The sequence below is a fragment of the Taurulus bubalis genome (genome assembly GCF_910589615.1).
Source record: "Taurulus bubalis genome assembly, chromosome: 18".
NCBI classification, from domain to species: Eukaryota; Metazoa; Chordata; class Actinopteri; order Perciformes; family Cottidae; genus Taurulus; species Taurulus bubalis.
In genome coordinates, this window is record NC_136606.1 from 11,529,902 (window position 1) to 11,668,712 (window position 138,811).

At 39.6% G+C, this 138,811-nt stretch overlaps 3 protein-coding genes across 3 annotated transcripts in view; all 3 read left to right on the forward strand.

The window, feature by feature from the left end:
• fbxo15 (F-box protein 15) overlaps window positions 1-1,119 on the forward strand; it is a gene marked incomplete at both ends in the record, with an annotated part of 8,044 nt that extends 6,925 nt beyond the window's left edge. The window contains 2 exons of the mRNA XM_079234325.1: window positions 353-477; window positions 853-1,119. Coding sequence (XP_079090451.1) covers window positions 353-477; window positions 853-1,119 — 392 coding nt within the window. The remainder of the gene's footprint in view (window positions 1-352; window positions 478-852) is intronic.
• A 53,179-nt stretch (window positions 1,120-54,298) lies between these two features.
• neto1l (neuropilin (NRP) and tolloid (TLL)-like 1, like) lies at window positions 54,299-112,844 on the forward strand (the record flags this gene model as incomplete). The annotated part of the gene is made up of 11 exons (XM_079234586.1): window positions 54,299-54,326; window positions 55,265-55,321; window positions 55,429-55,563; window positions 55,935-56,183; window positions 94,760-94,801; window positions 95,141-95,268; window positions 101,974-102,056; window positions 103,088-103,233; window positions 108,303-108,416; window positions 111,276-111,903; window positions 112,784-112,844. 11 exons carry the CDS (start codon window positions 54,299-54,301, stop codon window positions 112,842-112,844), a joined length of 1,671 nt encoding a protein of 556 aa, XP_079090712.1.
• A 5,426-nt stretch (window positions 112,845-118,270) lies between these two features.
• On the forward strand, window positions 118,271-120,967 carry timm21 (translocase of inner mitochondrial membrane 21). Its single transcript, XM_079234430.1, has 6 exons — window positions 118,271-118,729; window positions 119,339-119,401; window positions 119,503-119,600; window positions 119,880-119,953; window positions 120,149-120,254; window positions 120,564-120,967. Exons 1-6 carry the CDS (start codon window positions 118,444-118,446, stop codon window positions 120,663-120,665), a joined length of 729 nt encoding a protein of 242 aa, XP_079090556.1. The 5' UTR covers window positions 118,271-118,443; the 3' UTR covers window positions 120,666-120,967.
• The last annotated feature ends 17,844 nt before the right edge of the window (window positions 120,968-138,811 follow it).

The window sequence follows — 138,811 nt, forward strand, 5'->3', positions numbered from 1 at the left end:
TAGTCTTTTTTTACTCTTGCTTGTTTATTCTCATACTGCATAGTTATATTGCCTCTGTAGCTACACATTCAATACAATCAGGATTGTGAACTCTGACATCAACATCCTGCACATTTGTACAGTTTGCTTTTAAACTCTGATATATGTACATTTGCACATGTTTATATACAAGTACACACATTGTAGCATGCAACAAATAACACCTTTGATAGATATTAGCTATGTTCATTGAAACATTCATTGTATTTGAAGATCATCATAAAGCTTATAGATTAAATTTACCAATCATTTGACCTAACACTCATTTCTATTGTTTGAGATTGAATTGTTTCGTGTTGTTGTTTTTCACCAGCTCAGATCTGTGATGGCCTAATCCAGCTGACTGCCATTAGCAGGACAATCTTATCGCAGCACACACCTCTCTCCAGCAGAGTCAACCTTCCCTGGAGGTGTGAGGCCCTGCATGGCGCAGTGAAGGTTGTGGGCTGTTGGCTACTAACACACTATTTTCCCTGTGGTATATGAAGAAATAAATGCTTGCCCAAAACATCTCAAATATATTACTGACTTAATGGTAAAGAAAAAAAAAACGTGCCAAAGAAACAGACCACTAGATGGTTTTATTTGAATGTTCACAGATCTGTTAAAAAGCTAATTTTAGAATAATTAGCTCTTATCGCCTAGTTAATGCGAATACAATTGTTTGCTTTGATTTCAGGATTAATTTGGACATTTTGGACTCATTGCACAATAGAAAAGGATGATTATATTCAAGAATACAAACTGAAATCACAACAATGATAGTCCAGAAAAGAGATCCTGACATTAGTTTATTCTTCAACTTCTTTCCAGAATTGCTGCATCATGAGTTTGACTCTACTAGATGAATTTAGGAAACCTTTCTGGTGTGTCGGCTCCCCGGTTTCCATGGAGCCAGAGAAGACTCCTGTCTCCTATGACTATGACGGAGAGCACTTCTCAATCCACTACCAGGACTCGGACGGTCAGGTGAAGATGCAACTTGTATGGATGAAGGAACAGAAGCAGTTGGTTCTTATCAGTTTGGTCGTCTACGTGACTGTTGGCAAAGTCAACAAGCATTTCAGTAGAAATTACTGAACCCGCAGTATTTCTAGAGGAAGTTGTAAGGTTTTTAATCATAACAGTTTGATACTATGATGAGGGTTTTAATACTTCAATTAAACATATATCTGGACTGCATGATCTTCTTGTATTCTATTATATCAGCATCTGCCTTTTTTTATTGGGACAAGAGAATATGCCACCAGAATAATTTGACACTCTTAGTGGTCAATAATAATTTATACATTTAAAAAAACAGAAACCAGAAATGTTTTTAGTGATATTTTGTATATAAAGAAAATGTTGCAGTTTAAAAATCCATTTGCCAGAGAAATGTGTAAATGTTGAATAAATAAATACATCTTAATTGGATTTTTTTAATAAATAATGATTTGTTTTGAAATTGTAATGACCTGTGATCTATATTTGTATCTTCTTCTTTTTTTTTTTTACATTTTGAGAGATTGGGATGGAAAATAATTGTCAATTGGGACATTTAATGACCACTTTATGATATAATTGCTAAATTTGGAGCGCCTAATTTAAAAAAAAAGAAGTCAAAATCAGCTTCATTGGCTGAGTATGTGCACACATACAAGGTATTTATCTCCGTTTTAAATCAGCTTTAAGTCGCCTCACTGTATTTACACACAGTCTTGTGTTGAAGTTGAAGACACATGTTTTCATACTTATGAGCTGCATTGACATGCACCTCAGAAGCATACTTATGCAGGTGTGAATCTTTATCAGGGTGACAACTAGACCCTCTTTACATATTCATTGTGAATTGTTCTAAGGGTAATCTATTATCTGCTCTAAAAGATACAAAATAACTAATCTGAGAGGTGATATAGGTAATTGCAGTCATTTTGCCCAGCGTTAATGACATTACACCACTCCACTATGACATTTAGTGACTAAAAAATCATTTTTACATGCAGCATAAGAGGAAATTTTACCACGAGCCAAAATCTGATGCGCCATTCACATTGAGTCATTTTGTAAATACAAACCTTGTGTGCATGTTGGAGGAAAGATGATTGTAGGTTGTACAGACACTTTTAAAAATTTGAAGATTGAATAGTATCGTTGTCATCCTCCTCTTAGTTGCATTCACCACTTAACAGTTCCCTTCTAACTTAAAGTATCCACATTACTGATATATTTAATTCATTCATTCTTAATCATGAATCCTTTTCATTAAAGTGCTGTCTTTTTTATTTGGTGTATTTCCCATTATCCTTTGTACATACAAAGATATGCTTTTGAACAGTCGGTCCACAACCTTGAACAAACACTAATATTTTAAAAGCATCTACTCTTTAAATAAAACACTTTGAACTCTTCCTTGGTCTTAACTTCTTCGGACATTTTCTAATTGAGGTCATTCTTTACATGTTTAAATGGTATGAAGCTGTTGCTGCTTTTGTATGATTCACGGAAATTACATTTAGTTTTCCCTTATCCTGGAATTTATACCTGTACACCCACATTACCTCAATTGCATTGTCAGCCATTATGCAATCACTTTGAAAATTGAGTTTAATGTCCACACCCTGGGCAAGTCTGGCAACAGCGATAGAATTAGTGTAGGAGCAATTGTTGGAAACTGTTGCTGTGCTGTTGATGGGCCAGCATTGCTGATGGCAATACAATATCTCTGGATAATAGGATTTCAGAGGCTTCCCTTGCTTTTCTCTGTGAGGGTCATCATCACCTTGAAAAGATGCTTATTTTCCAAACACATCACCAACTGCATTGGCACTGGGTCCAAAATCGTTTTGGGGAAATGAGCCCGAGGGGAAAAGAGGGGCAACAGTATGTGTCATGAAATTTCACAATTGAAGACCCTGTGATGGGAAGAAAGACATTTTATGAATCAGAAAGACTTCATGTGTTGTCATACTTTGAACATTTTACAGGCCTTGTGCTCTCCAACTCCATCCATATCAAGGCTGTTGAAAGGCCAAATGGCTGTTGAGATGAAAGCCATATAGCAGTACAAGGGTTTGCTGACTTGACCATTTGGAAGCCCTGACAAATTACATGAAATTGGCCATTACTTGGACTGGATGACGTGTACCATGTATGACTTCCAGGTTACAAGTGTGTTACACCACATTTCCATCACAGTGACCTTCATAGTATACTGTTTGCTGTCACATCGGCTGTTGCAAACTGCCAATCCTTCATTCTTCATTTTATTAGAAAAACCAGGAGTCAAGGGTATTGTGGATCAGTTAATGGACTTGCAAGAACATATAGCCACTTATTCAACGGTTTGAGTCTGAGTAATAGCTGAATAAAGACTGTGGATATGGGGGGTGGGGGCAAGGACTATGAAACCTTGACTAAAAGTACTATTCTGTCACTGGTGTTACATAAAATATTAACTTAATGCTCCTACAGTGATTTTATGAATTTATTCTATGAAGAAGCATTATTAGATATACAAAAATCTATTTACGCAAGCATGCTCATGTAAATTTGTTCGACTAGTTTAATATAGGCAGTTCTCCAGTAGATGGCTCTCTTTAGTAAACAATGGGGGACATGAGGTTGACGTTTTCTCCATGTTTTCAGTCAGTCCAAACGCATTGCTTTGTTTTCATTATCAGCACAGCATTGCTGTCGTTTCAGTTGATCATTTCTGCCCTAGAAAAAGCGTTTTTTTTGTTTTGTTTGTTTTTCTTCTTTTTTCTGCTCTTTTGCAAAGTAATTGCAAGCCTCTATGTTAATCACACATCTAAAGGCTTAAGCAATGGTTAAAAAAAAGCAGCAGCCAAAATACTGAATGGGTCAATTTAGTGACATAAAGCTTCATTAAACTCATCTTTCTTACTTTCCTCACAGGCTAATCTTGGAAGAAAATTGCTTCCATTTAGCCTTTAATTCTCTCACATGTGAGTGAATGTGACCAGCTGGGTCTGCAAATGATTCAGCCTTGGAAGCCAATGACACCGTCCTTATTTAGTCCTCTTATTGATGGAAAATAGTCAACTAATGAAATTCACCGGGGGGGCTTGTGTGTGTGTGTGTGTGTGTGTGTGTGTGTGTGTGTGTGTGTGTGTGTGTGTGTGTGTGTGTGTGTGTGTGTGCACGATATCAAACTGCATGCTTTTGTCTTGTTTTCATTTACAATGACCTTCGAAATTGATTGTCCTAAAACAATATTAGAGCTCAATTTACATCTCCTAAAAGACTGGGAAATAATCACGGTCTTGCGTCACACTGAGTAATGCAAAGTCTTTCGCAATTCTTACACCCTAACATTCCAGATGTATCACCCAGTTGGGTGAGTACTTGAGGCCAGATAAGTTCATTATGCTTGTAATGATCTGCAAAACATCAACCACAACCACCCAAAATCACATGTGCCACAAAACATATTAGAAATGGCATAATCCAGGAAAATATGTTTTGTTGATGCCACAAAATAACAGCTGGTCCAGCATTGTAAGGGTGCCCTGCTACTGCAGCAGTGGCCAGCAGGATCCATCCTCTCTCTCATTCACCTTTACTTCCTCCACTTTTTTTTATCCGAGTAGGGAAGTGGAACTGGATGGTGGGGAAAGCTGTGAGGGTTGACAGTATTATAATAGGCTCATGATGCCCAGTAAGACCCTCGGTTTATTCTCCCCTTTAAATGGTGCATCACGGCCAGACGTCCGTGGAGAAATCCATTTATATCAAAGCTGCAGCTCGTCCTGCGGCTCCAAGAGCTCAATGAGCAATATGACTGGGGTGCCATTCCTGCTGCATCCTGTGTTGACTCAGGCTGCGTAATAGGCAGGAGAACAAATCATAACACTGTGCAGGTAGGGATGATAACCTGCAATTCTTCTAGTGTAGATGTGTATTATTAATGAACTATGTGCATACACTTACCTGTGTTTTTCACATTTTCTATTTACTCTACATTTCAGAGAGAAATATTGTACATTTTACGACACTGCATTTATTCGATAGCTTTAGTTACTTACGGAATCAGATTATATGCAACACCTACAATATTATACATTTTTAAAGATTAGACTACCCAGGAATATATAAAGTAGCTCCACCTCGATGAGCAAAAAAAGGGTACTACTGAAATGATTATGCATCTATCATATAAATCCAATATGTCATAAATAATAATAAACTATTCCGGAAATTGTAATTCTGGATAATATATACCTTTAAAAAAAGTATATATTTTGTTTAGGCAAGGCAAGTTTATTTGTATAGCACATTTCAACAACAAGGCGATTCAAAGTGCTTCACATAAAACCATTAAAAGCATCAAAACATAATGCAGATTTAAAAACAGTTAAGAAAACATTAAAACAGTCAAAAAGCAAAATAAAAAATAAAAGTCGAATAAAAGTTGCAGTGCAGTTTAAGAAATAAAATGCAGTAGTGAGATGCAGTAATTGAATCTGGTTCAGTTAAAGGCAGCAGCAAACAGAAAAGTCTTCATTGTGGACTTAAAGGAGCTGAGGGTCTCAGCAGACCTGCAGCTTTCAGGGACCTTCAGACACCACATGTCATCCTAGTCAGCTCTGATGTGTAAGTAGCTACCGACACAAAGTATTCAAGTATCAAGTTTACTCATTGTATTACTTTATCTTATGAAATGGATATGGCATGTTCAAGAAAATACATTAGCTAAGTTGCTGAACTCCAAAGTGAATTGACCCTGTTATTTTTCCACATTTACAGTGCATTTACTTTAAACCCATTTGCATTCAGTTCCTGGCATTCAATCTTGAGCAACGTCTGCTCCCACAGGTCTCCATGTCCTCTACTCATCAGCACTTTATCTATAATTCTGGCTAACTGGACAGTGGACGTTCTTTGTTTCATAAAATAAATGATCCGCCACTATTTCTCTCTTGCGTCCTCACACAGGTTACTCAGTGTGTGTGTGTGTGTGTGTGTGTGTGTGTGTGTGTGTGTGTGTGTGTGTGTGTGTGTGTCGGAGAATGAGAGGGGTGGCATGAGTCAGCACATTATGCAGTATACTGTAAAAACGCTTTCCAGAATTTCACACGGATCAGTAGTTTGTGTTAGCTTCACAGTAACATCCAATGGCTGTCTGGTCAGAGTAGATGTTTGGAAGACAGGTACAGTCGAAGCTGCTCTCTGATCCCATTGCAGTTGAATTTGGGTTCAGAAAAGGTTTGCCTGGGTATCTGAGCATCAATCTAAGCACCAACCACATATTTTAAAGGAGCTGCATTTAACATTCTGAACGTTAATGCAGCAAACAACTATTTGCAATGTAGAGATACAGTATAGTGTTTATCTGCCACTATCCTGCTCCTCCAGTATGCGCTGTTAGCTCTCTCTCTTTCACCTTTTAAAGAAAAAGGTTTCACATTTGCGGAAATAAGCTAATGTGCTCTCTTGTTGCATCTATGGTAAATTTGAAGCTGCAGGAAGCCAGTTAGCTAAGCTTAGCATTTAGACTTGAAAAGGGGAAAACAGCAAAGATGCTCAATAACAAAGCTGACTCATTACAAATGTGAAATGGTATACACTTCCTGTCTCCAAAGAATCTGTCGTAATCTGTGTTCACGCTCACGTCTACCATTGTAGTTAATAAACTCGGGACCTGCCGCTAGTCTCCTTAAAGGGGCAGGGCAGCGGTTTGTGCTGAGCTAAGCTAACCATCCAAAGAATGACTGAAAAATTCAAATGTAAAAATGACAAGTTGTGGTTTTAATGGCAGCAATGTGTGTGACTATGCTGGCTATAGTCTGGTATTTACTTTACAGACATCAGGTATTAACCTTATCATCTAACTCTCTATCTAAGTATTTCCCCAAAAACCAGAACAATTTATATTTATCAGCGTATCCAACTAGCTTGTTGTTATTGCAAACGTTATGTATCTGTGGAAAGATTGTGGCATTAAGTACAATTAAACATGTTGTCTTTCTAACTAAAGCAAATGGTAAATCCAGCACATTTTGTTGGATGCAAAAATCAGGCAGGCTTCAGAGAAAACAGCCCGGTTCTGCTTGTACAGAGTTCCTGGAACAATTGGTTTTCAGGCAAAGGTCTTTGCCTGAGGCTAACTCTATTGATCTGAACCACTAAGAGGAGGGAGAGAGAGAGAGAGAGAGAGAGAAAGAGAGAGAGAAAACAAAAAGAGAGGAACACAGAGGCAGAATCCTGAGACACACAAAGAAAGCCTCCCTCATTATGTGCGAACTGGCACACTGATGCTTTCATGGGTACAAACACAAAACACCTGCAGTCGTGCGTTTTGATGGCAAATCTAGTGTAGTGGTGTGTCAGTGATATTTTGAACCAATTACACCAAACCGTGCACTGTTTATTTCTGCTGTAAACTCTCACTACAAGGCTATGAGTTACTGAAAACCCAGCGGTTGGTTGTATCTGTCAGAGCAGTTTGTTGTTTAGACTTTTGATGCTGGGAGACTCCTAGGGGACCATTAGTCATCGCTTGTGTCTGACTTGTTACTGTGAAGTGCCACAAGGAGTTCTTCATTGCCGGCTTACAGCTCTGACTGAAATTGAACAGAGACTGTTTGTGGTCGTAAGAGGTCACTGCTGAAGATCTGCTTGGGAAACCATGAATGCAGTTTCTGGCACATTGGATAACCACATTGAAATATACATGTAAACACACGTAGGTTGTATGTCTGTTTCATGTACTGTCTAAGTGCATGCCACAGTTCACCTAAGTAGACAATAAATTAGCTTTGTCTACTTTGGCTAGTACACACACATTAAACAGAGCCAGCTTTCTAGTAGGATTTGATTGCCTTTTAATCACATCTCTTTTTTGGGGGGGCGGGGGGTGCACCTGTGTGTGTGACACCCATTACAGATGATGGAAGTCACTGTGGCTGGGATTACATTTCCACATACTTGCACCTGTCGCAAAAGCAAATTAAGAAAGATATGTGGGCAGCCTGCCGCACTGATACTTGGGCCTTTGCTCGCAAACCTGCCAAATATTCCGAATGCCGCTGCGTGATAACATTGTGATTCAGTTTAACTACTGTACCACGCAGGCTTCAGGCTTTCATCACTGCTTTATTGTACAGTATGAAATACAAGTATATGGTATGCACCATAATATTGCTGTTGGTGCATGAAGCATATTACATTGATGGGATTCACCTCTGCTTACTATGGCAATGACCGTTGACCCTTGAGTATTTCTGGTCCATTGACTGTTGCACATGATCAACGCTGACCTTTTTGAAGGGGGAAATGTGGAGCACACTTGCTGGTCTGTTATGAACATCAGAGAATAAAAGGTTGAATATTATATTCACCATTTGAGGTGAAAGATGCTCAGTTAGTGTTTAGCTATGCTAGCAGAGGTGTGGACATTTATCGGTTATAAGATGCATCAGTATGCAGACGTGAATGATTCTGCATTGATGCAGTGACGGATCTTTGGTTTAATTTCAGCTCAGTGAGTCCTTGCTGTGCTTTGCTGTCATGTACTGTCCTTTGCGCTGATTTCTCTCCTCTCCTCTAAATTCCGTGTTTCACTGAGGACGGAGCTTTCACACACTGCGCGCGCAGAGCTGCGGCACTCAGCAGTCCGTAAACACGTTGCTCTCACTACCAATAGCTGAAACAAATGGGCATGCAGGCTGAAATTCAATAGTGGTGTTGTAAACCCTGTTTGGAGATGCAGTGACTTACAGCAAGTAAGAGTAGTAGCTACTAGTAAAGAAAAATACCACTAGCTGCTAATTCATGCATTGTAAAATGCCATAGGCATTTAGTGCCCGGTCTGCTAGGAGTAGATTGCAGCACACTTGTAATGCACTGCAGAAGGATTTATGTTTTCTTTTTGTAATGTTTATGTACTGAGGCAGGGAATTATATATATATATATATATATATATATATATATATATATATATATATATATATATATATATATTCCAACTTCATAGACCGTTGAAGTTGGATTAAAAATATTTTCCTGACTGCTTCTTTTAATTGAGGTAAAAGTAGTCATGTGCTATACAAAATTAAGGATGCGAAGCATTGAGATGCATCAAGAATCATTGCATCGTGCATTTTTATCTTTGAATTCAGATTACATTGTCAGGCCAGTGAAGATTCACATCTCTAATAGTGGCAATGTCTATCAGTCAGTCGGTTCGCCACTTTGGTCGAGACTGAAATGGATGTATTGGTGAAAAAATGTTGTACATACATTCATGGTCCAAGAGGACAAAGTCACAAACCATGTGGTTGTAGTTGAACTATTTTAGCAACTGTTGGCTTGATTGGCATGGAATTTGGTTCGGACATTGACGTCCAACAAAAGTTGAATGTTTGTTCTATCATGCTAAGCTAAGATGCTCAACATGTGAAATGAGATCACCATGTTCGCATTGGCATTGAGAGCATGTTAGCATGACTACTAAATGTAGACCAGAAGGATCAAAACCGGTGTCAGGAAGCAAAGTCAGCAGTATTTCAATGTGTAGGTAGAATCTGACATGGTGACCAGATTAATTCAGTCCTAACACGCACTCCACCAAAGTGGCATGAATGTGAGAGGTCAAATGTGGTGCACCTCACTTCATTAAGCTGTCATCTTAATCAAATGCAATGTCTTCACTCACTCACACACTCCATGATTGAATGTGTCACATCTGCATGGGATTGATGGACGCTATGTTACCGCAGCAACGATTGACGAGGTGCTGTTTTAAATGATGACCAACACATCTAACTAATGAGCGCAGTTAGTAGCAGTTAAAGTGAGAGCTTTTTTTCCGTCTCTCTCTCTTTGTGTGGTGTGTGGTGAGAGATCTCTATTTGCAGGCATGATGAGGATGATTGATTCTATCGGCTCCCAAGTTTTCCGCTGGAGTCTTCACACTTCATGATCACTCACCTCTGGTAATAGTAAGATGAATGAGCTCCCCTTGTCTTGTACCGGAGAGGTAATTTTCTCTTGTGCTCACGTGAAAGCAATCGTAGGGTAAAAAAAAGAAAATGATTCGGAGGCTTAATAGTGATGGTTGGAAATGGTAGGGATCATTTTCCATGTTTGCTTTAAACATCCCCTACTGTGTGGAGACGTTGTGATTAAAGATAAAGCTTCTTATCTTAATGCAGATTAAATCATGATTATTACAGGAGAAAAGAAAAGTAACCAATTGCACATATATATCAAGGTCTTTAATTATCAATGTCTTTTAGCTACTGAAAATGATGCACTAGTGAGAAAGAGGAAGAAATGGCAAGTGGCCACCAGAAGGCACTGAAGCGCCTCTTGACTCTTTTCTATCTTACAGAGAAGGCTTTCTAGTAACATCTGTTCTAGTGTTTGAGGTTTTTTTTTTATTAACAGTGTATCCACTCTGTATTTTCTTTGTAAAATACTACAAAGAAAACTTCATTTACCATAATCCAAGAACTGATAGTTATTAAAGTAATTTCTAAGGATTGCACAGGTCATGCTGTAACCCAACTCTTCTGGCAGACAATCTATTTTTCTAGGTCTATGAAAGTTTGCTTCATAATCGGTTTTATTGTTTTCCCTCAAAGCCTCTTTTGACCGATTTGCTGGTCAGTTCAGTCTTTGGGAAGGCAAGACAACTTTAGGCCAGAGCCAAACGGTGACGATTCACAATGATTCTCATCAGATTTGTGTTATTTGCAAATAAATCTCAATTTAGTGTGTTTTCATTTTGTCATCTGCCAAAAGCTTTTTTTTTTTCGATCTCATGGAGCAGACATCAAGTGAAGAGTCAAGCTGCTGCTTTGATATTGCGCGTGCTATAATGTAGATTTGGTGAATAACACTGGTTAATTGTCACTGGTTGTTTTAATCATTCCATAACACCTTACACAATGTATTTGTCAGATTTTGCTTGCACAAACTCCAAGAAGGCAGAACGAGGAATTAATTAGGTTACACTGTTACAAATACACTGTTACAAGAATGAATATGAATGCAACCATTTGTCTTTTAGTTTGTTTTCTATGGTCAGATAGCATATGTGTTAGAAAATGTGGCACATCAAAAATGCACTAGTATACTGTAAACTGTATGTACTCTTCTTTTGTTTACTCATCCCAAAAAATAATAAAATGGGTGTAGCTTGACGTTCAGTAGAGGAGAACTCCCAAAATAGACCTGCCCAAGGAATAAGAACTGCTTTAAGTGACTGTATTTCATGTGTGATGTCCGGTGTGATCACATAAATCGTTTCTATCACCGCTCCCGTGACTCCTCCACCCTCCCCCAGTGGCTTCGCTTTTACTGGCTCACACACCCTCACGTCATCGTTTTTTGTTGCCGTTCTCACAACCTTGTGGGCCGGAGCACACGCCGCATCTCATCAGAGAATATTACCTAACACTCGGAGGACAACATTCATCAACGTCACAGGGCTTTTGCCAACAGTGCATTTCTTTCTGTGGGTGCCCCAAGTCCATTTCAGTTGTTCCAGCAACATCGCAGGGTACCTTGCTGTGACCTGTGCCACTTCAGCAGGGCATGTATCCCTTTCAAGGTTCTTCAGTCTTAGGTTTCTGCTGATATGAACTATATTGTGTATCTCAAATTACAGGTGTCCTGCTACCAGTCCTGCCTGGCTTATGTTGTCTTACTGCGTAGCCACATTGTGTGAGTTTACTTCATGCACTTGGAGATTTGACTAAAATATTGAATGATAATTGTTCAGTTTTGTGTGTGTATTTAATGCTTGCTAGTTGAAGTGGATCTCAAGCAAGTCCATGTTAAAGGCCATGAAGTGGATCTTGAGCTCATGTTAAAGGCATACTATGCAGGAATTGTCACTGACTCTTTGTAAACACAACCGGAGAGGCACTGGGACTTAAGTTCTGCCCAGGACTTTGAGATGGAGAGGCTCTTCGTGTGAGTGCCCAGAAGGTGCGGCAGTTTGGCAGTAATTTGAACATGATTAGTTTTTTTGGTATAAAGAGAATTTGCTGAAGACCTTCGAGACACTTTAGCATAACCTGCACTCCTCAGTTTGTTAGCACGTCACTAGACCACTGAATCAAAACATCGTCCAGGCAAGCAGAGATGAGCTGGACCACTAATCTAAAAATGTATGTTATTTCACCTCAGCAGTCCGACATAATCTGTTTCTAAACAAAGCTTCAGGCAAGAAACTGCCAATCCAGTTGCTGAATCTTCACTCATATTAGATCTAATTGAAATGTTTTTTTGGACTTTCATTGCACAGCGACATACTAGTTCAGCGAGCTTTTAATAGCACTGAGGCCAGCAACGGCAGAGAGAGACACCGGGGAAAAGAGTTTCACATCTAACTCTGTGAACAAAGACTCTATTTTGACGAAACCAGAGTTGGTGCTTGTTGGAAATAAAAAGATTAGGCTAACAAAAACACTTTGTGAGTTTTTTTTTTTTTCCTTCATGTTTGAGTAAAATATGTTTTACAACCGGCGAGTTAAAGGTACTGTGTTTCTATGGAGGTTTGAGGAGAGAGTAATGTCTGTTTCTCTAACGTGGTGAATTAAGGGTTCATTTCAACTGAACCAGAGTTGGGGGTCGTTGGAATAGTGGAAATGACTAACCAAGACGGTTTTGAATCCAGTTTGAATGAAATCGGCCAGGTAAAATGACTGTTTTAATTGTGTTTTTCAATTAGTCTGGTTGCTGTGAGGTGAGCATAATCATTATATGTTTATGTATTATAATTTGTAAAAATTACTGTTGATGTATTTTTAAATAGGCCTTCATGTTTTAATCTGTGTTTATTGTTCAATAAAAAAGCATCCTTTTTCCCCCTCACAATGGCTTTCTGGACTTTTCCAATGTGTGCCCTTGCCTCGCCTCTGTAAGACCCGACTTGAAAAGAACCCCTTTGACTATGAATTGAGTAATATTCAATACGGAAATGATGAAATCATCTAAAAAAAGTGTGCGGTCAGCATTACTGAGCTTTTGGACCGATTCAGGAACTGAAGTGCCCTTAGTTGTCTTGCACAGACCTTGACCGAGACATCGATAGCTTTCTAACCTGCTAAACTGCTCCATTAAAAGAGAACACTTGATTATCATTCGGTGGCCGTTATCTGAACGTGATTTAGCTGTTTAAGTGATGGACTGCTAGACCTGCTCATATATAAAGCAAAATAGTTATGACTATGATCCAAAACCCATGAAAACCCATAGCCCCAGATCTTAAAATCTATGAAGTGAAATAGTCCCGAAGGATATGTTGTCCACTATTACTCAGCAAAATGTTTGAAGGAGGTCTTTCTTATACAAACCGACTAAGGTGGAGATATCTACTTCTTCCAGAAAGAAAATCTGCATCAAACACACCTTGTTTGTGTTTTCAATATAAACACTTTAGACTTAACACATCACCAAAATTGTCTAAATTCAGTTTAGACATTAAACTTTCATGGGCAGACGTACTGTAACATCACCATAATTTTAAGCGGCGAGTGCACTTACTTAGCGCGGATTGCATCTCTTACAAGATCAGCAGTCTTGGCATAAGCACAGCTCTGGGGGCTTTTTGTTATTTAGAGCCTCTTAAGAACAACAGACGTTTAAAAACACCCTCGGGAATTTACAATGATTCCACTATCTGAGAGAGTCACGCAAGAGCTACAGCCAACACACAAATGCAGGGGAAATCACATTAGCTTCTAGAAAGCCTTTTGATTTAAGAAGTACAAACACGTAAAACCTATCGAGGAGGACGACATGCATGCACTAAATCATGAAATCTGATTTATTGTTTGAAATTTACAAGAGTGAGCTTTGTCCTTGGCATTTTGAACACTGTAGGTGTAAATCTTGAATCGAAGTGTTTCAAACAAAAGGGAAAGAATGTGTTTGGACCATGATGAATGGAGGGATCTAAAGTATGACTAAGATCTTGAAAAAACAGCCTCACAGCCTATGCAAATGAGTTACACAGGGATTATTTTGAAAGCACATGAAAAATACATATGGGAGATTGTAAAGTATACGGTATAGGCATATCAAAAAGGTTGTATGCATTTTCATAGGAAAATCACAATAATGAACAAAGCAGCTATTAAAATAGTTTGCATGTTGGATTATTATTTCCTCTGTTCATCTTATTTACGACGTGAGTGCTTTATAGTGAACCACCATGTTGTCCCTCCCCTACAAGTCATCTCCCTGTCTGTCCTTTGCTACATTGCCATTTTCTCCAGCTGATCAGTAGAGGAAAGGGTCGACGTGGGGCACGGTGAATGCACACAGGTAGAACAAAGCCAATTTCAGATGTGTCAGTGGAACTGATGCTACCAGCCGCCTCTGACAGCTTGAGGGGAGCAGCCTCAGCCCTCATCTCAAAAATCCTCTCTGCTTACTGAACGGAAACTGAGCGGTTCGTCATATATGCCTGAGACGCTCTGTCAAGCCCTGTCAGCAGACATTTATTAATATTTTGATTATTATTGTGCAATACAATGCCCATCCTTCTTTGTGATTTAATTCATCATCAATTAAGCCCTCCCACAGTTGTCATTTCTTTCAATGGTGTTTCTTTCTTTAAATTATCTTTATTATGCCTCTGAGACGACGACAGCCATCCGTGTGCACCATTCACGCGAATGCAATCTGAGGAATGCCTAGAGGGAAATTCTTACATTTCGGCACAAACATCAACCCGGACTCAAGGATGAACTTTTGGTGGTGGTTAAGGTCAAGGTCACAGTGATATCTCGTCCGTGCACTCTTAATATCTGAGGAACGCCTTGAACAAATTTCTTCAAACTTTGCACAATCGTACATTTGAACTCAAGGATGAACTGATTAGGATTTGGTGGTCATTGTGACCTCATAAAACACATTTTTGTCCACAACTCACTAATTCATATACTAATCATAAGAATTCACACAAATGTCGTATGGATAAAATGATGAAGAGATGATATTTTGGACAGATATGGATGTAAACTGCAACTTGACTGTTCGGCAGAGACATACAATCATGGAGGAGTCATTTCTTTCTTTTCTTTTTGGTAAATCAAATAATGATCTTGTAGTAGGATCAATTATTATTTAAGCCTTTTTGCATTTGTTCCTATTGTAAAAGGATGACATCTGATTCACGAGCTTCAACACAAGCATAACAATATTTTGCATCCTGCTATCCCTCCCAATCTAATTTCGGCGTTCCGGGATCATTAAGAGAAAACGTGTCAATGTAATTGGAGCCTGACAGCAACCCCCAAACGCTAGGCTCAGTTTGTACTATCAGTATTGAAGCTGTTCGCCTGACTTAAAAGAAGAGGGTTAGAGAGACAAGCACAAAGTGAACTTTAAAGCGTGCAGTAATGTATGCGGGCCCCTCCGTACTTGATGCTGCCCTGTTGCATTAAGATCCATCCCTCAATGCCCATATTTAATGTGTCGAGTCGGAGCTTTTCTGTGGCAGAGGGAGCACGGAGGGTGTCACCGGGGAGCTGCGATCACACAGTCGCACTACTGAAAGCATTCTGCGTTTTCCCCCGAGGAGCTCATTCAGCGTATTCCTGCATAATTACCTCAAAGTGATTAAAGAAATCAATGGAGTAGTGTCGCTGCTGAGGGCACTTCCCGAAGCCTCGGATAATCACAGTATACATACCTGTCCAGCTTCCCTGCATACGAATTTCTAAACACTCAACAATATGCTCAACACCTACGACAGCATCTACAAATCACACACTTATTTGTACTCCTTCACCCTGTTGCCCTGAGGACTTGCTGTGAAACGGTTATTGGAAGTGTAAGACTGGGAGTGTTTGCAGCTCTTCATGAAACCCTGGAGACGGGAGTCAGGATGCTTCCCTCCGTTACGCCAACAGCATTTTCTTTTATGAGATTTAGTATTAGAGATAATGACTGAGAGCGGTGAGTCCACTAAATCATCCATCTTGAGGCCCAGTTGGCAAAAACTGCTTGTGTTCCTTCCTGATGATTTCCTCAGAAGCACATTAGACAGCAATAAACCAAATATACCTGATGGTCTTGCTGTTGACTGTAATCTAAAGTAAATCAAAGAGCTAAGGGAGAGTTTGATAGAATAGGTACAAAATATGTCCATGCCTATAGGTTAGCTCATGTCCGCTGCCTAGTATTCAGACACTCAACAAAAATCTTCAAAGCTGTGCTAAGGACTTATACAGTCATTGCATTCTGTGTTCAATCCTGTATACACTTAACCTTGCTGAAATTACAATGTAATTAATTGTCTAGTTCCATTCACACAAGTGTTCAAAGTCTGTACGTCACAACCATTCAAAACACAGAAGTTTTCACTAAAGCTACAAATCATTTAAAATTAGTTGTGCTTTGAGATGAGCACAAACAGAGGAAATAACTAAATAAGAAGAAGGGAAAACATGCAGGATTTTCACGCCATCGGTACCATCAACCAAGTATTAAGCTACTAACAATACCATATAAAAATAAAGATGCCACAGCCCACTGGTAGCAAAAGCATTGTATTGCAGCCCCATCTGAGAATAGCTATTTGTTTAGTAGATATGAGTAAATGTGTCTCCACAATAATGTGACAGGACGACCATTCATAAATTTAAAGTCTCACCTCGAGCACTGACTTTGTCACTAATGCTGCAATGGATTTGATATACGATAATGACTCCATTGTAATTGTGTTGGGCCTGTCAAGCACTCCGCCCAACATGCTTAGAGCAGAGATCAACATCATGATTGGTATTTAGGAAGCTGACAGGCTTGGTGTTATACGCTCACCTTGGACCGAAAAGCCGGCGACATGCAGGAACGGAGGTTGGGGGATTACAAAGAGCAATCGAGCAAATATAAAGAACAATCCCAATCCTTTTTTATTTCCTTTACGCTCTTACTATTTTATATTTTGAAAACATAAGATATGAGATAATATTAGATTTTTTTTGTTTGTCTAATATTTTGTTTCTGTTTTTTGTTGTTGTTGCTGTGAATGTTGTCTGAGAGTACCAGGTCTTTAACATTTTAAAGCCTTAAGATTTTAATGAAATAAAATATTTTTTTGTATATTATCATCTAGTACTGTAATTCAGCAGTTAAATACATTTACATTCAGTAATTACCATTATCCAATGTTGCTTATTGAAATTTTTCAAAATGTATCCAATTGATATCGGCCACACGCTTCACTCTCCTATTTTACTGCTAATGCTAACCAAACATGTCAGACTGCTTTTGCTTCATGTTGATGGTGTTTAAAAAAAAAAATAAAAAATTCCATCGTATCAGACTATGATTGCCAAAACAAGCACGACAGAAATCCCAGGAAATCTTTAAAACGTGTGGCCGCACAAATTTGATCCAGGCACATAAAAATAAAGACTGAGTTAGCTGAGCAATTGAATTGCAGCTGAAAGTGCAAAAGCCAGGTGTTAGCCTGGATGATCCTGAAAACTGAGCGGGCCAACGAAGGATGCCTCTCATGGCGACATTGTTGATAAGAACAAATGGAAATCTCCAACCTCCAGAGAAAGGAATCACAACCGTCCAGTATTGTGCACAGGTGGCTGAAACAAGAGAAACATAACAGCTGTTTAACTAAAATGAGAGCAAAAGACCTGCAAAGTTCATCCCGAGGAATACAACAGAACGACAAAACAAGCACCTTTTCAACCGGTTGTGTCTCTAAATTGTAGCCAATGAGAGGAAAGGAGATCTTAGACCTGACACGAGAGTCATATTCATGTGCTTTGTTGCTGTCTGTAACTCAAATGCAGTAGTTGATCTCAATGTTTTTTTCATTGCATTACATTTATAGCAGAAAAGTACAGCTTGTGACAGTAAGACCATATTTAGACAAAACATCTCTTGGCATCTCCTTGTTGACGTTTCATCATTTGTTCTCCTCCGTCAGCTTCAGCATACATGCGCAGGGTAAAAGTTGACAGACTTGACAAACAGCCAGTGATATTGCAAAAGCTCACTTTGTCATTTTACATGACACCTTACAAATGCTTGCCGTGTTCTCTGCTGCTGCTACTACAAAGGTATATTATTCTAACCTGGTAATTGTATGCATACTAGTATTTCACTTTGAAATGTCAAACACATTGTGGCTCAGCTTTTCTTCAAAGTTAGCCTATTAACAAGATTTAGTGTTCGTCTATTTCCTCCCTGTTTGGAGAGTATTATGAGTGAGCCTTGCTGAAGGGGAGGCTATTACTCTCCATCCATCCTGTGAGCGCCTGCGGAGAAGGATTACATGATAGAGAGCTTTAACCTTTGTAAAGAACATCAGTCAAGTGCATTTGTTTTGCCTTTTATGATGAATTTGTGTCATAATAACTCTAAAACACAAAAAATGGGAACCAAAACAAAATAAAACATCCTTGAGGATAGGTAAAATACTACTTTACCTGCATGTATTGGATGGTAACACTAGATGACTGTTGCTGGTGTCGAGCAGTCTGCGGCTGCTGAAGTGTCCCTGAACCGGTTCTTAATCTCCCTCGAGGAATGGAGGCAAAAAAGAGAGCACAATTATTTGGGCTTTATTTCCCAAGTTACTGGATTAAGAACACAATCTCATTTACTTAATATTCATTATTTTTTATCGACTGTTTGTATAATCCTCAGGCAAAAGCAAACCAAAGGTCTGGTATGAACATGCAACAGTTTAATGTCACTGTTCCGGTGAAATATGCTCCAAACATGAACATTTAATCAACGCCTTCAAAAAACCTTTGAAGCACTTTTAACCAACACTGTATTTTAAATGTCTTTTGAACTTCAAAATGCACACAGTCCAATATGTAGCAATTAAATACTTACGCATCAACAGTTTCCACTAACAGGACAAAGAAGCCCATGTGACACAGGCAACAATGTATTTGTATTTATTAAGCAACAATATCAATATAACATTTACAATGTGCTTTGAATAAAACTACAAATAAATAGGAAATACAACATTGTTGAACAAAATCTCCCTTTTCTTCTTTAAATGTCGTGGTCAAAGCCACCTAAGGAAGCCGATTTTAAATGGTCTGCCATATTTTCAAGGTGGCCATCTGTAAATAAAACAAGTCTTAAAAAAAATACTCACTGGGACTTTACATCTATAATTCTGTATATTGTTTGCATGTTGATGTTTGCAAAACAACGTTTGCTGTTCATGCTACAAGCCAGTAGCCTAACGGTCATCGTGAGCAGCATCAAATGATGCTAATTTCGGTTTGCATTACTGGAATCCAGTAGCCCAAGTACAAACACAGTATAGTTAGCATGAAGCCTCACTCAAAGTCTCGGGACCAGTGAAACTTTCAAAGTCGTAGAAGCATCGGAAATAGGTCTTAGACGTTCAGACCGAATATCACCCAGTTTTCAATGTTGAAATCCCATTTGGTGCTCACTAGGCACTGTGTGACAGCACGTCTCCGTACTCTGTTTGTTTTTGTGAGACAATAAAAAAAAATGTTTGGCAACACCTCTCTGACAGCAGCAGGTTGGCAAAAGTGGGAGAATTACTGAAATGCAAATCACTACAGAATCTGAATCTGTCAGCTTGCTCGGGAGGATGCAGACTTCGAGACAGTCAATATATTCAAAAGGCAGAGCCAGAGGAGGAGACTTTAGCTTTAAGTTCAATGCAGCGCATGCTCAGCAAAGTCCTGAGACGAGAACTTCTGGCAGACTGAACATACTATTTGCTATGACTGCATGAAACCTAACCAAGTTTATTTGTATCAAAAGAGGTGTGTGCCGCTTGACTGACTGATTATCTTTAACTCCTGAGTAAGCCGTTTGGCTGCCCACTGCACGCCTAAACATTTTCCCAGCACCTCCGGGGCTTTCTTTGAATCGTAGGTGGCTGACAGTGAAATTGAACTGTTTGAAACATTAACAGGATTAGATGTTTTTTCTTCTTCAAAAACAAAGCAAAGATAACCTCCCCTGTCCAGTCTCCTCTGCTGGTTGCCCAACGATAAAGTGGGATTGATGTTGATCTTCTGATTATTTAATAACGTTACCTTGCTGGTATGACATTGTTAATGCATTAATGCTGACTGTGCAGTTTACATGCCTTGCAACAATGAAGAAGCAAGTAGAGAGTAATGGTAGACAAATCTTAGGATATATATATTTTAATTTATTATAGACTATGACAGTGGCGAAAACAGTTGATGCTTGATACGATATAATTCATAATTACATATATTTAATTGTTATATTCTGTTTGTCACGGTTTGATTTGATATCGATAAGCAGTTTTTCCAAAGATACACACACATTAATTATACAGTTATTCATTAATATGACCTGTATGAATTGTAAGTGGTATTACAAGACATGCATGGATGGGGCTAGTCGGTTAGCATCTCATGCTAGTAGATATCTCTGCAACACATTACAGAGACTTCTTTATGACGGAAAGTAAACACGATTATTTCTTCACATCATAATAATATTAGTTCATTGTTTTAAATGTTTTAGACTAGAATTCTGGCCATAGCCTAAACATTGCACATTTAATGAAATCATACATTTATGCATGGTATAACTCAGAGTTACTTTTTTTGATAATTTCTATGCGGGTCAACACTGGGAGATCAGTCATAAAGGCAAACAAATCCAAAAGAGGCAGCCAGAGAATCCGTAGTCGAGAACAGGCAGATAAGGGATAGTTATCGTGAATAACGCTGGAGCGCTCGGCAGTGACACACAAGACAAACTGGCAGGGAGCAAGTGGAAGGGCTTAAATAGTGAGGGACTGAAGAGGGCATGTGCTGCAGGTGAGATGGGTGTGTAGGACCAGGTGAGGGGAATGAGAGCTGATGAGAGTGAGAGGATCTGAAATGAGGAGAGTTAGCAAACAGACTGGTGGGGTGAAATAATCTATGATGTGGTGCAACGTGTGACACCTGCAGGTGATTTGGCAAAGGGCCATAAAGGGTCCACTCATGGGCTACGAGTGACTGACTGAATAAGACAAGTGTTCATCATTACTTTATAATTAGTTCACAGATGGGAACATTTCTTGAGAGTTACGTGCTCCACTTGTGTCCCCTAAAGTTAAAATATGTTGTAATACTACTGTGCAAATGATTACATTCTGACATTCACTAAAAGAGAGTATACATCTACGTATTATTGTGCTTTCAGAGAGATCTGTGGTCTGAAATGTCAGCATGTGACTGGATTCCAACAAATTTGGCGGCAAAACATATTAAGTAAATTAGTTTGTGTTAATTAATTGATGATTCATTACGGATTTATTAATCTTATAGTAACTTTCCTTAAACAGCAATTCACGATACAATTCTCAAAATTAACTAATTTTATGAGGCATGCAGTACTTACCCATTAATTAAGGATGTGTTACCAAATGTAATAACATTATACAATGACAGAATACTTTGCACCCTTTCAGAGAAGAAGAAAAGCTGAGCCTTTTCATGGTTCAGTGGAGTTGACACTCCAGCTGTGGAGATGTTCCTGTGCTAAAAATATTGAACGCATACTTTAATATGAGTTCAATATTTGTTCAGATGCATCATCTTTATTTTATAGCAGACTTTATTTGTCACTGACGAAAGATTTATGATGAGTCAGCGGCATTTCCTCATTTCAGTCTCTGGCATCTCTTCTGCTTCAGCACTCGCTGAAACAAAGACTGAATAAATCCTGTCACCATTTTTTTTAACTGTTAAATAAAAAATGGTATCACTGTGGATCATATCATAGAAGTGTTTACCTTTGTTATTGTTCCAATAAAGAGTAATATATTATAGTATTATGAGGCTAAATGCTCATTGGAATGATATATATACATACATATACATATATATATACATATACATATACATATATATATATATATATATATATATATATACATACATACATATATTTGTAATATTTCCCACATTAGCATTACAATGCATGTAAAGAGGCTCCGCATGCATCCGTCCCCGTGCTTTAAATCCACTGATCTCTCTGCCATGACCTCCCCTGTTGCATTTTGTGGATTCAATCTTAACTGACAAGCTCAACTGTTTCGCATGCAGGGTGGAAACATTAAAGGCTGAGTTAATCCTCTCTGATTCCCTGCTGCTGTCACACAGTCTGACTAAAAGCCACAACATGTTCATGAATCAAACAATACAGCATCACACCTTTGATGTGTAATTTTAGACTAAAACACGGTAATACCGTCATTTGAAAGGATTTCTTTTGTTCCTGTGGTAATCACCTGAGGAAGAGAGAGGAAAAATAAGTCTGATTAATACTGTATGGTTTACTGTCAAGATAATATTGTGACCTTACTATTCCAGATTTTGAAACAAGGCTTATTTGCAGATCATATTTTCATTTACTATATTATTAAACTATATTTTGATTTACATTTCGAAGTTCCGCTTCATTATTGCGTCGGTCTGTATTCTGATGACGATCATCCAGGAACAACTTCCAAATGTATCCTGCTAGCAGCAATCTGTTGCAGCTCACGGGCATATCATGTTTCATGCGTTGCTAAATAAACTTCCAATAAGGAAGATAACAAGCGTGTGTGCATGTCAAAACCCCGATGTGATTTTGGCAACTGTGGAAGTGTGATGGAATGAAGTCTGAAGTAATCAACAGGAACCCAACATGGATCTTCTTCCAGTTGTGCTCTAAAAAATACACTTATATTCACAGGTGCAGTCAAATCTACATAATTAGATTATAATAATATAATATATATAATTAAATGCGGTGCTATGCTCTCTCACTTTATGCAAAGAATTCCCACACAAGGGGTCGAAACTGAACTTGAATCTAAAATGTAAACCAATTTAAGGGTTTTACTTAATCCTCTCCCTCAAGATCAGAGAAATCTGTTCAGACTACAAAATGCCAGTTTTGGAAATCTCTGGAATATAACAATTATTGCACCAGATACATTACTATAGACTATGTCTGATGTGCATTGCTATTTAAGTAATAAGTCTTTTTTTATTTTTTAACCCCCCAGTGATGTTATAATTTATTAATCTGTCCATAACCTGACTGCTGTGTACAAATTATGCTCAAAGTTATACATTTAATGATCTGTCAGATCAAAAGACTAAACCCAAGCAGCCTTCACTCGTTTACAAATTGTGTGCTTAATGCACAAATAAATCAAAGTGATTATGTGCTGCTTCATATATCTTTTAAACTTGATTATTCAGCATTAGATTAGAAAAGGACACGTGCGGTACTAAAGCTAAGCATATATTTATTTTAGTTTGTGTCATTGAAGCATAACAGATGTTCTTTTTTCCAAATCCCACCAGGCTGAATGAGCATTTCAGTGACATATGCATTACATTTGTAAATGGCATTTATGTTTTACAAAGAGTTATTAAAAAAGAAGATTGACACAACATATCTATCGTAAAAACACCTGCAGCCGGTTAGCTTAGCATAGCATATTGACTGGAAACAATTAAATGAAACAACAGTTAGCTGCCAACTATAACACCATGACGGCCAGGGTTGGCTAACAAAAGCCCGCTGTTAGAACGCATTGATTTTCAAGGTACAAGGTTAATTCACTTATCATTCCTCAACACCGGGTTGTATCATGAAATGCTTTAGTTATGCTACTCACAACAACAGTCACAATCAATCATGGACACGTCGCTCAGTCCTGAAAGCTCCCCACCATTAGACCCTCGAGGCATTAAGAACGTCTAATGTCCAATTTACATTTATTATCTCTTTTTCTAGTCCATAGTGAAGGTTAGCCTATGACTTATGATGCAGCTCTACTACCCAATGTAGCATTCAAAATGCCATAGCAACATGTAATGTTTACAATGTTAACAATTAGCATATATTGTAGATGCAGCATGACTGCTCCTGTCCTTAAGTTTAACTCACACATAAACACAGTATGATACACAGTATGATAACCACGAGAGTGGTAACAATATGTTCATCTAACTCTCACCAAGGAAGTGAATAAGCACATTTGTAAACCATTTCTTTAAGTCAGTAAGTATAGACCTGTTATGGGTAGTTATTAGTATTTTGCTCAATGTCATGTCCTACAGAGTAACCCCCACTAAATGAGTTTATAAGAACCATTAATCACTTGTTTTAAAACCTTTCTAAAAATCGATTTACTAAACCCATAGATTGCAATATGTAAACCTTAAAACATTAAAGTTTTTCAAAGGTTTTCACCTCCGTTTGGCTCTGTGGTGATTTTACTCCTCCCTTTAGAAGATAATATATCACATTACTTTTACCTAGATCAGAACCACTGTCGCAGTAAAGCACCTTACATAACCCTCCAGGTGGCCTACTTGTCAAAAACCTGTGTCATCGATATGAATAAAGAGACTAATAAAATATTTCACAACTTCTCAAACAATGTCAGTGATGGAAAGCGATGGGGGATTCACAGTGACATCCCAAACCAGAAGCAGTAAAGCACAGGCTCAGTGATTGCACCTGGCATTTGTTTTGTTAAGGTCAGATATGTAATGTAATTACCGTACTTTACTGCTAACCTATTTGATGAAAGACCAGTCTTTATTAGGCAACTGACATGTAAAGCACTGTGGATAAGAAAAGGCATGCATATGGACCATCTCTCCTTTCTGTGCTCTATCTCACTTGTGCAAGCAGTCTCAGGCCTGAGGAATATCCTGCTAAACCGGAGGCAAAGCACCTACAAATATAAGCTTGTGGGTAATATTTTATCTTGACCCGTAGAATATTCATTAACAATTTATAACTGGCGTAATAACGGTTTGTTGACACAGTATAAACGTAGTTTATAACGGGTGTAAAACTGTTTGAAGTTGCATTTGTGATCTTGGAAATACAAATCCATTTTTTTTCTTCTAAGTCTTAACTCTGTGTTCACTTACTATAATTCTACCAAAACTTTCAGCCGCACATCATGGCCTTCAATCATTTAGTATATGTTTGATGCATCACAAGAGGCCTGGAGTTACAGTTGATAAAAGTTACAAACATGATGACTTACATTTTAAAGTCTGTATACCAAGATGTACTATATATATATATATATGTTGAATGTTTATGAAATATATCATATTTGAGGAGAAACTGCAAGTAACTTAAAATATATAGGAACTTTATAATGTCTTCGCCACAATATTTATTAAAACTACATGTCAACTACATGTGTTTGTATAACCAAACATTATATGTATTGAATATATATATATACAATTTATCTTTTGTATTAAAACACTAAGACTAGAAAGACTCAATTTCCAATGTATTAATAATATATATATATGTCATTGGCTGTGAGCACGAAGGTAAAACAGGATGTTGCTAGAATAAAGTAAAACAGCATGTAGTCGCCATGTCTGTCCACTTCATGTTGCATTATCTCTCCACACTTCTCCATGAAGCCCTAAATTCCTCCCAAATCCTGCACATTTTGGAATAACTCTTCTAAATGTTTCAATGTAGACTCAACTAAGCATACATCATCTTCATTGACCTTTGAAGACGAATCCCACTGCATCCTCGGTGCCTAGAAAGTGGTTCAATAGTTCCTCTGAGAGTCTTCTCTTGATGGGCAAAATCAATGACTAGTTTTCACACAACATTCATCTTGGTGTTTACGTTTGCCTAATCAGCAATAGAAAAATCTCTGGCACTGTTCAACTCTCACAGTAATAATGCTGTTTTCCAATGCTAATCTGCTATCTCATGTGCTCTGGCATTTTCTACTGCAGAGTGCTTGTTAATTGGCGGCGGTGTACTGATGTTTGCTTACTAAAGGTATCGCTTCGGTCCTCCGTCTCTTCATTTCTTTAAGCGTCGCAGACCCTCTAGTACACTCCATAATTAGCATATTTGCACAGCACACATAAGAGCATTCTAGCCACAGACACTGGCATACCAGGAATATCTTTAGAATAATTACTGGTCTCAGCTTTATCTTTGTGCTGTCACTTTACCTTTTTGTATATTTACAGATATGCAGTTTCTGTCTTTCTTTTCCTTCACGCCGTAGTGAACAAGACATGCATTTGGTAATTACTTTAAGGTGTAATGTATATCAAATGTAGACATTAAAATCAAATTTGCGTAGCACAGGTAAAATGTTTTCCAGGGGCATGCCTTCCATGAAAAGTGGCGACGCAGTCGAAATTGAACAAGGATGAAAACATGATTGGAAGCATCAATTCTGCAGACAGAATATATATATATATATATATATATATATATATATATATATATATATATATATATATATATATATATATATATATATTCTGCAGACAGAATATATATATATATATATATATATATATATATATATATATATATATTCTGCAGACAGAAATATATATATATATATATATATATATATATATATATATATATATATATATATACTGCAGACAGAAATATATATATATATATATATATATATATATATATATATATATACACACACACACAAGAAGGATAGTGCAGTAATGTATATGAACCCGTGGATTACAATAAAAAAAACACATTGAAAAACTATTTGCACTGACACTGACATATCTGCAAATATGACTCACATTTATACCTACTTTTCATGCAAAGATTTACTATAATATTGATTTTGAATGTTCTCAGCCCATGTAGAAAAACATCATACCTACAGTATCTCTATCTTCACATTTTTAGCCTTGGTACCACGTCAGCACAAGTGTCACTATATTTCAGTTTTCAATCAGCTCTTAATCATTTAAGTTACCGCTGGACCACTGATCTGTTTCCCCGAGCATCTCGAATGACTCCTGTGGTCATGGAGCCACACATGATCGATGCCTCCTGCTCTGTTCCCGTCAAAGAGGCTGAGCAAAGGGAATAACCAGACCATGACCCTCTCAAAGACGTTTCCCTTTGTCTTGAACAGCGCCTAATCCTGAAAACATTCAGACCCTCACACAATGACAGCCACACACACTCACACAAACACACACTGGAAAGAAAATACAGTGCATTCACAAACAGACACCCCTGCCCCCCCGCCAAATCAGAGCTGTGAGTCAGCTATTGGAAATGTGGCAACTAAGGCAAGCACTTGAAATGCAGGCATCTGCTTTGTGGCTTATCTCCACTGCTCAACTGTGCAGAGCAATTGCTGCTTGGCTGGCCCACGTAAAAAGCTTTCTCCTTTCTTTTTCTCTTCTCATTTTGCTTTTCTCTGGTTGACTATGGCTTCACTGCTCTTAATTGCCATTTTGGAAAGACACTAATAGAATAATTTCCAATTATGTCAATTGCAATCAAATGGATGATTTAAGCCTAATGTGGAAGATGGTCTAGTGCCATTCCAAATTATGTTGGTGTTGGGGCAGAGCTGCTGAAAGTAAATTGAGAATAGGGCGCATGTAGGGAGGAAAACAAAAATAAAAACATCCTTATCGTACAAAAACAGTAAGACCAATACCGCCAAGGAAATAAAAAAACTATACCAAATATGCATAATCCTCATTTTGAGATCATCTCCATGGCATAGTATTGAAACAAAATGGCTCAGCTTTTCATTCGTTTACAAATACTGTGGGGTTTAAGGTCTTGACCCACGATGTGTTTTTGTACAAACACATTCATATGGTGTTTTTGTATTTGACACATTTTCTCAGGTATACAAGTTTAACAGGAACTGACAAGATACTATTAAGAACTTTACACCACAGTAGAAAATGCACTGATCTGATTTTGTAGGCAAGTTAGCTTCTAGTACTGTCTGACCGAAAACAGAAATATGCAAAAATGTTGGTTAAGCCACAGGTCGGATGTGTCATCTTAAAATATTGAAGTGCTACTAACCAGACAGGATTTTTTTGAAGAGGGTCATGGGTTTTTATCTTTTTTATTTGAAAGAACGTAGTTAGCAGTGGAAACAAACACATTGCGTTTCCTGTGGCTGCTGCACAATACAATCTGTCAGTTTAATGTGTTTTGAGACTGCTGTCCGAGATAAAAATGATGTATGAATAATATATATATTTTTTGTTTTACTGTAAACCCGTGGGAAATATTAATCCAGCTCGGTAAAGGCGGACTCAGCCACTACTAATACAAACTTTTACTTCGAGAGATTACTAAATATACATCAATCGAATGGCTATTATCGAAAAATACTGATCATAATGTAAATTGGTTTGACGTCATGAATATCGAAGGGAATCTGGAATAAATGGAAAGTGAGCATTAGTTTGACACTTTATATTAAACTTTTTATTAATGAAGATGTATTCAAAATTGTAAAGCAAGTATACCACCTGTAGTCTGTAGCTGGCTAGCTCTCCTTAGATTATAACCATTACATCACCAGTTTTTCATCACATTAAGCATGGAGCAGATCTGAAATGTCACTGGGAGTGTAAAGCATGATCGAGCTCAGGCGGTAGCTCAAATGAGATTTTAAAATATTAAAGTGAAGACAAAAACTTTTAGGTTACCCTTGCATGGATGATAAATGCTAAATGCCTGGCATTTATAAAAATTCTTACGAGTTTTGTATGATGCAGTCAATCCACTAAATATTAAAAGGTCATAAGAATTGAATACATGCGAGAACACTGCAGGGTTTTTGTCATGTATAGTGTTTAATCTCCCATACAGTATAGGCTTAATATACAAAACCATTATAACCATGTAATCAGGCTGCATTGAGTAAGGAATAAAGCACATCTAATTAGGATGGGGGAAAAAAAAAAAGTAATTGTAATTGTTCTGCATAGTACTGCATTGACAGAATGAAAGGAATGCATAATGTTCATAATCACCAGTTGGCATGAGGAACAAAAGGTAATGTAGGAAAACTGCAGGGAAGAGATGAAGAGGTGGAGATATCTGTGAGGTCATGGCAAAGTCACAATTTTGAGTTTCTATGCTGTTGAATAATCTTTGGTTCAATTATTCACCCTGAAGGTGTGCCTGGTTTTCAAGTATAATTGAATAATGCTGATTACAATCACTAAACACTTCACTATAAAATTATTTTGTTTCCAACCAGCCTTCAACTTTTTCCAGTTAACCTCAAAGTGGATTCATTTATTTCCGTCTGTGTACAGTTTTCTGTATAACCTTTGAATACCTCTCGTTTGTTTTATTCCCAGGCCAGTGTAACAAGGAGAAAATAGCAGACAAATGATAAGGACTATTTCAGTCAGTTATTCCCAGTTCACAGCCATCCTATTACTTTTTCCGCGGGCTTCTGACACCTTTCCTGATGCCCACATCTATCACTTACATTTTCGTATGCTCTCCAGCAATAATCAGGTTCCTTACAATGTCTATATTTAGTTCATTCAATGTCATGGAAGGACAGGAGGATGTATCCATTGTGCATTATGTGGAAGGTGTTATTAAAGATACAGGCTCTGATGTAGCTCTCAAAAGAGACTGAAACATGTTGTCCAAACCATTAGGTGCATAATACTTCAAATTGTTCTTCCGGTGCCATCTCTATCAAATGTAATTAAAGCCCTCTTCCTCTAAACTGCCTCCTCTCTCTATCCCTTTCTGTCTCCGTGGTATGATGTCAGTTATACTTTAAGCCATTTTCTGTACCACATCTGATTGCTCATTCTGGCTTCATTATGTATGTTTAATGAACAAATAGATTAACAGACACCATTAACTTCTCATACAAAGCTAAATGTAGCTCTTTTAATTTAAATGAGTCCTAAATTACACTATCTGAGGGTGGCAATATAGCCGTCTCCAACGCACCTTCTTGCTGCTTCTAGAGCACTAGAACAACAGTTATTTACAGACTGTCATACTTAATAGTTGGTCCAGGAAGAGAAGTAACATTAAGTACCTCTCTTGAGTCGGATAGAGTGCCTTGGGTCTAGTATAGTGGCTGGCTGATAAATTGTTTGGTGAGTTATGGTCAATATAACTGATGCTATCATATTTAATGGATCACCAACATTGTTTCATGACATTTCTTTTTTTAAAACAGGGTATTTTTAAATGCAAGATAGACAACCACAGAGATTTACTTTTAAAGATGAGGACAATAAGCGCAGGCTTTTACTGCATATCAATCCACATGCGTGACATCCATCCCGTTTTGACAATGTCGGCATGAAATATGAGTATATGGTGGCATGAAATATGAGCGTGGCTCTACAGCGAGTGTGATTGATAATTGCTGTACTGTGGCTGCCTGCTTGCCGTCTCATCTGTGGCCTGCCAATTTATCAGGCATCAGAAGCAGATTGGGCCGATGACTAATATCTGCATCTGTCTTTGACAAACCTCAGCTACACACTTTTAGCCAGACAGCCCACTACTTGCAAAGTTGGCTTATTAGTGAGATGACAGTCCAATTCTTGAACCTGCCATCAAATAATAGTATAAAAGAGAAAGCAATTGTTTGAAGTGTCTAACCCTTTTGACTTGTCAAAAGTAAAAGTCGCCCAGCGTCTGAAGGTTTCGGCTACTCTGTTTGCTATTCAAATTTTTCAGTCATAAAGAGCAATTTCAAACAAAAACTGTTTTCCTAAACATTGTATGTATCTATTGCTACCAAATGAGCAGTAGCTGCCAGCCTCCCTCTTCTCACCATCCTGTGTGTTAATGAGGCAAGGATACGCTCACTCCCTCTGTTCTCTCTGATTGACTTCCTATTTTCATCCCTCGTTCTCAGATAGGGTCGTTATTAAGCAAATGAGTTGCTGCTCCAGTGAGCTTTACCATCAGATAGCCGTGACTGAAGGTTAATGACAGAGTTGTTGAACAGGAAATAGGGAGCCTCACCAGGCATACCGGCATGCTATGTACATGTGCCCTTTGACCCGTCACCTGTCTCACGCTCTGGGTCCTGACTCCCTCGGGTGAATAATCCGCGAGAGCGGGCTGCACCAGATGCTTGATGTTAAAATAAAACATCATTAATCAGGGCAAGTAAAGGGATCCTTAATTCACTTCTTACTTCCACTGTATACATGGATAGTTTATTACAGTAGCCGGGCTGGTTGTCATGCCACACGCTAGCTCGCAGTCACAGATAACGCACCCAATAAGCAAAGAGGAAGACCTGAGGTGGTTTTAAATTGCCAGACACGTCATTTACTACACAATCTCTCAATACACAGCAGGTGAGAAGATACCAGGATTTTACCATTTCCTAATATGATTGCAGTAACAGTTGTGTGTACATGCTTGGCAATATGGTAATCAAATGACTGCAAAAGTCACTTGATTACAGACTTGACAGAGCAGCATGACCTCCGAGCTGCACTTTAATTATCTTTAATGCAGTTTAAATTAATTGGTTTGCCGGCTTGATTTACTATTACCATTTTACAAAACTTTCCCTCTTGTACTAATGTGTTGCTTAACTTAATTTAAGTCCTCTCTGTTGTTAAAGCTATTTGCATCTGCCCCCCAACACACACACACAGACACACATCCCATCAAAGCGAAACCAAGAAGCAGCTAAGGAGTTTAGTTTTTCTTTTTGACAAATCAAAAATCCACACCAAAAATATTTTGCCGTAGGTTAATTGCCACGTTGGAAGAGTCGACCTCCTTTGCCAGTCTTGAATGAATCCTTTCTTTGTCTCCTGTGTGCCAAACATGAAAAGAAGGAAAATAAATAGCTAGAATCCTTAGGGCTGGTAGTGCCAACAGACGTTATTCTTGGCTCTGTGCCTGGTTTCAAGAGAGGATTCTTTCGTTTGCAGCAGGCTTTCCTCCCTCAACACGGGGATGAAGGTGGATTTTCCTGTATTATACCAGAAAAATCACTCTTTTAATTTGAAATCTGGGTATGTTTTGTCTTCAGTGGAGACATATGGCAGCTATTCTTAGATGAGCAGATGGATAAACAGTATATTCAATTTGGTATCTGAAAAAAACAGTAACGAAGGTTACAATATTGTAACCCTAGTTATATAAGCACAGGCTAAGTACTCTACTGCACTCTATGGTTATACTCATTCGCTCACTGAAAATGTGCGTTGCTGGCCAATAAGGATGTGCCTGCACGAATAAGTGTGAACCCTACACTATGTAAAGGAGCATATGTTGCTGCTCAACATCCTACATCCTCTGTTGGACTCTATGGGTACAGTCGGTGGAGCCCAATAAATGCCCACCCTGCCGAAACACAACATCGACCAAACACCACTCATTCTGATCTACCGAAGGTTAGTGGCCGCAGCCCAACCACCTCTGTATAATCTGGGCCACCACAGCGGAGAGGTAGGGGACTCCAGCGTTCTCTCACTCTAGATGTGATTTGTAGGAGTCATGTAGTTAGGTGCTCCTCACACAATCTCACATGACTTTCTAGGTCGCAAACAGACCTATAGTCCCTCTTTCTTTGATGCGTGAATATGTGGATGACAAGACAATCTTTATTATACAAATTCTGATATACATTTATGAACACGACAGTTACCATTACAATAGGAGTCAGTATCTATAGGACAAATACACTAACCATCAACTGAATGAGGTATAGTTTGCATGAAGTATGGTGATGCTGATGTGTATTCTGATGCAGTACACAATAACTTGATATCCCCACTACACTGGGAATGATATTTGTAGCCAGATCAGCAGCACGTATCTGTGGCAGTGTTGGTCGGTAAATAGGACTACATCTCAACAATTATTCTATAGATTACCATATTTTATGCAAACATTGGGGGTTCCTGGAGGATGAATTTGAATTCCTTTGGTGACAACTCGGCTTTTCATCTAATGCCAGCATAAGGTCAATGTTTTAATTTTGTCCAATACTTTGTGTTTAATGTTTACTGATTAGCATTCCATTTATTTAATGATAACATACTCAAATGATGAACTAGGACGAAGAACCCGTTACTCGGCATGTTAGTGGTGTCATTCCGAGCAGGTTAGCGTGCACAGGTCAGCATTCAGCTAGTGAGGAAGTAAAGCCCATCAACAATTGTATTTTCAATTTCGAAGCTGCTCGTGGAATCTAATGATAATAGTGATTTTAAAACAGGTAACGGTTAATGGCAGGTCTTTTGACAGGATGATTGCTACACACCCATTCCGAACTCCATAACCCCAATTTCTGCCTTGCTACATGAAGACCAAACAAAACAAAACGTGTCCTTTAATAAATAGGTTGAGGTAAAGGAGATGGGGTCAAACTCAACTAAAGATTCCTCACGTTGGGGGCCTTCAGCCTAGTCCGAATGCAAAGGGAGTTCCTCTGTCCTGTGTGTGCAGAGGAGAGAGGTGAGTCTGCTTGATTACCGCCGGTTTGATGCCGCTTGTCTACAGCGGTTCAGGAGATGCTTCTTTTCTTCTTCCCCCAGCATGTCTGCCACTGCTACTTCCCAGCTCGGTGAACATATGCTTGCGCTAATCACCTGATGGGCTGCAGGTGTGTCTAATGGCACGTGCCTACTAGCTGCAGCTCGTAACCCGGGAAGAAGACTTCCTCTATCACCTCCCTCAACCAGAGCTTGGGATCCGCCCCCTGTGCTGGGTCTGCTAGGCTTTCCCCCTGGTTTGCTACAATACACTGATGGCCAGGAGGACTCCTCATCTCCATATCCTTGAACATGTTGACATTTCCAATGCAATGGGAGCTTTTGCTTATTTTCTTGCTGTTTTACTTCTGCAGATCAATGCTTTTATCCGGCGTAGTGTGCCAGCCACATTATGTATTACTAGCTTTGTGGTTAATTACAACAGATTAATAGGTAAATAAAAACAATTTACAGTGTGATCAAGTGCTTATTTACATGGCACAACCAATAAAGCAGTTAATAAACAAAATTAGCAAAACATTCATTAATTTATCAGTCAATTAATTATGCATTGTTTGGTCTCTCTGCACTGAATACATTTCACAATTTCTGATGTTTTTTGGCGCTTGATGTTTTCTTGTATTCTAATTCAACAACGCACAACTGGCAGCTGCTTTTTCAAAGTTTCCTTTATTTGGTAAATTAGAAATATTCCAAACTGGCACTGGAGCTTCATAGGAATGACAAAAGATTAACTGGTGTCGAAGTTTTTGCATCATGAAGGTGGGGATGGCTAAAGGTATTAAACAAGCCCCAGTGCTAAAATATTAAAGATCAGATTGTTGATAAGATCAGACGTTACTGGTGCTTTGTATTAGTACTTTCTACATTTTGGGTATATTTTATATCACGCTGAAGGGAAGGTTTTGGATACTGTTGCTGTTGGGCCGAGCTCCTCCAACTACACACACCCATCGACACAATCACATACACATGATGCGTCAGCCAGCAGAGAGGCCGAAGTGAACCAAGTGAAGTGACAATTACTCTCCCTGAAGACAGCTACAATCGTTACTGTTACTTCAATAAAACCATTCGTGAGTAAATTCCCAATCATTTATAAATATGTCTGTGCATCAAGCATGAACATGTAACGGAAAGTGAAACCTAATTCAAAGGCTCTCTCCACAGTCTCTCGTTCACCTCCTCTGTTTACAAAAGCACAGCAAGCACGATCATCAAAAAGCATTTTCTTTTTACAATGCTAAAACCAAAGCTGTCTGTGTGTAGTTTGTTTTGCTTAGGTTGTTTTTGTAAACTTCTCTGCTGGCTGTAACAGAGCGGACAGAAGGACAGGAGGAATATTTAGTTAAATCTAAATTAGAAGTAACCTCTAATTCTGTACTTATTATTTGTTTTTATTCTATACTTGTTTTTAAAAGTAATCATTTCGTGATGGAAAAAAAAAGAATGATACCTATCCGTACCCGAGGGCCACCATAGTTCCCTGACAGGCTTGGAAAGAGAGGGGTCAGCGGAGGGTCATGTTGCTACTGGCTACCTCCAACCTCACCACTAAATTGCCACTCAATCTCAAACACTGTTCCTTTAAGAAGTGTTTGCTCATTTGTAAATGACAGCAGGTAGTCCAATAATACAGTATATGGAGCCATGCAAGTCACTTTCCACAATACTGTCCTGCAAATATTTCAGAATAAAAGCCTCAGCAGATGAAGGGATCTGTCCACAGATTGTTTTTGAAGGCTTCTCCTTTGAAATGGAAAAAAAGGAGTTGAGTTAAAATATAAACTTTTACTCTTTAATGTTTGTGATATATTCAGAATATATATACATTGAAACTGAAGTAATGTCACTGGAGTGATGTCAATATACGGTAAAAAAAAAAGTAGACGGGACATACAATCTTGAGAAGAGACATAGACGATGAATGTAGCCAGGCCGTGCCAATCACATAGGCTCTGTGGCTGCTCTAACCTGTTAAAATGAGCACAGAAATAAATAACCAGAGGTTCTGTGCTGCTTACACAGGCAGTGTGGCCCTGACTGATTTTGATGCAAGAGAGCATGATCCGTCTTCCTCTAACTATAAACCACTGTTTTTTGTTGGCCTTATCCATGTGTGTGGGAGCCAAGTTGTGTTTATATACGTTTTAGTTCAATAAATAAGCACAGTAAATTGAGTAGAGATAAATAAGTGAATAAGTGAACATTCATTTGTTGAAAGTTAGCTATTGATCATTTCATTATAGTATATTTGTAAAGGGCAACACAATATAAGCGTTCTGTTAGAATGGTGATGGAGGTTACTGTCACTTTAAGAGAAATACATCGGGTGTGCATATTGAATTTTAAAAAATGAGCCTTTAAAAGAGTTAAGCTAAGGCAACCCCCAACAATATAGGTGACTATAATATGGGTCTGAGTTTGGAGAAGTCCCAGCTGTTCGAAGACACTGACAAACAACCTATATTATCGTTATGATTTGAGAAGTAATTGCCTCATTCATGAATAGAATCATGCTGCCGAGTCAGTCTTTGTAAATCAAATAAAATATGCAGCTGTTACAGAAATTAGTCTCAGGTCCCTGGAAATGAGTGCTTTGATTTAAGTTTTCCTGATTGATTCCCAATTGATTCGAATATCTTCCTTCATTTTATTTTCCATTTTGTTATTTTATTACACACATTTCACTAATAAATGATACTCAAGGGAGGACTGCTTCGATTCTATTCACCATTACAATTTGAACTTAATTATTTAGGAAGCTATCTCAGTTAACGTCTCAACCTTTCCCGCTCAGACATCTTTCATTGCCCATTTGATTAGCGGCCATTTGTTCATCGGCCTGATAACGTCTAATAGAGAGTGTCTATTCAGACGGCTGATTCTGCAATTTAGAAGTGAGCCTTTTGTGAAAGAAAAGCCCTGGGGTAATGATCATGTCACAATATATTGATCGTTTCTTCTTTCTTCTTTCTTACCTTTACCAGCTGAACAGTCGGCCAAGAGGTTCAACAATTTCATCTCCCAGTGAGGAAGAGGAGCAAGCAATTGAGCACATAAAGAAGAGAGAGATGCCCGAAATCAAAAGGGTGCTGGCCAGCATTTTTTTGTCATGGCACTGGGTTCACAACAAGGTTGAGTATTAAATATAAAAAAATAGTTGTGAGGAACACATGTCCAGCACATCACAGCCACACAGCCTGCAAACATCATAATGATGTATGTATAAGTTCCCATAACAGTATATTTCTGGCTGTTGGAGTTGACCTATTTACTATGCCCACTGTGGGCAATAAAGTATGTCTTTTATTATTAACGCTGTCTGCGAAGGACAATTGGCACCCGTTGTAACTCACCATGTAGCATTGTTCCCAATGCATAATTTATGCTTTGCAATTAGGTGGTATCGAGCAAACTAGCTTGGCTTCTCCAAATGTCTGAAATATTTGGGTTTGCGTCCCCCGTAGATATATATTATTATCATCAAATATAACTCTGGGATAAGACTTCACATGCAAACGCATGTTTCATCCCTGAACAGATTTCCAGTTTAAAAGTGGAGAAAATTTCTGTGTCTAATTTGAATCTCTAAAGCTGAATTTCTTGAATCAAAACCAATTTATTTTACAACTCGCAAGACAAATTAATTTAATCTGTCTTTTGTGATTATTTTACAGGTATTCTGAACCAAATGTGTTTTAGCACATACAGCCACAAGTCAGTGTAAGATGTGATTTATTAAAGACTTAAGAATAAAGGTGAATTGACCAAGAGAGTTGGGGTCAGTGCATGCGGAGGACAAGTATAGCTTCAATTTGGCCTGCTTCTGCCTGGCCTTTGATATATGTCTCTGTGAGCTGCAACACAACAAAGACAGTGGCCCCTGAGACACATGTACAGTATCATGAGGGTCACAGCAGACCAAGAGGAATCTAGCATTTCTTTATGGATGGGAAAGGACGGATTGGGAGGTCACTCTCACCATCACTCTCTTTTGCTCTATCCATTACCGCTGGCAGTGAGGCTGCAGGTGAGCCTTTTTTAAAACCTGCATTATCTTGTGTTTTGGCCATTTGGGTCACAGTAGAAACAATCTAACACAACATTGACATACTTTCAACTAATAAGTTAATACGATGAAATTGTTAATGAATAGTAGCCTATTTACATATGCAGCAGATATTGTGCAGAATAAGCATTTGTTTGGATTCATATTCATGTCCACCTGATGAGTGGAAGACCAATAGTCAATATCTGGCTCTTTAACTGCTGAATGCTCCACAATGTTCACCAGCTAGTAATTAACATTGATTGTATGTGGGTTTTGCCCCCCCAACAAAGCCTATACAGTCCTGCAGATAGTACATTTTGGCCATTTACCAGATCTTGCACCACATTAAAAAAAACAAAAAGACATTCCCTTTACTTTCACACTAAGTTTAAAACAATCAACTCAGGAGACATATTCAGGAGATTGCAAAAACATGCATGGCAATTTCATGGTTATTGTGTTTTATGTGAAGTCATATTTAATTAGAAATCATTCGAGTGTGAACAACATCAACAACAAGCTCATTACAGGCTTACAAATTACATTTAAAGCTGACAATTAATTTAAAATACTCATTTGCTTCTTGATTCCAGGGTCATTTTTTGACATGGCAACATTAGAAAACTATCATCATTCGTTTTTACGCTTTCACTTTCACATTATTTTTAACAACCCCAAAACAACACATGTGCCTGGGGACACAGGATTAGTAGGATAGTAAGAGGGGGCAGGGGAGGGGGGAGAGGGAGGGGGGGGAATCGAGAGAGCATACTGTAGCTAGAGGCTGTTAGTGCGTTGAGTGATGAGTTTTATTAGTTAGCCAATTACAAGAACATCTGAATGAACAGCATAAAGATATAGAAAGCTATTCATCATTTAGAACTACAACAACTCTGTAGGTAATAATGGAAATACCCATTCATCTTAAAACTCACTGAGGAATGGTAATGTGTGTCCAGCCCAATACATCCTGTAGTCACTGCTCTGCTATCTATAATTTAATAGTGGTTCTAACAAGTGGTTACATGATTGATTGAGTTGGTAAATACTTCTACCTTAATAGAGGAGTGGATTGGGATTCTGTATTAATTATCAGCATCATCCATCTCTTGAGCTTCTGTGAAACCTTTTTAGCCTATTGATTTTTGCATTAGACATTTAAACTATAGTGCTTCCACATTGTTTTTAGTTTTTGTTCGCAGTTGGATATTTTCAGGAGATACATTTTTACTTCAAGGTTAAACTTTGACTCACCAGAAAAAGCTTTCCATCCACTCTGATTCAGTTTCACTGCTTACCCTTTTTATTTGTGTGTGTGTGTGTGTGTGCGTGCGTATTGCGGAGAAAGAAGCTGAAAGAAGCTGAAAGAGGAATGACAGGTGAAGAGGTATGGCCAAATATATACTTTTAGCCAACATGTTTGACTTGTGTTTAGTAGGCAGCTTCGTCATCAGCTATGAGTCAGGCTTCATAATGACTTCTGGCCTTCAAACCGCCGTGGCACAGAGGTATTGTGTGTGCGTGTGTGTGTGTGTGTGTGTGTGTGTGTGTGTGTGTGTGTGTGTGTGTGTGTGTGTGTGTGTGTGTGTGACCTCGTTACTAAAAAAGCCACACTGTGTGTAATTTGTCCAAGACTTAGCAATGTGTGTAATTTGTCTTTATTACTTTATCAAATGCAACTGCCTTACAATAACATGTGCATGTCACTCTATTAGACAGTTGAGACAGAAAATGAACAGAATCACATTAGGTTACATAGGTTGCATTTGAATTGAACAAATTACATGATAGATCAAACGTTTACAAACTTTATAATTCTTTGGGTTATTTAAGTGACGGCCCTGAATCCTATGAGAAACAAAGTGAAATGTATAGATTACCTTAATGTAGTTCACTAATTACTTTGGCAAGTACTGCAGGACTAGTCAATACAGCGCCTTCATAGGCAGGTCATATAAGAGTCAAAGCAACTAGTTAAGGACATACTGTTAAAACACCAAGACACACATGGAGAGTATTGTGCAAATGTGTTCCTTATTAATTAATCTTTTCAAATTATATATGTTACTCTGCTGATAATTTCTGGTCTATTCATTTGATTGTCCATTATAATTGCATCCATGTAGGTTGTTAAATACAACCTGGAAGACATACAATGAGCAAACAAAGACTTGGTGCAGAGGATTAGCTGTATTTAATCCCTCTTTAGATGGAGCTTTTCTCTAGCCAACCGTCATTAAAATGGCATTAATTGATACTTTCTTATTGTACTATGTGCTTGTAAGATGGCTTAAATACACCAATAGAACAGTCAGTGACAACAAACAAATAATGTCTCTATCTCAACAGATATAACTGCAATTGTGACATATGTGAAACTCCAGAGAGTTATATCTATAATAAAAGAATAATGTATTCAATAAATTACACATGCTGACGGGATAATGGGGCATAACTTTAGTGGAAATGGTAAGACCTTGTACCACTGAACAATAAATGAATGCTGTAAAGTCCTAAATACCTGTCTTAGTCATATAGCTGCTGTACTGAATGCCATACTTGGTGGTGTGTGTCAGTTTATATGAAATAAGTCCAAGTGGCTCATATGTGTGTGCATGTACGTGTTATAAATACCAATAGGCTTGTAAATTACAAGTGGCCCCAGCTCCAGATCCTTTGGCCCCAATAATTTGAGTTTGATTGTGTAGCTGTTTCACTCAACACGAAGGTCTGCGGAGGTAATAAATATTGGAAGGAAAAGTGGATGGGGACTCTCAAACATGAATACGTGAAAGAGCAAGTACTCAACAGCTCAATTTCAGCTTTAATTTGTCTCCCACATGGCCATGACTGTAGTGCATGTGCTTTTTTTTAATCTGCTGTGTCCTACAGCCAAGCACCTTTTTAAATGGAAGCTGGTGAGCCACCTTGTTATTTGAAACTGATCGAAAAGTCAATAGTGGAGCCTCTTCTTTTCCTCTCCATTCTGTTGAGTGCAGCGACAGAAAGAAAAACACAGCTCAGATGGACGCACCTCTGTTATAATTTGACACACCGATTGCACTTTGTGATTGCTGTTTCAGCTGTCATATCTCTGCTTTCATTTACACAGTCCTCTATCTTGCTTTTAATATGAGCTATCAGAAGACTTGCTTTCCCTTTTTATTTGACTCCTTCTACGGTATAATGAGATATAACAATATAAGGTGAAAAGTTAAAGGAAGATTTTGGTAGCTAATCACACCCAGTGATCTGTGGGTAATATGTGCAACCTTCTGGACATTGACAGCGGCTTATTGGCTGCGAGTGACAGCAGAGTGTTTTTTTTTTTTTTGTCTAAGGCTGCCGGGTCTGGAGATGCAGGGCGCTGTTTAATATGCATAGCTTCTCTAATTACAGCCCTCTTACTATAATGATGTGGCCTTGAGAACGGCATGCAGAGGAATGGGCATAAATATGAATGCATGCACACACAAATTGTACACTTTACATACACATTCTGTCTCTTTCACTCACACGCACAAGTCACTAAATCACACACCATCCAGGCTGGATAAATTTGAATCAATCTGAGGAACCCCTCGAGCAAATTACCATGTTAGTGGGAATTGGAAAAGGTGCTGTGTGGGTTGCCATAGCACATATGCCATAACAGATCAAATATAACAGCATCCCATAAACAAGAATGAGAAAAATAAGCTTGTAATGGCATAAACAGTCTAATTTGTGTGCACCTGTGGAGATGGCAGCATAACACAAGAGCTATTCAAACAGTTGAGACATGTTTATGAACATGCCCAGAGAGAACTGTGTGTCAATTGGCCGATCAAATGGTTAATTTGGGTTTCTGGTACATGAGGTTCTCATTCTATTCCTCTTCCAAAGCTGGCACCAGGACATGGGCCTGAGAAGCTGCCTAGCACAGTGTCACCATGTGTGCATGTGCATCACACACTTTCTGTACATACAATTATGTATCTGCCCCTTTGTCTACAACATATTTTCATTCACACACAAGCAAGCCAGAGCAAGAAAGCTACCCACCCCCTCCTTACTTTTGTTTCTGTCGCTGTCTCTCACACACACGCAGAACTAAACAGACACAGTCTCTCTCTCGCACTCCAAAGGCTCTGTGGGAGCTTGCTGTGGTGTCGATATTAACACATGGAAGCAAAATATCCTGTATGAGCCAGGGTGAACTGACACAACACTGCAGCTATACTCTTTGATGAACGCCCAGCTTAGAAAGTAAATTTCAGCAAATACATACCTTACATTCAGAGGCTGCCCCGTGTCGCAGGAGGTGATTGCATTGTGTTTGTGAAATACAAAGCAAATAAATAATTCACACAAGTCAGAGACATATTCCGCAATTTGCACGACACCTCTGCCTTTCCATGAATTGTGCTGGATTAGTTAAGTGTGGATAAGCTTTCTCATTTTTACTTTTTTAAGGGTCGTGTACGAAGATGCATTGGCAATTCCCTTGAGAGAGTTTGGGCTGAAATTGGAAGCAAAGCATCCAAATTGTTCCTCAGCCCTCAGCAGGGCTTCTGCTGCTACACGGCGGAAATTCCACAGCTCCGTGCTGCACCGTGGCGAGCAGAGGGAGAGATTACAGCATTGTGTATGCTTTCTGAAGCCATATCTTCGCCCTGCTCAGCGGGTGGCTTTCACACCCACAAAATGGATCAATTATCCAGTCACAGACACCCATCCACACCACTCTCACACAATTAACTCGGCCTGACACATGACAAGAGGGACTGGGTGATTTGGGAACAGCTTCCTCAGTTGTAAAACTGATCGAAATGCATACCCTCTCAACCTTCTCCAAAAATAACAAATCTGTCTTTTTTTCCATTTCACTACAGCTCCTCTTCACTCAAAACTGAGCCCATCTGCGGTGGCCTCATGTTGTACAAGTAGAGGCAATGCTCCCTTAATTTTGAGGGCACATAGGCAAACAGGGAGAGATATTATCATAATGTTTGAATTGATGCGTTCTAGGTGTCCTACATTAAACGGTAATCACGTGAGGTGTATTTTTTTCAACAAACTGAGAAAGAAATGCAAGGAAATGTATTTTTCTAATCATGCAGTAAGCTTCAGATTAAACCCCAAAATGAATTCTTCATCAGGAGCTCTTCCTCATTTCCCATGTCCTCGTACTCCCATGAATCGATATCAAAGCCACTGATGTGACATAGTAAAAAAAACTGCAAAGCCTGGCCTTACAAGAGCATACAAGTCTACATGTTTATAACACAATTCAACCATAAATATGAACATAAATCACAAATATGACTCGAGAGAGCTCCCCAAGTTTTGGAAAATCCATTTTCATATCCCTAGCTTGATGCCACACATGATTAGCGCACCTTTCTAGAAAGCGTACGACCTGCAGAATCCGCCAATTGCGTCAGACAAAGCCTCCGCAAGATATCAATCACATTCCAGCCAAAAACATGAAATATGACTTACTTATGGATGAAACGATATTCCACACGGCCTTGCTTGCTATGTATTGGTGCATCTGCTTGAGCAGAGGCCATTTGTGTTGGAACCAGAGGCGTCCAAGGTCAAGGAAGAAAGCTAGGGCATTTTTGCTTTCAGCGGATCTAAACCTGCGGTACACAAAATTTGCACTAAATTAATATTTAACTTCACTTAATCAAAGTCAAACTTTGCAGAGATACTGTTAACACATAGTGCTATTTTATAGTAGAAATAAAAGTGATTATATGCATAGTTAAAAAGGGGAAATACATCCTGGAAGGTTTTTTTTTTTTTTTCGTGCTCTATCATCAACCAATAAACCAGTAACACATGTACTGCTATATGAACCTCTTAACTTAAAAAAACATTCGAAATTTTTGACAAAAATGGCTGTGGGTCCAATCAAATAAAACACATTACAGTAATGTGATTACTTAAAAAAAGGACAACTCATGGGTGCGTATCTATGTTAACCAGACTGAATTTGACTGGTTGTTTTTGAGCAAGAGTAGCCTAAACTTGGGTGTGTGACGTAACTTTTTCTTGGCAGGTGTAATGCTCCGGGAAGCACAATGTTGAGTGTGAAGTTGTTTGTATGAGCGTCTCTCGAGAAAGCTTAAAGCATCAATCGTTCTGAACGGGGCACTACACAAGTCAACTTCAAAGTTGATATGACAATGTTGTTTTTCACAACTTCTATCTGCCACAAAGTTGCCAAAAAAATCTGCCTACAATAATGTTCCCGCTTCTTCTTTGGAGTAACATTACTCTGAAATGTTTTGAATAACAGTAGATCTCCTATAGTTTCAAGAAGTGTAAAAGGTTACAATTTTAAATTCAGTAAAAACATTAATTACAATTAATCACAGCAACACTGTGACTTTGACAGTTTGGGGGTTCACTTGTTTGTCTTGTTTTCTATTTCTACATTTGTTATATATAATATGTGACACCTTTGATGTAGCTGGGTTTGGTAACAAGTATCTTAATGTAACACATTTTGCCGTTGAGTAATATGTAATGAGTAGTCAATTTGATCTTTCACGCAAAACAAACTAAACTAAACTAAAGAGCGTGCAGTCGTCTATCGTGCAGCCCACCGTGAGCTTGTGTGTGTTTGTAGTGAACTACTGGCTCAGGACTCACAACATCAACAGGTAACCTAATCACACTTCAGAGTGATCATCATGCCGCAGAAACCGCTTTGTGGCATTCAACATGATCCTTAAATGAATTCATAAATAACATAGACACATTGTGGCAATTACTTTGGGAATAACTTTTCAAAACAACTCACATTTTCATCAGCATATGTTCAGCCAGACATTTTATTGCCTCCCTGGATTTTTTTTTATTGCTCCAGCAGATGTTCTAGTGGCTATCATCAAAGAGATTTATGCAAGCTGATTACAGCCAAAGAGTCTCCAGAACTGAATAAACATATTCAAGCCGGAAATGGACCCAGGCTCCTTCTGTAGCTAAATAAGGTCTTCTCTCTGGTCTGTAGTTTAACCTACATGTGGAAAGAGACTGTGGTGTGACATGTAGGAAGTAAAAATGTCAGGAATCTTGCTCAGTGTGCTGTGTTTTAAAACTATTCCATAACATCTTGAATTCATCTCTACTATAAAGTGCTAGACTGGCTTTCTCCCAATTGTCTCCCAATTCCGCCAAAAATCACCCAAATCAGAACTTTTATAATGAGTCAGATAATCAACCTGACTGCATTCTGTTAACTTACCAGACTCTACAGGGCATTTCAAGATGCTCAGAGAGCGTTTACTTTCTGTGTAACTGCCAGCATGCTTCACCAATTAAGATGTCAGAAAACTCGATGTAACCCTTTATGTCAATCTCTAATATAACATCCCAAACTCCCGATTTAATTTATGGAGCTTATTGGAAATTGTGTTTGGGACTATTTACCGTGTACTTGAGGCTGAATTCAATTTAGTGCCAAAAAGGTTGCTGGACAAATGCTAGCTTAATTTATCAGTCTGCACTAAGACCTTTATTTTTACTTTTGTAAGAAAGAATATATTGTGATCATCTTATTCATTTCCATGCATTTCTTATCATTTTAAACCTTTCCATTATTGTGAGGGAAAAATAAAAGACGAGGAAAAGTGCAAATTGTATCAAACATGTTAAGAAAAGCTTTTGTAAAATCAGCCTTAACTGGGCCACAATCATCAGAATATTCTGTGAGCTCATGGTGGGATATTGTGTGTGCATTCCCCCCTGTCTTGTTATGGGCTTGTTACCCAAACCACACCACTGAAGGCGATGAATTAAGCGATAAAAAGGTTGTTTGTCTTTGCCGAAACATTTAATTAAAAACTTCTGACTGCATGCCTCCAAATAATCACACTATTAGTGTAGAGTCCCCAACGGCCTGCGCTGGCCACCAAGGCTGCCGCTGCTGTCTCCTGGGCTCTGAGCTGTCAATATGAAGGACAAACAGCTTCAGAAAGGAGAACCAGCAACAGTCAGCCCAAATCAGCAATTAACAAACAACCTTCTACATTAATTCATTGCCACCTCTGAAATCAAATAGTAAATGCATTAGTATATAATGTTCTTGTGAGTATGAAATGTACTGTTATTCGCCGCACCGGGGTATTGGGTTAATGAATTATCTTTGAAAAATGATAATCAGTGAGGATGAGCTATTATAATGTTCACATCTGTAATGTTAAGGCCTTACTACGCAAATACACTTTCAATGATATTATCTTAATATAATAGACTTGTAGCTTGTTTTTTGGGGGGAAGTAATTTGAGCTGTGCTACCATTTTCATAGTGTGTAATAATTTCCTTCTTGTATTAAAAACAGAATTCCACATGTTTTCCACGTAACTGCTCAGATCATTAGTTGTCTGATGTGTGGGTTTTAACATTTTGTTCTATCATCAGAGTAGCCTCTGAGCACTTAATGTCTTCTATTAGCGAGCAAAAATTGCATCTGTTACTGACACAGCACTGTCCTCCTCCAGTCCGAGGGGTCCAGTTGCTTTCATGATGAGGAAAAGATTGATTAAAACACCAGAATTATGTGTCTTGCAGCACAATTACAATTATTGATTTTCTAGAGGGCGGCTAAAAGGGGTTTTTGGCCTCATTGATTGTTTGTCCATTCCAATTTGTTGATTATTACAATGGATTTGGAGCTTTGGTGTGATGACACCTCAACAAGGTAAGTGCAATTTTTACATTAGACTCATTAAATTTTCACAGGAAAAAGCTAAATCTTGAACTTCTTCATGAGACCAAACCTTATAAGTCAAGCCCCATATAATTAGCTAACTACATTTGAACAAATTAATGTACTCACTCAGGTTACCGCATATACTCTCCCCTCACTCTCCAGACCTGCTATCCACTTGTTACCCTTTCTTTCTGGCTCACTTGCTATCCCCTCCCACCTTCACACCTGTTCTCACTTTACTAATCAGCCCTGCAGTATAACCAACCCTTTTCCACCCACTGCTTGCCAGTTCGTCAAAGTTGTGATCCTGCCTGTCCTTTCTGGCTGCTGTTATCCATTGCTTGTTACAGGAAACCTAAATCCTGAAATGTCTTACCTGCCTCTTTGAACCTACAAGATCTTCTGACATGTGGAGTCCATTGCCTGCTTGTCAGATTTGCTTGCCTGATTGGACTGCCAACTGGTTTTGACCGTTGCCAACCTCATGATTCCTGAACCTGCCAGTAACCCTATATATACCTTTATTAATTCACTGAACTGATGTCTGTCTACCTGCTTTCTCTGTGTCTGGGTCAAATCCTACATTTCCTGAGTCGTGACAAATGCAGTCTCTCATTCAATATTTCTTTCATCCGTGTTCCTGGGCTAACTAGCGCTGCCCTGCAGTGAAAAACAACAACAATGCTGCTCTTTTATGTCCATGTCCTCGACATGGTTGATCAGCTTGGATTTTTCCTGTCTCTTTATCCTCCGCTCCGTGATATATAGGAAGCTGTCAAGTGCTCATTTAGTTCTCATTTTAAAACAAGTCAGCTAGACAAAGAGTTTTGTATCGACTCGTGGAGCTAACGATGATTAGCCAGATAGCTACATTAAATATGCGAGGGACAATTATTTCAAGTGTCTAAATTGATAGTTGCTGGCTAGAATTGAGAAAACTGCCTCTGTCAACAACTGCCTGAAATCCTGGACCCCTTGTTAGAAAGATTGTCATTGTAAAATGCATATGTTTTTGTTCCTCGCTGCACACACGCCCACAAGCTGGAACTGAGTATGCTTGTGCGAAACGTCTCCTACTCCCTGTGGTCTGCTGTTGGCTAAGCCTCTGTTAATTTCACTAACCACCTTGGCCATCTTCTCTACAGTCATCATTAATTATCTCCCTCCTCTCTTTCGCTTTCCTCTACTCTACCCTTCCCCCACATCCTCTCCTTTATTTTCCTCCTCTACACTATCTTTTTTACCCTCTCTTCTGCTGCCTCGTGCTCCAGCATTTGTGTCAGAGCTGCAGTGATGAGATAACACCCAACAGGCCTAATGGCAAGAATGCAATAAAGTTGACAAAGAGCCTAGTACATGCAAATTATACAGATAATGTGCTGCTACACTGCTGTGGAATGCTGTTAACCAGAAAATCATATTTCTTTTTAATCCCATTTTTAGGATTCAAGTCTAAATTAAAATGTTGCAGGCTAAAATGTTGACCACTATACATATCCAAGGTCTTTATCATTGGAATTAATGACAATATACACTGAGATAATGGTTTTGTTACATGTATAACATACACAGTATATGTGTGTGTATATATATATATATATATATATATATATATATATATATATATATATATAAATCAGCTATTCATACTGGCCAAACAGAGTACTGAAAATGTAATAAAGATCAGTTCATTCAGAGGAGAGATCAAAGGATAATGCTTACCAGCATCTCATGAAGTGTACATGCGATTAGGGCAATATGGCAAGAGCCGCTTCAGAGATTAATTATTTAACTTCCATATTGCAACATTTGTGCAGGTCGACTCGCTCACAAATCCATATGCTACCATGTCCTTTTATTTGTTGTTTTAGTTCAACATAAATGCATTGATGCATCTTTGCTGTTTTATTTATTTATATAAGAATAAATAAACACCTCTGCTAAATGCACCATTAATATAAACATACAAGCAAAATAGCCATCACAAAAGTATCGTTTGTGATTTCAGATGCAGCTGTCGTTGGCTCAGTGGGTGTGCTTTGTGCTACTGGGTTAGCTCTAAGACATTCGTATGGTTCCTCTTGTGGTGGGAGAATATGTACTCTGAAATAGGAGCTAAAAGTTCCTTAAAGTGGCATTCTAAATACAAATATTTGTTCAAAGCTCTTGCGGTGCAAACACAATAAAAAAAAACTAGTCCGTAGAGCTATTTGTAAAGGTCCTCTGGTCCGAAAGCGTAAATTGTTGCGTCCACCAATTTGCTCAGATCTTTGACCAAGCAGACATTGAGAGACATATTGTATATCTGCACTTCTTCAAGCATCATCTCTTGCTTTAATTTGAAGTCATCAGTTTACTGTCAACCAAGCTCGCCAGAGTAGGCCCTAGCTGCCTGAGGCAAACGTGTCGGTAATACAACCCTCAAAGTAAATGTTAAAACTGTTATATATTTAACTTTTTTTCACTTTTAGTCTCATGGATGTGGATATTTTTATTATGCTTACTTTCATAAATAGCTATACAGTTCCTTGTTAGGCCGACGAGTTACTTTTACAACATCTTTGTTCTGACTATTGTTGCTTCCATCAGGGGCCAACTGATGACTATCTTCTTTCACTGAATTTAAGCAAGGCAGCAATCACGTTTGACTCAAAACATATTTGGCAAAACACATGTAGGAATGTGAGAAGACAGTGTTGGTGCAAGACAATAGGGAGTTGGAAACTTTCTTTCATGATAAACTACAGTGCCGACAAGAATGTGAGAGAAAATTACTGAAGATGTTTGATTCCTCTCATTCTTGTGTCTCCTGTAATTCACGTTGTGCGAACACTTTAGCACCTAAGGTGAGAAATATTGTTGGATACTTTTGAAAGGAAGCTGCTTTTTATTATTGCAGAAAACACAAAAGATTAACATAACATCCACAACAGTGATAGCTAGATGGCTTTTTGACTCTTCTGCTGTTTTGCTGCAGAGGCTTCTCTAAAAAATAAAACTTCAAAGTGAAACTTTCCTCTTTCACTTTGACAAAATCATTCCTTCCATTATAGACATTAACTGCTGCCCTGTGCCCCAGAAAACTGAATTTGTCACGCACCAATGACTTGACTTCACATATCAATGAGTAGGTTAGGACTTTTTCACATCACACAGCTTCTAACCCAGCAGTGCCTGTAAGGAAGATGAAGAAAGCTCTTGTTGGAAAGTCAAGTGATGTTACATAACCGGAAATGTACAGACTGTAGTTTGTATGTTATAGTGCTGAAAGAAATTAACCCCACTGAATTTTATTCTTCACCACCAAAATCACCTGTATAATGCTGACTTTCTTCCCCAAAGTGAATATACTCTTCACTGTGACATTTTCAAGAGCCCCATCGTTGACTGCCGTTCAACTGAATGAAATGTACCATGAAAAAACACTGAGGTACCTGACAGTGTGGAAACGGAGCAGGGTGTTTAAGGGTGAGGACATTTCAGCAGCTGAGCTGTGTCTTCAAACATTTTGGGCAAAATAAAAGGTCACCACTACACAGCGCCCACCTGGCATTTCAGCAGAAACAGTCTCTATCCAGGCCAGTGGGGCTCCTTGAACATGGAACAAATTATATGTCTTCTACATTATAGGGAGAAGGTGTGAATAAAAGGGAAAAAAATAAATCATAATTTTTATGAACAGAATTATAAACATTAACTGGGCAAATTTTGCAATAAAAGTAATTGATTGATAAATGACTGAGGCCAAAGCTAATACGTCCCAAAAAAAAATGCGTTAGTTCAAAAGATTAACAAGCTCAATGAGGAGAAGAAAATAACTCTCCTGTCGGTACCATGGTTTATTTGATGCTGTAAACAAACAAGCAGTGCTTCACTCGCTCAACCGCTACCCAAAAGACTGTGTTTTGACATTGGTGACTCTAACTCTTCCATCAGGGGTGTTATGGCCCACAGAGTGTCACTCCACAGTGTCTCTGGCACCCCTACCAAGTGGCCAATGAGGTCAAATGACGAATTACACGGCCAGTTTAACCCAGGGGCCTGGGACTTAATACACGGAACAGATTGCAGAGGCTATGTTCGCTCAAATCCAGGACACCTGTGAAGCAGCAAGTCACTGTTTTCCCAATAGGAGGACCAAGTGAAAGACATGCAACGGAAACACGAGGACAAAGGATCTGCTGAACAGGGCTTAAAAAATGCCCTCTCATATCGCTACTCGCCATACTATAGCTAGAGCAGAAATCTGCAGACCGTGCGTAGCAATTCAGCAGACGTTTAGGTTCATAGACAGTGCAGCTGCCCCTCTTGGGCTGAGATTAATTGCTAGATGGATAAAGCCACAGTGATTGACAGATGAGTTGCAGCATTGAGGAGGCATGAGAGAGATGAATGTGGAGCAGTTCAAAGTGAAATTAGTATCAAGCACTTTGAATTCCTCAAAAGAAAGTCTATGCTAGTACCAACATTTTTGTTTATTTTGCAAAAATGTATTTTAGTCAGGAGCATTGGCAACACTGGGCGACTTATAAATGTCACAAGTGTCCATGGTTTTTCCGTGCATTCAAACCAGAAATGCATACATTAGTAAGTATTCTGTTGAGAGGTTACATGTGTTGTGCGTCGTGTCCCCGTATTTATTTAAACTTCTCCACTGAAGGCAAATGTTGCCTGCATCTGTAAATATGTTCGATAACACATATGGACAGTTTGAGCTTAGTAAAGTCAATGTGTCTGTAAGAGGAGAGAAAAAGAAGCACCAATTGCACTTTTTGTTCAAATGTATATTACAAGTTGTATGTTTTATTATTTGCATATGTCTCCTTAATACTTCTGTTTAGAGCTGAAATTAATAGTCAAATAAATGAGTCATTCAACAGAAAACATATTTTGATAATTAACTATTTGTTCTATTTTATATCTATAGGGCCGGGATAAAGCAGTCTATCACCAGCGACCCGGATGGCGAAGTGTAGCATAAAGAGCAACTGGAAATTTAACCGTTGATGGTATAACCTTTTCTTCTAACTGGGTCCTGCTTAATGAACTACAAGGCGCCTTGAATGACAAATAAATGGTGTTTTTTTTTAGGCCAACAAACTGCTCAATGCATTACTAATAAGGTTAATTTGAGTCCCACCGGGCAGGAGGCATTAGCTTAAGTGTCTATCTGCTTTAGCGTGGTCCCCTATTAGACAGACGAAAAGAAACCGGCAGTATCATTAGAATGACAAAAAGTAGGAGGTGAATGCCCAATTTGCTCATCAGGTCTGAGCCAAATGAACAGGATGCAACCACGATGTACTTGCTGTTTTGTACATGCGAGAGGATAATATAAAAGAGCAACTGCTCTTTTGCATGGTTAAGTGAAGCTTATAAGGCTTGATGTTTGGGGGAAAAAGCTGCGGTAACTGTGTTTATATAATTAAAGCTTGACGATGAGATCATGAGATTTAATGAAAATATAACAGCAAACAGTGGTAGTGCATGTGTCATGTATTAATGTGTTTACCTGACCATGTAGTGGTGTGTGCTGTAAATGGTTCCCGACCTGCATGGATGTCTCATCTAAACTGCTCTAAATGATGTCTCCAAACTGATTACAATTAGAAATATAGGTAAGGCTTGAACCGCACGATGGATATCTCCAGCCAAATGATTGACTTCTTTTATTAAAAATGGCAAACTTTGAGGATGCTATTGACTGAATTCATTTTTTTGAGATGCTTCCACTGCCTTGGTGCCACTCAGTCAAACAGACATGGCGGAGAGCTAAACCGGAGGCTGCTGTTAAATTCACCAGGGCTACTGTTGCATACAGTGGGCCCGATAAGCCTCATTTGAATAATTCCCATATAGCGCTGCTGTTTTATCTCAGAGTTTACCCATCAGAAACGTGTGGTGTTGTGCTCATGAAGTTGTCGGACATCACAGCACCACTGTTAATCAATAACACGCTTTGGGCACTGCATTTTATTTTGGCACAGATATTATGGAAGTCCCCTCAGACGGTGAGATCTATAATAGGCTTTGCAGAGAAATTGACATTTTAAATTCTTTTCAGCTCTGTCGTGTACGTGGAATTTGGGAGAAACCAGTGTGAGTCGGCTATGGGCGTCGAGCTCTATGGGAGTTGATTGTACAGTAGAAAGAAAGCAACTGGCTAATCTTTAGTTCTTGTGTTGGGGGGTCTAAATCCCAAGTCCATTAAATCACTCTGAATAACAGATTAGCAGGAGCCTATTAGTTGAAAAGACTATTGAGATTTCCCACTCCCACACGTATTCTGGAAGTCACCGTGGCCCCTCTAAAGTCTGCATTACCTGTAAAACCAAGCACTTTAAGAGTAGTGATAACGGGCCAATCTTTGGGACAGGATGTAATTAAGAGGAGGACTTTAGAGACAATAGTGCGTCTTTATTTAAGAAATCAAGTGGGGTTTAGACAAAACCCACAGAGGAGGAGAGAGACAGAACAGAGAGAACGTCATTGGAGGAGGGTGGTCCATTAATAGTAGAGTATATCCAAATTGTCCAGCGTACGCTGACCAGTACCATCAGCACACACACACACACACACACACACACACACACACACACACACACACACACACACACACACACACACACACACACAGGAAACTGAGTCCAAGATTGCCTCTGCAGCAGGAGTATCTGAAGATGGATATTGTCTGCTGGGTGCCAAGACTATTTTGGGAGCCGAGCCCCTGACTTGTCCCTGGGCACCCTCTGATCAGCTTTGTCATCAGGTGTGAGAACGGCTACATAATACATACATCCTGATGCTCACACTTCAGGAAAGTAATGGGTCTTTGTCCCTTTTTTTCCGTAGAAAAATAAATGCTTTCTTCACTTTACCTTTTCTAAATTGGAAACATGAAGAGGGAAGGACAATTGTCAACGATGATAACCTTGAAGTGCATGGCACTTTGCCTTCATTTAAAGGTACATCCGAAATGCAACAAAGACATAATTATGGGTTTTAACCAGAAACAAAGCTCTGGCAAATGCAGGATGAAAGACGTGCTTTGTGGCTTAGTTAAAACTAACAACATTAGCAACACCTTTTTTCAATATAACTCTGCAGCCTTTTCCATGTTTGATCACGCTGATGGAACTCGCTCTCTGACATTCATGTCTTTGTGCTTGTTTATTCCATTTCGTATCTCTTTCTCTGCAAACCTCTCCACGAACTAAAATGTATTCTGCAGCGCGTGCTTATATTGTTCAAGCACACACTCATACACACACACACGCGCTCCGTTCTCTACTCTCTTGCTTGTGCTTGTGTGTGTGTGTGTTCACGCGCGCGCGGCGCAGTGTGTGTGCGCGTGTGTGTGTGCGCGTGTGTGTGTGTGTGTGTGTGTGTGTGTGTGTGTGTGTGTGTGTGTGTGCACGCGCGGATGAAGTCGTGTCCTGGAGAAGTTTTCAATGCGTGCCTCAGAAGTACGTGGGGACTGTGGCGCATTGGACGGCTGTAGTGTTGAATGAACGGAAGGAGGAGGGAGATCATACATTAACTCCTGCTGGCTGCGGAGACTCTCCAGTTGACAGGAGCCAAGGCGCAGGGATGCACTCTGAACAACACTGACAGCTTTTGGAGCAGAAGCGACGAATGAAACTCAAACAAAAATCCACTTAATCATATTTGTGTTGCCTACCCGGTGTTTTCCAATGGATTTTACGCACCGCAAAGGAGTAAAGAAACCGCTGAAGAGATGAGTGCTGCGTGGCTGTGCATGCCCCTGAAGGATCTCCTCTCCTGATAAAGGGACCAAAGAGGACAAAACGCTGTCCCTGATATTTTCCCAAAGAAGATTGCAAAGGTGGAGCGATTAGAGGAGGGCTGATGACGGGACTATTAATCCTTTCAGTGCATCAAAAGCACCAACGGGTATTAGAAACGCTTGGATGGAAATCGGCCGAGTGTTTAGAACTGTTTTTGGTTTTATATGAAACTGGTGATTAGTTCATCTGCAATGATATTTCCTGTCCTCTGAAGATTTTAATTAAGGAGTAGATTTGCTTTTTTTTTTGTTTTACCGAAAAATTGCATGATATGAGCGGTTTCTCGGAGTGAATTTTCCGAAACTCTCATCTCAGTCTTTTTTTTCTCTTCAAGTATTCCTGAATCTAAATGGAATTAGTTGAGTCTGAAGCCGTTTGTGAAAGGAACAGACATGGTACATGGGCACAGCTTCCATCACGGTAAGACATCCGTTTTCATCAGCTGAGGCACACTTGCTCAAAGCTCCTACTGCATGCCTGCGCCCTAACGAAAGAGAAGTGTACTTATCCTTTAATCGGCGAGTATCAAAGCAACAGATTCAACTAAAAATAGGCGCATGACGTGAAAACATCGAATAACATGAGGTGATACAGACAAACTGCAATCAGCAACCTGTAAACTCAATGTTGAAGGTCACTCTGTAAGTTGTGTGTGTGTGTGTGTGTGTGTGTGTGTGTGTGTGTGTGTGTGTGTGTGTGTGTGTGTGTGTGTGTGTGTGTGTGTGTGTGTGGAGGGGGGGGGCATTTTTTAGGAATTGTAAGTCATGTTTTGGTAATTTTTTTTAAATAGTTATTTCTTGTCAAGTTGTTATACATATCTTTAATGATTACATTTGTTTTGCTTTTTCTAAATGTTGGTAATTGTTTTGTTTTTCTGGTCATTTTTTAAGTCTTTTTGGTCAAATTTGAGTAATTGTTTTATCATTGTTATCAAAATATTAGCAATTAGAATCCATTGTTTCTTTTTTTAATTATTGTTCTTGGCTGACAAAGACTAAGTGACTCATTCAGATTAGGTTCAATGAGCTAATTGGAGTCTATTAGCATTATAAAGGTTTCATTTTTTTCATGTTTGATCATAGTTGATAATATGCCAATAATGGCCTGTTATTGAATTATTTTTCCGGTATTGTGTGCTGTTTGGGGATTATTTAAGGTCACAGTCGGGCCCAGGTTTAATTTGCATATTGCAGATGTGCAGTACAAGTACATTTCATCTTGAAATGTGGTCGTTGCTGACTCAACCCTCCCTCAGCTGAATTCAAGCTGTGCACAAAATAAAGAAAATTACAGTGAAACCCTATAAGTGCATGTCACAGCCTTCAGTCAAAATGTACTAACATCTTTCTGTTCTACAGTTGTTGCAAGTCTTCTCATACTTGGGTTGTCTGGAGCAACAAGGAAGGATACATCAGGTAATCCCCATTACCACAGCCACGTGCCTTGACTCCCTAAAAATCCTCTCTTCAAAGCTTTAATCTTTTACTTTTTTTTCTATTTTCTTTGCTGCATGTATCTTTAGTGAAGAACAACTCTGGAGTGAAGCCCGCGGGTCAATGTGGAACGTGGGTGAAAGAAGCAGAAGGAGGGCTCTTCACTTCTCCCAATTACCCAAACAAATACCCCCCAGACACAGAGTGTGTTTACATCCTTGAAGGTTAGTATTGTCTTTAAAAAAGCAATGTGATTCAGCTATTTTACAAAGCTAAAGAATTCCTAGGTTTATCCTTAGAGTGCTGCGATTTGTTTGTTTGTTAGACAGGCTGGTATTTTCTTTTACATTAGGAGGGCGTATTTGATTGTTCATTGCTGATAATCAAGTTAATAAATTCACCAAAGTGAATGTGGAGGCCATTATTTATCACAGATCTGGTGTTTTCGAGATAAATGTACTAACATCCAGGATTTGAGGTATTGAGTGTGTGGGTGGCTGATAATAAAACAAGTGGAACCTTCATCAATGGAAGCATGACTAATATTTCACTCCCTCCGGTGTTCTAGGTGGTAATTATTTGTATTGTCTTCCAGCGCCGCCAAGGCAGTGTATTGATCTACACTTTGAGGAGAACTATTCAATCGAGTCCTCTTGGGAATGTAAATTTGACAACATCGAGGTTCGAGATGGACCGTTTGGCTTCTCCCCGATACTCGGACGGTACTGCGGTCAGCACAGCCCGCCTGATATCAGGAGTAGCGGACGATATCTGTGGATAAAATTTGTTACGGATGGTGAGCTGGAAGCGGTGGGATTTTCAGCAAGTTACAACTTCACTCCAGGTATGTTTTTGTTGCTGTTTTGTCTTACTGCTCTTGTCAATTCATTTCTTTCTTTGTGAGCACGTCCAGGTGTTGGGTCCCTAACAGCAAGGCTCCAAATGAATAACAAACATCATCCTGGAAACTCGCCCTTGTGGGAGCCTCTTGCAGTTTTATTGATTGTCTGTCTGCACACACTCAGTATTTCCATTGGTAATATACTGTCATTGGCTGGGACAGTCTTGTGACTGGCAAGGCTGTTATTTATTCTCTTTCTCTCTATCTGGACTGATGTGAAGCAGCTCAGATTTTGTTTCAGTTTAGCAGCACCACTCCTCAGTTGACAGAGACGGAGGAGGCAGAGAGAGCGTAGACACAATCGTGGCACTTACGGTTGTGTGTAAAAACCTTGGCTTTCTTAATGTGTCTCATCTTCGATTAGGATCCCATTTCTGAAGAAGTGTGAGGGTTGATGACAAGAAGCATAACCTTGATTACATTTCCCTTCACCTCCATTCGACTGGGACTAAAACCACTGTCAACGTTTGTAGTGTGTTTGAAAGGGATTGAAAGCACAGTGCCAGGAAGCACGAATGGTATATGCCAATTTGTCTCCACCTCCACTTTACCTTATGTGGTATCTTTCCATCAGAAATTTCAGTGTGTCATGAACGCTTATGCAGTACGTCAATCTTTCACCTGAAAAACATGCTACTAATGACAGTCTATAGAAAAGAAAGCTAAAGCAATGAAAAGGGACTATATATTTATCTCTAGAGGCTGTGTGTGTGTGCGTGTGTGTGTGTGTGTGACACATAAATGTGTGTGACACACAAATAATATGACACATATTATTTATGTGTAATGCTACTTGGAGCTCTTTAGCAACAAGGCTAGTTGAGTATCTAAACATTTACAAGACAACAATATTATTGGATGGATGGCATTTTAGCGCAACTATAGGCTATAAAATAAATAGTTCAACATTTTGGGAAACACGCATATTCACTCTTTTACGAAGAGTTCGATGAGATGATTGAGTCACACACATGTCTGTACCATAGACTGAAGTGGATACAATCATTTGGCTGTCACCATCTTGAATTTTGGCCATCGCTATCTTGTTTTCTTGCAACCAGTGAAAATAAATTACTAAATGTGCACAAAGGTGTGATGTAGAGACAACGTATGCAACTGTGGTAGCGGTAGCGACCTTCAAAGCATACCCTGCTTTATGGTCGATTTTACTCCAAATGGGACCATAATTTACAAAAAGGACACCCTGCTGAATTGAAGAGGACTTGAAACTAGCAATCGGGACCATAAACCCATGTTCACAATGTTTACTAAGGTAATAAATCCAGTCAGAAGTAGGGATATTTTTTTTATAGACTTCTATACAATCAGATATATTTTTACAACCAGGGTAGTCGCCCCCAAGTTTAAGGCACTTCCGCATTGGCTTCACTTTTCAGAACCAGATGTTGTCGCCTGATCTGTACAGTGAAAATTAAGCTACTGACAGCAGCCAGTTAGCTTAGCTTAGCACAACGACTGGAAACAGCTCTTCCCTTCACGTTCCCTTTGCATCATGTGACCTCTAGTGCAGTATCTTGATTCCCCCTAAAGAGCCCATTTATCAGCTGCACAGACATCGGCTAGAAATGCACTGTTGTGTATAACGGGGCGTGCGTTATCTAGCTAGCTAACCAGCTGCAGGTGTTTTAGCTTCAAATTCACCATTAACATCTGCATGTTCATCTTATCTTTGGCCAGAAGCAAATACGCATATTTTTCAAGACGTTGAACTACTTTTTTAACATTTGATATAACTGTATTTTTGCGTTGACATATACAGTAGATTATACAAGAGATAACCTGTAAAACTGGCTTCCCTAATGGATGTCTTCAATACAAATGTAAGCACAGGAGGCCTCTTGCAAGAAACGTCACTAGAAAAAATACTTCTAAACTGATGAAAGATAATTTGTTATTTTCGTTCCGTGATAGTCATAGATAAAGCACCCAGACTACATTTTCTGTAATGTGCAGTTGAAGTATTGTTTCCTCTGCCTGCTTCTCTTGGGAGTCTCATTGAAAATTTGCTGAGAGGAAAGAAAAAAACCTGCCTCTCGACTTGATAGGAAATATCTGTGGCATATGATTTACATAATTAAAGAAGATAAAAGTCCTGAATTCACTTGACTTGATACTCAAATACTTGAATAGTGTCTTACATCTGCAGCTGCTCTGTAAACCATGCTAATTCACACAGCCCTCCTCTGATGAATGGAAGAGAAAAAAGAGACAACAAAGGTGACATGAATCAGCTCCTCTTACTCTCTTTCCTCCGTCATTTTAGGAGCGGAGAGATAACAACTCTCTCGCCTCTCCTCCACCTGCTGTCCTCTCAGAGCCTGGTGCTCCTGATGACTAATGTGGTTAGTACAGAAGCCAGAGGATGAACAAGCAGTGACGAGGATCTCGTAATATCCAGAGTCATATTAAATGTGGAGGTACTTCAGTGAACCACTTAGTCTGCAGATGCTACGTATTGAGTTTATTTTAGGCTTCAGAGGAAGTCAGAGATGCTGGTGGTTACATCGCTCTAAAGATGCACTCAAAACAGTCACTAAATGAACAAATTTCACCCAGATGCCTCATGCTTGGTCTTTTCTTGTGTCACATCACTTTTACAGCAGTCTTCTTTTTATATGGTAGCTTGTTTGTGTCACCATTTTAATATATATATATTTGAAAATAATACAATTATCTCATATTTACTTAAAATATTTACAAAAACTCCCTTACCTTGTGGTTTGTTACCTGAGTAAATGAGGGTATTACAAGTGAGGAAATACCTCTGTCCACCAGAGACATGTGGGCTCTCAAGGGAATCATATTTTAAAAAATAACTCAAAAGAACAATTTAACAATTTTGAAAATATGCTTTGCTGGGAGTTAGATGAGAAAATCAATATCACTACATGTCTTTGAGGTTTCTGTATAGCTCGTGCCAGCTGCAAATTGGTTTATCTTAGGTTAAAGACCGGAAACCGCAAGCCTGGCTCTTTCAAATGAACAAAATACGTGATCAATCTAAAACTCTAAAACCTTTGTTTGATTTGTACAACAAACTAAGAATAAACAACATTTTTACACACCGATTTAGTGCGGCTTAAACAAACAAGGCATAATGTGTTAAGTAGCAATATTTGCAACCCATGAACACCTTGCATTAGCGTGCATTCTGGATATTTGATCAGGATTAGGACAAACGCATGCTAATACAAGCTGTAAATCCACACATCTGGATCAGGTTAAGCCTTAAAGTTAAGCCAGGTATAAATCCAATCCATACAGTGGGACCTCTATTTTGAGAGGAAAACCCCTCCAGCAAAGTGAAAGCTCACCCAACTTATCCTCTTCCGGGTGGCTCAAGCAAGCCTGGCAAAAAGATACGATAGTAGCAGTAGGTAGAAAATGTTCCCTCTCAAAAACAGTGACGCTTCTTCATTGCTTCCGTTGACACTGGTTTGTGGCATATTTATTGACATGTCTGCAAGCCCTGCTTAACTAAAACTAGCATATTGAGATCTGATCACAGTACAGGAAGAATACGATAATCAGAGCGCTCAATAATACAGGTGTAAATGTAAAATCCTGTGGATCGGATGCAGTGTTGGGGTAGTTACTCAGAAAAAGTAACTAGTTGCACGTTGCTAGTTACTTCTGAAAATTGTAGCTAGATTACTTTACTAGTTACTGCATTTGAAAAGTAACTTCACTACTAGTTACTTTACTTTCCATTTTTTTAAGCAAATCCAGCAGGTCCAAATTAACTGCAAAGATACATGGACAAACATCATGGCCCTTTCATCACTTTATTTTCAATTTTGAATATTAATTTATTATTAATTAATATAATTTCCAATAACAATCGCGCGAGTCACACGACACTTCCTGCATGAACAATCTACCATAAACGTCGGGTTACGAGCCGCTACTACCTTCGGTCAGAGTCCCCGCTAGCTCCCCGCTGTAGCCGGCTGGGGCTCCTGCTAGCGCTCCGTCACTTCCCCGCTAACTTCCGCTAGCTCTCCGTTAACTTCCGCTAGCTCCCCGAAAACCACCGAAGGTAGCGGGACCAGGCTCGACACCCGACTTGGGCAGAGGGGTCGCGGGCAGTAGCAGCAGCAGCGTTAGCTAGCAGCTTGTTGCTATTGTTCATGCAGGAAGTGTCGTGTGACTTGCGCGCCACTAAAAGAGAACTTTTCGGACTGGTAGAAATGTCTTGGGTAACGCAGGAAAGCGGGTTCCTGAGGTCTAGTAAAGTAGTGTAGTTACCAATATTTTGAGTGTAATGCATTACTTTACTTTGTTACCTATTTTAGTAATATCGTTACTGTAATCCGTTACTTTGTAACTCGTTACCCCCAACACTGATTGGATGTCAATATCCAGATACAAATCACATATTAACACCAGGTGTAATAAATGGGATCATAGCCAGACTTGCTGTGTTATATTTTCAGTCTTAACTTTAAGCTAAGCTCACTGGTTGTTAATTAGTACCATCCAGACATGGAAAATGTATCAAGCTTCTCATCTTGCTCTTGGCACAAAAGTGAATAGGCATTTTTAAAAATGTCCTTTAAGTGCGTATTGATGCGCCATTAGTGACTCTTTCAAAAACGTACCGATGCAGTACATTTAACCATGACACGATATCCTAATGGCACTTTGAAGCATCAAGCGGAGTCTACTGTAAGTATATCTCAGGAGTCATCGTGTTCTGCTGCTCCATAAGTACACATATAAAAGGCAGCTCAATCAACTAAGTGAGGGAAGCCTGGCATCGAAGAAGCAAGCGACCCACGAGACGAGTTGTGGAGGAAATGGCTGGAAGCCCCAGGCCAAGGATGTGTTGGAATTTGTAAAATAAAACTGATTTCTATTTTTTATAGTTTCATCCTGTCTGCCTGTCTGCCATAGTGGCAAATTAAGGGTGTACGTGTGATATTGAGCCACTGTCTATGTGCAAACAGAACCAAAGCATAATGAGTCAAATTAAGCTGTCTCTCAGTAACAGTACAGTAACAAGCTTCATAGCACACATGACGTTTCCCTTTGATTCGTATCATCTCTGGAGGTCGGCGACAGAGACACTGTGTATCACTGGGACCGGCAGCACTATGTTCTCACACATGCTATAATATTTCACGTAGAATAGTTGAAAACAGCATGTTCAGCAAGGGACATTACAGAGTGGAGGAAGCATGGTGTGTGTTTATTTCTGTGTGCAATTCTGTTGGGGGATTTGAGCAGCATTCTGCTTTTTGGGTCGTCCTTGGGCGCCGTGACCTTAGAACCCTGTGGGCTGGGAGATTAAGTGTTGTTTCAGCACCTTAAGCCAAAGCCAGTGCAAATAAAAGCTGCAAACTCTTCCCTTCTTGCCTCTGCACTCTGATCACTGGCTGTGTGCAGAGCCAAGACCTGGTGGTGAGAAAAATGCTGCACATTGGACACTGGCATTTCCTTGACCCAAGGACTAGTGATACTGTTCCTTTATTGAAGATGTTGTGGGGCAAGAAAAGGCTGCCGCATGTGGCCCATTAGGTTTTTAGCTTTTGTGTGTCAATACATTTAATGATGAAACATAAAGAATTCAAGGAGCCGTTTCAAGAAAGAATGTATTTGAATTTGTGTAGTTCTGGGTATTACATTTATATATATATATATATGTATGTATATATATATATATATATATATATATATATATATATATATATATATGTGTGTACATATATATATATATATATATATATATATATATATATATATATATATATATATATATATATATACACATATATATACATATATATATATATGTATATATTAGGTGTCGACTGTAGAAAATGCTTGATAAAATTCCTTGGATTTTTACTCAAACATTTATAGTTTATATGTAAATATTATGCTAGTGTGTGCCAAACACAAACTCATATTCACTATAGTGAAATAAAAACAAAACAAAATGAAAATAAATCGTCCTATTTTTTCCCACATGGAAAGAAATGAAAGCGGATCAGCATCCCATTCAGCCGCATAACACATGAGGCACCTTCAGTAGCACTGACACTGTATGTTTTCTTCTTTCAAGAATTCCGGCCATGACTAATTTATTTCTGATCAAGATGGCACTGATTGATCTAAGCCTCTTATTGCCCCAACCAAGCTCTAACTGGACTGAGAATCATTTTGAAATGAAATGAGACAAATTATATTTAAGATTATTGCTGAAATAGGATTTATGGGCCTATCACACAGGAGGCAGGGACTTGAGATTGAACCTAGATGAGCTGAAAATGGAAAATTGAACCGTAGAGATTGACTCTTCGCTCATGGAAGGAACGGACTTCAGCAGCACCATTGGCGAGGAAGAACATAAAGTTCAGCAACTTCGCAGTTTCACATCTGCCTCCAAAGTCATTTCCCAATGGCAACACCCGACATTTAAATGTTTGAGTCAATTTTTTGTTCAATTGCATCCACTGAACTTCCAGAATGAAGTCCCCAAAGACCCTGACATTCAACAGATTGGCAGTAGGCATATAATAATTCATGATAGTTATCATCTACTGTAGTTGAAAATGCTCTCCATCCAATGCAAGATGAGACGAAAGTATCTTTAGGGAATTTGGCCAAAACATACACTGCAGTGTGGCCAAGGAGATGATGAGAGTTAGAGTGTCTATTCTAAATATGCAGATGTTTTATCTGTCAATGAGCAAAAGAAGTCAAACGTATACAATTTGATCGAGACCTTGGTAATTGCTGGGCTGTGACTGTTTTTTTCTTCTGATTTTCACAAAAGAAAAACATTTCTTCTAAACTACCTGCTCTTAATATGTTTTAAGTGAGAAACAAATCATGCAGCTGCAGAAACATGACTTGTACAGATGTGCAAATATATGTCTCATAGTGAAAATTGAGCATGTGATTTCACACTTTCTACTGGGATATCTCTCAACCTAAATCCAATAAAGCCGTTGTCCCACACTGCTATAGCACCTAAGGCACTGAGAGTAAAATTTCATTTTCCATGGCCCAACACTGGTCGGGATTCAGACTCACAAAGGTGCTCAGAAGTAGATGAAATTCATGAGAGAAATCTCTTGTGGTGCATTTTCTTCTGTTTTTTTCCCCAAGAACTCAGTGACGAGTGTGTGTTTGCCTGAATCACCTGCTTGATGTAGTCACTCATAAATCAACAAAAAAAACATCCCAATATGTTGCCCTAATGCTTACTTGTATCAGTGTTCCCTGTAGTTCAAACACATTCTCTGAGAGTTTTCTTCCTGATGCTTCTGCGCGGCCAACTGTTTTTTCTGATTGTTATGGGTCTGTCTTTTCTGTGTAGGTGTACATTACTCACAGCGCAAGTATACTCCTCATGTGTAACGCAATAAACTGAAGAAATGATGCAGGTGTCTGTTTATTCTTCAGATGACTCATTTCATTTTAAAAAACAAAAAAAGGTTGATAGCGGTCTAGACAGACCTGTGTTTGGAGAACAGGCTATCTCTTTTGGTTTTCCCGTGGAAGACCTCATAGCTTTGTGTTTTTGAGTTCCGGCTGTCACATCAATCTCATTTCCTCAAGAATCTCCTGTGCTCCAATGTGAGTGAGGAAGAATGACGATTGCTGAAGACACCAACCCCTCGACACTGTCTCTGTTTTAGCAAAAGGAGATGGATGGAGTCAGTTAGCATTGCAGGCACACCTCTTGCAGCTGTGGGAGAGGACGGTCTCACCCTCGCTCTTCAAACTCATCTCTCTGTCTCTCTTTTTTCAACGAACACTACCTCTTTTCTTCTCTCCTTGCCCGTCTCCCTGACATGCACCAGATCCATGTGAAACAAGATGTCCCATTCACTCACATTGGCTTACATGTTTAACATGCTCTCTGTGGTGCTCCAGGAAATTCAGCCATGCAACCCGCAATATCCGCAGTAAAGCAGAGTTCCAGTTTTTTACAACCTGGTTTTGTATAGCTTTGGCCATGATTTCTATCTGCAATAATAACGTTGAACTGAAAATGTTCGGTAATAAAGAGCTATTAAAAAGATGGATCAGACTTTGACAAAACCAATCTTTTCAGTTGTAAGTAACTGGAATTATCCTTTAAGCATCAACCCGCAATTAAGGCGTTCTCACTAGCATTTAAAACTGTAAAATCGAATCGCTAAATCATACAATTCAAATGTCATTGCATTGGACTTTGGCGTACAAAGCTATTGTACCTCATGTACATGTGCATCTTGACAGTACATGAACACGTTTCTAAAACCACACACTTGACGAACACGCCTGGATGAATTTCGCTTCATCCCTTTCTGGTCTGCCTGCACCTTTTTTTTCTCTTTCTGCCTTGTGTGACTCCTCTCCTTTTCTTCCACTGACATCACACCTTGATCTATCCTGCTCAGCAGAGAAGTCCCGGCACAAAATGTTCACCAGCTTATCAGACTATGAGCCTTCGCTCAGGGGACGACCAGTCAGAGTTTATCGCCCCGTGGAACTAAACTCACTATCCAACAGGACGGCTGATATTTACGTCCTTTGGCTGTTTCAGCCGCTCCCAGCCAATTACCCTGCAGATCAATCAGCGGCTCAGCCTGTCTCCTGCTTCCATTCTCTGTGGCAGTTCGTTACACAGGCCTGCTGTTCAGTTACAGATGCTGTGGGGGTCAGGGCGCTGCTCTGTTGTAGCTGGAAGACTGCACCAATGTAAACCATGCTGGGTGTGGGGGTGTACTTTTGTTTGTGGCCTGGTTTGGGGATTGGAGTGAAGGGGTTGTGTGTGTATCGACTGACTGCACACACCATACGTATCAATACCCTTGTGTACCTACAGTATGCTGGAACATGTGTGTGTGTGAGCGTGTTTGTCGACACCATACATCTCTCCAATCTGTAACACAATCTTGGCTGCCTTCCTATTCAAACCCCATTGTCCTTCCTATGCTACGTCGACAATAGAGCGACCTATTGTGTATTCACACCGTGTTTGCTATATTGTACACATGATCCATATGGTATTTGCTCTGAGTACTGCATTGGAAATTAGCTGGATTGTTCTAAGTGTGTTTTCCCCTCGCTCCTTTCCTCTGAAGGCAAAACAGCTTGCCTAGGGCTCTTTGTTTCATTAGCCTATCGCCTTGGTGGATCCTTGTCTGTCATGCTGAGAGCCTGACTCTCTCCATTATGCTGTATTAGGCAGCAGTGAGATTGAACTGTGTGTTTTATCTCGGAACACATTAAGGCCTCAAACGTCTTGGAGAATTATTCTCTTAACAGTTGATTGAAAAGGTCTTTTCATTTTTGGAAGGTGAATGTTTTGTTTGCTCATCGCTCCTGATGTGTACCTCTGATTTCCAAAGGATGTTGCAGAGCAGATTGCTTTCCACGCTTGACGAGTTTTGCATTTGTTTTCATCTTCATCTTATCAGAATGCTTCCTTAGGGAGTTCCTGTATTAACATACTAGGAGAAACAGTCTAATAACTGCCTTTGAATAATGGTCTGTTTTCTTTACCTACATGTTTCTCCACCATTTTCTGATATCCTTTTTGGCAGTAGATTGGATTTTGCATTCCCAGCTTATCATCTCAGAGCAAATGTCTGATTCCGAAGGGAGCTAAATCACATTTGGCATCAAGGTAATCTAATAGGTAATGGCAAGCTTTTGTATAGCCGGTATGAGAATTATGTCAACGTTCAACAACTAAGGAGGGTAAAACCATGATGGGATTATGAAATGTGGAATTTGAGTAATCCTCAAAACATTTCAGAATAATAAAACATTTGTAGATTCAAACAGATGCCCACAACAATATATATAGGAAATGATAATAAAATGAGTTGATTTCATCAATTGAAAGTGCAGCGTGGGTCATATACTGTTGGGACTGTGGTGGAGGGTTAATGCATATCATTAGCATTGGATAGGCTTATAGAAAAACCTTGACATGGTGGTTTATGGTTTAAAAACTGACTGTAATTCTCCAGCTCATCTGAGTACATCATATTTCATTTATTCTAGGGTTCCCTAGGTTCAACCATGGAAGACATAATCACTGTAATAATAATGGAACAAAATATGTGTACAGGGCTGAACAGAAGAGTTTGTATCAATGCAGGGTGTGCAGAGGAGGTTTAATTGATGCCTGCTCGTTCATAACCATAATGACAGAATTGTGAAGCAGACCAAGGCTACATTTTCCACAGAAAGACCTGCTTGGTTCTACTGCTTCCCCCCAGTTTGCCACCCGTCCATTTGAAGGATCGCTATTGCACCCAGAGGATCCATTACGTGAGCTTAACAGCTCCTACAGGAAAGACCAGGTTCAATTTGAATGTTGACTGTTTGTGGTCCTTGTGCATGTGACATTTAGATTCCTGGGGATGTGAAACAGATTGTGCAAGTTTCTTTGCAGTTGTTTTCACTTCGCTGAAGGTGTCAAGCGTTTGCTTGGCTCGGAAACATCGAGTCTCGAGAACTGAAAGAGCTCTTAGGATGACAGCGCCACAAACATAAACACGTTCTTAGCGAGGTGTTAGCGAGGTTGGTATCAGCTTCTCTCGCACATTTTGTCTGTTCATCCTTCTCAAAGCTTAAATTGATCATCCATCTGTGATAATTGAGGTGCAAGAGGGTGCGAGAGAACATTTGTATTTCCTTCTCACACCACTGACTGTGTACACCAATGGAACCCAGCAAGTCAATTAAGACCATCGTCTGCCATTGGACGTCTGAAGTCATTCTGGTAGATTGCTGAGTGCAAGGACCTGGAAAGGTCAGGAAGTCGATCATGTGTGTTCATCTCTCTCTTCTCTCTCAAACAAACACTAACAGCCTGCTGAACAGCATGGCCTTGCTGGCTTTTCATTTTCCATTCGGCAAGCTCGATTAATCACAGCACCCCTATACAATACGACGCACATGGCCACCCACCGTTGCTGGCTTTCATTATTCCCCTACGCTGGAAAATGTACAGCTCGAGGAAGCCTGATGTGGAGAAAGAGTATACTGCTGCATGTAGGTACTATACACAGTATATGAGCGATGCAAAGAAACAAAGAAAGAAGAAAGGAAAGAAGAATCCAGCGATATAAGAGAGATTTGGATTGCTGTGAATAGGTTATGGCCACACTGTGTCCTCGCCAGTCTGATAAAAGATTGGGACTGCTCCATGTCCCCTCAAGGCTCTGCTTCTATCTGAATATTCATTGAGCTGACACTGGCTTTTCTCGCCAATGTCTGTAAAAGGATGCCAATTGGCTTTTACCTTGTGGCCACTAATAAGCCTCTGTGCCTAACATGCATACAAACGACTCCTCGTGATCCACAGACACACATTTCTGCACCCTCCTTATAAACAGCCTTGAAGCTGCTTATTGCATCTTATTCTCTGTATGCTTTGATCGTTGTGGCTGAAAAACACAACACTAGAAAACTGTTTTTCTGTGAAAGATGCTTTATATCTCTAAGATTAAAATGTTATACACATACTGACTGTATCTTTCATGCATGCACTATTCATTTTATATAATGAAATAGCAGATCTGTTCAAATAGTTTTTGGAAATCCTTCAGCCATATTCATCCATTCAGCACATTTATGTGATATTTATTTGGTTATAATTCTGGATAGTCAGGTTTATAGTACCACAGCTTTTATAAGATTGTAATATTGCAAAGGACAGACGTATTCTTGGCTGACACTCAATAATAGCTGAGTCTGAATCGGTTTTCTGGAAAATCTGCAGATTCAACATCTTGCAATGATCACTCATGCTGAGCCTGTTTGTGTAAATATAAACAATTGAGTTCACTTAATTTTTTTAAACTGCTAACTTGTCACATACATTTTACGCAGTCATGCACATGCAAAATACAGGCCTGCTCTATATGTGTGTCCTTATGTGCAAAGAATATATTTGCGGGAAACTACTCATATCTGTATGCTTCTCCTAATCTACAAGCTCACAAAGTGGACCTCCGCTGAGCAGCTAGATCTGAGCCCTCGGATAAAAAAAATACTTTTTATTTGGTACTCCGGTTTGTTTGTAGAGGTGATGTTGTACTGTATATGGTGGCTGTAAAAATGGTCATGTTTGTAAGGAAGAAAAAATAAGGTCTGTTTCCTTGCAAATACTTATTCATAACCACTCTTGTCATGTACAGCAATCTTAAAAATTCAAGGCATAATCCTTTCGGAGCTCTTTTGGCAGAATATAGAATTCAAGTGAGATTGAAATCACCACCTTCCCTAGGTAGCCGTGTGCCACAAGGACATCATTTTCTTTTTCTTAAATTCGAAAAAGATTAGGTTCAATCTGTTGGACTTGAATGAGAATTCTGCCGCCCTCTGGGCAACTCTTTATTTCTTTGTATTTTAAAAGTCTGCCAACTTTACCTTCTGTTTGAGTAGACAATACTGTGTCTTTGTGCCAAATTAACTTCACTTATCATTTCATATATCTTTGATGTTTGCTGTGGAGCAAAATGTTACACACATAGTTTCATCTAAAACGACCACAAGCATGGAGGATATGTTTGTAATCACACATCTATGAACTAATCTCCACTGCCAAGGCTTGTATTTTCAACACAGCAAAGAGCAAGGCAAGAAGACCTGAAAACGAATCCCAGCGTCACTAATCAGATAGAGAAATAAAGAAAAGTGCAGGTAGGAGATGGTGGTGGGATTCGGTTTAAATCCACCTAAAAAGAATTCTCATTGTGTGTTTGTAGTTTATAGGAAAGATAGACTGATCAGGAGGGAAGTCAGAGTCATTGATTTTATCGTGCTCTGTCTGGCTTTGTGGACACTTAGATTGTGTGAGAAAGAGCTGAGGGAAAATGCTTAAATGGAGTGTGTGGAGAGCATAGCTTTGGCACGGCTTAAATATGAATTTGCTGGTGGCACTAGCTCTATATACTCAGCTCTGATTGGTTGCTCTGAAGTAGTACATTTCCTGTGTTTACAGGGATTGTAGCTTGGTGATGCTCTGTCATATTGAATTGGGAAGCAGCAACCACAGGATATTTCTACTCGTGTTTAAAGTGCTTTTACAGAGTTGAGTCGGCGTAAAAAAAAACAGCTGTGCTTCCATTTCCCAAGAATATCACAACAAGCATAATTGGTTGTCGCTCCCACGCCTTTGAGTCTATGGCTGTGGTTATACTTGCGACTTTTCTGATCGGACGCACCAGATCGGGACTCACTTGTGAGTCCACACTTGACACTTCAATGCGCAGTATACAGTAAGTGGACTTGTTTTGTTGAAGAAAGACCACGAACTAAGCTCCGCTAATTTTGAAGATAAAGACATGTTCATTATATTTTGAAGCAAAAAAAATCAGGAGAAGCTCCAACCTTTTAGTTTTCTTCATCTCTTTCCTTTGTTCTCCCTCGGGAAAGGAACTCCTGTGTGGAGGGAAGAAGACGCGAGACCTACGTTTCCTATATTGTCTGGATTGTGCCCACATGCTGTCCACACCTCACTGAGGTCCAAACTCAATGCGACCCAGGCCCCTCGGCACGTGGCCAAACTAACGAGATCCCAATAGAAGCTAGATCTGATCTCGGAGCGAACAGACTTGACAGCAACTGCGTCCTTGCGTGATCGCTCATACCTCCAGTGTTCGATGCCGTATGTACAGAAGTAAGTTTACACCTACCATCCAGATAACACTTGAATTTTCCATGTGCCCCTTATAAAGTTTTATTTGAAGGGTAAATCCATAAGTGGCCAAACAGTGTTCCCCTGTTCAGCAGGAAGCGCAGTTGAAATGGTGTTATGATCTGATCCACAGCAATGATGCCTAATGTTGAGTTGGCAGTTTAGTTGTTAGAGTGTTGAGATTAAATAAGCCTCTGCTGCTTTACTTTAGTAAAAAAAGACATTGACAGTGAACGTAGTGTTAATTGTTTTTGGCACAGCTTGTGTTTTGTCAACAGAACTATAAATCTCTTTGGGGTGTTCTTGGTGCAATCCTGATTGGGATTGGGGTTTTTCATTTCATTAAATGTGAGAGGGATTTCATCAGCTAGAGGCAAGTTTGCCCGGGGTTCAGATGTGTGAAGCAACAGCGATAATAGTATTTCCCTCCTATAAACTAACAGAGGGGATTATAAGCGAGGCATTAGATACAGAGTGAGTGAAAAGAGTTTACATGAGGGCAGTGTAAGTCCACCAATGAGCCTGTGTTTTGTGCCAAAGGTTTCATTACATGTTTAGTAATGGAGGAACAGTGCAAACGCCATCTTAATCACTTTCCCACCTCTGTCATTGCACCATTTTTTTTGTTTTGCTTTGAGCAATCTGTGCTGCAACTTGGCCAGAAATGTGATTAGCGGCTCACCGAGAGCAGCGTTTCATTACGTTGGAGTGAGATCTTTATTTGATCCTACCTCCTCTTTGAGCACATTTCCCCGTTAAAACCCCTTCTGATGTCTGATTACAACTCTCACAGTAATGTGCCTTCAACCCTCACCCGCACTCACACATACTCACACACTCCCTCGATCAGACACAAAAAGCCAATTTGAGAAAATTAAAAATCTTTTAAAAGGATGTAGTTATCTCACCCGTTTCCAACGGACATTTTTATGTAACTCAATTGATGCATGACTACTTCCATTAACTTCTGATCCCTAAGTTGGTATAAATACTCTTTTCAATTTAGATAGTGGCGAATGGAGCGTTGCGTTGCCGTGCATGTAGAGTACGACCTCCGCCACACTTCTTGACGAATCACTCATTCTTTTATGATCCAGCTCATGTTTCAAAGAACCAGCTGTCTCCAGTGATGTGGAGATACACATCTCTCAATCTTTTATGGTGACTAAAGTCTGAAATTGCATATGTAAATCTTTGATAACAAAACCCTGTGCCTTTTCAGTCATCGCAATCAATTTGCATCCCCTTTCTGTCAGCAAATGCCGGTTATTTATCTTCTTCGTCATCCACTTCTTGACTCTCTTACTCAGGTTTTTATGCGGTGCCAGAGCAACCTTGTATTCCTGCCCTCACACCCATTCCTTCTGAGGCTCATAGTTTGTCAATGTGTGAGAGAAAGAGAGAGTGAGAGAGGGAGAGGTAGCGACACACTAATGGGGTTTATCAAAGTCAACCTGAATACTCTTAACAGTCTGGGCCTGAACATCAAAGCGCAGTCTCCACTCCACTGCCAACTACTCTGGACATCCATCAAACACCCAGGCAGGGGAAAGCCTAAATTGACTAAATTAGATGACGGAAATGTTTGCACTGGAAGGACAAATACTCTGATGAAGGTCTAATTCCAGCGTGTCAATTTGACTGTGATAAAACCTGAAATTTCAGGGAGTTAGCTCAAAGATGTCGTAAGAAGCTCCTCTCTATTTGAAACTGTGTGGAAGAATGAAGAAGCAGTCATCCTTGTCGGTAAATTATGCTGGAATACTGCGAGGCCTGCTCCAACATACTTTATGACATGCTATCGATTCAAGAGAGGATGAAAGGAAATGCTGTGTAATTTGATTTCTCATTCAGGGGTCCTAATTCCCCCTGACACACAGGGTTATTCTCTCGGGGAGATCAGAGTGATTCTCCCTATTTTATATTAGACTTCAAAGGTTACATAAAGAAATACATGCAGTGTGTATACAGTATATTCATCTCTTTGATAGATGTGGACACACTTTAATCCATCATGGAACTATGTGTGTTGTGCGTGTGAGACTGTCCACTTGGATGTAGAGTACTGTTTGCATACTTCCCTGGCAGTGATAAATGAAAGTATATTTATATAATACAATATATATATATATATATATATATATATTGCAGCGTATATATATATATATATATTGACACTGTGCACAGTAAGCCTATGTAAGGGATGAAAATCCATTATGTGAATAGCACTTTGCTTTCTCCACTCATCCCAGAAACATATATTTACATGCTTCACTTTGAATTGCATAGTTACATATCATCGTATGCCATATGCTGCCACTCTTAAATGGAGCTTTGTAGTTAGGACTGTGCACCATATAGAAAATGGATTTGGTATTATGCTGCTGTGCCGTGAGATTAAAGCCTCCCTTGTTGTTCCTATTTATGGCTGAAATACTGTGGAAGGAGAGTTTACATGAGATAAAGGGGACATATTGGCCATGTTGGCCAAAGTCGAGCAGGAAACTGCCATCTTAGTGAGAAGCAATGTGAAATGCCCTAATCAATTTAAATTATTTCCTAAACGGGTTTACAAAACAACATAGTCAAACTATAGGCATGTCATGTATGCCTCCCAATGAAGATATTCATAGACCATGAATAGCTGTACCAAATGTCAAGGCAATGCATTCAATGGTCTAGATATTTGACTAAGAGACACACAGTCACCCACTTAGAGGAGTCAGAGGAAAAGTCAAAAGCCAAAATCAGTAGGATTCATCTGCTGGGGACTGTGAATATCTGTGCAAAATTGCATTGCAATCCATCCAGTTGTTGTTGAAGCATTTAAGTCTACAGCTATCAATAGATCGACTGTTGTTTGCTTATTGGAGAAATATTGGTATCGGAGTATATTGTCGAATAAATAATAGAAATGCCATTTTTAAAGAGTGTCACCAATATATAGTGTGCCTACCAGAGAGCCCTGACTAGTTAATTTTTCAACTCTAGAATGTCGCACTACTATGTATTTGATTAAAAAAAATTAAACAATGATGGGATATGTATTACAATGGTTTCATATTGTAGAATATTGCATTACGAATAATACTATTAGCAGATTTGTTTTTGTTTTTCTATCGACCTCAAACATTTCAATAGTGGTCCAGCCAAACATGCTCATGCAAACATTCACATATCATTCTCATTCCTTATATTTCTATCAAGTTACAGCAGTAGATGCAGTGTAGGCACAAAGGCCAATGCGCCAGTGACACACATACGCATGCACACACATTTTAACTGTATAGTTATTGATTGCTCCTTTCTATGTTGCTGAGACAGATGCTGTTTCTCCCAGGATGCTACTAGACCACTTGGCTGGTGGCCTTTCTCTCTCCCTTTGCCTTTCTCCCTTTCGAGCTCGATGTCCATCCTTCATCAGCAGTCACATGCAGGCACACACACACGCTCACCTCAAGTCATTACATCACTACTAATCACCTGTCTCTCCCACTTGAATTGAGACAGTTTGCAGTCCTTCACATTTGTCTTTTTCCCCCATCTCTCTCTGTCTCTCTATCAGCTTCTTTTTTGCCCATTCCCCATCACTTGCTTCTCACATTTCTCGCTACTGTTTAACGACGTGTATTCTTTCACTTCCTTCCTTTTCTCCAGCCGCTGCCATTTCTCCACCATCTGCTGTTTCCTTATTCTCATTCTACTCCCAAAAAAACCCCTCTGTGTCTCTGTCTATCTCCTTGTCTCACTTTCTCGACAGCCAAGACCAATTTTTCTCGCCCGGTCTTTGTGTGTCAGCCTGTTATTCCTGCCATTTTGCAATGGACAGGTTGTAGCCTGCCTCCGCCTCTTAGCACCAAGGGCGTCTCACTAGCTTACCACTCACCCTTGGTTGATGCGGTCTACAACTGGATGATTCACAAAGCTGCTGCACTTTGTCTTTGTTTTTGCTGCTTCATTGCCAAACTAAAATTCAGAGCACTGAGGAAAATGATTTCCTACGAATCACGACAGTTTTGTGCTGATTATTTCCTAAATAAGAGTTGCAACTGACAAATATTTTTCATCATTGATTAATCTATGTGTTATTTATAAAGCAAATAATTGCTAACTCTGTGAAACGGCAGAAAAATGCTGAATCGTGTGTACAAAATGTTCTAGACTTTAATTAAGGAGACATCTTCAATCCCCTTGTTTTGTCCGACCAACAGTCTAAAGTCTAAAGATATTCAGTTTACGATGATAGCAGAAAATCTCCACTTTTGAGTTGTCGGAAGAGAAAGTTTGACATTTTTACTGAATAATTAACTTAACAATCAATGACCATGGTTGTAATGGAAATTCCTGACATTGTTTTAAATCTGAAGTTTTATTTCTCCATTTAATGGAACTATAAAATAATTGGTGCCTATTGAAGGATATAAGTTGTACTCAGTGGCTCGACACGTACTGTACTGAATGTCTCAGTAGTCCTGGAAGATATCCCACAAGGATGTGAGTCGGTGATTGATTGACATGTTCTTGCAAAGCACAAACAGATTCAGGAGTAGCTTTGTTCAGCAACATGTTGCTGAGCACTACTGTGACATTTGTTTGTTATGCTCAACTAAAGCAGCCCCATGATTTTTGACAAACATATGGAAAGTGTATATCTCTGTTGGATAAATAAATAGATGGCACAGAGGCATGTTTCTCGCTAAGGAGCTGGTTGGGCTGCAGGAGTACACACCCCTACTTTTTGGACATTAGACTGCCTTTTGGAGAAATAAGCAGTGGAGGAAATGGAGCTTCATAATGAATATTGAACGCAGTACTTTACAAATTGCAGTTAATGCAAGAAAGCTCCCTAATGCAGCGTAAGTAAGATTTTAATGAAGTCACAAACACAATGCACACAGCAAAAATTTGTGACTCCTGAACCATTCCACATGGATAAAACTCTCTGTTAAAAAGTTTCTTTTAAACTTGACCATTGGTTGTGCAGTAAATTATGTTTTCGGCGTCCTTATTCTCCCCAGAAGGCTCCCTTGTTTTCTAACAAGTGAACTCTGACCTTGACTGTTGAGTAATTTGATTGGGGGAACCACAGTTGGAACAGCTTAACAAGCAGTAATCTCCTCATCTGGCACTATGTGCTGTGTCAAGCACAAGTGGGCTTTATTTCCCTTATTCGTTGGAACCCGTCAAAGATAGATCAAACTATTTTTAACTTGGCACTTATGAAATAATGCATGTGAGGAAAGGATAATGAATGATCATAGCAGATGTCAGAAGTATTCTGGTTTAAGGCCCTGGGCTGAGGGAAAATTGGACAGATCTTGCTGTGTTTATTTATTCATGCTCAAATCTGGCAGGCATGTAGCAAAAGCTATGTTGCAGTACTGCTTTCCTGCTGCTTATACCCCTACGGCTAGTGCTGAGAGCTAGTGCTTGGCTAGCTTCCTGTTGCCTTCTGATTGTGCTGGTGGCAGGCGAGTGTCCCACTGCCAAGTAGGCTTGATCCTTCCTTAAAGCTTTGAGTATTATTTGGAGGGGAAAGCAACATCACTCCTATACATGAGGTTGGAGGACATTTTAACACCTTCAAACTCAAATTGTAGCTAACTGTAACTTTAAAAAAATGTCATAATTTCTTCTTACAACATTTTTACAATCAAATTCTCTTCACAAATAATCAACGTGTGAAAGCTTGGATTGGTAATGTTGAGAAACTAATAAGAGCACGAGAGCTAGATTGTTTTAAATGATCCAACCTCTTCAATCAAGGTAGCTAGCAGTGCTAGCTCCAAAAGTTGCAAAATGTACCAAGAAAGTTGGTAAAAGATCGATCAGGTTACCTGATTGAATGGGCTTATTACGGTTTTACAACAGCCAGAGATAACAAATTAGTCTTCTCTTTTATTTTGTCATATTATTGGATTTATTTTATTTGTCATCGGGATGTTACGAACATTTTAACAAATGTAACAACAGCAACAATTGCCAACCCTAGCTTTAAGTGAAGCTCTACTTGTGTGTGACCTCCAAGCTCAGATGAACTCTTTCTTTAAACATTGACTGCTTACAAATGTGAAGTTCCAATGACAATAAGAAGAAAATAAGTCTAATTTGAAGTTATGAATGTTAGGCTAGGAAATGTTCATGACCGAATAGCTTTTCTCAACTGGCACTTTTTGTGCTCTGTTGTAGTCGCCTCACAAACAAGAACACACTGATGCACAAACACGCACACACGCACACGCGCACACACACACACACACACACACACACACACACACACACACACACACACACACACACACACACACACACATATACCAGCAGTTAAACACATACATGCAGGAAGGAGAGCCTGTCACAGAAACTCAGAATCTGCACTGACTGAAGGCAGATACTTGCAGATCTTGTGTTAGTAATGATAAAATCAGTCTCTCTCTCAGTGGAGGAGCTTATAAATGATTTTAACTTCAAATAGTTTCCCGCGGGATCTTTCCAGTGGAGGTCCAGCAACGTGCACAACATGTTAGTGCGTGCTTTCAGCAAGCTCGGAGCAGAAACCTTAAACTCCTGCTGATCTCCCCTGCAGAGGCAAGGGGAGCTGGGGGTGCATTTAATGCATACTCAAACATACTGTGCAATGGTACTAATGAATGCACTAAACATTTGAAAGCCACAGTGTGTATCCTGTACTGTAAAATACACATAGATGCTTCACTAATGTCATGCAAATGTCGTTTAAATGCGCCCTCATAATGCTGATGATGTGAAATCATAAAGTAGTTAATTTACACTGCGATGAAAGTTGATTTCAGTGAAAAAGTGCTCATATCTTTGTCTAATCAATATGTCATAGCTGACTTTATTGTTCTGTGAGACACATATGGAGCAATAATGCACATCTGTTTGATCTAAGGTAGTACTTACTACAGCAGGGAACTTGAGGCACATAGGCAAGTAATCATGAATATACTTTTAAAGTTAATTTATATTATTTGTAAACCTTGTGCAAAACAGGTTCAACACACCATAATGTTGTAGATCATATTGAGCTGCCATCTGGTTTTGACAAAAGTGTGTGATAGTGATACACTGTAGTTTGCAATAAAAAACAAACATGATCTGTCAGCTCTTACTGTGATATGAGGACATACAGACATGAAGGCAATGCAGAGGAGTTTAAGTCTTTTGGAGATAATTTTAAAACCTTGTTGTTGCTACAATCTACTCACTGCCAGCTTTGAAACCAGCTTTGAATCAGTTTTATTGAATGTCATCTTAACTATACAGCAGACAGTGATTTGATTTAAATAAAAAAGACTTAAATCAATGAAAACATAGAAAAAAAGACATTTGTTAGGCACTGGATATGAATTGCAAACTAAATGATCAGTAATAGATCTGCAATATTCGAGTTGAAAGATATTCTTACACATCCATGTATCCACGTAGAGTGCCTGTGAAGGGCCACAGGAGAAATAATATTTTTTTCTATGTAAACTTTACAAACCTCAGGGTGTGAGTCCAGAGTCTATGTTTCTGGGCTCTCGTCACTCTCATGAGTCCAAGGCTAGTGACCGTACACCCTCACAATGACAGAGGAGCACAGAGACCACAGACAGCACGCACTGGAACTCTTTATGTCAAACACATGAACTCCAGGATATAGGGCTTGGATGTTAAACAGTCACCAAGACAAAGCTTATGTCACACACTCGATTTGATGGGTGGAAAAGTTGACAGTATATCATGCAATGGTTCAGTGACGACCTGTTTGGCGTTTCCGACCCAAGAATGATGGTCAGAGGCTGGAAGATGAAGGAGAGGGAGGGAAAGAAAAGCTTTCCCAACCCCTTTCTGTTCTGCACCATGAGATAGAAAGTACATGCGGGGAGAGTTTGACAGGACAAGAGAGAGAGAGGGGCTGGCAGGTTGACAGCTCCTCTCTCAACACACACATACACACACGCTCGCACACACACGCGCGCGCACACACATATACATATACATAAAGAGAAGGACTTTTTTATTACAAAATTCTGCCCAGTCCTGTCAGAGGTCAGGTACGGCTCTTTTCATCCTAATGTATTAAAGAAAACGGAGCTGCCCTGTCAACACCATCACAAGTTAGGTTTCAAGATACAAAGTGTGCCAAGAGCTCCCTGAAGAGCATTGCTAAAATATTGTAGCAGTGTACTGCAGGTGCTGATAGAGGGCAAAGCCATCAAAAACTAGACGTACGCAGAGCCTGGAGAAAGGATCTGGGGAGGAGTATTATGTTCTTTTTTTTCATTGTTTTCCAGTATAAAATCAACCAAACCTTCACTGCATAGTATGGATGATACATAAGTAGTTGGTGCTGCTTGGGATGATAGCGACTTGAAAGAAATCTAAAACGTGTAAACAACAAGATAGTCTTGAGCCCATCATTTTTTTTTCTTCTGTCTTATACACAGTACAGGCTAGTAGACACTCTGCAATCTTAAAACAAATGTAAAAAGAGATGACTCTATTGATTGCAGCTTCAACTGTTTTTCTCCTTTTATCCATGAAAGAAGCAGACGTTCCAGTGAGGAGGCGGGAATTGATTGCAGTGGCTTGCAAAAGAATTGAAACTCGATGGATGCTGAAGAAAGGGTGGATGAAAAAGGAAAGAAACAGGATATGAATGAGGTCCAAAAGAGACAGAGAGCAACAAATCAGTTATTAGACGTTTCCCCCTTTCTCTCACGCCTCTGATTCCTCCAAGTGCGCAGGCTTGAACACATTTCATGGACATCCAAAGCACTAGGGACACATATAGATTAGCCCTCAAGGGCAGTATCACAGTGAGCCCATTGGTTCTTACTGATTATAGATTCAGCTTTACTGTTGGGCTCCTGCATCAATTCAAGATATTAATGGAAGGGGACAGTGCCACTGGATACTTCCTAAAGTCACAGTCAAGATTAGAGTGAATATTTCAACAAATGCTATCACTGGAGGCCCACAGAAACTGGCGTGTTATCCAGGTTTTCAGGAACAACATGCTTTACATTTATATGTGGTTCAAAAGTGTAATGCTAATGTTCAGCAGGACATGTTTACCATGTTCACCATCTTTCTTGAGCAGGGTAGCATGAATTTGCAAGTAAATAAAGCTGAAGCTAATGATTAAGTCGATAGTTTAGCAGATATCTATTGGGGAAAAACATTTGAGGAAGTAATAGAAGATTGTGTTGCATGTAAAGTAAAAGGATGACAAAATGAATTACAATTTATCTTGAGGGGGCCATAAATGTGCATACTTAATTGCATACCAATCCATTCAATAGTAAACTTTTCACTGATGGACACTAGAGACAAAGTCAGACGATCAGCATAGATATGCCATATAGGCAAGCCAGCCTTGGGCAACCGTTGTTGAGATTTCTTAATCTGGAGCATAGTGGCGTGCCGATTGCTAGCATGGATTAAATTGTTATCTTCAAACGATAACACCAGAACACTATAGCAAGAGAAATCCATTGCTCTTGCATTTCGTTGAGGATTGTAGAATACATTTTAATGCATTGCTCACTGACTTATTCCAATAAGGTTTTATTATGTTTCCTCCTCATCATGGAGGTCAGAGTGTAGGGTCAACAGCACAGTGCATCTTAATAAGCCTTTACAAGTATTTATGAAGACACACAACTTTAAACCCCTGCATTGTAGCTGTAGCTAACACCAACAATGCTCACTTCTGAAGAATTGAAAGGTGACACTGCTTGACATGTTTTTTCTTTGTACGATTGTCAGACAGGCAACACTGAACAGATCTGGATGTGATTGTCCATCAGCAGTTACAGTGTGGACTCTGGCAGGGGTCAAATCTTATTAGATGGCATTTCAATGGCCTTCGCTGACTGAAATGACGAGCCTGTCACCGAAGATGTGTCCAAAAGGGAGCATGTCAGAACAGTTATAAAAGCCTTGACAGCAAGCAGTACGACAAAATTGAAGCGTTCATGCACATGTCATAAACATGCAGTGTGGGTACCAATGAATGTACGCATACATGCAAACATAAAAAATACGGGAGGTTCCTGCTTGACATCTGCTTCTGGGAGCTCTTAGACACAATATGATTGATAGCAACACCATAACAACCTCATACGTCACCATCCTCTCAATGAAATCAGTCTGTCAGATAAGGGTGTGCTGAAATGTATTGTGACAGTGAAGCAACTTTCTCTTATAGCTTGATGAGACTGCAAAAGACGGACACAGCGGTGTGGGTGGATTTCAGTTGATAGTTCATCACTTGCTCAATGTGCATGCTGATATTTGTTGCTGTGCCAACAGGGACTTAATCAGGTGTCACTGCAGTGAGTGGAGGTAGATTTATGTGTGGAAGCCTATTTGTGTCTGTGAGAGAAAGTGGATGGATTTAACATTTTGTTTTGTCGTCGTGAATACATCTGAAATCTATTCTCTTGTGAGGGTGTTGATTTAAAGGAACAGTTGGACATTCTTGTCTGTACAGTAAATATAAAGGTACCGCCAGAAGCTGTTTAGCTTAGCTTAGCATAACGTCTGGAAGCGAAGGAAAACCTGCGTGCCTGGCTCTGTCTAGAAGTAACACAATCCTCCTCCCAGCATAACACTGCAACATGCTGTTTGTAGCTGTTGGACTGATTAAGCAAACAAGATGTGAGGGGGTAAATGAGTTTTAGAGGTTCTGCTTGGCTGGTTTCATGATAGCTGTTTCAACCTGTTTTCATGCTGTCCTTAGGCTTTGCTAAGCTAACACGCTGCTGGCTATAGTTTCTTATTTAACGGACATATATCCCAAAAGGTCAAAGTATTCCTTTGAGAGATTAAATGTTTGTGTCAATGTTAACTGGATGTGCTGTCCATACCTCTCCAACGTGTGGTGCAAATTAATATAAATTGATGTTTTCTAGGACTTGCTAACCTTTAAAACAAATTAAACACACATTCACTCCTTGCACAAATAAATGAAAATGTGTATTTGTCATGACACTGTATGTTTACATACATATATGTAGGCACTGACTTTGAAGTGCAGATATCTTTTATTGATTATTGGCTCCCAGTGCCATTAATAAGTCAGATTGCAGTCTTAGATGAAAGCAGAGTAACCAGCAGTGTAAAAGTACAGAAGTGCTGAGCTTTTAGACATATATCAGTGTGAAAGAGGGATTGATACTCAAACATTCTGACCTGCTCTCTTCCGCTGTGAGTCCATGTAGGAAGTGCTCTACTCAGCTTTTTTTACACACGGTAGCAGCTGTGGTTGAAGATGTTTCTCGCTTTGTTTCATTTCCTTGAGAAGCATCTGCAGGATGAAGCATGCCAAATGTGGGACTTCTGCAGTTGCTTCTACATTCTATAGTTTCTGTGTTATGTGAATTGGCTCTTGCGGATATTGAGCCATTCATTATTTATCTCAAGTAAATCGATGATATGAGGAATCGTTGCTGGTGCCTACAGGTGCAAAGGCTGTGTAAGGTAAGGTGAAACAAGAAAGTTTCTTACTTTTTTTTGCACAAAAAAGTATTTTTGTCAAACTATCAATACTAGTAAAACCCATTTAAAGGAATTAAATACAAGGTTCAAATTATTTAAAAAATACTTACGGGTGTCGGTTTCTAAACCCATTCCCATTTAAATTCAGTGTTAAAGCATTTCAGCTGTTTCCTTTTTTTCAAATTGTTGGTAAAATGAAGTCCAACACTGCGGTCACCCTCTATTACCCTCTAGTCTGCTCTGCTGGGAGTTGTTTGGAACAGTAAAACCTGAGGTTGCCAGTGTAAATGCAGTTTTCAGTGTGTAGATAGAAATGTAATTGTTATGTGACTACAGTACCACCCTGCCCTTCTTCAGCATCCCTCCCTCTTTATTTCTCTGTTGATTGCATTTACTTATTTGGATATAATGTCCATGACTGGAAAATATGCTATTTGCCGTCATGATGTGTAATCACTCTGGGGGATTACTTACCTGGCAATTTCATGCGATTTCTTATTTATTGTGACATTTTGGGAGAATTGACAAAATATTTGATCACAAAATGAATTTTCTTTTTCTCCAAATAACACCCAATGAAATGAGCGTTCCAGTTGGCGTGAAGCCAGATTTGGCAGTTTGCTGCCAGTCACTCTGTCGAACAGTCTCGCCAAGAATAATTTGCTGACTGGCGTAAATATGTTCTGCCTGTTACGGCCTTAATGGACAATCAGGATTGGTTGGCTAAATTTAGCAGGAAAGTGTTTTTGTAAATATTCTGCATGGACAAAGTCGGTGAGGGCAAGAGCAGGACAGAGTTTGGAAAAGACAATGGCCCATGGAACAATGAGTACAGTAGATTACTTTTAGTATGAGCTTATGATTTGGAAGGGAGGAGATGAATCCAACAAATCCAATTCAAACTGATCAAACCTACTTTTATTGTCATGAACAAACAATTATGTAAAAACACTGCACATACAGGAAAAGAGAAACTCAACCCAGTTGAGTTTACTCAAATGTGGAATAACAAGAGGGTCAAAAATGGCCTCATGTGTCCCCATACAGCTGCTGTTTCCAATACTGGTTGAAAAGACACCAGCGCTGCATGGATTATCCTCTGGGCTCAGTGGTGAGAGACTCAGTCAGATCTAACACAGGTAGCCCACCACACTGAATATTTCCATTCTGAATCAGCCAATTGAATAGCTTATGTATCCCAACAGACTGGTCAAAGTAAAGCGGACAGGAGATCGAAGCTTGTGGGTTGGTGCATGTCAGGGTCTAGCAGCTCCACTTCATCTTATCCCATGAAGTGCTCACTTGGCCTGGTTACCTGCAGTGTTGGTGTGGTCAGAGAGGTCAGCGCCGGGGCGTTAAAAGAAGCTGCACCTCCTTGGTGTCAACTGAAAGCAGCGGCTTGCTGACACGTGTGAAGAACGTTTGGTTGTTATTAGTTATGAACCATCAAAAGGAGTTTCTCAGGGAAAAAGGTCTTAACAGCTTAACATCTAATCTGGTAGGAGGAAGCCAAAGGGAGGCTAATATTATATCATGTCGGCCTTTTAAGTGTATTTTAGTTTAGTTTAGTTTGCGTACTAAATACAGCCAATACAGAAACATAACAGAGATAAATAATATCACAGTGCGGGCAGAGGCAGAAAGCCCACTGGGCTTATTTGGAGCCTCCACCTATACAATATTTAAATGTCTCAATGTTATAGGGAACACAATAAATTAATATACATAATATATGACTATGTAATATTGTTGACAAAGTATTTTCCAAGATAGGATATATAATAACAACAAAAACAATACATAATCAACAACAAAAAGAAAGAAAATGTGCCTGTCGAGCTGTGTATGAGTGTGTGTTTGTGTATGCGTGCATATGTGTGCATGTTGGTGCGTTCAAACTAAACTATGAAATGTTAACAGCAGGGTGCAAGCTGCACACACAATGTTAGCTTTGTTGTAATGTGATATACAACAAGAGGTCATAGGACATAAACTGTTTTCACAAGACGAGGAGTACTCCCTATACTGAGTCTGAATTGGTGAAATTCCAGTTTAAATGTTATAATTGACTGTAGAAAACGATGTATTAAAGTGGAATCTGCTGCTGCTGCTGGAGGTGTCAATGATTACTTTAGAATATACATGGTTTTATTCACCACTGGTGCAATATATTTATAGAAACACACTCATTAAAAGTGGAAACAAAATCAGATTTTAACAGCCACTGTCTCATTTAATTATTCATTATTATACAAAAAGAGCAGAATTTGCTATGTTCTCAAGTTCTCAAGTGCTCATTGTTCAAAATCTCTCTTAGATTACTCTTCACTGTGTTACTCTGTAAATACCCCGCTTGTGCACTACAGTAGTGAACTGCACTGCATACTGCAGCCTTGCCAGAATCAGATGTTAGAAGTAGCTGTTGTTGTAGCCCAATGTGTTGTGGGGATTATGTTCTCAAATGGAACATGAATGATGGAAATGTCTCCAGCACGGCTGACAGTTGTGATTGTTACAAGAACTGTAGGTTTTATAGCTCACTCTGCCTCTGGTCTAATGACCAGTTTCCTTTAGAGCTCTTGTGCGACACAGCTGCACTGTGGGTGTAATATTCTTAATGCAGCTGTAAAGCCTTTTTACGGTTCTTTTCAACAATTTGTCAGTTCAATTTGGTGATGTGAAGGGGAAAGAAACCGTGGAGTTTTGAGGCCAAAGTCTCAAACTGCCTCGTTCTCCCTGTTTCTTAATCTCTCTCTCTCCCTCATAATCTCTCTCTGCCAGTCTTTCCATCTCTCCCCAACCACAGATTTAAATGCCTCTACCCACACTCTCCTTTATTTTTGCTCTGCTCACTGATTCATGCTTTTTACAGGCTAATGTTCCACACACAAATTCCCCTTTAAATCACATTATTTCTAATCTTAAACAACGTAACCATAACTGTTTCTGCGCTAATGTAGCAAGCAATTTGTTCCGCATTGCTCATTTATATCCACATGTGTTTGCCTTGGCCACTAGCTAAAGTGCGTTTGGCTCCGGTTTAGCATCCCACTGGGTCAAATTGTAGCCAGTTGTTGGCATAGAAAGGTCTGTGAGCCATTGATTCCCCCCTGGGTCCTCTGGAACAGATGCAGAGCGGCAGTGAAAATTGAAACAGGAGTCTGTACCTCTCATAATTCCATGACAGCAAAATGAAGCACTATCTCAAAAAGCAATCAGACTCTCAAATTACCTTTCTTGGGGGTGCATTCTTTGCAGATCAGCAGAACTGTCTTCGCTCTGTCCCTTTATGTCATTGTCTCTCTCGCTCTCTCTCGCTTTCTCTCTCTCTGTCTCTCTCTCTCCCTCTCTCTCTCTCTCTCTCTCTCTCTCTCTCTTTCTCTCTCTCTGCCTCTTAGACATTCTGTGTGCAGTAATGAGTGGCATACTGGTGATGTTGTGTTGATTTATTGCATGGTTGTCCAAAATGGAACCTGGATGGAATGTGTCTGTCATTGGGGCGTCACTTAGATAGAAACACCTGTGATGCCTAGGGACAGCTAAATTCTCCATCAGGAATTGGTTCCTGCCCCAGAATTACAGATAAACAATCGAAACAAAATGTGCACTCTGCATTGACAAAGCTGCACAGTCATTCAGGGAAATTGGCTTGCAATCAGATGTTGCTGCATTTACAGTATCCCAGAGGTGGCATTAAAACAGTCTTTCACCAATTTAGCACTACGCTCCTACAATGTGGCCGAACTCACAATAGGCAGTTTGAAAATAACAGTGTAACAAAAAATGCAGCAAAACCATAGATATTGTCTTTTCTTGACATATTTTTCTTTCTCGTCAAAGTCTGGTGACCCCATTACCCACAATGCATTTTACCTGCTGGACATTTGGGTGTGTTATACTAGCTACTAATGTTGCCTCGAGCCTCTAGCCCGGCGCAAAGATGAGGAGCGGGCTGCAAAAGGTCTGGAGAGCTCCACACCCCCAGACCTCCATTTGTAAACTTGTATTCTTCAGACCCAACCAATGCTGACTTGAGTGACATCACTTAATTTCTTAGGCTTTTTCTTTGTTGTTGCTTTTTCATGAAAAATACTCCCTTAAGACATGTTAACATACTTTTATATAATAATCAATTATATGAAGTGTGACATCACCTCTTTAACCCCCTTTTTTAAAGCAGATATTTTGGTTCCCTAAGTTAAACCTTTTAAGGCAGTGCTTCATTTTGGGTAATGCTGCGTTTACACCAAACACGTTGTGAATTTGATGCGCGAGTAGATGTTTGGTGTTTGGTGTGAACGCAGCATAATGGTCGTACCACCCTTGGTGCGGTGAAGCGCTTTCAGTTAACTACAAGCAACAAAAGTCCCTTCCCTTGTTGTTGTTTCATAACCTGCAAGCTTTGTGGAGCGATATAAAACACTAGCACTAGTAGCTAGTAAATCCTTTAGATGTACAGCTACAAATATGAAGCCAACGCAGCAAAACACATTATTACATTTTATCAAAATAAAAGCTTGTCACAACACAGCGGTGACAAGCTTGAGGAAAAAGGATCCCCAGATGGAACATGAGCTAATAATGCTATCCCAGCATCCGCTTAACTACAGGTTTTCACAAGTGTTTAATGTAATTTATAACAGTGTCTGACTGTCCATAACTGTTTCCAGAACATCTGCTGATAGTTAAAGATCACTGATCAAGCAAGCTGGTCATTCCTCTCTGTTTTGGTCTGTTAAAACTACAGTTATGGAGAATTAAGCTACTCCAAACAAAACGTATCATCGTCCTGTTAATTCACTGTCACAAATAATACTACCCAACAGTAAGAGAGTTGAGTCCTGCAGCATGCCCACCTGCTGAGACACCTGCTGCACCACTGCACCATTGGTAGAGCATTGCAGTATACCAATGCTCTACCACACACACACACACACACACACACACACACACACACACACACACACACACACACACACATCACTACAGCCATGAACAGATTTCATAAATCAATCACTGTGGATGAAGGTGTAAGATGAAGTTAAACTCCATCCCAGAAACTAGATTCCCTGCTGTCCTCGTCAAGCCAAAAGCTTGATGGACACTTTTATTCAGTACGGCATATACACTGTGAGTGTATTGGCAACTGCAGTATGTACCAAGCTCCAGCAGTCAATGTTACAGGAAAAAACTAGAGGGAGATGTGAGGACAGAGAAATGGATTCATGGACAAACGAGCAGATTAATTAACAAACAAGAGGTTTTCTCCTACAACACCAATATGCTCAATGGGCTGGAGACAAGAGTGACATTTCAGTCAATGACATCAAAACTAATTAAGGCAGTAAATGAGCAAAGCACCCAATTAAAAACATAACGGCACATAGTTTTTTAGAATGTAATATATAGAAATATATTACTGCAATTGTGCATCTATGGAAATGTCATTTCATAGCAATGGTACGTCATAGCAGTGAACATACATATAGTGGAATACCATAGAGAGAGAGAGATAGTGATAGATAGATAGATAGATAGATAGAAAGATAGATAGATAGATAGATAGAAAGAAAGAAAGAAAGAAAGAAAGAAAGAAAGATATCAGAATCTATTGGTTGATTGATTGATTGATGGATACGCTCTACCACTGACCCGCTCTAATCAATCAATCGATTGGCGATTGTGGCTCACTGTTTTAGAGCCGGTCGTCTTTCAATCAGAGGATCGGCAGTTTGATCTCCGGCTCCGGTATTGATTGTCAATGTGTTCTTGGGCAAACTTAACCCCAAATTGCTCCCAAGGCTGTTCCTGCGGTGTGTGAATGTTAGTTAGTCCTGATGGGCAGGTGGCAATTGCATGGTAGCCCCTGCCATCAGTGTGGGTGTGAATGGCTGAATGAACATGTAGTCGCGCTTTTTATATATATGTAATTAAAACCACATATGTAATACATAAATCGTATGGTCTCCACAATTACAAAAAGAATAGTCTAGTTGCATAAACACAACAAATAGTAGATCAAGGTTTGTTCTTGTACGTATGTTTCCCATGTACAATATATTTTACACATGGTAATACATGTACAGACATGTATTCCTAATGTATAACTATACCCCCCTAAAAGAGGTTGTCGTTCTAAACATCATATATATATTTGTTAAATATTAATGCACCCAGTTTGTCTTTATTTATTATGCATAACCATCGGAGTTAATGCATGAGAACAAATGCAGTTTAAAAACTCTGAATACAAACAATAAAAAGAGAAGAAAACCAATTTCAAATGATTTAACACAAACACAAAATATCAGTGAAATATTATGGATATACATATTTGTTATCAATTTGGAAAACATCTCTCCAGGCAGTGAATGGATATCCTATTAATATCTGTCAGTAAGCTCTGAAAGTAGTTTTCATGAAACAGTTCATTCATTAAATGTTATATTAAGTGTCTGGATGAACCAGTGTAATTTTCCCAATAATACGTTGAAAACTCACTTTGTTAAAACTTATCTTGAGCTTTAGAATTTAAATGTAGACACCTTTTATGACTTGACCTTGCCATGCACACTGAAAAAAACAACGAGCAAAGAATATCTATCACCAAGTGATGGCTGATCGTATGTATGCTGTATGTTGTGTATACTCTAAAAGTAATGGATGAATAGTTAAACAACTAAAAGGTTAAATAAAATATTTATAGCTAATGTCCCTCTGTTATATTAGTACCAATGCAAACATGATTGAACTGAACTGAACACTGAATGTTCAATTGTAAGAAACAATTGTGTAACTGTAGTCCTTTTTATTAAATAAATACTTTTGGTGTTGATGAAGTGGTACTTTAGTTAATCTGACAGGGTCGTGTGGATATATCAGGAAAAACAGTTTGGCAACCGCTAGTTTAGAGGTTTGAGATAAACCAGATGAGTCTGAGTGTTACATGTGTGCCCGGCCTTGAAGACACTGTAACCCTATCTGTCCTACAGCTGCTTCCTTTATGGAGATCAATAATGTATTGCATGACTCATTAGTTCACACACAAGGGCAGAGATCGCTCACTTCTTGTAATCTATCTGAAGTGCTGTGACAATTCGTCCTCCAAGCTTCGACAGATGATTTCTTATTTTTAAACTGATACCATCTGTACACTTCCACTGGGACATACAGTATCAGGGTTAAGTGCCTTGCTCAAGGGCAATTGAGCCATTGATGGCTGAGATAAAGGTCAGGGTTACTCATCAGCTTTTTTACACTGAGATTTCCCAGCTACAAGCTCCTGTCACTGAGTCACGCATCATATTTTGCGTTCGATGTATGATAGTTTTAGTGGCGGTTAAAAAAACAGGTCAAGGGCAGGCTGTATTAATGCCTGTTTGGATGTGAAGCAGAGTTTAGTTTGCCTGAATAAACAACAGCAAAATTGTTATTCACGTCACTTTTGTGCACCATAAGCACGAAACACACTCTTTTACTTTTCCTCTGCAGGCTTTTTAGTACAGTTCTTTGCAGGGTCGTTGGTGTGTAACTGGGGTTGCTCGTGGCGTGGCGTTGGGTGCACACCGCTGCTAATCGCTGTTCGGGGCACAGACCCAGCTCACTGGCCATGACACCCAGGGTGTGGTGAATCATATCAGTCCCCGGCAGATCCTGTGGCCTCCTCTTTTCACAGCTACTGGTCTGTGTAGTCGGGTTGTCATCCGCAGGGTCAACAAAGCCCTGTCGAGTGGGTATTAGCTATAACGCTAATCTTTGCAGCGCCACTTGATCAAAAAGGTTTTTTTCACAATAGCCTTTTGTTTGCTCAGGCAGTGGTTTTGAATAGTCCAGTATGTAACATGTATGTTTGTTTTGGGAGTTGAAAGCTGGGTGACTTGCGAGAATGAAAACAGCAGACGCGCACTCAATACTGTGGAAATATGGCTGAGACAATGACCTATGCCAAAATTGTGCTTTAGCTGTGATTGAAAGGGATGAAAGTAATCAAATTGAAAAACCTTTCCTTTTCTCTCTACCTCTTCATCTGTCTGTCTTTCCAACCCCATCCACAGCTGTGTCTGGTTTGATTAATGACAGCCATTCACTAGCTTGATCAACCACTTTAGCAGGGATTGTTAATCGGATGCTTATTTAAATGTCACTGCTGAGCAGCTGAGAGGGAATGAGGCCACTGGGAAATTGAGTTTTTGTGCGTGGGCTGGTTATGTGTGTGCACTCTGCATGTTTGTCTCATTTGGTTCCTGGAATATCGCCACACATTAATAACCATGAGTCTCCTTCATATGCTGTTTAACACACATTGGGTTTAACAACTCATACTGAAGGGATGCAGTGGAGCCTAATGTGCAATTCCGAATGAACAGTAGTGTGCCTCATTAATAAAACAGTGTGCCTGTATTAGAAAGAGCAATACTTCTGGGATAGTACAGTTACTAGAAATGTACATCTCCTGGCAGTTCGGCAACGCTCTGTTTCATGTATGTGTGTGTGTGTGTGTGTGTGTGTGTGTGTGTGTGTGTGTGTGTGTGTGTGTGTGTGTGTGTGTGTGTGTGTGTAGGTGTGTGTGCATCTGCTTTCTCAATAAAAGTATACGCAGCCAAACACAGCCAATCAGGGCCTACTCATCATTTGTTTCAGATTTTTTTTTTACTAGAACAAATTCCTAATGATTATTTGTATGTCTGGCTGCCAAACTGAATTACCATCACCCCACAGCAAGCATTATAAACACGTTTTTGAAGCAATGTGATGAGCAAATTTGAGCTGGCATTCACAAGCTGCTCGTGTTTGCTTGTGGGGGCATTTGCACACAACCTCTGCGATTTCTGCTCTGTCTCTGTGCATTGCTCTGGCTTCGCTGGCAATGGTTTCTTTCACAGCTGTATGTATACCTGATGTACATTGGTGGGAACATTTTTGACAGCTCTTTGCTCTTTGATGAGCTCAATATGTGCATAAACAATGCTGTGAGGCAACTTAAAGTCCCTGGCTTTAAAGTGAGCATTTTCTGTGTTGCAAAGGGTAAATACAGTAAGCCCCAGAAGATTACACTCTTAGTCGAGCTTTAAGAAGAGAGGAGAGGGTGTGGCCTTGTGTGGATGTGCTCTGAATTCAGCTCAGCCAGGTAAAGCCATTTATACAATGCAGTGGAGAGACCGATTGCTATAGAGAAGCTGCACTGTGAATACAATGGAAGCACATAGTCCAAGTCAGCACATACAGAATGCTATATTGAAATGTATGTCTGTGCTTGCATTGGTGTGTTGTTACGGTATTTAGAATTTATCGTAGCAACATACGGCGATGCTTTTGAAGTTTCATGCTCACACTAGAATCAAATATTACATAGTGGCCGAGCTTAGTCTAAGGCAAGGTTAAATCAAGTTCTTTGAAAATAGTACACATAATTTATTTAGTACATCAATCTTTTTATCAATCCATATAATTGATTGAATCGATTCATCAAAGAGGGCAGCGAAGGAGAGGAGGTGATTGATGACGAGAGCGGATGGAACTCACCTGATTGAAATTCAGGAGCAAGAGTCTAAAAAGGTCATGGGTTGTATGGGAGGCATTTATAGGCCCAGCAGCCTCTTAGTGGGACCTGTGCTGCCCTGTTAAGAATAGCCTTTCTCAAAAGTGGACGTGTGTGTGTGTGTGTGTGTGTGTGTGTATGTGTGTGTGTGTGTGTGTGTGTGTGTGTGTGTGTGTGTGTGTGTGTGTGTGTGTGTGTGTGTGTGTCTGCGTGTGTGTGTGTGTGTGCCTTCATACATCCTGCATCTATTCCTCCGAGGTTACTTGGCCTTGTGATCGTGGTGGGTTAAGTGATGCCAAAGCCCAATAATAAATCTCTGGCGCAACCAGCACAGATGACCTGAAGGTCACGGTTTCATTAACTGTCTTCCACTTTGATTTTCTCATCCCTCGTTCCTGTCTACTTTCTTGTCGGTCTACCTGCTCGCTAGTACACACCAAAGCATCCCGTGGAGGGCAACATGGAAAGACATAGGAAGGAGGTTGAAGTTATGCTACAAAAAAAATAGCAGGGATACATCGATATAGCCAGGGAACAGTTACCTTCACTTAGCTGGCCTGACTACCCAGAAGGTTGATCCACCTACCAGCAAACTCAATATCACAAATACATTGTATTTTGTTGATTTAGATGTTGTTTGTTTTATCCATATATATATATATATATATAGCTAGTTCAGCTTCAGTGTTATTGTACATATATTTCCAAAAATGTCTCTCGATTCCTTCTATTCCTCAACAAAAAATTACTCTGCAATTCTATTTGCTGGTTATCTTGATCTTCTATCTTAATTATGTCAACTTGGCATTAGGGAAACTGTGATTTCCATTTTTCACTATTTTCAGACACTTTCTAAATACATTTTTCAAAATACGAAATAGAGACAAAATAGAGAAATTGATAGAGAAAACAATTGGCAGGTGCAGCTCTAAGTGGGTTTTGTCTTTATACAATACAACACAATGGCATACATGAGTCACATTTATCAGTGAAAAACGTCAACATTGCCTGAATAAAGAAAGAAGCTGGAAAGCTTTGATTCACTTCTGTGGGAACTAATCACTGTCCGTGTTACATTCACAACTCACCACCACTGAGAATGGCCACGTGGGTGGATTTGTTTTTACTGTACAAGCAAACATTGCTTTTCCCAAAGACAAATAAAATAGTTATTCAGCTTTTTATAGTTTGGATTATTTGAGCCTTAGTTAAAGCAACAGTTAATTGCGAGGGAATTGTAGTGTAAGCCTCAGGAGAAGCTCTTGAGTAGATTCCAAGCACCTCCTCTGACCGCATTTGTGATCGCATGAATGTTTTACTCTGTCCCAGTTGGTAGAGAAAGCGCCAAAGAGAGAGGGTTTTCTGCAGCTTTGCTAGATTTTTTACACATATTCAAATAGCTCTTCTTCTTTTCCCCATAAGTGGAGGTTTGCTTTTTCTGATTCCCCACTGTAGCACCGCTGAAATCAGGCCAAGAATCTCTCTCCTTTGATTTGAGGTTTTATGCAGCAAGTGCCATTTCATTCAAAAATTCGGTCACCAGGACGTGCGATGTTGCCAGGTATACTGATCTTGCTGCTCATGTCCTGCATACACAGTAACGCTCTGACTCATGTCTAGACAGAAGCATTAGGGCATACATATAGACAACAAAACAGTGACATTTAGGAAGGATGTTCACGCTGTGCAATCAGACCTCATTTTCCACACTGAGCTCAGTCAGTGGTCGCCATGTCTCATATTGGCAAGGAACAATCAGATTTAATGTGAAGCCTTTTGTGTGTTTCCTATTTCCACAAGCCCTGTCCTCAAATGAATGCAGCCCAGAGCTCACAGCTCACAGTATATCTTTGAAAGCACAACTGCTCTGTCACTAGGCTGGAAAAAAATGGAAACAGCAGGAATATATTGGATGCTGAAGGTTTTTTTTATGTCAAAGACAATGTATGTCATAGCATGGCAACTAGGTGGCATGTTGTGCCATTATAGTGGAATACCATAGCTCGGAAATTGATCGAAGAAAAATTATCCCGCTACTTTAATAGTTTTCATTATTGCTTCCTTTTGTTATGTTGAAAACTGAGACAGAACTATTCCGAATAAGTTTTAAATAAGTGACCGGAAGGCTACAAAACTATAAAATGATTAATTGCGTGTATGTAAAAGTGAATTCTGATTACAGTTCACCTTAATTTCAAAGTTGTTTATGCTGTAGAAGCAGATATGTCTGACATTCTGCCAGAGCACGGTTGATAAAAACTCACAAATGTACCTGCACAGCAGACACAGAACTGATGACGTGAAAGAACAGTAGAGATTGTTCAAGAGTCAATTTCTGTCTTGAGTGAAGTCATCTGAGGAGCGATATTGAATCTATGGGGACAAGAGACGAGACTGTGATGTTTCACTAGCAAGATGAGGTAACATACCTCAGTGAGGCCAGGCCTGTTGATGTAATTTATTGCAACATTATAAAGAAGGGCAAAAAAATGTAAAACCTTTTTGCTTCACGCTGACTTTCAAAACTTTAGCAGAGGCTTCAGCCTTATCTTGTTTAGCTGACAAAATGTATAGCCTCAGCTTTGCTAAAAAAATATGTTATACTCAGTGCGTTCAAGTTTGCTTAAGGATTAGATTCGTAGTCCCCAACGGTCTGCTAAAATTTTCTGAAACCTTTCTTGAGGATATTTCTAATGTTTTTGCTCTTCCATTTATCTCTGTTAAGCTTCAGTTCTGTTTTGTTCTGACAGCGCAAAAGGGAACAAAGATAAAACTTAAACTTATTTGGTGAGCTCAGGGGAGTTATTACTCTTATTTAGTGTGTCAGTCCAAAAAATATTATCCTTTTGTATTCTTATCGGGACGTGCAGAGTAATCGGTCCTGTAAGTCAACAGTGACTTGACAGTGACCTTATTGGCATGCCCATTTAATCGGACTGGCTGTTATTCCCCCAGAAGAAGACAAAATCATGGTTTGTGCAGCTACTTTGTCGAAGAAAATGTATCTGGTCCTATTATATGAAACCTAATTAAGCCAAATCACTGTCAAAGTGGCTGTAAAATACAGCTGCAAATTCTAGTGATTAGTATGTTGAAACCCCAAGAGAACATCTTCTACACAAAAGTTTGACCTTGATGCTTGAAATTTGCTTGCAAAGCCTCTAATGCCTATAAATTTGGTTGATTCCAGATTTGAACTAATAGCTCTAATGAGGGTATTTTACATAATTTTAGCAGAGTGGGGATACTGTGGGGAGCTCATTCTCTTCATTTGGTTTGCATAAGAGTAATTTAGAGTCGGTTTTCTTTAATCAGACAACTGCCACAGACTTCACATGTGCCTGGAGAAGACTTTTACATATATCTCAACGACTGTGATTGAACAAAGAAAAATAGGATTTAATTACTCAATTAAATGCAGAGAGTGCACATGTAAAATGTCACACTGTTGTAACATTTTAGCCACTCTAGCAGCACTTTGCTCTGGACTGAAATATCTCAACAAAAATGATTGTCATTAAACTTGGTACAGCCCTCATGATTCCTGACTTCAGCATCAAGGTCAAATTTGACAAGCAGCAGACAACATGCCAGCAGCCACTTTTAAGGCCACTGCAAAGTACAGAGTGTAGCGAAGCAAAAAAAAATCAGGAGTGAGGGCAGCAATTTGTAGTTTTCTCTGGAAGTTCCTCTGAACATTGTTACACCTGGTTGTTTTGCCTCTCCGGGGATCCTGACTTTGTAATCATGTATTAATAATCAATGCCCCCACTTCCTCTGCTCTCTCCTCAGATCCGGACTTTGCAGACTTGGGAGTCCCCCCACCTCTGCCCTGTAGGTATACTCCCTCTCTGTCTCTTTCTGCCTCTGTCTCTTCCTCTCTCTCTCTCTCTCTCTCTCTCTCTCTCTCTCTCTCTCTCTCTCTCTCTCTCTCTCTCTCTCTCTTTCTGTCTTTCTCTCACTTGTTAACACATTCACTTTTTTTCTTTCTCTATTTATGCTGTGGTTCCACCAGTTATTTGTATTATTTGTATTCTACTTGTTTAAAGTGTGTACTTGTGTGTTCCTGTGTGGTATTTGTGAGTCCATGTGTGTTAGCTTGAACTGCACACGTGTGTATATATGTGCGCATGTGTGTGTTTGTGTATGTTTACGCATATGCGTGTGTTTCAGCCTGTCAGTATGACATGGCTGGTCCAGAAGGTATCGTTGAGTCCCATCAGATCACCAGAGACGGGAAGGCAGGCGCCACGGAGGCCGTCGACTGTAAATGGTACATCCGCGCTCCGCCGCGCTCCAAGGTTAGTGACACTAAGCTACGCTCCCATCCAACTGTGAATTACATTTACTGCCACATTTAAAAATGTCACACGGAATAAAGTGGAAATTAAATTGTATTCCCCTCCGCTGGGTTTATGACAGCAGAACGCAGTTGCATCAGACAACAAATTAAGAAGAAGAAAAAATAAACATGCCGCAAGACTGCTGTTCATTTGGCAAATACTGCATGTCTTCATTCATTCATTACAAACTTTCCACTCTTTAGACTTCAACTTCAAGACAGAGTCTTTTTTTTTGCGGAGTATTTTTCCTATTCATTTTCAGTTTCCATTCAGCATTCCTTCACACATGCAGAAAGATCAAGGGTTGCATCAGGAAGCTTTGATATTGCATGTAGGTCTGTGTGCAGCTGTCAGCGGTATCCCAACGTGAGTGTTTTAGGCTGTAGGGGGACTTGTTCCTCTGCCCGGGTCAGACAGATAGGCAGAAAGGTTTACTTGGGGTCTGGCCTATTTTTTAATCAGCAAGCTGTTGCCAAAAGGGATGGAAGGAGAAAGAGAAGGAGATAAAGGAGGGAAGGAAGGAGGGGGGCAAGGGGGTTAGACTGGACAGACAGTCAGAGAGAGGGAGGGAATGTTAGTGCTGATGAAATTGTGCAGTTTGACCCTGAGGCCTCCGACAGTCTGCATTTGTTTCCTCTGCCAGTATTCTACACGCAGCCCTACATGCATATACAAATACTGACATACAAACACACACACACACACACACACACACACACACACACACACACACACACACACACACACACACACACACACACACACACACCTCTACTACATCCCTTACACACACTAGACATGCTGCCTTATCTACCAGAGTTACCTGTGCTGCATTAATGCTATGGGATTAAAAGTTGCCCGAGGGAAGAGCAGCAGTGATGCAGGAAAAAGCCATATTTCAAACACTATAACTTTCCATATGCGTCCATGTAGCTCAATCATATAAGTACACACACACAGTTCAGTCCAGGACTGCAGATAATCTACTCCTGAAATAATGTCTTCTTCTGGGTGCATTTGCAGAGCTTGATTTAACAGAACAAGGGCACGTTTTTACTTAGACTTTTATAGAACAATTCAGTCAAGGACAAAAAGTATTATTGCATTTTGAGGATGGCTCGGTTACATTTAAAATACTGTCATTTTAAATGGTGAGGTAAAATATACTTTATGTTATAATGCCTCAAAGTTACAATCTTTGAGATCTGTGTTCCGTTCACTTTGGCGATAAGGGTGATAAGCAGTAATTGCAGGTGTGTTTAGGGATCTTATTTCCCAGAGAGCACCACATGTGATTTTTCATGGGAATGTGACTGTTTGTAATACTGCAAATGCAAAGGCTTTCATCGGTGGGCCATAGGCTCAATCACTATTGTGTTAACTTATTCAGTGATAGAAGATAACTTAACAGACATTTATTTAAATTAACATCTTTAAGATTTTTACTTTATGGATGTTAAAATTACGGCCGTGTCAACAAAGCACAGCGAAGCTCAGATTACAAACACACACAAAGGGAGAGTGACTTAATTATCTGTTCAGGCAGACATTACTCCACTATATCTTTACATTGCACATAGTTGTTTGCTGCTATAGAAATGCTCTGATTATGGAATAGAGAACATGTAACATGTTATCTCAGACATTTGAGCATATAAAGATGTAAACAGAAACTTAATTGAACAATATTAAGGATTACTGCAATAACTTAAATCAATACATACAAAATAGTGAAGAACTATGTAGGATTGTATTAGTGGGGTAAAGTTCTCAGAGTGTTTGCATTTTCCTGTTACTCACAGGAGAGAGATAAGGCAGATGCCATGTCAGCTTAACCATCTCTACTTGTTTTACTTTTATTTCAGCACTTGTTAATGTTACAAGATGTTATCATTGGCCACCGTAGTGATCTTTTTTAAAGTCATCCAGTCCACATTCGGGAAGCTATTAAACTTGTTCCATCCCTTTTAAAAACTACACACACCCTTACTTTTGATATGCCTGGCTGATAATATTGGTGTGACTGGGATTCATGGCCACAGCAGTTGCTTAGCTCATATCTGACAACATTCTTCAGGTCGCACAATTCCAGCTAAAGCCTTGTTTCCCTTAAGAATGTCCTTCGGATTCAGCTTCTTTAGGCCCGAAGGCCACAGGAACTGTAAGACTGCGTCCTCCATCTATAAAGCCATTCTTTTCATTGTCAGCACCCATACAGCCAAACGATACTGTGACTTTTAAACAGGTATTAGGAGGGCCCCAGGTTACAATCAATGCAAAAAAGCAGCATTAATTCGTCAGTCCCTCTAAGTGGAGTGCATAATTCAGCCAGTACATTGCAGCTGCAGCACCAAAGAGGATCATAAGGCTATGGCTGAGGCCGTGTATGTGCATGAAAGAGCAACAGAGGGATCGAGTCTGGCAGTATGATATATTTTCCTTGGTTTGAATCAGTGTCATATTTCACCCTGCAGGAGTGTCTCACAAGGCAAGTCATGGGCCAAAGGCTGACAGTCCCTGGCACTGATGGACAAGGTGGCAAATACATTTTTCAGCACACATCTATCTTCAGTCACACGCCGTCCTGAAGCTCCCTCGTCCACTGTTCAATCACGCACAACATATATATAACTTACTGTACTCTCTTTCTTAAACACACACATGCTCATGTTACTGCAGTGAGGGACACCACCCACCACATCAGTGTATGTGCTGCGTGCTTTCATTTGCCTATGCTGATACAGTACTGCACTGTACCCAGTGTGCCAGAAACAGCAGAGAGATAATGACATCCTATACCGGAGGCTCTAATTAGACTGTACCGGAGTGCTCCAGCGAGAAGGGAGGAGAGGGGGAAAGGGGAGGAGGGAAAATTGGAAAGGAGGGGATAAGGGAAAGATATACTTAATAATGCATTTTATCAAAGACCTAAATGTATAGGGAGGAAGTTCAGTGGAGAGCTGGCAGATGGGATTGCGTGAAAGGTAACTAAAGGAGAGACTGGCTGAAAGTGATACCTGCAAGTAAGCGATAATGGCCATGTGTTGTTGCCAGAAGTGACAGCACTGCACCAATTCAAATGCCATGATTTGATTGGTTTACTCCACCAATTTGTCATTTTAATTTTATCCTATAGACAGATTTCACCTCGAACAAACAAACTAATTAGCTTTTACTAGCATCCAAAGTAACTTAAAAAAAAAACCAACAATGTGCAGTTAGTGGAGAGGCTGTGCAAGACAATATCAGCCTTTGCATACATACATACATATACAAAATAACAACTCTCGTCATCTGCATTTGCTTTTTTTCTAGTATCATTTCTTCTTGGTGATTCTGTTTGGACAGCTGTCCGAATTCAGCTGACAGCTGTTAGTAGTGAAGTTAGTAGAGGAATATTTTCAGTTGCCTTGTTTTGACTCACAACAGTTACTGCATTTTCCCAACCATCATTTGTGCCTTGTCTGTTTTACACTCTCTGCATTTTTCCACCACGCCTGCCTGCACTGCCTGACACCTTCTGTGTCTTTTCATGAAGATAATGTCCTAAATATGGGCATTCATTCTGACTGTAATGAACTGCACGTACACTGTTACAGGCGTGTTTTAGCAACAGTGAGAACATATTCTTCCCCAGTCAGTGATGGATTCTGCATCATTATTGGGCGCTGCAGAATCAATGATGAGGCAGCCTATTTTCCTGCTGGAGCCAATCTCTCGCCATACAAATTGGTGATTGTGTCTTTCTGATCCATTGCCGTTTGGCTTTGTGATGCCATCTGCAGTCTGATTTTTGTTCATCTTCGGCCAGTTGGAAAAGTTCAGCAAAAGAGCTGTAGAAAAAAACAGCTTTTACAGTATTTATGCACTTGTTGGTTTGTGCATGTTTGCCTCATATAATAAGGCCTTTCTTGATGGCTTTTCCAGTCCAATCTAGCTAGCATCGACCAGACATGAAGAACTGCAGTTATTATTGTTCCATAAACATGAGCAAAAGGGAACGGTTGTATTCTGTGCTACCATTTACATTTCATGTCATAAAAATAATACATTCTTGATCGAAGACCATAAGGCTGTCATCTTTTACAACATAAAAGGGTGTAAGTGGCAGTATGGTGTAAAGGCTTATTTTTCTTGTATCACTGTGTTTGCAATAATTGAGAAGACTTTTGTTTCTTGGTTCTGTAATTTAGCCTGAAACTACGAGCACTTACAAAGGTAGCCATGTCCTAAAGCTGCATTTCTGTCTGTCTGTCCTGCAGACAGCATTTCAGGTTTTGAAGCTCACACTGTCAGCAGGACAACAGTGCCATATGTTTTGTGCTGGATAGACTTTCATTGCAGTCATTCATTGCATTAAATCATAAACCAAAGTATTGGACACATTTAAATTGTGACCAAATGATAATGCTAGATGAGAATTGAGGATTAAGCATCCCTTAAGTTACAATTCATCCTGAGGGAGAAATGAATGTCTGTAAAAACCTTCATGGCAGTTCACCCAGAAATTGTACCCCCTCTTACTCACAACTGCATAATGATCAAGTGAAGTCCAGCCAGAGCCCTGGAGAAATGCCAGATGAAAAGCAAACACTCTAAAGATCACAAAATGTATACATTTTAATATTTATTCCTTTAGCCTTAATTATGGAAGTGCTGTTGACTTACTCTTGGACCTGAAGACTGTTTTTTAATCAGTTTATGTTGAAGTAATGCAATTGGGCCCTGTCCGGCCAGCAGGATACATTGTATGTCTGGGCCAATCAATCCAATAGATGTTTACATATTTCACAGGATAAACAAAGACGTTGAACTGTTGGTGACAGTGGCTGCATGCAAGGGTTACCAATGTCAGTAGGATTCCTCCTCTGGGGACAATATAAGTGTGTATAAAAAAGCTAAAAAAGTCCCCAACCCCAACAAGGCTCAGACCAGTACCAGTAACTGTATCATGATCAAGCTGGGAAATTATGCTCTTTAGCCATTGTTGCATTGCTTTAATCAATTAAATTGAAAAGGTTGAGTGGACACTTGATCAACAATGTTTTGTATTTGTAATTAGTCTCCCCTGATGGAATTAGCTTTTATTAGTTACAGACTATTGCATTATCTTCTTTATATTCTTTGTGCTGTAGGTGGAAAACATCAAGCCTAATGTGGCTGCTATTAGCTGACAATAGAATGGTTAGGCCAAGTGACCTACTTAACATGCTTATAGATACTTTTTGTGCCGATTACTGGCCTCATGAACCTTAACCTTGACTAAAACCTAAAGGATGACCCATCAAATCAGACTTCTTTGACAATATAGCCATGTTTAAACAACATAAACCCATAACAACTACTTTGTCTTTAACTCTTTTGTATTGTAAGGGATTGCTGACAGTTCTCTTCAGATCCTAAATTCTTCATATTTCTGAAAATATAGCTGCATTTTATTAATGTAATTTCCTACAATGTCAAGTAATGTTCCTCTCAGATCCCTGACCTAATTATAATTTCTTTCTGAGTTCATCCACCTGTTCAAAACAACATTTTATATCCACCTTTATATTTCCATCATATGTTAAAAGGCACTGTGCTGACAATTCATGCTATATTGGATAGACCACTACAGCACTCCAGAGTGACATCTGCAAAGACATCAGAGCATCTTCCATCTTCTTTACTGCAGGGGTTAAGACATACATTATTAGGAAAGGCACATCTCTATGTTATTGCAGTAAAAGGCAAATTAATGCCATTGGTATTGTGACAAAAGCATTAAGAGTGGCTGAAGAGGACAAATCTTTATTAGATGGAAGATTATTGAATATGGAATCCCAGGGGAATTGGTTAGCTTGTTTCCCTCCTCCACTCCATTTCACTTGTCATGTTGTTGAAGCCGAGTTGACATTCCAAGGTCCATTATCCTGCTCCATCTGCAGCTTTCGTCTTTGGGCATTTGAAGCGTCACATTTCCCTGTCACAATTCGGGAGCGATCCACTCATTAACCGTAATGATGGCGAGGGCTGTGCGCAGCCAACCAGAACCATAGCCGTGATTGGGCGATCTCAGCCTGATGAATGAGCGACACACAATGCAGAGGCATTAAGGAAGTATTACTATCACCTAGAATAGCTGTTGTGAAGAGTCAAGGTGGTTACCAAGGTGGATATTTCACTCAATAATGCATCATTAAGGTAATAAAATAGTCCATATAGCTGTCATGGTTTAAAGAGCTTCGTTATATACTGTATATGTTTGGTATGCATGAATTTTAAAGTAAGGGTCTGAAATTAACTGTATATGAATTACATGTTCTCTCTTGAAAATATAAAGCTTGTGGCAAAATGTCCAAAGTCACCTTCAAGTTTAACAAGGTTGTACGTTTTGTGTAATGCTTTATCCCAAATAATAAGTCTAAAGCGAACAGACTCTGAGTCGTCTTTTCATATGCGTACATAATGACTTTGTACAAGCTGCAGTCTGTCCGTCTTATTTCATTACAGAGCCTCTAAATCAGGCTCTGGGGTAATGAGTACGAATCACAGGTCATAATAGGAATAAGCTGAAATATTTTCAGTTCACCTTTTTTTTCTTTCCACTTCTTTAAATCCTCATTTGATCTCTGCCTTTTCTCTTTGTATTTCCCCTCCTCCCTGCCTCCTTGCATTGGACAGATCTACCTGCGTTTTCTCGACTATGAGATGGCCAATTCCAACGAATGCAAGCGCAACTTTGTGGCAGTGTATGATGGTGGCAGGTGTGACATTTTTAACCTCTCATTTTGATACATTATACAGAGGCTCAAAGTGGCGACGGTTACTCATTAATTTTAGGCCCTTTATCTTGTGATCATGACTTAATAATCTCCTTATCTTGTGATAACAATTTACCATTGTGACTTTAATATTTAAATATGGCACGACAAGCAATTAATGGTTTTGACAAAATACAGCTCCTTTACCCTGTTCATGTCAAGTTAACCTCTCATGGCTTAATGGTAGCACACTGAGAACTTAAGACTTGAATAAGAGCAATTACTTTCCTGGAATCAATTTCTGACACAAGGAGAAAGAGCTTATCATTATACAATTATATTCAAGACAAATATTTGTCTGTCATCGTTTAAGTAATAGTCCAAACACATTCAGAAATACGCTTGTTTGCTCTCTTGTTGAGAGTTGCAATCAGTGTAAACTCCAGGATTTCACTGCACCCAGATGAGAAATAGCCAAGCACATATCCCCAAAAAAACTCAATTTTGTCATTTTTAGATTAAACAAACAAGATGTAAAGGTGCTGAAAGGTGGATTGTGTTGCTCTTGAACAGAGCCAGGCTAGCTGTTTCCTCCTGTTTAGTGTTTATGCAAAGATAAGATAGACAGTCTGCTGGCAGTAGCAATTGAACATTAATAAAGTGTGTTTTCTAAAATATCAAACTATTCCCAGCTTCACTTGGAAAGCCATAACTTCTTTTTATCTCAAGATCATAAGATATTTAAATCGTGATCAAAGCAAAATATCTTCAATATCTTGAGATAAGGAATTAATTGAATCATTAACTGCAATACGCTTAAAACAAATATGAGCTCCCCAATAATCTAATTTGTTATCTTGAGATTACCTGAATATAAAGTTGTGATCACATGATATTGCCCCTTAAAATAACAGGAGCAACCACGTCTGCTGTTAAATGATGCAGATAATTGAGTTTCACATTGAGATTCAGAGTGAATCTCCCTGTTACTTGATAATAAACTGCATATGTTATCTCATCCTGACGCGCCTCAGTTCGGTGGAAGACCTGAAGAGCAAGTACTGCTCCACGGTGGCCAACGACGTCATGCTGGTTTCTACAATGGGCGTCATCCGCATGTGGGCAGACGAAGCCAGCCGCAAAAGCCGCTTCCGCATCCTTTACACGACCTACCAAGAGCGTAAGATTTCTACACTCACGCTCATGCTGTTTATCATAAAGATGTTGACTGCAGCATCACTAACCCACTGAGGGAAACTGATTAGCTTTATTAATCAGACTGCTGCTCCACGACAGCAACATTGACTCCAAAATAAAACCGGTCTGGTCTTTAGTGGTGGACATTAAAGGAAGATGGAGGCACAGTGTCCGTGTTTATGGCAACTTCTATTGGATGCTGTTAATAGAAAAGGTGCTGTCAGAGGTTTCCATTTATTTTTATGACCATTTAAACAGCAGCAAGCAGGAAACCAAGAAATGTGATTTCGATTATAAGGAATATTGCCTGTGGGTTATTGCGAATATGATAGTATTGGTGGATTTTAGCTCAGTGCTGCAGCACTGTTCTTAATAGATAGATACAGACACGGATAGAGAGAGACTGAGACAAAGGAATATCTAGGTGAGCAACATAATGTTCTACCCATTTTCTTTTGGCCAACACAGCACACACATTCTCTCTCTTTCTCATTCAGTGACTCCTCATTGATGGAGCTTGTAGCTTGACAGGGGTTGCAGAGGGCATTTTTTGTACTAGTGAGGTGAATGAAGAGGGTCTCCGACTTGTGAGTATACAGTATGTCAATGTCATTCAGCGCCTTTTACTGGCGCACACACACACACACACACACACAGACTCACACACACACATATTGCACTACTAGGCATCTTTTCATTTTTGGAACTTCAAGAGCTATCTCTCACATTAAGAAATGGATAAGATGATTTTTTTTATGAAAACCGTAAAACGCTGCTAAAAAATGTTTTTTTAACATGATTCAAATACAATAAATATGTTAAATCAATTCAATGAGTTTCAAAAACATAATTTGCGGTTCCACTGAAATTTCATAGGTGCTATCTTCTTTCATTTTTATGATGGCAAAAGGAAACAATGCTTCCTTTCAGATTGCTCGATTGTTGCCTCGTTGCGTCTTATTAAGATTATGGCTATTGAAAAGAAGAAATAATGCATCATGGATTAAGGCATCATGGATTAAGGCATATATTCAAAAGCCAGTGACTATTTTAAGGTGAAATGAATTAGCTCTTTCATCCGACTGCATGGTCGATTGGATTTATTGAATGTCACAAACGAGACCCATACACTTAACGAATCGTCACTCCTCACATATCTACTACATGTCTATATTGGTTGAATGTGTATATTATAGCAATACGATTCATTTAGTGTCTAGCTTCTGCAGAATAAGCGAACATGCATTAGTGTTAGTTGTTTGTGTTGTGAAGTCAGTGTCCCCTTTTGTACGGCCCTTCCACCAAGCAGAGCCAGGATGTGCTGTTGCCAGGGCAACGCTTCTGCTTAAGTCACTCAGGCGATCCCCAGCCAGACCTCAGCCTTTAGAGCAGCATCCGCCACAGCACAGCAGCACTGCACCAACCCTGTCAACAGTAAATGAACAGGTGTACCGGAGAGGTAATGCAGTCTAGTGATGCTGTCTGAACTTGCTGCTCATGCAAGTCAACTTTTTTTTATTTTCAAACGGTAAAACATGCGAAAGTGCAATGGAAATAGTGGCGTACGGCTGCTTAATTCAACATAATTTCGTCACAAGGCAAGATTTCTTGACCAGATGACCTTTAAATTATATGTGCATGGTTTTGGAAGATTTTTAACCTGTATGCACTGTTTTCCCTTGTTGATTTCATAATGTTAAACAAGAGCATGTTTTAAAAGGCTACAGCCATCACATTGAGGCACACGCAGTAGAAATATAGCAAGTAGATGATCATTCTACATTACAGCTCTCCGAGAAACTGAAAGGCGAGGAAAATATTTTAATGGGTCGACTAAGTGTTCAAGATGCCACCTGACATTTGCTTGATAAGGCTTTTATAGGAAAAAACATCTTCCAACTACCAACATCTGTTCAGTGTACCAGTTAATTCACCTGCACCGGAGAAAACTTAAAAAAGACACCATTTTAGGATAGTACGAAAACATATGTAGTGCAGCCATTCTTCAAAGAAAAGTTTTGTTAATATGTATACAAAAAAAAAGTCATTTTTTAAATCATTACTTATAAAAGATGGAGAGCAGGCGAGTGCAGTTTACAGGAGGGTAAGGTAAGGTGAGGTACAATGTGCACCATGTACGACAGAAGGTAATTAATGGTAAAAGGAAGACTGAGAGTGTTTGTTCTTGGTGGTGCAACTTGTGCAATCTCTATTTGCAGGGCAATTTTTACAATAAGCGCTCCCTTGCTACAGTAGATTCCAAGCCTATATATATAGCAGCTGTGTGTGTTCACAGCTGTTGGTTTCCAGTGGGACCAGCAGTTTTTAGAGAACCATTCACAGCGGCTAACTCCCAGCAAGATGCTCCAATGGGGACAACAATAACATTCCCAAACGCAAACATCCACATTTATTGTCTGTGCCGTGTTCACACCTGCAGACACTACTGATCTTGCTCTGTTTCCGGACACACACACACACACACACACACACACACACACACACACACACACACACACACACACCTGCTATGCAGAACTACAGTGTAAGATTACCAATGTGAAGTATGAGAAAGTGAAGCCTATCTTTACCCGAGAAGCAATTATGTCTTAGGTGATAAATGTGCTCATGTGACATCTCGTCTGTCAGCACTGTTACGCCTCATCAACAGATACCCGTCTCTGGGGCTGCAGATGGAAATTTGCTCTGGCTTCACTACACACATGACTTCTTGTTTCTTGCAAAGCTTCTTTGCTGAATGCATGAAAGAGTTTAAGAACAACACAGTATGCTTATGTCTGTTAACATACAGATCTTTGGGTCCTAGGATTATATCATCTCCACGCACTTGTTATCTTGGTTACTTTGGGATTATAAAGAGCAGTGGGGGAATTAGGTTAGATTGCACAGAAACGAACAGTAGGATAAGAAGCAGGGATGGATGGATGGATGGAGATGGATGGCTTTTTGGAAAATCCAGGGTTTATAGAAATTCCTTGAACTGGGATTTAGTTCCATGATAACAAAAGAAATGTAATCCACATAATCAGATGACAAATACCATTGTTTTTGCTCAGTAGTAAATGGAAAGAGAAAGGACTTTGGAAATGTATGCAGGTCCCTCTCCATGCCGTACTTAAAAAAAAACAATAGCATACAACAGCATATTTCACTGGTAACCAGTGAAGGGAGGCCAGTGTCGGGTAGATGAAAATACAGTATATTATCAACATTATAGGTTAAAAACAAGAATCAGTAGTGCATAACCAGTACCTGACAGAATTGTCCCAAATTAGAGCAAGGGAGAGATTATGCCAAGAAAAAAGATAATTATTGCAAAAGGAAAGCAACATTGACAACATCAGACAAAACAAAGAGATATCATCCTCACCTTCTAGAAATAGCCTAATTACACTCAAATCGAACAAAAACCCAGCTCTACAATGGCTATTTGATTAGAATCAATCATGATAACCATGTGTTGCTTCTAGCGCTTCCTTATAACCTCTCTGCTCTTGGAGCCCACCTCTGCAGAGACACATCATTTATTTTATCAGCTACTCATTTAGGAGTTCATTTATGCTTCCAGCAGTGACTTGGGATGTTTCTGTGTGGGCAAATAGGCCCTTTTATTACAGAATATCTTGAAATTAATTTTGTAAGAGATTGTAGATCTCACTCTTTAAATTGTCTTTTCTCATCCTATGGCTTGTGGAGGAGACAGGAGGCAAAAGAAGAAGAGGGCTCCCTCTGCTGGTTATTACCAAACTTTCTTTTTCTTTTTTGGCATATAATGTATGAAAGAAAAAGAAAATTATGAGAAAGAGGGGATCAGAGGTAGGGGGAGGAAATGAGAAGAGGAGTCTCAGAACACACACACAGATAGACTGCGTGACATGAGGAAATGCTGGCAAAGGCCCAGCCAGGATGGGATTCAGAGAGGGAGATAGAGAGATAAGTCACTCTAATTTGGTATGTTATTATTCACTTGGGATGAGTGCTGCGACGAAAACAGCCATACATTACTGTAGTAACACTGTCAAATAGTCCCCAGATCTGCCACGCCACTGGCAAGCTGCTTTAGTACCCAGTGCCAGTGTTGTGTTTGAGGGGGGAGAGAGAGAGAGAGAGATAGAGAGAGAGAGAGAGAGAGAGAGAGAGAGAGAGAGAGAGAGAGAGAGACTACAATTATCCAGCAGGTGACAGTAAAACGGCACTGTTTTTTGGCACTCTAAATTAAAAAGGATAAACTATTAGCATGTTGTTAGCTTGCCGCGGCACTCTTCCTCCCTGTTAATGACCGCATGACACTGATTTTATGATCATGATGGGTGGCTCTACCTCTTATGACGTGAAGGCAGCGCTGTGTGTCGGGCCAGTCGGGGAGGGCAGGTGCCGTGATAGATCATGTGTCTGAGGACGTCCTCGTGTTTATGGCCTGCTTTAAATTTGTGCTGACGTGGACTGTGCACCGAGGAGAAAAAGACAACGTCTTACGTGAATAGTAAAAACTTGTTTGCGGGGTTCAGTGTGCAGATGATTGTGAAATGCCTTGTCTTTCTGGTCAACACACACACACACACACACACACACACACACACACACACACACACACGCACACAAGCACACAAACACACACACAAGCACAGACAAGCACACATACAGTATGCTTACATTTCAAGAAATTCATATCAACAAGTTGTCTCTGCAAATGTTTGAAGAGGAGGATGAGGATGAAAATTCATGAAGAACAGATGGGTTTGGGGGAAACAGGTCTGATTTGAGTAATGCCCATCCAAATTTATTTCCTCAAAATCTGGCATGCAGGGACATCTTCAGCTGTAAATACTGATTTGTGCTGCAGCATATCTAAAGTGTCTTACACATCTGCTGTTGTTAATGAGCGAAAAATCTCTAAAAAGTAGAACTTTTCACTCAACTGTTTTAGATTAGATTACAAGTGAGTAAATACAGGATGAGGACTCAGTGAAGTGAAGATAGCACGACAGTATGATTCTGTAACTGTTGGTTTAATTTGTTTTTCCTATCCAGCTCCATGTGATGCAGATGCCTTCTTCTGTCACAGCAACATGTGCATAAACAACACGCTGGTGTGTAATGGCATGCAGAACTGTGTCTACCCGTGGGATGAGAACCAATGTAAAGGTGAGACGTTACTTTTTATAACATCAAAAAGAGATACACTATAGGAGAGATCTGTTTGAGTGTTTCTTTGAACCTACAGCAAGCAAGTTCCTGTGTATTCTCTGACTTGTACTGTCAATTTCCCTTAATTTCCTCTGGAGTTGGATCCCTCATGCACTCTGAATTTGAAAGCCACCGGATCTATACATTGATCCCCAGTGTCTCGCCACTGCCAGCTCCATAATTTATCTGCACCTCAATCTGTGATTTTCCTATTGCAGCATCTTCGTTTGCTACATGATGCTATTCCGATCATTAGCTGAGACGTGTGAAGACATCTGCGTAACACTGCCAATTAATTAGTCTTCTGTTCCTCGGCTTTTCATCACCCATCACTGTGTTCCAGGAACATTAGATGAGATCGTTACTGTAGCTCCCCTGAGCCCTCTAGCTTTGAAACCTCCACGTCAATAAATACAATTTATTTTTGATGGGCGTTTCACTGTTGTGCTTCACTTGCATTTAAGTTGGTTTCTAGTTTTTTTGCTTCAAAAATATACAATTTACACGTTCACACTCTCCCACCTGGGAACCTAGAACCTAAAAAAGCTGCACACAGAGAGGCCACGGTGCTGTAACTCTCTCTTACGCATGGCAAATGACAAATTGCCTCAATTAATTAAATCCTCCACGGCCTATTCCTCATTCAGACTGAGATACCTTTCCACCCTACAGTCTGAGTTTGAAATTGTGCAGAACTCAGCATGAAGAGTCCATGTTTCTCAGCCTCAGTCAACTCTGTCTTCCACCTTCTCTCCGCACTAGTAGTAGCGCACAGTGGTACTGCAATGCCCACATTTGTCCTCATTAGTGGTAAAATGTCAAGTTGTATTCCTTTCTCCTCTACATTCTAAATGTAACCATTTACTGTCATTGAAGCTCAGTGTGCTGTGCTACGTGATCATCCAGCATGTAAATGCTAGACCACTCCACACACTGTAGACAGTCTTTGTAGTTTTTTAGTCCATATTTGTGATAGCTAATGGCAGTCATGGCCTTAATATTGTACATTTGTTAAGAGATTTACCGTATGTTCACGTGAGCTATGGTATCTCCTTCTTTGAGCTGTTGCTAAGAGACTCTTTATGACCCTTTGCTAAGCTCCGTCCCACTTAACTACTGTTGCCATTCCTTCTTGCTTTCCATCCTGGCACTGCATAATGATGCTGTTTACAATGATAACTCAATGAATGCATGATATAAGCAAAGCTATGAGTCAGAATTTAGATGCTCAGTTTTTTCACTTTTTATTTTGAAAGAAAAATAATTACAAAAGCATGCTCATCCAGATGAAAAATACAAGGTGATGGACTGAATAACATATAAAATAGTGAAAAAAATAGTCTTCACACTAGATATTGCTCCCATGAACATATATGCAATTGCCACGAGTGACATTAAGAGTGGCATGCTTTTCTTCACTTTTAATATTGCCCCATTCCCTTACCCTGGCCTAGGGTTTGAGGGGCAGCGTACTTTGATAGACTGATATCCCCTATCAAACTGCTAAGTAGCATGTCTCAATAGGGATCACATTGACTTATTATTATTAATAAGATATTAAATATTGATTACAATAAAATAGCTTTGACAAACAAAATGTGAATTGCTACGCGTACATGTTACGTCCACTAGCCTCCACTTCATAAGGAGCATGATCTGTTTAAACATGCTATCTGTCTGGGTCGGTCGTGCCCTAACATGCTCAAGGTTTCTTCCGTTGTTTCCCCTGTTTTAAGGTTTTTTATTTACTTATCTTAATTTAATCAGATAAGTCAATTGAGAATCAATTCTCATTTAGAATGACGGCCTGAGGCAGCAACAGAAGGCACGTCGATAAAAGACATTAAAACCAAGATGCAACCAGTGCAATAAACAAACATTAGACAAAATAAAACATCACAGTGTGTAAGGTGTATACAACAGAGATATATGTGTTCCAGAGAAGCAAATTCAAAATCAGGTACCGTGATCAGAAACTATTCTTGTTGTGAGTTTATTTAAGGAACATGTCATTAAGAAGTGCAAACCATTCCAGTCACTAGAAGCGACTGAGTGGTGGAATGAGTGATGGCCAAAGGGGGGGAATTAGCCTGAATGTACATTGTGGTTACTGTTGGAGATAATGAGCCAAGCAGAGATATGGTGGGTTTTCCCAGTTTCCCCTTATACAGATAGAGCGGCCCACAACAGGGGGTGTCTTTAGCGGCAAGCTAATTCCCCTCCTTTGGCCATCAATCATTCCGCCACTCAGTCGCTTCTAGTGACTAGAATGGTTTGGTTCTTCTTTTCGACTATACCTTGAATAAAGAAAGTAGCACCGTAGTAGCACTTTAGTAGCACTTGAATGTGTGTGTGTGTGTGTGTGTGTGTGTGTGTGTGTGTGTGTGTGTGTGTGTGTGTGTGTGTGTGTGTGTGTGTGTGTGTGCACATGCTCAGCCGTCAGTCGTCGACAGTGTTTGACAAATATTCACAAAATAATTTATGACAAAACACGTTAAGGATTGATACACAGTTTAATCCAGTTTGGGAAATAGTCAAAAACTCTTTCTATACAAACTCTTCATATATAGAGTATCTCTCTTACAACAATTCCCTGAGACATCTAAAGCTTGAAAGGCCTGCCGTGCCTAGTTACAGTTGCTGAGCTATGATTGAACAATCCCTGTTTGTGAAGGGTTCAGCCCAGGGAATAGAGTTAGTGATAGTTCTGTTGTCTCATTGTGATAGTTATCTTCACTCGTTTTGCTCAGCATTTCAAAGGGGCGTGTAGTTCATATTCTCATTAAAGTTCCCTTTTTTTGTTTTACCAATGTTCAGAGAAGAGGAAAGCCAACATCTTGGACAACCTGAACAACACAAACGGGACCATAATTGGCGTCACTTGCTGCATCGTCCTCATCCTCCTCATCATCTCTGTCATCGTCCAGATCAAGCAGCCACGTAAAAAGTACATCCTTCGACGTGAGGACTTTGACCCCACCATGTTCCAGGAGGTCTTTGAGCCGCCCCACTATGAGCTGTGTACTTTACGGAGCGCCACCACAGCTGCAGCGGCCTCAGCAGACTTAGTCGACCTGGCCGAAGACTTTGAGAACTACCACGCCCTTCGCCGTGCCTCCTCTCGCTGCGTCCACGATCACCACTGTGGCTCCTTCTCCAACCCCGGCTCCGCCCACATATCCCAGCTGTCACTCAGTGGACGTGGAAGTCGCGGAAACCTGAGCGCTCGAGACGCAGCGGCCGCCACTCTGCTCGCGGACCTCCCGCAGCCGCCCATGGCAGTGCGGCCCTTGCTGCCGTCCTCTGGAAACCGCAGGAGCATCTTGGTCATGAAGCATAGCTACTCGCAAGAGGCAGCGGACAATGGATGCGAGATGGACGACGACCTGGAAGAAGTGCCCACCACCAGCCACCGGCTTTCACGCCACGAAAAGGCAGTACAGCGGTCAGTATCCATAGATTTCTGATGAGGAAAGAACAGCAACCGTAGAGTTAACCATGGGGATGTTTGAAATGTGTGTGGGATACTTAGGCCTACATGCATTTATGTTTTCCTCTTATTTTAGCTTGGTTCTTCCTCTTCCTCTCATTATTATTATTTTATATTATGATAAGCATCCTGTTTTGCATTGATCCTTGTTCTTTCTCCCCTTTCTATCATTAAAAAGTTGTTTTTCCACAAAGGGCTAAATCATGTTAACAAATGTGCCCCCCCTCTTACATGTCAAGCGCCGCCTGCTAGTTTCTCCTCAAACAGTGATTCATAGCTTACAACTATTTCACTCTACTGTATTTTGAGGTTTGTTGCAGCTCTTTAAGCAAATACAGACCTCATTTTAGAAGATACTAATTCTGTAACCAGTCCAGTTTTGACTGCTAACACAAGGGCTTGAATCTGTGCCTCGTAAAGACAACTAACTTCACTGACATGAATGCAAATTATTATAAAATATGCATTTATATTCCTAACTGTGATACTGAAGATATATTACCTATATTATATACAGCTTAGCATATTGGCATGAACAAGATCTAAAAAACTTGCACCATGATTGCTTGAAAGGTAACTGTATATGTTTACAAAAACACTATGTGGAGGTGTCAGAGTACATTTTTGGAGAAAATACGTTCCTGCATGCACTTTCTATGTGCTCTTTCCAAAGTGGTCTTTACTGTTTATTCATTTTCTACAAGTCTGCATGCGAGGCTGCCGGTGACTAGCAAGGCACAAATGACGTGTTTTGCTGTTATGTAGCACATTATGCATTCTGACCTCTCTATGCAAAAGGAATTTGATATTAAATGAAAGAGCCATGACATTTCAGGTTCTGCCTCATTGGCTCTTTGAGCAAACATGAATCAGAGTACAACACAACTAGGGTCTAAGAGACAATTTCAAGGTAAGCAACCCTATCCAACAATCAAAATCTCTCTATGTTTTTGTGTAGTTACCATTTGCCCAGTCAGTATATACTTTAATGTAAGTTAGTTTTCCTTTTCTGTGATTTTTGCCCGGGTTTATATATAGTTTTTTTTATTTGTTCATTTTCACCAAGATGGTTTACTTGCTTGCAGCCATCTTGCCCTCCAACTGAGTTCGTTTGAAGTATTTGTGATGCTTAATTAAGTTGTGTATGTCCTCCCGAGGACATACATTGTATCACTCAGTGGACATTCATTAGCATGGACTTTTTCAATCATCTTCAGTTGAAAATCGTATCAAATAATATGTCTAACCTCTGCACTTTTCTCCCAGTAGGCCCACAGCAAATAATTCAGTCACTTGTTAAGTCCACATAAAAGCACAAATTGGAAAGCAGACGCAATCCCACGTTTTTATGAAACTATTCATGTATTTATGCACACACTAAAGAAAGCACAGTAATTTACAAATTTTTACTGATCACACATTTATACTGAATTACTCTGTAGTTATGCATGATTTGTATCACTTACAGTATTTTATTTTATGTTTGGTTAATTGTGAAGCATAGTATTTATGCCTGTGTGTAACAGTTCATGTGTATGCTCCACGACTGTGCTTTCATGAGGTTGCAAAAAGCATAATACGATAGAGTAATACGAACATTTTTGATGAATGAATATGAGATTTAAATAACCGATGAGAGGAACTTGTTCATTAAAAAGTTACATTTCAATCCAGAGTTATGGAAGTTCATGCTTGCAGCTTTATGCTTGCATAAAATGGAGCAGTCACATAAAGTGCTACCTATTGTTTTGTCTTTTTATGTGTAAAGTGTGCTGTCGTGTCGTGTGTGTGTGTGTGTGTGTGTGTGTGTGTGTGTGTGTGTCTGCTTATGTTCTACATTATGTTGCATTGTCTCCATCATTTAGACTTCTTGAGAATAGTGCAATCCTGGATCAGTACGAACGGGCGTCACTCACATATGAAAAAGCGGAGCGGAGATTTACACCAGCATGATGATGCTGATGATGCTGATGATGATGATGATGATGAAGGGACACTTTGAAAAAGGATATTGAATATGTATTCATGTGCAAAGATGAACACAAAGGACTAGATGAAATGCTGTGAAGCGCATCAGCTCTGTACGTACTGCAGTCAACCCAGATTTTATGTCTCATTGGAAAGAGATTCTTTAGAATGATCATGATTACAGATTATTCATTATTAAACTTTAAATTTGGGATGTTAGTCAGAAACATATCTGTCATTGTCATTGATTCCTCACTGATAACTAAATGAAAGTGATCAAACATCTCATGTTTATTTCTAAGCATGTATTTTTCAAATGAATAGCACACATACTATGATTTTTATAGCAAACTATAGATGCTTACAGTTTTTCAAACTAAGTAGATTTATTTTATTAGTGAAAATTTAATTAATTACTAACCGTAATACATTTAAAGCTGTTGGAATAACCAGAAGCAGTATGATTTGGATAACAGTTCAAGGCCGAGATGTGTGGCTCGTGCATGCGTCTTTTGTATCCATCAAACATTAACTTACTAACATTAAAATATGAAAAGCCCCCATCTACTAATAAACAAGTCGTAGGACATAAAGAGTAGTGGAAAAAAGCATCTTCAAAATTAATTAATTGCACTGCATGCTGTTGCTAATCCAAATCATTGGGTGAAGATAATTGCGCAAATTAAATTCAAAATTTTCTTTTTTCACACTATAAAATTTCCTTTCAAATATGTTGGCAAACTTTTTGACAGACGTTTTTATTTTTGACAAATGCATTTTATTTCGGCAAACATGTTTACTTCAAGTCTGTTTGTCTTCTAACTCTTCTACTGCAGGAGCTTAATATATTTGTATTAAAACAGACTTTTATACTAGGGCAAATTGAAAGGATGATTTTTACAGTTACTCAAATTATCTTTCAGGGCTGGTTTTACTGATGCTTTGTAAAAAATAAATGACAATAAAGCTTCTCCTTTTTTTTATTGGCTTTTGGTCAACAGTTCCTCTGTCCCTTTCGCGTGTCCTTAAACTGTCAACACACGCTGTCCATGTCTCAGCTTCATAAATAAATAGATGTTCATTTATTTGTTGTGGCTGATCTGCTTTAATAGACCCAAACATTAAAAAAATATATATCTTTTACTAAGCAGGACAATAAAATGAGTCCTAGACAATTCAAATAATCTATCTAAGTACTGTCTAAGTATCTGACAGACAAATTAAGGGACTTTTTGTGTTTGTCCTTCTGAGATTGACCCCATATATACACTGCAGAAGGGACGGATCAGCCCTTTAATAACGGTCACTGTTGGCTGCTTTTGTAGGAAAAGCAACCTTTAATATAATGAAAGAAAGAATAGTAGAACAGCTGTGAGCACAATGAGCAACAAGTCACACTCACTTGCATATGACATTGTTTTCCTCACACTTTGTCATTGTCTGAGTTCCAATTTTCTTCTTACTGTCTCTGTTTTTATGGTATTTGCCATCTATGTGTACATTATTTTCTGTATTCAATGTCATGTATGTATAATTTACATCCACGCTCCCCTTTTCCTCCATATAGATCCGTATGTCTGCACATACTAAATAAAATGTTTCTTTTCTATACACACATTGTTCTCATGTCTGTGTTGTCTCTCTGTTTTATTATTTGTGCCAACACTCGTCACAGATATTTAAAAAGCAGTCAAAACAGCTCACATAATTACTCATCTCTTCCTCTCTTCTTTACTCTCTCCTGAACACACACACAAAGTCACAGTCATCTTCCAGTTTATAGATGGAGGCAGACAGCTCAGTTATTAAGTAAGTTTGAACCAATTTGATCAGAAGCAGCCCAAGCAGCAGATGAGAAAAGTGTAGGACCCAGAACAGACTTAAAGTAATAGTGTTTTCATTTCTCTGCAGATACATCAGACAGATGCAGCATCATTCCTCTGCATCTTGCCAAGTTTGACAGCATTCGAAGCTAAGGTTTAACTCCCTTGCATCTTAAGTGAACTGTTGCCCTGAGCAACTTTACCAATGTAGAGATTTGTGATGAGAAAAAAAAAAAAAAAAGATTTGTGGTGTACGCAGGTTTTCCTTCTTTGCTTTGGGACCGCAGAAGTGCATTTTCCCCATATGTGCTCCACAAGTGGCTGATTGACGAGAGGTGGAACACAGATGATATCAGATACGGGACTGAAACTTTGTTTTTTGAAAAGTAGAGTACCTTTAATGTAAAGTTGTTCTTGGAGAAAAAAATAATAATCAGGTTTTACATTATTTTACAAACTTGTAATGTTCCCATCACAATATGAAATTGCATATTTCAGCTGCTGATTTCACATTATATTTCATATTTTGATGTAATTTCTTTACAGTAGAGTATCAGGTTGTTTTTTATATCCAAACAAGTAAAGAAAGAAAAAAAAACTGAATGTTTGAAATAAAGTGATGTTAAACTTCATTAATTGGTGCTGAGGTGAACACATGACTCTACTGACCCATCAACTAACGTTTATCTATTCAAATTTCACAGATGTCTGAACATTAATTACTTACTTTATCTTTGTCAAACTAATTCATTGTGATGTTTTTTTTTTACTTGTTTGCATATTTATTTGATAACAGAAAAAATGCTGGACAGAATGTTTTCAATAAACTAATGTTTACTGATTGTATTGTGATGATTTATTTTGTCAGTAATATGCTTTTCTATAATTTTCTGTTCAGGGGCATTAAGGATACATCATGAACTCAGTATTTCTTCTGGGAATTTGCGGGTTTTAATAATATTATTAAATATATAGTAATAATATTACAAAAATTATATATGAAAATAAAAGGGTTTAGTATTACATTAATTATTTTTAACTAAAATCACGATCTTTTCCTAAACCTTTGTAGTTTTGTTTTACAACTTAATAAAGTTATTTGAATATATAAGAAATATACTTATTTCAACCCAAACCACAATCTTTACCTAACCGAGTAGTTTCATTGCCGAAACAGGTTTCGCTCCTGTTGCTGTATATTCATATGAGAACTGATGAAAATAACTTTTTGATGACAAAATAACTTTTTGTAAGATGGAGAGGCTGGTCCTTGTCCATCTCTGCCCCCTGGTGAGCTCATCCCTGGACACACTTCAGTTTGCCTACCAATCTGGCATGACGTTGCCATCTTCCTGCTACAGAGATGCCTCTCTCACCTGGAAAAGGCTGGAAGCACTGTGAGAGTCATGTTTTTCGACTTCTCCAGTGCCTTCAACACCATCCAGCCTTTGTTTCTGAGGGACAAGCTGGAGCAGACCGTGGTGGACCACCACCTCACTGCATGGATCCTGGACTACCTCACCAACCGTCCACAGTATGTGCGGATACGGGAGTGTGAGTCAGACCGGGTTTCCTCAAGCACAGGGGCCCCACAAGGAACCGTTCTGGCTCCATTCCTCTTCTCCATATACACCTCGGACTTTAAACACAACTCTGACAACTGCCACCTGCAAAAGTTCTCTGACGACTCTGCAATCGTCAGCCACATCTCTGCCGATGATGACAGGGAATACAGAGAACTGAACCAGGACTTTTTAGGATGGCGCCAGCAGAACCGCCTCCAGATCAACTCTAGTAAAAGCAAAGAGCTGGTGGTGATCTTCCGCCGGGGGAAAACGCTCTCCTCCGGTACCAGTGAGCATACAGGGACTGGACATTGAGATTGTAAAATATTTTAAGTACCTGGGTATTCACAATAAACTGGACTGGACTGGTCTATTGCATTCTTCTTTACTGTTTTTATTACCGTTTTACTCTTTATTTATATTACTTGCTTTTTTTATTTACTATGTGTCTCTTGTGTGCACTGCTGCTCTAATCCTGCAATTCCCCCACTGCGGGACTAATAAAGGATTATCTTATTTGATCTTATCTTATATTATACGAATCGTTTTATGCTGAAAATTGCTTCATGTTGAAATATAGGCATGTTGATAGACTTTCATATCAAGTTCAAATGTGATCATATATCAATATTATGTTCTGATTTATTAAGAAAATTGTTATCAAATCGAACAAAAGGTAATTTATGTATTGTGTTGGTTTTCTAAAAGAAGCCAGTTGTTATACCTTTCATTATTTGTATGCTACTAAAACTATTTGTAATACCCTGAAAGTATACTTACCTTGTCTGGTAACGTGTGTATTTGGTTTTCTGTATAAGGGCGAGCGACAGTTGGTGCTCCATTCAAAACTCAATCTCCCATGAATCCGAAGGCGCGTGACGACAAAAGCATGCGCATAGGAGTACGAAATAGCACGACTGACTTTTGACACAGACCAGCACAGCACCGTTGTGTCCGAGTCGTCTGAGTAGGTTAGTTGTTGTTGTAAGTTATGCATTTATGACGCATAATAAGTCACTTCATATTCGTTTAGCCTTCAGGAGGTGCATGTTAGTTTGTACAGCTTTTGCGAGCTGTCGACCCCGCTAAAGCGCTCGCGCTCAGCGTGCTAGCTTCGCTGACTCACAGAGGACACAATCATGGCTTACACGCAGATATTGAAAGCCCTGCTGCACCGGAATCTACAACAGACCGCGACGAAATGTAGGCTCACGCAAGTCAGCTTGCTCATCCGCACGCACAGGTCCGTCTCGAGTCTGACCTTCCACAGAAGAGTCGAGGCTCCTTCGTCCGTCCTGCTGCCAGTGCTGAGCGGCTTCCTTCCAGCGCAGACGCGGAGGGGCGCTCAAAGCAGCCCCGAAGAGAGAGACAGGTCTGTCTCCAGGTACCAGAGTGGGAGCCCGAAGCCTTCCGCCGCACAAAAAGGTATTTTCATTTGATGGACTGAAAAGATGATATAGTTTTCATTGTTATTGATAGACTAGACTCATATTGATTTAGTCCATAAATGGCATTTGAATCGTGGCCCTCACAATGACTAATGCAATGTGTAAAAATGTGCTTCTCTGGTCCAGGAGCCAATCTATTTGTGGATTAAAGCAAGCACCTGTTTGCATTTGTGAAACTATAACCATCAAATGTATTCTACTTTTAAAAGTACCAAACTGTTGGTTAGAGTTGACACCAAACATAGTTATCCCTCATTTTATTTGGCTCTGTGTTGACAATGTCTCCTGAATGATGATGTGTATTTTAATATTCTTACTCATTTATTGTTTGTGCACATTCATTGTAAAGCGTCACTATTTTTTTTTTTTAACCTTGTTTATTTCATCTTATTTCTGTTTTTAGGTTGTTGTTTTTTAACATCTGCCTCTCGGGACTACAGATGAAAAATAGCCTCTTTGCTAACTCTGGAGCATTTACAGATTTCTTTTTAAATTTGTATTAATGTGCACTGTCCCCTTATCAAATAAACCATTTAAAGAACTGTTGGCTGATTGTCTAATAACTCCTACCTTTAATATCCTCCAGTGAAAGAAGCTGGCAGAGACTTCACCTACTTGATAGTTGTACTCATTGGGCTTGGGGTGACAGGTGACTACAACTTCAAGATTTCAAGCAGAATAATCGTCACATTTTCAAGTCAAATAATGCAAATGGACAATAATGTGTGTTGTTCTGTGAACGTGTTTCAGGTGGGCTGTTATATGTGGTGTTCCAAGAGCTGTTTTCCTCCTCAAGTCCAAATAAAGTCTATGGGAAAGCCTTCAACAAAGTCAAGTTAGACCCAGAGGTGAGAAAGAGCTCACAGGTTGCTGAGGCCAAACACGGTCTTTTCCTAACGGTTCAATAATCTAACGAAAACATCTCCTCCAAAAGTACACAAGCGTGAAACACTGTAAACTTTTTAGTTTTAGCGTTTCACTGAATGCGTGAATTAATGATGACAATTATTATATTGTGTGTTGTATTGTATGTTACCTATTCTACATTCAATTCAGTGCAACATTTGAAGTAATTTCTTGTTGAGTACAAAGTACAATCAAAAACATTTTGTGTATTGAAAATGTAGGTGATTGGTGCATTTGGGGAGCCAATCAAGTGTTATGGGGAGACTACCCGTCGAGGAAGGAGGCAGCAGGTCCAGTGAGTATTTTGCTGCCATGTACAAATTGTTTGTTATTAGTTGAAAAAGTAATGAAATATATTGTGTAACTCATAAGTTAGCATATGTATGATGGTGCTTGTGATGAGGTATCTTGTTTGTTTATCGTGTGTGTGTGTGTGTGTGTGTGTGTGTGTGTGTGTGTGTGTGTGTGTGTGTGTGTCTTTCCACATAAGTCATCAAGAGTACCTGAAGGATGGACAGAAGCATATGAGACTTAAGTTTTACATTGAGGGCTCAGAGCCAGGCCGTAGAGGAACCGTACACTCGGAGTCCATAGAGGTTGGTGTTTGCAGTTTATTTAATTCAATTCAGTTTATTTGATATAGCCCAACATCACAAATACAAGTTTGCGTCGGAGGGCTTTACAATCCCTGTCCTGGGATCTCACATCGGATCAGGAAAAACTCCCCCAAATAAAGATAGTAAAAATCCTTTCACATGAAATGGATGGGACATACCAAAGCAGTACTGTGTTCAGCTATACCAATATTTAAGAATTGTAATTCCACATGTACAGTGGTTATTTGTTTGAACGTTGTTTTACTTTTATCCACCAAATTTAGATTGTTAACTTTTTTTTCTTCACAGAATGCCGAAACTGGAAAATATGAGTTTCGTTACATTTTTGTGGAAGTAGATACCTACCCAAGACGAAACATCATTGTGGAAGATAACCGATCAGCAAGATAATGGACTCTTTACTGGAAAAGCGCTGTGAAAATGTGAATGTTTTTGTGTAGCTGAAGATTTACTGTAAATGTCACTTTAATTTACTATTTAAAAACTTGTGATAAACATCAACAATTTTCGCTTTCCACAACAATGGAGCATTTGGTGAAGAGCTTTTCACAGGATATGACCATCATCTTGTTTGTGTTATTGTTAAATAAATATTACACGCGCTACAGATCGTATTTTGACTAAAAGACTACAAGATCACCAGACTTTTGTAATAAACTGCAATCAAAGATGCTTTTAAATTGTAATAAAAATGTCTGTTCTATGCATAAATGTGTACGATCGATCTTTTAGCGTTATTGAATCCAAGTACTATGTGAGATCTCTCTCATTTTAGATATATTGAAAATGTTGCAGATTTATTGTATTCTGCTTAGAAATAACCTCAGTCATTTTACATGCACTATATTGTCTGATGGGCCTGCTTTTTTTGTTTCCTAGATAATGATGTATTTGGTAGTCCTTTTGGAATGCGTTACGAAACAATGACCACTAGATGGAGGCAACGAGCCACGGTACAGGAACAACCTCATATGACCTTTTATATTTACATTTTACAACCATTTGAATGCGTATTTTGAATAGTTTTTCACTACATATTTGGAGGTATGACGGGGAAACACGGAACATCTTATTTTAAACGATGAACACTGCACGTATTACATAGATGTATGTTTAATATATAGAGACATGTTTAATATAGTCATGATTTCGTCTTATTTTCATCCTTTTTGTCTGAAGTTATGCTACCTTCCATGACCCTCGGAAATATTATGATTTATGATGGATGTCAATGAAATGCCTCAGCTATAGCCCGATAAGGATCCCTTTGTTTTAGCTCTTTTTGTGACAGCGCTCCTGCTTGAGATTCTTGTTATTCCTATTATTAGTCCTTTATGACAATCAACGGCACATGAACGCGAAAACGAACCCATTAGTTGTGGGGGCAGCTTACGGGAAACCATGAAGGCAACACTCCTGTGAGCACCGCCCACTATTAAACCAAAGACAGGGGTGTGCTAACGTAAGTCAGTTAGCGTTAACGCGAAAACGCTGTACGACTAGTTCAGGTTTTTTTTAAGTTGAAGAGTAGCTTGCTTGTGTGTGTGATATCAAGACGATATGTTCATAAATCGGTTCCGTTGTTGTGTCCGCAGTAACGCTAACGTAAGATAACGTAAAACGTTCGCCCCTGTTGTTGTTGTGGCCTGCTATCCTACACGATAGCCTGAAGTCAGTAAAACTAGCGGTAGCCTCAGTTTGATCCTGGAGCTCTGCTCGCATCACATCTCTGAAACGACAAGGGGTAATGGCGATCCTTTCAAGATAATTCACAAGGCCGAGTCGTCGCTAAACGGTAAGTTAAAATTCCTGTTTGCGTTCAGCTAAGTAGGGTAACATTAGCTTATGTTAACAGAGGAGCCGTCGAGCTGAACGCACCATCTGTTTTAAGTTACAGAAAGTGCTTTGGCATTTATAACTCAAACTAGATCAAACGGCGAGATGCTCTGAGCTTCTGGTTTTCATAAAAGTGAGCTGGTGTTGGGTGTAACTATGTATTGATTGCTTAAATAAAGCCAGGTATCTAATAGAATTGGGAAGGCTTACTAAGACTTCTTATTGTTTTCAGGGTAAGTTGTGGTATTGGCCAGGGATCAGCAAGCGGTTCCCCCAGCTATGAGAGCCTCTCCTCACTGACTGGCAACTCACCAAAAGAAATGGAGCTGTATTGGTACATGTGAGTATAACTTGTAGTTATTATTACACAGATTTGTTACAGATGGAGTATAAAACTGATATGTAAAGTTGCCTATCCCTTACTCATCCTCTCCTCCCTCTCGCCCTTTCTTTTCAGAGTTGTTATTATATTCATCATTATCAAGATATGCTTCTATGTGTGCTGGTACCGATCAAGACAAAGGCAACTGGCAGCGTACTTGAGCAACCCACGCAATGCTCAGATAGTCATCGTAGGAGGAAGAGCCTACCTTCATCAGATGTGTGAGAGACAGAGTGTAAGTGCAGACCTACACATATATACACACACACGTCCTACATTTGCAACGTATAACCTAGCTGTCAACTGCTGAATTGGTTTTGCGCCACCAGGGACTTTTTACTATGGTTTAGCCTAATTCTAATGTTTGGGTATTAACAACACAAATCTCTACATTGGCTGAGAGACTTGAGCAGGACCTTGTTTGATTTCATGTTGGCAATGAAGAACTTTTCCGTTTCTGTAACCTCAAATATTGCTGTTCAACTGAGCTTCAATAAATAACTTAAAGGGTAACTAAATCCTCAAATTCAGCTTTATTCCTCTCGCAGCCTTTTAGCCAACAATGAGGTTCTACTGTCAGTCTATCGCAGTTAACATTCCTGTTGGTATACACTAAATATGTTCCATGTCTTAAAATACGCAATACACCTTGGAGTCTTGACCATTTCGAAACGGTTAGGGAGGACTGAGAGAACCCAACTTTCAAATCCAAGCAGAAGCATACAAGCTTCGTTTTTTTTTTTACACATACAGTATAACGTTATCAGGAAATTCATGTAGTCATTCAGTTTCTCTTTAACTGCGTTAGCTCTGTTGGCCCTGTGGCAGATACACTGGAAGTTGCGCATCACAAAGCGAAGTCCGTCCCTATTCTCAGAACTGTGTCTGTTTTCATCCAACTGGAGTTTGCTCTAGTAAGAGAAAGTCAAATAAGGTCACAGTTGTGTTACATTTTTGCAGAGGAGTTGTTTGCTCTTTTGAAAGGGCATGTGGTTTTTAGTCAGTTGCTTTCCCAGGACCGGCCACATTTCACGTTGTGACATACTGAGCGAATGTGTGGATGTGTATTAATAGGCGCAAGTTTCTGGTTTGAAGCTGTGTACTTGTATGCTTACATTTTTCTAGTACGTCTGTTTGACCTTGTTGACAACAGAGGTCTGGCTGAGCAGGTCACAGCCTTGACAGTCAATCAGTTAATAAGTGTAGCTGGACCCTTTTTTTTGTTTATAAACATTTCAACCGTGCATGTGAGATTTTTTCTTTGTGCAAATATCATCAGTAAAGACACAGACAGCAAGGCAGGAGTCGACCGATTTACAGACCCCGATGTGTGCCTCTTCTAAGGTCTTGTGATTTCCCTACGTCTGAAAATATCCACTATCCATATATCTTTTCTAAAGATATATAGGAGAAAAAAGGATAGTCCCTTGGTGTTTAATTTGCTGCAGACTCTGATTAGAGTATGTGATCAGTTTGAGCTGCTCTTGAAATAATCATCTTGTCACTGGGATGACCGTAGTAACTATCTTTGTGTTTGTAACTTCTTACATTTTGCTGACGTGCATGCCTTTTATACATATTTTGACATTCGGCTACAAAATGCAGGCTTATCTTTTATTGTTCCCTTCAAGTGCCAGTTGAATGTAGTTTTATTGGTGTTGATGTTGTCAGTGATGCGTCTAGAATAGTAATGCCTTTCCTCCACTGCAAGTCTTTTCTGTGGGCTACGGCACAAGTTTAGACAGCCATCATGATCGTGCCTTTCTGCTTTACTGCCTCTCAACACCTGGAAGCGATCTATGCGCTTCAGTTCCTTCCCAAATGTATGCTCCGTGAATCATATAAAGCAGGTTTCTCTCGTGTTTTCCCAACTTTTCGCCCACTGCTTAGTCATTATTGCAAAAGATATTGCAAGAATGCAAAAAGTTATTGGCACACATCTTTTAGGAAATTATGAATTAAACTGAAGTCTCCATAAATGGTAATGTTGGTAATTTCTTGTTAAGCTTGACACTGCCCCAGCTTTTGAGAAGTAGTTCATTGAAGTAGTTCCATCTAAGAGGCACTAACTGTGAGATTTTTTTGAGTTGCTTTTAATACTTGTGTAACAGGAAATGCCCCACTTGTAAAAATAAATAAGCAAAGCAGTTAAAACTCAGATGCCTGGGTTTCCCTGGATCAGTGAAAAATATATTGTGTTCAATCTGACATATTTCTCAGCTTTTTAGAGGAAGTCCACTTTAAGAATCTGTGTGTTTTTAAACAGACAGTTGAGGCCATGTACTTTGTGGGGTCAGCCTAAGCTAATTAAAAGACAGTGTCCCCAAATACCAACAGTGTGTATTGAAATGCTTGTTCCACAGAAAACCATTTTCAGTAAATAAAATTAAAAAAACATTCTTCTATTTTTAAATGATCTCTTACACACAAATTATTCTAGATTTACTATAAAATTGCATTTTGAATGTCTTTTAGCCTAAGTGTATTTAAATATGTGGCCTTGACTGTGTGTAAACATTTCAAGTACTAACCCTGAAGTCCTCCTACCTCGTCCACACCTTTTCTCCTGTTTGCTTCTTTTACCTCTGACTCCCCTTTCGACTACTCTTGTTCCTAATCTGTCCTTGTTCCACAACTCTTCTACTTGCTTCTATATCCTCTCCTGCATCCTTTCTTCCTCTCCCTGTTGTTCTCTCTTCCGTCCCTGGTGTATAATTTTCCCTGTTTGGATTTTAATGGAATGTGCAGCAGGGAGGCCACACGGTCATCCATAACCTGGCACCCTGAAGGTTTTCTGGAGAGACGCCAATATGACTCGTGGAGTTCCTGGGTTTAAATTAATCAAACATCGTAGTGGAGGGGGGTCTTGATGTAGTATCAAGTCACTAAGCTTCTTGGATAGTCTTATTCACAGCTACCTAAAAAGACAAAGTAAACCCAAAAGAGCTTTGGGGAGAAACGTTTGATACATATAGGCCCAAGAGAGGGTTGGAAGATGAATTGTTCATAGATTATTGAATTTAATTTTAGTTCTGTAGGCCGACAGAAATAATAGTGACGACTATAATTATCTTGAACATGGCAGGGTCTGTTTGTGCTGCATCTTTCTTCATCACACCATCACTCCCACAGCAACAGGATGCACATTTTGAACTAATTAAAACCTTAGTCAAAGGCATCAATCGGTAATAATAATAAAATAATATTGAGCGCTTCCTCACAGCTGATGGAGATAAAATGGCTAACACGTTTGTTATAATGCTCAAACCTTAGAGATACTTACTAACTCATCCGTTAATACAATGGACCATGCTGTGGCTACTTGCTGCACTTGTCATCTTTTGTTAGCGCTGCCATGCAAAATACAAAAATCACCCTTGTTTAAATTTGGCAGATTTTTTTTTGGTGTGTTCATTTGAGTCTTTCTTTATTCAAAGGGACTGAAATAAATAATCTTTTGAAAATGATATTAACAGAGCAAGTGTCGCCGCCGACTTTAATGTAAACAGCCACTGCCTGTTTATGTGATTCACATGCAGATGTGCCGTGCCTGCATTTTGTATAAATGACTTTGTGGGGCGTTGATATGGTTCATCAAGTTTGGGCTGACAACTTTCCATGTTGGGAAAACTAATGGTAAAATACAGAAAAGAGCTGTAATAAGGCAGCCCAGCACACCTACCAGGTCATGTATTCTTCTTCAAGAATATTGTCTGGCTGTGTGTTTTAGTGATGTTTGTTGTTCCGTGTGTATAAACATGCTTTTCAGGCTAGGCCTGGAGCAAAGAGTTTAAAGGAAGAATATAATTGTGACCAGCAGCAATTACCTCCTAGAGCTGTGTACAGTAAAACCAGTTAGTATCCTGATAGTGTTGGCACTGTTGACATGTGTATTGTTTGCTTTAGCTTTAGTTTACTGGTGTATTTATACATGCTTCTGTATTTTTCAACTCTCTGTTTTTCCTTCTCTCTGTAGCAAACTTCTGTCTGGCCTAGTTGGTATGGTGTTCAGGATGACCTGTCCGTTGAAGAGCCCTCCACCACCCTGCCACCAGCTGCTTCCTTCTCCCAATTGGACATGCCACCACCGTATGAGGCAGTCTCTGGAGGTAGCACACACTCTTCTATAACGCAGTACCGTGTGTCTGCTGCTTGAGTTGAGGCAGGAACAATGCTTCATTCATATTTTACCCCTTCTACATCCTGAGACGTAGTTTCCTGTCAATGACAGTATTTGGGAAAGTCCACCTTGTTTCCTGACTAACTATTCCCTACAATCGCTGTTTCTACATAGTTTCACTTTCTGTGATAGTGAGCCGAGGTCACTGTGAGAACGTTTCAGTGGTGATGGCTTTGTTCGATGTGTTGAACTGAAAAGGAAAAGATAACTGAGCCTTTGTTACAGCATGCTTCATTTCTACTGGCATTAGGATAGGGCTGCCACTGATGACTTCTTTTCTATCAAATAATCTACCGTCCGGATTTGGTCGCTGTGTTGTGAGAAAGGGATCAGAGAACAGTGTATTAATTCAGTTACCTGCACAGGTTGGTACCACACTTGGCAAAAACTGCCCACAACCTTCCCTTTTGACCAGATGGGAGATTCATGTACCTCACTGGGTGTAGGGGTCATTGCCACAACCAGCAAATGGCCACCAGGCGAAGTACAAGTCTGAAGTGCTTTTCCAGAGAGAAGTACTTGCATCAGTAAATGTGTCTCTTCTGATTCTAAATTAACTCGCACAGAGTACTTTGTTTGCTTTGAAAGGGCAAAGTACACTGTACGGTTTTTACATTTGGTGAGTTTCTTTATTCTGTGTTCCCTTATTTATGTTTCTCATTGCAAGCTTATGAATGAGCACACAAGCAAGCCAGGTCAGTTGTTGAATCTTTGTATCAAGAGTCAGTCTCCTCTTTAGCAAAGGGAAGCTAATTTGATCTGAAGTGCTCGTTCTGTCTGACAGCAGGATGTGGCTACAGAGTTGGGGACATTTCAGCACTAATTCTATTACATGAACTCATATTCGCCCCCACATATGCTCTACTTTCCTATCAAAGATACCAGAGGCCGTCTCGGGGCGTGCTCTGGGGGCAGTGTTCGCCGACAAAAGTGTGTCTGTCCTTCCTCACCATCACTGGGTTTCAGAGATTCTGACACATTTCTGTTATTCCCAAAAAAATAAATAAAAAAATAAAAAAACTTTTTCTATCACAGCATTTTGCCCTTGTGTCTCATACTCGTAAAATGAGGCCCCCTCTTCCTGTGCACAGTTGGTCACGTCGAGTAACACACACTCCTCGTGTGGTGTTGCAACTCAGGGAGACATTGGAAACGTTGTTTGTTGTTTAGTGTAAAGAGTCATTTTTGCGTAAAATAACTACAACAGATCCTGATCTCTTTTTGATGAATCACGATTTGACGTAACGAATGTATGTTGTTGTTTTTTTTGACCACTGATCAACGGGTTGACCTGTTTTCTTCTTTCCTTTCAGAGGAGGATCTGAAGCCCCCTCCTTACAGCGAGTGTGCTCATGGCGACGAGGCCGACGCTGCTCGTCCCTCCTATCAAGCTGCTTTCACTTCTGAGGCAGACACCATTAGCGTAAACGAAGCCCCGCCCCCCTACACACTGTCCCCCCCTACGCAAGTCGGTCAACAAGACGTCCCTGTGAGCCACGGTGAGTCCCAGTCAGAGAGCTGGCCCACCTAATCGATCCCTGATACCAGTTTTGCCTTTTCCATGCACTGCCTTCCTACATTCAACCTCAGTGATCGGCGCCAGCCTAACTCATCACACGAGAGCAGATGTTTATTTGGATGTGTGAATGAATGTGTGAATGCGGTTTATAGTTCCAAGTTGTTTTTCTACTTTGTATTGTGTAAAAAGAAAAGAAATCTGATTGGCAATAACAGATGTCATCAGCAAGCCTGTGTGCCTCAGTCAGGATTACAGAACCTGCCTCCCAGCTGGGGTGAAGATGGTACCCGTGACCTCTAAGCTCACAGGGAATCTGTGAGAAACAGATAAGCAGAGAAACGGATAACTTCAAGTGTGTTCTGTTTTATAAAGTTGTTCCCTCCCGTCCAAGGCCACTTCCCTTCACACATCTAACCAGTTGACTCGGTCTACAAGCAAGTTGGGGAAATGAGTTTTATTCAGTTCCTGCTACCGGGATGCATCATATTTGAGACCTGACTTGACCTTTGTGTGTGTCTGTAGACGTTCTGAGCCCGGTAACTTAATAGCATTATAGACAATCCGAAGTGTAGACAGTCTAATTAGATTTCAGTGCACCTTGCTGTGTAGTGGTGCATATTAAATATATTGTAAGTGTTTCAACTTAAGGAAATTGTTATTACTTTCAATGCTTCATTAATACTGCACGCCTATTATTTGAAGACAAAGGATGTTGACGGAGAACTGTTTGATAATGAATCTGCTAATTGTCTTAAATAATGACCTCATTAGCATAACTGGTTATGTTTAATATATCATGGTGATTATTATGGGACATTTGGCAATTCAAGTGTCTATTACATCTGTGAATGGAAGTGAGCGAGGACAAGCGGAACAAGTGAGTGAAATAAATTACCACTTTAAGGAGGCAGACAAGAGCTTGTTCTCTGTTGCGCATCACCTCTACTGCTGGGTTCTGTCTGTTGCTGCTTTACATTAGCACCTATATGCCAGAAATCATGAATCTGCGCAATCAAAATCGACATGAATTTTGTTATTTCTGTGTCTTTTTTTTCAAAGTTGTGGGCTTTGGACAAAATTTCTTCAGAAATTGGGGGAGAAATTGTTGCGCTTTCCCTTTTTTAAAGCATACGAAAACACATTTTCTGTCGCAAGTCCAGCTGTAAGATAATCAGATCAGTTATGAATTGTAATGTTGAGCTTCAGGCTTGAATTGAGAAAAAAATATCAAAGGAAAACAATCCTTTAAAAAAACAAATACTCACAAGGCTGTAAACTCAGGCTCAAAACAGCTTTGGAGCCGAAGGCTAAGACGTCTTCGACAAAACTCAGTTATTACTTCTTTTTGTTCATAATTAATAATGGAGACTAACCAAAAACCTTTTTTTACTAGCGCAGTCTATTTCTTGTAATCTCCATGTTAATCTACCACAGGCTGGTAGAGGTCAGCCTACTTTGTGTATTTCCTGTGTTTATATTCTCTGGTATATAGTATTGCTTTGGGAGAAGTTGTTACTGGTCTTTTTTTCTATGCATTTCATAAAATCCAGAAATAACACTGTAAGCTGATGCACCCGCTGTAATGTATTGTGCTGTCTGATTACTTCCTGTTCATTCCCATGGTGGTTGACTTATCAGATCTCTCCACTTGGAAGCTTTGTGTGTTTTGATTCGGGGGGAATCCGTGTTCGGTATTAAACTCTTGATAATTGTGCTGGTGGTGTTTTCTTGCTTTACCTGGTGTGTGAAGTCACTTCTAAACAATTCCCCTGCGCCGTGGAGGAACAATTGCTGCACTCCAGTTCCAATAAAGACCATATTTACCTAATTCCACACTCGGGATAGAAGTCCATTGTGTTTCTTTTGATGGGAAATTACTTTTTGGGGTGTTCCACTTCTAATCTTTATATATATTTGATAAAGTTACATTTCTGTTGGAAGTCTCGGGTCCAAACCAAAAGAAATTTGATGACCTCATCAGGGTTATTTGCACAAACTTCAAAAAGCTCCCACAGAGACACTTAAGACATTATAGAACTGTTTTCACATGCAGAGTAGCACTTCCTGTAACGAGGAAACAGAACTGCATGTTTCGCATCGTGTGAAGTTCCTTTTTAAAATGCTTGTCAAAATAATACATTTGATTTATTAGACGAGTTTCCTCAAATTCTTTTCCAATACAAAATTCCCTTTTTGTTTTTCTTCACGGGCAGAGTTTTCTGGCCGAGCAGCAGTATAAGGATAGATGGGAGTGAATTGTATTATTAGTTTTGTTTTTTGACCAGAAGGCGATCCTGTGATGTGCCACTAGAGGGCAGTCTTGCACCAGCGGTGATTTCACCCACGGTCCTGTGCAGCCTGCACCTGTTGCTGTGCTTCAGTATTGATTGATGCCTTTCATTACACGTTTTTGTGAGCGAAAATGGCATGGAGATTTGTGCCAAAGTTTTATTCTTCAGATGGAAAACAATAAAAATTGGGCTAGATCAAGATCAATAGTACAGCCCTCTTGTGGACTATGTAACAGAGTGGTTACTCAAGGACATTAATTTTTCATATCTTAGCCTCTCAGCTGCGGCATCACTAAGCTGCATACAAATCAGCCGAGCTTGAACCATTCACAATGTGTGTACACTTGATTATGAACCTTTTTGAAAAGCGAAATATTGTGTATGAGACACATCAGATTAATTGGACAGTCCACTGCAAGAACAAGCCACAAAAGAGAAAGAAAAAAGATGCTGTTATTTCATTCACATTCCTGTAATGATAACTATATATATTTACATATATTATTATTAGGAATTAAAACGTACTTTCATTATTGATTCTAATATGCATTGTTTAGGAGCAGTTATCCAGATATCACTTTAAACATTGAAATAAATGTAATCCGTCAAGAATGCTGCTTTCGTTCATTTATTCACGCGTGATAGTATAGTATACATATATATATATATGTATATATACATATATTGTGTCAGTGTTGAATATAGTTAGATAAGCACTCTTGTGTTCGTCACTCCTGTATGCAGTGCACTGGTTTGGCTTTGAGTAATTGATGCTTTCAGGGGAAATATTTGCATTTTGGGAAACAGGCAACAATCCATCACTGAAAGCGCTTTACTAATCATTACATCGCAGTGCAAACAGCTGTATAATGAAGGCAACACACTACACTCTCCTCAAGGATATTTGCCGAAGCCCTTCCAAGATTATTGAGGTCTTCGAGGCCATTTGAGAAACCAAATAGATGGCTCAATCACCCTCTTATGTCCGTCAAAGATGTATTGCACTTCCAAGCCTTGCACGTGTAGGCGAATTGCCTTTGAAATTGAGAGTATTTTGAGGAGCAGTATGCATGCAGTGATCGTGGAAAACCGTCAAATATGTTTAAATTCAGCCAGAAAGGCGCATTCCAGGCATGGATGAGGCTGGATAAGATGTCAAAAATGTGCCTGTTATTGATTTCCCATCTCAAAGTCATTTCAGGAGGGGATACCCATCAGTAACCTGACCAAAGGTGTTATTTTACACCGTTAAAATGTTTATCTCGCCACAAATTCATATTGCGTCCTTGTGCAAGGGCTGTAAAACATCACAACATAGTTAATGGGTTTTGCAGGTCATTTAACTGCTAACAGATTTCTTCCTTTCCTCCTCTGAAGACCATCACTTTTCCTCCTAGCTTCTCACCTTAGTTTGGTTTAGTGTGATGGAGCCAAATATCCAGTTAACTACGGTTTGTAATATGCATTTAAAGTATATACAACTACTACGACTATAATATCCAAGATCTGAAAACAACAGTGAATGGGTGAATCACGTCAGCGTTAAAACCAGCGGAAGTGGCAACGTATTTACTCATGTCCTGCGCTTAGGCACCATTTTAAATTGCTCTCTCTTTTCTTGCACACTCCGTTTTCTCATACTTTGTAGTTGATGTATGAAGTGATTTTACGGATTCAAATTAAACATGGACATGTGATTTTTAAAGATTAAACCCAACTGTTTTTTGTGTGTGTGTCATTACTCAGATGTTATTTGCTCCTCTAAATTTTATTTAAATATAACGATCAATGTTTTATTTATACAACTGTTTGTGGCCCAAAAAAGTACAACTCTCAAATAGTTCACAAAAAGAAAAGATGAGACAATATACCCCCCAAAATAAATGAATGCAAATCTGTGAAGTAGAACTTTGTTTTTCTTCTTCCCCTTGAATCATCTCACCACTGATCAAAGTTATCTTGTGTCCCTGATGTTGGGAAGAGCCAGACAAAACTAACTGGTTACAAAGCAGATAAAACCAGCTCCACTTCAACCAGCAACAGGAAAATGCAACTTATGCATTGATGCATCAGCATTGTTGTTTGTTTGTGTGTTTTATTGAGTCAATCATTTCAATACAATACAATGTTCTATATAATATACAACATTAACAATCGAATAATGACGTGTATATAATGTCTACACTGTATTTTGATACTTTTACGTACTACTTAAAACAAGGATCTGTGTAGTTCCTCCACCTCTGATGAACTGTGGTATGATCCATTCTAAGTTTCCTTGAGGCCCTCATCATCCAGCAGTGGACATGCATGAGTTATTATTAGTGAATGTTATTTAAAAAAGCATTGATTAGTAATCAGGCACATACTTCAGTGATTGCAAGTGACAACTTAGAAAAAGTAATATAATATGAAGGTCAGCGAGATTTTAAGAAGGTGAAAGCAGGTTTTCTCTGCTGTAATATGGACCGAGTGTGTGTTTGCTTCACGTAGTGTTTTCTAAAATACGGCTGTCCATCCCAGCTTCCATCAACATCAAGTGTCAACAGCATGATAAGCAGGTTCATCATGTCTCCTTGGCCGCCAGTACAGATGTAATCTAGAGGGCAGGGCCCGGCCTGCTCCTGTGCCTGTGTGATGACAGGATAAGTGAGGATGTCTGGATGTCAGAAGGGGGTGGGAGGAGCACCTGGTGCAGACAGGTATGTGTGTGAGCACAATGAGGTGGCAGGTCGTTGAGCTTTAAGAATTTGTTATAACTTGCTGGTTATGATTTTTCTTAAAGGCTCCAGCACTCATTGTGGTCCCACCAAATGGCAAGAAAGCAGTGTAATGTGTTGGTTTCCAACAGAGTCATCATGTTTTGCATTTTTAATCTCAGAAAAACTCTCCAAATGGAAAGCTGTCATCCAGTTTGGTGAGTTTGTGACTTATATCCACCACAGGCGTAATCTAAATGATGAAAAGTGAAAGTTAGAAAATCCCTCCTCAGCTGAGAGTTAGTGCAGAAACAGTTTGGAAATATTTATCTGACTTGCAGCCGTGTTGTAATTCTTATCTGGAGTTAGTGTTCCAAAGTGTTGCATTTGCCCTTCAGCGTATTGGGTTTGACGTGACGTGCATTTGCTGACTTTTTAAAGTACCACGAGTCGAAGAAGCGTGTCAGCTCCTTTCAAACAATGTCTCTCTGCTTGTGCAGTTTGTAGAAAAACTTCAAAGGTGCAGGTGCAGACCAGATTGAGTTTTTCTGGGAGCTGTCAATACACCAGACAAAGACCTGCAATACACAGAGGAGGTGTTTGTGCAGGAAGTACGAGAAGCGGCACAGACAAGTCTGCAAATCCCTCTGGGTGGCCTGAATCCTGCCGGCCTCTGGCCTTGAGTTAATTTTGCATTATCCCTGCTGGGCCTTACTGCTCATCTGCCGTCCAACACAACAACTTCCACGTTGCTTCGTAAAAAAGACGCCTCCTGTCTGGTGCCTGAGAAACTGAGAGGACTGTTGTTTCCCGTTTATCAGCTTAGTAAGAATTTACATTTTAATTGAATCCTGATGTTTGGGCCGAACTATGCTTGCTGAATAACTGGAACTCCCTCACAGAAACGACTTACAGGCTTGAAGTGTGAGTCCACAGAAGATGACAGGCAGTCAGACCCATTCACATTGACTATGCAGAATTCAACTTCATGTGCCAAGATTTCTCATGCTGCCATCACCAGGAATATTCCTGGAGAGAGAGAGAGAGTGTGTGTGTGTGTGTGTGTGTGTGTGTGTGTGTGTGTGTGTGTGTGTGTGTGTGTGTGTGTGTGTGTGTGTGTGTGTGTGTGTGTGTGTGTGTGTGTAGGAATGTCACAAAACTACAGCTGGTCTTTATGTGCGTATTTACACATCCGCTTCTATGTATTTTAATGGGTTTGAATCTGCCAAGCTTTTTCATGCCTCCTTTGCCAGGGACATAGTTGGAACGTGTGTGTACAGACAACAGGGAATCCAAGTTGGGCTCAGGTGTGTGTATGTTCACTCGGACATCTATCTTAATGTGGACCAATTTGAGTTGTAGACCTTCAGTGAGCACATTTTTATGAAGTGAGGACAGTTCTCACTTCTTCAAAGGTCTGTTTGGGAGTCCCGTTTTAAGGTTTCATGTTAGAATAAGGTCAGGACTAGGTAGGTTGGGGTTAGGCATTTAGTTGTGATGGTTAAGGTAGAGCAAGGGGCGAGGATATCATTATGTCCTCACAAAAATAGTACAGGGATTTGTGTGTGTGTGTGTGTGTGTGTGTGTGTGTGTGTGTGTGTGTGTGTGTGTGTGTGTGTGTGTGTGTGTGTGTGTGTGTGTGTGAGAGATAGATAGAGCGCTCTATCATCCTAATTAGGATGGACGCGTCCACCCCTACACTCTCTTTGATGTGGCATGTTGGCCAACTCTGCTGATGTTGGAGATTTTGTCTAATAAGATATTAGATAAAAGATATGATTCGTCAGCACCTGTCTTTGTTAGGTCGACCTTTTACATCTATTTAGAATATTTTATCGGATAAGAAAGGGGCGCATGCTATGGGGTCCGAGTTGATTTTGCAATGCCTGGTAAATTTGTGGTTTTACACTTTTACTGAGATTGAGATGCAAAATGTTTAATGTCAATTCATCTGCAGGTTAGTTTCTCAATTAATTAAATACTAATTTGGTTTATAAAAAGTTCTCAGAGCATAGGTAAAATCTTGTTTTATCTAAATCAGGCGGATCAGCATTACGATTCATCTTCTGGCCACCAGGAGTGTGCGTTCCCCCGACCAACAGATCAACATCTACACAGCCATGCTGCTTTGAAAATGATTTAAAGTACACCCATTTCTGCCAATTTTCCTGTTCCACTTATTGATTTATCAACTAGCTTTACTGAGGCTATTAACTTTGAACGCAGATCCAATTACAAAAGAAAAGTGTTTGTTTTTTCCTTTTTCTTCTTTCTCCTCTTTCTCTTTCTGTCCTCTGGTCTTCTGGGATCTACTAACTGATTTAACAGTTCTACAACAAGTTAATAGTTGGAATAAAGCTGCTGGAAACGGAGTCTTCTTTTTCTTTAAACGTCTGCTCTTCCCACTTTGTCATCAGACTAGCACTAGTGCTATTTCAAAGACATTGCTCTGTGTTTTTGCAACACAACTAACCAGGTAAAGAACCCTGTCTCATTTGCAATGGTATGGATGGAAGCCCAGCCCATTACAATGCAATTAAAATGCATTAAAATGCAAATTTCCATTGTTATTATTACATTATTTCCAGACTGTGGCACCTGCAGCTTCCATCCAAGTGCTGTTCATTGCAACGAGATGGTGATTAACTTCTGCATTATAGCACTGATAAAGAGCAACTGAAAAGTCAAGAGCGTAAATTGAACGACAGGCTGCCAGCGCCAGTTTCCAAAAGAAGTCATTAGGATTTTGACTAATTACATCTCGTCTGACCTTCCAGTCTCATTGCTTCAACCCGAACAAATAGATCTGCAGCTTCCCTCTCTACTTGTACCTCGTGCAGATGGAAGTCAAAATAAAGTTGTGTTAATAAACGGCGACATTGTAACTTGTGCTTTGGTGTGACACAGGAAACCATTAGCGTTGTAACAGTAAAGCAGATAAGAGTTAATTAACTGATAATGGCACTCTATTCACTGAGATGAAAGTCAGTGAATGGAAATGAAAGGGTGGGAGTCAAGAGAAAAATGGACTTTCTGCAGATCTCAAAGAAAAGAAGATAATCATATTCCTCCTTAATTAAGTTTCACACTGGGGTGGCATAGATGCCAAGGGTTGTGAATAATCTGCATCACAGCTGCCACAACAATGTACTAAACCAACGAATATGAATTTCGTCACGTCTACTTCTATACAAATTGCACGACAGGCTTCTTGGAGGAAAACACAACACCTGTTAAATCAGAGCCTTTGATCTCTAGATGATGACCTCTTTTATTCACTCCTGCTCTTCTTCTAAAACCCGGCATGAGACAGCAGAACAAATCGATAACAACAGCACCAAAAAAAACAAAAGACGTACGGTTTTGTGGGAAGTAAACTTAACTAGAGGGCGCAAAAACCCTATTCTTCCTTCCTGTATGCGCAGCTTTTGATCAACTTTTCCAGCTGGGGAAGTGTGGGGTTTTATCGGCTCTATCCTCTTCTCTCACAGAAGAGAAACAATGTGCTTTATTCCATTACACTGTAAATCCAATCTCATGCTTCACGCTCTGTAGAAGAGTAGCAGAAAGAGGGAATGAATGAGATGGCATGGGGAAATGTTGACACAATCCCACAATCCCTAAGGCGACACCCAGCGGCCATCGGGGTACAGTTGAGGGATACTGAGCAATTAACCAATCAATCAGGGGGCTGACGGGGCCCCGTGTAGCTATTATGGTGATACACGTGTCGCTGAAGAGGGAAGCTCTCTCTTGGCTCAACGAAGTCAGGCTGTTTACTCTTTGTGTTGCCTGTTCCTAAGAAGAAGTCACACTTGGAAAAACTTGCAAGTCTAGAATTAGGAAATAATTAACATCTTGCTGCTTAAAATGTAGACTTGCACAGATAAAGTGTGTTGCCACCATATAATGCAATAGAGCACATCCTGTTCCTCTAAAAGAAAATTAAAATTTCCTGTACATGATGGGCTTCAGAATTAATGTTTCTGTTTTCCGCTGTTGACTTTCCCAGACATCCAATGAACACCAGAATTAATAATGGATTGGGAGGAAATTAATATTTAATTCTTTAAATCTGTTGCAAACAGCTTGTAATATACGCTGATCTATCTCCTGCATGATTCACACAGCAATATATCTTTGAAAAGCCCACAAGCTATTTGTCTCCCCCACTCAGACCAGAGATGCATTCATCTCCTGGCATCAGTTAACAAAATATCTCACGTATGGAGCATTCTCCATTAGGTGTTGCGTGCTGATGAAGTTGATTATTGCTAATGCTGTAAAAGCTGTTATCACCGGATAAAAAGAAAACTGTTTGAGATCTGATATTGAATATTGCAACATAAAAGCAAGCTGTGAATATGATCTAACATAATCGACATCTTCACCAGCTGATGCCACCTCACTTTGGAGTGTGGGCTGAAATGTCTCTACAGTGGTTTATCATATTTTGTAATTACACTGTTGATGCAGTTGCAGTAATGGTTACGACACATGTGATTACTTTGATGACTTCTTAGTGCGTCCATGAGGTTGAAATCCGTGGCTAATGGTGAAATCTCTCAACATGTAACATCCTGTGTATTCTGTGTGTCATTAGTGTTTCCTGATTTATTAATTCCCTTCACCTGTTCTTGTTCCAGACTCCTCCCTCCTCGTGTGCCTTTCCCCTGTGTGATTGTAAAGCCCCGCCCTCATTGTTTCCACCTGTGCCTCATTGCCTGTCTTCCCCTGTGTATTTAGTCTGTGTCTTTCCCTTGTCAGTTGTAGGCTTGTCTTCTTTGTTTGTATGTATGTACTTCCCGTTTGAGCTGTAGTTTTCGTTTCCCGTACCAGTCTTTATCTTTATTTGTGACTTTGTTTAGTAAAATACCTTTGCTCAACACTTAAACAATGCAGGTGTTGATGTGGTTGATGCTGTTAAGAGTATTGATCTGGAAAGTCTAATAGGATCAATGTGTTCAGGCTTATCAGACATCAACAAACCACACATGCATTTATAATACTCAAGAAGTTGTAGTTTGTATTGGTACTGCAATCATTCTATATTTTTGTCACAACGATTATGAGATAAACAGGAATGGGTCAATGCAATGCCTTGCCGGATGGCATCAAGTTGTATAATCATAAGTGTTGAACTTTTATGCATTGGCACCAATGCTGGACGGGCTCTAGGAACGTGTGATATTGAGGACTGTTTTTAGCAAGGCATTCAAAATTAGATTTAAAAACTAACACAATTCTCTTTGATTTACTCTATCAAATAAAGTTTAGAAAAAAAAATGCAAGTAGGTTGGGATTTTTGACAGACGACAACTCTCACATAAGCAGCATAGTTTAAGTACCAGTAACACCACCTTTGAGTCTATTACTATGTACCAGAATTGATTAGTATGGGACTTCATTATTAAGCAGTGCATCATGCCCACTTAACACAGTCAAAACCCTCTGCTCAACAGGCTATGCTGCTTTTAAAAATCGTCCACCATGTGGTGATGCTTTTTATATTTAGTGCAAAAGCATGCACTCTGGCCAATACCATGAAACCATTACAAACTGTCGGTCGTCTCTTGTTCTCCTTTGATTTCTTGCTCTTAGAGGCACTTTACTTCACATGAGCTGTCTC

Excerpts from the sequence above, each read along its gene's own strand:
- timm21 (XM_079234430.1), top strand. The coding sequence starts at position 118,444 with ATGGCTTACACGCAGATATTGAAAGCCCTGCTGCACCGGAATCTACAA. Across the intron at positions 118,730-119,338 it reads GCCTTCCGCCGCACAAAAAG|TGAAAGAAGCTGGCAGAGAC; the intron begins GTATTTTCATTT and ends AATATCCTCCAG. Across the intron at positions 119,601-119,879 it reads AAGTCAAGTTAGACCCAGAG|GTGATTGGTGCATTTGGGGA; the intron begins GTGAGAAAGAGC and ends TTGAAAATGTAG.